Here is a 144,179-nt window from a genome sequence, read left to right as displayed (position 1 = left end):
CCCAGGTCTAACTCTTTGTTGATTTTTTGAGCTACTACGTCAGGCATATCTATGACTGATTTTAGGTTGCCCGATGACATAGGTGGTCTAGCATTAAAGAATGGAATGCGGAAACCCACAGAGAAGCCCTTTAACAGATATAAAGCTCCAGCCCTATTTGGATAATGAGTCAACATAGATCTTAAATTGTCCAGTTTAATTGGTGTGCAGGCCAGACCCTGTAGACGCCCGCGTCTACTTGGTAGCAGATGTGGTGGTATTGGTGGAACTGCTATCTTTCTTGCTACCTGAAGGGCCTGACCTGCCACCCCGAAAGGGCTGACGACCAGAAGTGCCGCCCCGTGGGCACGTGGAACGAGGGTGGGGGCCAAAGCACACCTCACAGGAGTGGTCATATCTGCATGCTTTTCGTTGACATTTACCAAACCCATAATCCCAGCAGAAACGTCTATCGGGATCCCTACGAGGTTTTATAGGCCATGCGGCTTTGCTGACCTCGACTCTGGGCTTCATAATACATGGACCAACTTTGAGTAGCCATAAATTGCTATTGATGAGGTCCCAGCGAGTCCTCTGATTCTTAGACGCCCGTTTTCGGAAGGCTTCATCGTACTCTAAGGCAGCAGAATCACCTGCCAAAGACCTAGCCTTGAGCACATTACTCTGATAATTTAAGAGGTGCCATGCCCTTTCAGGGTAAGAAGAAGCAATGACACTCGCAAAGATAGTAAAACCGGACATCCATTTATCAAATGACCTGTCCCCAACAAACGCTTTTTCTTTCCGCTTATCTTTTGAAGATGGCCTGGACTTACGGCCGTCTTCCTCCTCAGGCTTTATGAGGGAGAAGACATCTATATAATAGCCATTGAGAATATCCTCCCTCAACCTCCTGGGAAGGTGAATACCAGGAGGATCCTCGTCATCCTTAAATGCAGGAGGGAGGATGAAACCCCTGTTAAGTGGCATAGGTTCCCACGTCTCCCTGGCCTCCCCCTGACTTGGCTGTTTTGGTTGCTTCTTCAGACGCCTTAATGCCCAAGGAGGTAAACCAGGCACAGACGAAGCTGAAAGCCAATAATCATCTGCCCCATCAAGTGAGTCGGTAGAAGTGGAAGACTCACCGTTGGAAGAGGAAGAAGACGAGTCTACCGTTCGCCTCCGTTTCTCTGTCCTCCGCCTGCGCCGTTTTTTAACAGCTTTCCCGCCTTTTTTGGGACGTCTCTGTTCAGGACTACTCGAGGATGAGCTAGAATGGTCAGAAGAAGGAGAGTCCCCGCCACCCCTAGTGCGCTTTTCTGGGCGACCCCTATAAGTGTTGAGGCCACTGGGGCCAGGCACAGCATCGTCCTCCATCTGACATGCATTCCACTCATTTATCTTATTAGAAAGCTGTTGAACAGCATAAGAAAGGTCCCGTAAGCCAGTGGCATTTGATTGAGCTTGTGCTTTAGACCTAGCCATTTGGCTTGTGGCTTTGGCCCTTCGAGTAGTGCTCCCAGTACGAGGAGATTGGACTGTGCTAGCTCTGGTTGTGCCTATACCAGTGGCCCTAGGGCTTATGCGTCTGGTTTGAGTGTGAGACGTCATCTCATTTGTTGAAGCAGGACCAGCACGGCGTCTAGTAGAAGCTAATGCGGCCCAAGAGCGTCTAGTCGCCCCGGCCCTCCCCCTAGTCATTGGGATAGAGCCGTGTTGTTCAAAAGTAGCTTTGCGTTTTGGAGCCATGTTACAATGCAGCTGTATACAACCACTCTGAATCAGAAGTTATAGGGGATAATGTATGACAAGAAACAACAAGCTGTCAGCAGATTTAATTACAGGTCACTAAGATAGCAAGCAGGATGTAAATGCAGCTGTATGTGCTTGAATGCCAAGGCTGCAATGCAGCAGGTATGATAGTATATAGCCTGAATCCGCCTCCAATAGGAGGAGCGGTGACCCTCAACTGCCTCCAATAGGAGGAGCAGATAGTTAAACCTACCCCAAATAATCAACAGGGGGGGTAAAATAAATGCGCAATGGTAGACGTGTGGCTAATTGCAAGATTGCCAGACAGCCACTGTAACTACTTAGAATAAGTAGAAAGGGGGGTAGTGATGCTTACAGCAAAGAAAGCATTAATTTCCACAATAAGCAGTGAAAAGTCCCGCCTGTTGTTGCCTCAGGCGCGCTGGGCTAGCGGCCCAGAAAGCTCCAGCCAGCCCCCCCCCTTCTCTCGAAATGTCTATCTGGGCTTGTCCGCTCAATTTAAACGTCTCTCTGTGCTTGTCCGCTCCCGTGCCAACTCGCCTCCACCCTTGGCGATAAGTTCTCTCTCGGCTTGTCCGCTCAGCAACACCACAGCACTGTGCTCCAATACCAACCGTTCCGTTTCACAAAGAAAACGGAGTGAGCTGTGGGCGGGCCCGTTCCCCTGTTATATACTGAGGGGGCGAGGCTAGCCACGCCCCCACCCAGCTCCCGCCTTCCGCCCCCATTGGCTGGAGCCCCTCCTTGCCCCAGCCAATGAGAAGGCTGTATCCGGGCAGATCGGGTCCGGCACGAGCCTCCGTGCGCGCGCAAACGCACATGTTGGCCGGCCGGCCCGATCTCCCTCCCCTTCTGCCACGATCGCTCCTTCTTCCCCCCAGGGCAGCAAACATGGCTCCCGAAAAGGCGGGAACCCTATCTTATCAGTTACTGCTACATTTCTGCTAACTTTGGCACATTACACTACATTTTTGAAAAATATATTGAGTTTCAAAAGGATGCCTTAATGATTGTTGTAGATAAAGTACTCATTCTATGGGGGCACATATTTTATGGGAAATAAGCAAATTTTTGAGCGGTGTGGCAGTGGCCCTTCTGTCCCCAGGGATAAAACTTTTTCAGTTCTTTGTTCTGGATACATTTCAGTTAAACAGGCATAAAACCATTGAAGTACAACATGGTCAAGCTTCTTTGGACTAATTTGCAACTGATGTGCAGACCCCTACTTCAAGAATGTAATAAAAAGAATCAAAGCATCTCAACATCACCTTAATGTTTTAAATCAATTAATTAAAGAGCACAAACAAAAGGTATTACCCATTTCAACAACATACCCTCCCTGAACAGCATTTGTGAGCCTGGCAATTCCTGGGGGAAATTTTTGACGAAAAACCATACTGTAGATTTTTCATAGAAGCCTGCATTTCTTACCACTTGCTCCTCCGTTAGTGCCATTTCCCTGCATGTATTGATCCTGTGGGATATAAAATCAGCTTCAGAAATGATCTGAATTCATTACTTGCCAAAGTGCATGCAAACTATCAATGTCTCTCATTTTTCGTTTGGTCCATTTCTCCTTTCCCCCTTCTTCCTCTAAACTTTGTGCCACATTAGGGACACCAAGTAATGCTAATAGCCCAAGTGACTGGCAAATCCTGCACAGTGGGGGGATGCCAAAACTAGAGGTAGCAATCAGGAGGGCAGCATGAGCAGAAACAAATCAGAACATTCCCTCTTTGGGTCTCTAATAAGAGCCTGGGCCACTGCAACATTCACCAGAGGAACTGCTGCAACCCCTCCCTTGCCCACAGACTCAACAGAGATAAAGACTCTGCAGACAAACAAACTCCTGAGACAGTGATGACAGCAAAAAGAGTGGTGAGGAAATTGCAATGGCAAATGCAGAAGAACCTTTTCATTCACATCACAAACACCGTGATCTGAATACAAATTCCAGTCAGCTAATCTCCAAATAGTCTTCAAATACAACTGCGACTGGCAGTTCTGCAGCAGCTGAACAAGTCAGATATGTGGGTGACTCAGAACAGAAAAGGGCTGTATAATTTCTTCCTCAGAGAAGGCGAGCCATCTCTTAGGGACTTTCCACCAGTTGTTCAGAATTTTGGGTCCCAACCTTCTCCAGCACAAAATAATCTTCATGAGGTGATGAGTTCCACAGCTTCTGCATCAGCTACAGATGGCATAAAGAAATGCTGTGAAAATCAGGCCTTGGTTTATAATTCCCCCATTGCAGAGTTTAATGAGTGGCTCAACACTGCAGTAGTCTTTAGTCGTCCTGAACAATGATCCAGAGCACCAAGCAGTAGTCAAGCAGAGGGAGTTACTTTTCCAACCTCAGCCATTACTACTGACCCTGATCTTAACTGGAATCCACTAGAGATTATTGAACTCTGGTTACCAATTGATCCTTTTATTTTTATTCATTCACTCCATCTCTAAGACCATCTGCAGAGACTTAACAAGCACTTTCTGACTAGTGAGCTCCAGGGAGGTGGTGCCAGCAGATACTTCTAACTTTTTTCCAACTGTGTCAGGAGTCAAAGCCAAAGGGCAGAAGCAGCCCTGCAATTATTCCAGGCTTGCATTGTCCATTCCTGGTTCTCATGTCAGAGGGCACCCTGCATCAGACAGATCAATAGCTAGGGTTGCCAGCTCCAGGATGGGAAATACCTGGAGATTTTTGGGGCAGAGCCTGAGGAGGACGGGGTTTGGGGAGGGGCTTCAATGCCATAGAGTCAAATTCCCAAAGTGGCCATTTTCTCCAGGGGAACTGATCTCTATCGGCTGGAGATCAGTTGTAATAGCAGAAGATCTCCAGCTAGTACCTGGAGGTTAATTAAAGGAACATCACAAAAGTTCAAAGAAGAAACAACTATTCCATATATGTTTACTATCAACCTACTTAACAAATAAGCGAAAATTGTCTTATACATGCACAATTCTTAAATACAGCAACACATAAATCCTATACATAGATAATACCATGCAGAATACAATACTCCAAATCTGCATTCATAAATCCAAACAGTCCTCGGAAGGTTGGAAATTCCGTAGACAACAGCAGGTAAGTGCAGAGCAATGCATCTAAGATGAATAACAATAACCTGGTGCAGCCTCGATGGTTCCAAAAATGGCAAATATCCAAATGAAGGAGAGTCCTCCACTAATCCAACGATTAAATGAACAGCAGAAAAGACATGAACCAATGAAGAAAATGAAGCCAGCAAGAACGTGCATTCTAGATTATCACACATTTCGTGCACTTCTGCAGCATGCCAGTTTTTGAAATATGAACACCGCGCTTCTTAATTGCTGGTTTGGCAAGCAATTTCCTTATCAATCCGAGGAAAGCATAGGAAGATTAGCCCCCCTGCTCTTGCCAGCCTCTTTATGCAAGTACAACGTGACCCTCTGTTCTTTCCACCTATTTTACAGCACCATAGAAGAGACACAAGTCAACAAAAACTTGTGCAATGTTGTAATCAGGCCCTAAGAGAGTGGGTGACAACTTGCCAAATGAGGTTCAGTATAAGTAAGTATAAACTGATGCACACTGGGACAAAAAAAAATCCTAACTTTACATATATAGTAATGGGGTCTGAACCTGGGGCAGCTCAATGAAAATTTCAGCTCAATAATAATGAACAAGGCAAATTCTACAATGGAGATTACTAAGGAAAAAATGGGAAACAAAACAGCTACTATTGTAATGCCCTTGTACAGATCTGTCGTGTGGCTGCATCTGGAATACTGTATATTGTTCTGGTCACCCAATCTCAAAAAGGATATCATAGAGCTAGAAAAGGTGCAGAAAAGAACAACCAAAATTGTCAATGGTTTTCCGTTCCTTCCTCTGAAGTACGTAAGATGAAAGAGACAGGTGTTTAGAAATAGATAACTAAGGCAGAAAATAATAATGGTAAGGAGAAGTAGATAGAACTTTTTCTTGCTCTCCCACAGTAGTAAAAGTTGGACGGCAGTCAATTCCAGGCAGGTAAAAGCTATCATGCAATGCAATAATCAATGTGTAGAATTTGTGCTACACAATGTGGTATGGCTACTTGCCTACATGGCTTTAAAAGGAGATTAAACAAAATCAGTACTATAAGCCAAGATGGTTAAATGGCACTTCCATGTTCAGAGCTTGTGTATCTCTGAATACCAGTTGCTGGGGTAGGGTTGTCAGAGTAACAAGTTGCCCATAATAATCTGACAGACAGCTGACAGGTAGCTGTCAGATCAGAGGTATCTAGGATGATGCAAGAGGCAGCAATAGCCTTGCAGGTTCTAGGGTGAACTGCAACTAACCGGTTTGAAGCAATAAGGATGATGTAATACTGTGGCCAGGTCTACAGGTGGCCTTATTGGTTTCAGGTGGTGTTATGTATATAAGCCTATGTAACTGTAACTCTGTGTTGGGAAGTTTGGTGGAGAGAAAGTGTAAGTGACGGTTTGTCTTTTATCTGTGCACTGTAAATTAAACAACACTGTTTTCTATAAAGCAAGGAGTTCTGGTGGTGTGTCCTGGATAACTGCTAATCCGCCTGCTTCCACATCAAGGGTTGCCAGCTCTGAGTTGGGAAATTCCTGAAGATTTTGGTGGTGGAGCCTGGAAAGGGTGGGGTATGGGGAGCAGAGCGTCCTCATCAGTATATAATACCATTGATTCCACCCTCCAAAGCAGCCATTTTCTCCAAGGGAACTGATCTTTGTCATCTGGAGATCAATTGTAATAGCAGGAGATCTTCAGGTGCCACCTAGAGGTTGGCAACCCTATTCTGGGGAGTGGCGACAGGTGGATGCATTAGCCTTCGTGCCCTGTTTGAGGGCTTCCTGAAGGCGTCTGACTGGCCACTGTGGGAATTAGGATGCTGGACTAGATGGACTCTTGATCTTATTCAGCAGGGCTATTATGTTTCTTTGTACTTTGCAGATATTTGTGTATCTGTATGTACATTTATAAACTATTGACTTCCTGCTTTAATCTTTTGACAAAGAGATCTGATGCAATAGCCTGTTAACGATAACCAAACATAATATACTTAATGGAAGAAACTGAGTCAAAACCAATGGTGACTAATTGCTTGTGTTTAAAAAAGAAAAACAGAAGATGCTTTGCAGCGCACTGTAAAAGGGCCTCGAGGTAGATAAAAATCTAATGTATGTTATCTAGATGTAGTGGGGAATTCTCTTATCTCCTTTGTGTGTGATAGCAAAGTCGCAAAGGACGTAGGAACACATAGAATGAATTAACAAACTTGACAAATTTAAGAGCATAAAATATGAAACATACTACAGAGAGAAAAGAGAATGTATAGCTGCAAAAGAGACACTACTATTTGTGATGGTGGTATTACAGATGGGTCTGGCCTAGGAGACCACAAGTATTAGTGAACAATATAATCCTGTTGTAAAAATAAAATACCATGCAAAAATATTATGGTAAGAATATCTTTTGACAAGAGAGACCCCGGCACTCTAAGTGGAATTACCATCTCATAAGCAAAGATCCTTTCCTGCATGGTTAGCACCAGAAATACCATACAGGAGCAAGCTTTCATGTGTAGTTGTAGAAAACCCCGTGAGAGAAATGGTTAGGTAAAGGTTAACACGGGGAAAGGCTGTTGGCTAGTCCCAATTTGTAAGGAAACTAGAGATCTCTGAGACTGAGAAGCCAACTAAAAAATGACAGCTTGAAATCTTAACTGAAGAGCTGGCTGAAAGCTGAGGAGACCACGTCTGGAGGAAGTATCTGAAAACTGAGAAGACTTATGCCAAAAAGCTAAGGGGAAAGCTTTGTCTGAGTGAAGGGAGTCTTCTGTGTTTGAAACAGGGAGAAATAAATGGAGTCCAGCTGCTACAAACTGACAAACTGGTCTTGAAGAGAAGTACCAGCACCTCTGAAAGCTATCTCCCCACCACCTGAGAGGAAGACTGCCAGCTGAGCACAGTGTCCTCAACCCACAGTTATTTTATTATATGCCACACATAGTGGGTTGAAGACACTGTGCTCAGCTGGCAGTCTTCCTCTCAGGTGGTGGGGAGATAGCTTTCAAAGGTGCTGGTACTTCTCTTCAAGAACCTCCATCCAGGTTCTTGAAGGCCTTCAAAGCCTAAAATGAAATGTTGCATTCATTTCAGCTTGTCTTTCATCATCCCAGTAGTGATCTCAGAAAGGAATCCTAAACCAATCTACTTGAAATCCTACTCAAGTCTATTAAATAAGGCTTACTCTTAAGCTTACACTGTCAGACTTTTGCCTGTATACAAATGCTTCCTACAGCGATGTCCTCGTGCATTTCAACAGTTTGCTTACAGTGGTGGAGCAGCAGTTGCAATATTGAGAATCAGCTCAGACAGACGCCTTTCCATTCCAGCCAGTTGGCTACAATCCTTAGCGGTACTCAGGAGTGTGCTAGGCTCCACATCAAGTTGGACATAGACAAATGTTTGTTTTTCTTAACACATTCTAAGTTTTGTCTGGATCTCGTGTACAGTTTCCTTGGTTAATAATTATTTTATAGTTAAGCACAGTGGTGTCTAATGCCTTAAAACACAATGCCTCCTTCCAGAATTACAGGGTATTTTTTCTGCCCTAAAATAGTGCTGAATGCAAACAATGTGCCAAAAAGAGTGCTGGTGGTCCTCAAGACATTGTGTATTAGCCAGGATCCGAGATCATGAGGCTCCTAGGTATAGCCTCATTCAACTTGAAATATAGCAGAAGAAATGGTCTAACTTTCTTTCTCTTCAGTATACTTGACAAAAGAGAAAGAGAGAGCAAAGGAGAAATGAAGGATAAAGGTGTGATCAAACAGCTTCCACGTCTGTTCCACCAGGGGAACTGAGAATTTATCCAGATGGTAAAGTTGCTAGCCCTCAGTGAGGAGTTAACTTCTCCCAGCTTATTGTACCAAAACCAAGACCCCCGACAGAAATAAGAACCTTTAACCATTGCTTTGATAGATACATCAGTTTAGTTCTTCTGGAATGTGAGCCATCTCCTTTGGAATCTTTAAACACTCTTATTCCAGTTTTTTAAAACCCCTGTTTTTTTCTGGCCACCTACTCCAATTTACAATGCAAGCATTTGTTGAGATAGAGTTCCCAAATTTTCAGGGTAGCTTCAAGGGACTCTTCTTGCATGAACCCCGAAGTTTGGTGAAGATTGGGTCAAGGGTCTAATTTTATGGGGTTCCGAAGGGGTCGCCCCCGCCTCGATAGAAAAGCATGGCAAAGTTTATAATACTTTTCTATTGAGGAGGGGGTTGACTCCTTTGGGACCCCATAAAATTGGATCCCCTGAGCCAAACTTTACCAAACTTTAGGGTTAATGCAAGGGGAGTCCCTTGCAGCCGCACTGCAAATGTGGTAACTCTACCTCGAAAAATGCCCCCCCCCACCGGAGAATTTTAAAAGTACTTACTTTTCATAGTCTGTAATGGCCACTTCCTCTCCAAAGAATCGTGGAAAAATGCAGTTTCCCATGAATGCTTGCAATGGGCCTGCACAAAGCTTTACTGATTTTTTTTCACAACCTTAACAGGAATGCATTTTGGCAAAATGGCTTAATGAATACCCAGCTTGCTGGAGTTGACAGGAGAAGGCAATGGCAAACCACCCCATAAACATAGTCTGGCTAGTAAACGTTGTGATGTGATGTCACCCATGGGTCAATAATGACCTAGTACTTGAACAGGGGACCACCTTTACCTAAAATGGCCTAACAGCAGTTTAGTTACATCAACCATTAAGATTTATTAACTGTTTTCCAAGAACAAAAGATGGTCTTTTAAAAACTTGTGTTCTCTCTCTCTCTCTCTGTCTCTCTCTCTCTCTCTGTGTGTAGGCATTCAAAGTCTTTCCATGTGGATTCCTGCCAGAAGAGAATAAATGCACTCCTGTGCTTTTCAACTAGTTTCCCCCCAACTTTAATTCACAAAGACCTGCAAAGGAGTGTTTATATTTAGCAGATTCATATTTAATAACCACATTCCTTTTCCCCTTTAAACCTCTGGAAAGCAATAAGATGAATAGATCTGGGCATTTTTAACAATGTCTTTATATTACATAATGACAACCCTCCCCGAAGGATCTATTCCAGTGTAGTCGGTGCCCAGAACTAGTCTTCAGTTCTGTGGCTACAAAAATTAAATGGTACAGCTAAGGTAAATTCAGAATTATCGCCGTGTTCCCAGACCTGTAATTCAGAATCAATGCCCTTACCTGAAAAACTAGCCCATCTTGAAACGATTATTATGACTTATTTTGGATAAGTTTGTTTTTAGTGAAAAAGGTACCCATAAACAGAGCAATGTTTTGATCCATAAACACAATGAGTTTTAGCTCAAGCCCCCTGAAATTATTTTGCAGCTCAGCTCACTGGTTCTAGTTCGTCTGGAGCCTGCATGCTTACTAAAGCCCATGTAGCTGAAGCCATGGAAGTCAAATAGTAAATGTGTTTGTTGGTTCTTGTAGGTTATCCGGGCTGTGTAACCGTGGTCTTGGAATTTTCTTTCCTGACGTTTCACCAGCAACTGTGGCAGGCATCTTCAGAGTAGTAACACTGAAGGACAGTGTCTCTCAGAGTCAAGGGTGTAGGAAGAATAATATATAGTCAGAAAGGGGTTGGGTTTGAGCTGAGTATTGTCCTGCAAAAGTAATGTGCTAATCATTGTCCTGTAAGTATCAAGATAATGTGCTAATGAGTAAATGTGTTTGATTCTTTCAAAAATTCATTGTTGTTTATTGTCCTTGCTGGTGGTCTTCTGTTATGAATCTGATCAGCTTGCATTTTTAAAAATATACCATTTCATTGCAAGGAACAAAAGGATATGCCAAACAAGCAGTCACGTGTGTATTTCTTTGACTCTTGAATAACAAAGTGCAGAGCAACCCTTTCCACACTGCCTAGTACATGACTGTCTTTTTTCACAAGTTTCCTGACTTTCAAGTTCCTGGCCAGAGTAGCCCGTATAAGTGAAAATTCAATATTCTTCCTACAGCCATTAATTTCAAGCATGGACAAAGGGAAAACTCTGCAACAATGGGTTATCCTGTTTTTCATAAGCTCTGCCTCTACTGTCTAAAGGACTTGAAAGATATTGATTGGTCCATGTCATCCTTCCCTCCAAACCTGACAGGTTTTCCCCATTAAAGGGAAGGAATCATATTTTCTAGGAGATTCAGTTAGAAGATTCAATTCTGTTACTATAGGGTAAACTCTTGTTTATATTTCTTTGATGTTCGCGAAAAGAGGCTTGAGGGAAATGGAAGCAGATCATCTGCTTCCTAGATCCTTGGATACAAGTTTGAAAATGGACTTTCTACATCTCTGTACTTAATGCAAGTATGGACTCTGTTCTTCATAGCTAATGAAGTATATCAACAATATGTTATTTTCTTTTATGTTTAGAATTCCAAGTGATCTGATTTTGTAATAACCCTGTTTTTTATCTTATGCTATAATTTGACTCTAGATTTGAACCTTCAGTGCCTACTTAGGCATTTAATCTTTCTGTTGTAGTATAATCTACTGACAGATAAGGGTAAGAATCTGTTTTAAAAATGTGTTTGACCCTGGTTTCCCATTACTTTCTCACACAGATTATGACACAGAGTATCATCTAAGATTGTGCTTTCTGTCTGGTGTCAAAAAACATGCTCTGTTAAAAGGTTTTAGTAAATTGATACAGTACCTTGCTGAAGATATGCAGGTAGATCTGATGAGTGTCTAGGTAGGAATCCTCCTTGGATCCTAATATTGGCTGTTTTATTTTCATTATATTTTCAGTCCCTTTCATAATAATCCCCAGAACAGACTTTGCCTTTTTCACTGCTGTGGCACACTACATTGAGTTTTTCATTGAGTTATCCTCTACGACACCAAGGTCTCTTTTTCTCCTTGTAGGATCCCATTATTTATTTCTGTCCATTGAGCGAACTGTCCATTTATTCCTGTTGTTTCCTGTTGTTTAACCAGTTTTAATCCACAAGTATAGCTGTCTTCTTATACCATGACTTCTAAGCTTACGCAGAAGTCTTTGGTGAGGTACCTTATCAAAAGCCTTTTGAAAATCCAGGTACATCATGTCTACTATGTCCCCATTATTTACATGTTTGTTCACTTTATCTCAAAGAACTCCAAAAGGATGATGAGGCAGGACTTCACTTTGCAGAAGCCATGCTGATTTCCCCTCAGCTGGCTTTGTTCCTCTGTGTGCCTAAAAATTCTGTCTTTGTTTACTGTTTCTACTAATTTGTCTGAAACAGACATTAGGCATACTAGTCTGTAATTTCCTGGTTCCTCTCTGGACCTTTTAAAAAATGGTGTAGCATTTGCTATTGTCCACTCTTCTGGTAGAGTGGCTGATTTTAGTGATAGGTTCCATATACAGGTTAGTAGATCAACAATCTCACCTTTGAGTTCCCTAAGAATCTTTAGGTGTATTCCGCCAGGCCCTGGAGACTTAATGGTTTTTAATTTCCTCAGTTATTATTTGAATTGCCTCCCCTGTTTATAGAGAAACAATATTCTCCTACTTTGGGTGGGAAAAGGTTTGGTGAAATTAGGGATCTCATTCCACCTCCACACTCTATGATTTATTTCAAGCATTAGCATTTCCACAGTCCCATCTCTGTTAGAGAAAATGGCTATTTCCACGGTTGTGTAAGAGAAACTTTCCAGTTCTGTTCCCTGGGATAAGAGGCCTCCTGTTCTATGCCTGGGGCATGGAGACGCATACAAAAAAGGGGATGGGGTAATGAGTCCCTAGAAGACAATGCAGCAAACAGTAGGGACACGTCCTCTCTTGAAGGGACAAAACCGCCTTCACTGCTGGAAAGTGCATTGTATTAGGAAACTGCCTGTCTGCCAGGGAAATCCCTGGAAACAATCCATCCTGCAAAGGTTAGGAGAGGAATGTAGAGCTTTTGTAGGGATTTTTTTTTTTCCCTGTACGCATTTTTTTCTAGGTGGCCTAGGGAGCAACTCCCCTCCTGGCTCCCAAAGAGGTTCTATCTCACTGTGCTGCTGGGAAAGGGGAAGCCATATTTAATACAATAGAGTCCTGTACAATGCATAATTGTAGCTCTCTTTCATGTGCAGAAAGAGAGGGCTGACCCTAACAACAAGTGGCAACCGAACGATGAAGGCCACTGTAGCCCCATTGACCAGGGAAAACCCATATGTGAACTTACTCTGTAAGGAACCCACAAAGACTATGGGGGGATGACAGCTGAGCTTGATGGGAAACAAGTCCAGAACAGTCTCACGAAATTAAAACTCAGGGGCCTTTATTTGGCCTCAAAACTCCTGCTGAAATTAAATTTTTCCTGAATGGATTAAAGATGGTCCTTATGATAAAAATTTGAATGGGTATGTAGTTTATTACCATGAATCTATGAACTGTATGTATCTTAAAATATTTATTGGATGTTCTTTGTGGAATGTAAACCATAAGACCAAGCCTTTGAAATGCTATATCTTTTTTTTTCTCTCTTCAAAGATCTTGTTAGGTCTCTTCTACAACCATTTACATGTGTTAACAGTGCTTTAAAAAACGGCACCTCTAAATTTATTGTCTGGAAATCTTACAATTTGCAGTTCATACATTTGAACTATTTTATTTATTTATTGGATTTCTAGGTCGCTCTTCCCAACTAGGTCAGACTCAGAGCAGCTTACAACAACTAGCTGGTAATCAATATTTCTAGAAAAGCTCAAGGATCGCCCGGTCTCATGTAATACACAGACTGTCACTAGGATTCAACCATAGGCTTTTTCTGTCATTATACTTTGCCACACAGATGGGGAGAGTCTAAAACACATGAAACTGCCTTATATTGAATTAGACCCTTGGACCATCGAAGTCAGTATTGTCTACTCAGGCAGTGGCTCTCCAGGGTTTCAGGTAGAGGGGCAACATGTGTATTTTTAGCCTTTGCACATGCATGTGGTAAAATGTAACAACTGAAAAGGTCTATGGTGGGAAGCAGTGAGGGAGAGAACAGCTGTGTCAGAAAAAACCAGAATGTGTGTTTCAGAGTCTTTGCCTTCTCCTTATTTATTTATTACCAGTACATTTTTATCCTTCCTTTCCTTCAAGGAGCTTAGGCAATACAGATTGTTTCCCCTATCTCCATTTTATCCTCACAACAACAACAACCCAGTGAGAGGGAATGACTGGCCCAAGGTCAACCCAATGAGTTGGGATTTGAATCTGGGGACTTCTACCATCCCAGTCAAACATTCTAATACTCTTTTGATGCAAGAGGGCCAGGTTGCTGCAGTAATATGCAACTGTATCTTCCTCTGTGTACAGATAGCCCCAGAAAACCCGGGGTAGATTTGCCATGTGTCTCTGTTATCCTGCTGTGGGGTAGGAAGAATTATGCCTCACATCAAGTTCAGATGTGCAGTATGTGTGTAGCAAAATGTGGTGTTCATATCGGTTTTCATTCTCTTTTTGCTAAAAAGGAACACAACAATTTTACTTCGCTTTTATAATTCCATTCTGGAGGGATCAGGTATGCAGTTGCAAGAGAGTCGTCTTTTGGGTTTAATTTATTTCTTTCATTTCAGCTATTCAGTGCCATGAGAACATTTTTCATGTTCTCCAGAAGCAATCTTTTACCTAGTCATCACACACGCCTTATTCTCCCATTTTCCCGTGCCTACATTTTTTTTTTTTTTGGCCTATCTTCCTTATGCCGTTTCATCTCCCCGTTGTTCTGTTTCCAATTACCTTTGAAGAAATGGTGCCACTTAGACATGCCATCTCCCTAGCCCTTCCCTCATTTGGCATTTCAGACTTGATTTATGACATGCCCCAATGGAACCGGTAAGCACTGCACTCACCTGTCAGTTATGACCCAAAGATACCCCACACTTGGGAAATCCATATGTGGGTTTGCAAGCACGAGGAACAAAATGAGATTTCTCCCACATTTCCCAACAAGTTGAAGAGAATGCATGGGAAATTGCCTTTGCTTTCTCCTTACTCATAACTGCATCAAAAGACAGAAAATCCATGTCTGGCATTAGTTTAAAAAGACTAAATATTGGATTGCCCACCATTAAACTTTTGTATGGATTGTTCTGGATGCTCAGGACATTAAAAGTGGAGAATACTGATTGAGTCCGTTTATGCATATTTTTTGTGATGTCAGAAAGAATCATATGCCCAAACAAATAGGTTTCACATACTATGAAAGACTGCAGGGTAAAATTAGTGTGTGCTCCCAAATGCATTCTATGAGTAGAAAACAATTGCAAGCCCTCCATCACACAGTCCACACATTTTGAAGTAGGAGCAAAGCATTTCCTTGGGTAACCATGTCTTGAAAGGAGAGCTGTCACTATTGGTGGGGGGGGCTACACAGCTGTGTAGGGAAGAACAGTGCATAGGATATAAGAGGAAGCAAGAGAAAGATTGCTGCACATCAGCTTATAAATTAGACATGGATGATTGTTCATGTACTTCGGTTTTTATACAGGGGGATGTCACCAAGTAATGGGGTTGATCCAGTCAGCTTTTTCAGTAAATCTTGCCTGATTCTCTCCTTACCGCAGCCCCCATTTTACATGGGTTTGGCCAATCAGGTCTCATGATCCCCAGCACATAATTTTTGGATGGCCAAAGGGGACGTCCCTCTCCCCTTTTTCATCAGTGGAAAATCTGGTTAGATCCAACCCAATGTGTGTAATTAGACACATTGCTATAGAGGAAAATATTGAGAGTCATAAGGCTGTGCAACATGAGTAGATGGTACAGTGGGAATCATGAGGAGCTGATAACAAAGAAAACAGAAGAGTGTCCAAAATCTTTAACAGTTAGAAGAGGAGGGAATTTTTGGCAGGATCAGCTTGGCAGGAAAGAGGTGAGGAAAGCTGCCCCTGCTTCATTTAAATAATTACAAAGGCTTATATAGCTAGATAAGGTGTGTAAATATAGAGACTTATAAACTAATGAATGATGAGAAGCAAATAGTGAGAATTGTTTCTGCCTCACTGGTACCATTCATCCATAGTGAACTTGATTGGCAGAAGGTTCAGGACAGCCAAAAGTAAGTACTACATCTCATGCTGCATAATTAATTTATTGAACTAACTACTATAAGAGGTGACAGACATTGGTTCAGAAAACTTTAAAAGGGAATTAGACAAATTCATGCAAATTCTATTTAGCTTGATGGCTAAATAGGACCTGCATGTTCAGAGGCAGTATGTCTGAATGCAGGTTGTTGGGTGCAATTGTGCAGGGGGGGCTGTTGCCTTTATTCCCTGCTAGTGAGATTCCTATAAGCATCTAGCTGGCCAGTGTGGAAAACAGGATGTTGGACTGTGGACTGGACAGGCCTTTGGTTTGATCCAGCAAGTCTCTCTTTTTTCCCTCTACTTTATCCTCATTTTTACAGAGGGGTTAAAAATATAATTCAACGATTCAACTGCTTCCTCTGGATCTTTACCTTATGCTAAAGGTAAAGGTCCCCAGCACCGGATCATTCCTGACCCATGGGGTGATGTCACATCCCCACGTTTACTAGGCAGATTTTGTTTACGGGGTGATTTGCCAGTGCCTTCCCCAGTCATCTTCCCTTTACCCCCAGCAAGCTGGGTACTCATTTTACTGACCTCGGAAGGATGGAAGGCTGAGTCAACCTTGAGCTGGCTACCTGAAACCAACTTCTGTTGGGATCGAACTCAGGTCATGAGCAGAGCTTGGACTGCAGTACTGCAGCTTACCACTCTGCGCCACGGGGTTCTTTTAACTATGCTACTAAATTATTAATTATTAAATTATTAAGAATAGAGACTTTAGTTTTCCAGTATTGAAGGGAAAACATTCTGTGTATGTCCAGATTTTCTGATAAAAGGAAGTATTTCTTTACACAACGCATCGTTAAAGTGTGGAACTCCCTACCCCAGGATGTGGTGATGGCTGCCAACTTGGAAGGCTTTAAGAGGGGAGTAGGCATGTTCATTAGGGTTGCCAGCCTCCAGGTACTAGCTGGAGATCTCCTGCTATTACAACTGATCCAGCTGATAGAGAACAGTTCACCTGGAGAAAATGGCCACTTTGGCAATTGGACTCTATGGCATTGAAGTCCCTCCCCAAACCTCACCCTCCTCAGGCTCCGCCCCCAAAACCTGTCACCGATGGCGAAGAGGTACCTGGCAACCCTAATGTTCATGGAGGAGAGGGCTATTCATGGCTACTAGTAAAAATGGATACTAGTCATGATGCATACCTATTCTCTCCAGGATCAGAGGAGCATGCCCATTATATTAGGTGCTTTGGAACACAGGCAGGATAATGCTGCTGCAGATGTCTTGTTTGTGGGCTTCCTAGAGGCACCAGGTTGGCCACTGTGTGAACAGACTGCAGGACTTGATGGACCTTGGTCTGATCCAGCAGGGCCTTATGTTCTTCCAAAAGTCAGCCTGTGCTGAAAACAAACTCTTAGGCTAAAACCTAGGGAACTCTTGCAACAAACTAAGTAAGCAGTTGGGAAGGTCAACCATAGTAGAAGCAGATTCTGAAGGGGTAGCCATCTTGTGCCACAGTAAAAATAGAACACATCTTGGCTGATGTTCCTCCCATGGTGGCTTTCAATAGCCTAAGGCAGAGCCCCTCTAAAATAATACTACTAGTTCAGTGAGCTATAGGGCTGGGAGCAGTGAGTAGGAGTAGGAAATCTAATAATACAGAATCAGAACAGAATCTTAGAAAAGTTTGAGAGGCCCTATTCAACAGCCTGGCAGAATAGATATGTCTTAATTTGCCCCTTAAAAGAAATGAAGGATAGTATTTACTTCTTGGGGGGAGGTTATTCCCAAATTTAAAATAACTCCAAAGATAACCCTGCTCCTACAGGACACTAACGTAGGGTTGCCAGGACCCTCTGCACCACTGGTGGGAGGTTTTTGGGGCAGAGCCTGAGGAAGGTGGAGTTTGGAGATGGGAGGGACTTCAATACCACAGAGTCCAATTGCCAAAGCTGCCCTTTTCTCCAGGTGAACTGATCTCTATCGGCTGGAGATCAGTTGTAATAGCAGGAGATCTCCAGCTAGTACCTGGAGGTTGGTAACCCTACTCTAATGCTTCCACAGAAGAGAGTACCTTGAGGAAGGCCCAGCTCTTAGTTCTCATAGAAGTTTGTACAGACGACATTCCCTGAGGTACCGTACTTTAGGAAAAGACCATTTAGGATTCCATTGGACAAAGCCAGCATCTTGAATTCTAATATTGGATTTTCAATACATTTTCTCCACAGCAAGTAGCATCCCAACAGGTGCTTGTGACAAGCACCCCCCACACACATGCTGATTGCATTGACTTGTACTTGCTGAGGAATGAAATTATACTATCTCAGCAACAACACATTGTGGTTGTGGTGCTGACAGGTTTAACTTGAGCCAGGGCTTGCCAGGATCTATTTTAAGTGCCAGAAAAATGTACAGTTTACATCTCTATTCACATGCAGAGCACATTTCCCTCACTGTTGTGAATGCCATACATCTGGGATTAGGAAACAGTGCTTTAAGGTCAAAGACTGTGATTTCAAGCCTCTGGAACTCGTATCTAGAAATTAAACACTAAAAATTAGGGACATGAAACATCTTTAAAAGGGGCTCACAGATTGGGAGTCCCATTTTACCTTGTTGTCTGTTACAATGGATGACACAGTGGGGTTCTCCAGAGGATAATTATTTGGCCTAGTGCTTTTTAACAATAATAAATGGTTTTGAGGCAGAACAGAGTAACGAGGTAGTCAGGTTTATGGATGACACCAAATTGTTCCAATAGTGACAATCCAAGCAGACTGTGAAGAGCTTCAACAGGTTCTTTCCAAGTTAATTGAACAGGCAACAAAATGGCAAGCATGATTCGGTAGGCTGGATCCATTAGAAGAGGTCATGGAAAATATTAGCAGAACAGCTATTTCCTTGTGGCCTGAAAATGAGTTTGATTGCCATGCCCTGTAATTTGTTCATTCTGCAAACAACCAAGGTGAAACAGAACGTTAGCTTGTCTACATGTGTATAAATGCTGCCAAATGTCCATCTAATCTGGCACACCATTTTCCACAGTAGCTAACCACTGTCTTGTCTCTGTGAAGTCAGGGCATGAAAAAATAGCCCTACCTTCATGTTGATCCCTAGTACTGGTATTCGGTGGCATAATGTCTCTAAGAATGGAGGCTTCATTTAGCTGACATGGGTAATAAGCACTTATAGACCCATGCTCCATGAATTGATCTAATTCTCTTTTAAAGCTACCTGAGTAGCTCCGCACATTCCATAAGTTAATTATGCATTGGGTTGGATCCCATCTACACTTCCACGGCGGGGGATGATTTCCCCCAATTCTCCCCCTCACACACAAACACTGCTCTTGGAAGATGTGGGACCTCCAGAAATGACTTAAGAGGGAAATCAGAGCTCTCCTGTGGGAGGAGAGAATTGGTGGAAATCACCTCCCTGCACCCACAGAAATCTAGGTGGGATCCAGTCCATTGTGTAAAGGAATATTTTCTTTCATCCATTGTGATTTTTTTTTGGCCAACAAATCACAGCTATCTTATGGTGAGCCCATAGGTTTTCAAGGCAAGAGACGTTCAGAGGGGGTTTACCATTGCCTGTCTGTTATTCCTTGGTGATCTCCCATTCAAATACTAAACAGAGCCAGCCCTGCTTAGCTGCCAAGATCTGATGAGATCGGGCTAGCTGGGCCATCCAGATCAGTGCATTGTGAATGCACTGACAATCAATTTAATTAGATGGCCCCAAGTGCCTGTATTACAAGAAATGAAGGGGGGGGATCTCCTTTTCTATCCCATGCATAATTTTATCAGTCATAGGTTGGATAAAAACTGTGTACAGCATTCTACCTACAGCTGGACCATAGATCTATATGGACTGTTTTACTTCATGACTCTGAATTCCTTCTGTTCCTGCGTAGGTTTGACCTTTTATGTTTACAGGAAACATGGATGCAGGAGTCAGGCTCTCCAATCCTCCAGGGTTACCGCACCTTTGCTGTACTAGCTGTTAAAACATGTGCAAAAGGTCGAGGAAGCAAGGGTTTGGTAATATTTGTTGATTTAAATGTAGATGTCAAGCTATTGGAAAGTGGGTCTCAGGACCACATAGTAGTAGTTGTAGAAGTAGTAGTAGTAGACGAAGTAGAAGAGGAGGAGTTGGTTTTTATATGCCGACTTTCTCTGCCACTTAAGGGAGACTCAAACCAGCTTACAATCACTTTCCCTTCCCCACAACAGACACCCTGTGAGGTAGGTGGGGCTGAGAGAGCTCAAACAGAGCTGTAACTTGCCCAATGTCACCCAGCTGGCTTCGTGTGGAGGAGTGGGGAAACAAATCAAGTTCACCAGATTAGCCTCCGCCGTTCATGTGGAGGAGTGGGGAATCAAACCCGGTTCTCCAGATCAGACTCCACTCCTCCATACAGGTCCTACTGAGTCAAGGTCAATATATGGGTTCTCTTCTCTGTGTTAACGTCTATAGACTATTTTGTTTGCATTCCTTTCCTAAAAATCCTGAGCATGGAGTTGAATTGGCTTAAAGAAATACCACCATATAATGAATAGATGTTTTCATTGCGCGATCTACCATGGCCCAAAGATAAGTTACCCTGGCAGAAGAAACACATTTTTAATAAAGAAAAGAATTCTGTTCAGCTAATTTTTGGAAGCTGAATTAATATCTTACAGTAACATTCTAGGACTTACATGTTTAGGCTTTTGCAAGCTCTAGCACTAGCAGCCAATGCAAACATACAAGTCTTGTCAGTGTTGCAGCCCAGAACAAGATGACAGCACTTCGTAGTATGCGTGACCTCTCCAGACTCTCCTAAAAGTGTTTGTTTTGTCTGAAACTTGAATTTTCCAAAAGGAAACTGGCTTTTATGGTCTTTGCTACGTCATATTCCTTGCCAGTTCTAGAGATCTTATTGAGTGAAGTATCCAAAGAGCAGTTTCCTCTGTATAAACATCATCATGAGTCGTTCTGACCTGCACAAACTATGGAGGTAGGAATGTATTACACAGTTCATAAAATAATGAGCAGAATGCCCTTGGCCGCTTCTCTTGACCATTGGACACTACCTCAAGAGATGAATTCAGCTTTTAGGGACATCACCTGGGCTACAAATGCCTTTTGCTTTCCCCCTCAGAAGGAATGGAATGAAGGCCTCTTGCTTCTCCTTGCCTGGTGTTGGATGTAGATGCTAAGATCCTTTAGGCTTGGGTGCACGGACCCCCAGAACTCTGTGAGGCACTAGGGTTGTTGGCCTATAGATATTTCAGCAGAATCCTCATTTTCCTCTTCTAGCACAAATTCACATTTTGCTTCAGGCCCTACCCCACCTCAAGACATTTGTAATCCCAACAGATACAGAAGAGCTATGCTTCTCCCAGAGGATGAGATCCTTTCAAACTATGTGTGTGTGTGTGGGGGGGATGGAGATGCAAGAACAGCAACATTCAAAAAGAGGTTCTGTCCTTGCCTAAAATCTGTTTCTATTCTCTGAAACTCAGGGCTGCAGGCTTTGCCGGGTTGGGGGAAGGGCCCCCAGTCAAGTATGTTTGTGCCTTTCTGCCTAATGGGGTGTTGTGTAACAGTGAGGGAAGTGACTGCATCAGGGACCCCAGCTGAGAACAGAGACTTTAAGCCTGCAGCCCAGAGAGAACTTGGAAAAAATACCTACATCTGTAGTATTGAATTAGGCTTATGGCTCCGAGGCTGACAGCTGACCCTGGCTGTTAGTGATGCTGCAGCGCGGCCCTTGCCAAAACAGCGCCAGGGAAAATTACCCTGCCTAACTAGAAAGACGAGAGGCAGCCAGGGAGAATGAACACGCCACTCAGGCCCCCAGAGAGCAGGAAAGGGCAAGTAGCCCTTAAGGCTGGCATTCCTATTCCAGACCTGGCCCATGCCAAAGTGTGGCCCTCTTCCAAGTCTAATGCCCAGCAAAACAAGAGGGGCAGCTACAGAACAGAAAGAACAACTGTAGGCAGGAATGGGAGGTAAGGAAAGAGAGTGAAAACGGAAATGCCATCACAGGCCCATTTAAGATAGTAAAGTTCTACACTCATCTCATTCCAATATTTTAACTAGAATATTTAAGTACACCACTTGTTTAAAAAAAAATTGGCTCCCATATAACTGGAACCATAGAGAACTGTCTATATTATCTTTCTGTCTGTTGCTTTTTTTGGGGGGAGCACTAAAAGAATTTGCCAGTCTGGCCAATGTCTTGTTTTTCTGTGTCAGTGTTAGAACAACTACAAGAACTCAGTGAACTCAAAGAACACGGTGTAAGATTCCTTGCGTTTCTGCTTTTCTTGCGAACATAATTATAGTAAGCTGTGAAGATATAAAGAATTTCATCTTTTTATCTTTCATCTTTTGAGAGGGCTCTGCCTGGAGTTGGTAACTCATTTTTATCAGTTATTTTCCACTGCGTTTTATTACCCTGTTTACATTTTTGTAAATCTTTGCTTTTCTTCATTTATGACAGCTGGAAAGCCACAACAAAACAGACTAGTAATAGGGAGGGAAAAACAGAGTAATGTAGCAAGGGCTTGCAGCTAATGGAGCATCTACAAGTTGGGTTGGGATGGTGGTCTTGCCATTAACTGTGTACTGTTTTAAACAAAGCAGTGCAACATATTTTTAATTATGCAATAACTATGAAATAAATAAGCAAGAGTGCATGGTTGTGAAATTGAGTTCTGAGCCGCATTTCTCTTTAGTACTCGACAGCTCCATTTTTAAAAGAATGCAAGCAGAACTTTAGTGAGCAAAGCAATCCCATGCAAAACACAACAATCCCTATCTTTCTCCCTCCTCCCCATTCTGTGGGGGCCAGGATATTGCTCTACTGCTGATGCTGGATCTGAACTGGTGCTATTTTAGCAATAGTAAAAATCAATTCTTGGTGTGAGCCAGAAAGGGTCTAGAAACTGCTCTTGCATTCTCAAATGCTGGCTTTAAAATCAGCTTGGGGCTTCTAATCGCAGCTAACTGGCCAATCACCTTTGTACTTTCATTGACCCACTTGTTTCATCCTCCTGCATGACTATCTTTTTCTGTGGGAGATGCAACTTTGCTCTAAACTGGTCTTTCGTCGATAATTTAATACAACAGTGGGCTTCTGTTCTTACAAAATAATCATTAAAAACAATTGTGCCCTTAACTTTTTTCTACTTCAGAACTGCAGGGGGAGAGCAAAGCAATCCCACTCAAAGAGTTTTCAGTATGTTAACAAGCAAAAATGGTAATACTTCTTACAGTCTCCTGGCTTCTGTTGAAGAGCTTTTGGGTACCGTGTTTTTGCTATCTTTAATGCTTCCTAGCATCTGTTGCTAGCTTGAATTTGCCTGCTTTAAACCATAGTTACATTGTAAGCAGCAACAGCATTTATTAGTCAATAACATAGCTGAAATGTGGTGTTGGAGTGTTACGGATCCCATGGACTGCCAAAAAAAAAAAACAAATCAGTGGGTTATAGATCAAATCAAGCTTGAACTGACCCTAGAAGCAAAAATGACTAAACTGAGGCTATCGTATTTTGGTCACATCATGAGACAACAAGAGTCACTGGAAAAGACAGTCATGCTAGGAAAAGTTGAGGGCAGCAGGAAAAGAGGAAGACCCAACAAGAGATGGACTGACTCAATAAAGGAAGCCACGGCCCTCAATTTGCAAGATCTGAGCAAGGCTGTCAAAGACAGGACATTTTGGAGGACTTTCATTCATAGGGTAGCCATGAGTCAGAAGCGACTTGACGGCACTTCACACAACATAGCTGCACACGGTAGTACACATCACCTAACGTCAAACAGTTCTGTGTCAGATTTGGGAATGTCATCATTAAGTGTCTTTTCCCTTACATTTTTACATGATTTAAGTCAGGGGTGTCAAACATAAGGCCCGTGGGCCGGATCTGGCCCTAGAGAGCTCTTATCCAGCCCGCAAGCCAGCCACACCACTCGATCTGGGCTGGTGAGCCTGTTGAGGGCTCTCCAGATGAGGCAGCCACCCCCCACTCTTGATTTGGGCTCGCGAGGCATGGCGCATGACCAAATGACATTTATGTCATATCTGGCCCTCGTAGAGCAACTGCCCTATGAGAAGCGTTTAAAACACAGCTGTTTAGCTTGGAAAGGTGGTGGTTAAGGGGAGACATGATAAAGGTCTATAAAATTATGTATGGTATGGAGAGAGTGGACAGGGAGAAGCTTTTCTCCCTCTCTCATACTAGAATGTGGGCTCGTCTGCTAAAGCTGGAGGGTGAGAGATTCAAAACAGATAAAAGGATCTTCACACAATGAATAGTTAAATTGTGGAACTCCTTGCCCCAGGAGGTGGTGATGGCTGCCAACATGGAAGGCTTTCAGAGGGGAGTGGCCATGTTCATAGAGGAAAGAGCTATTCATGGCTACTAGAAAAATGGATACTGGTCATGATGCATACCTACTCTCTCCAGGATCAGAGGAACATGCCTATTATATTAGGTGCTGTGGACCACAGGCAGCATAATGCTGCTGCAGTCGTCCTGTTTGTGGGCTTCCTAGAGGCACCTGGTTAGCCACTGTGTGAACAGACTGCTGGACTTGATGGACCTTGGTCTGATCCAGCATGGCTGTTCTTATATTCATATTGTTTTTATGGAAGAAAAGCACTTGCACAAAGGAAGACAGAGATTCAGAAAAAGTGCCTTTGCATCCTGGCTGACATACTCAGACTCCGCTGAGCTTAATAAGATTAGGCCAAGCCAATTTTAAATAAATTGAGAAATGATCTCTCCCTTCAATTACCTCAATAAAGTGCCCCCTTTGACTCCACATTTTCCAGCTTCACTCAAAACAATAGACAATTTAACTCTATTGTAATTAGCAACTCTAACTTGTAAAGAACTCAAGTAAAATGAAATTGTCATTCTTTGATAATAGTATCACACATAATTCTAAAGATCCATGAAATTATAGCAAGCAATTGCTGTTTTCAAGAGGAAAATTCTACAGTCTAATACAATTTACATTAAGAGACACCAGCCAACATCCAAAGAACCATGAAACCAGCCCAGTAAACGTAAAAGAGATTTGGATTTATTTCTTTTGATTGGCAGCCTCCTATTGATGCATCGCAAACTGCTTTGATACTAATGTTTTAAAAACATTGCAAAATAGCAAAGAGAAAAACAAAGCATTATATTTCAAGCCCCTTGTGAACACCTAAGCAGCTTTTGGATCCCAGCAACAGCTAGAGGGCAAGCTCAAAAATATTTGTTCCCCTTGGCCCAACCATCTGGAAGCGTCTTGATCAGAACAAGAGGAAGAAAAATTCAAATGCTAGTGAAACTTTCCTGTGTCCTATTTGGATTCCCCATTTCACTGGCAAACTATTAAAGCAGGTATGGGCTAAATTGACTTGTATTGCTGGTTTTGATCCAAAGTACCACAGAATTTCACTGAGTTTTCCTGCCTCCCAATAGTATACCTTGAAATACTGGCCTCCCAGATCGAAGGAAACCCCCACACACACAGAACAGTGTGGTTGGGGGTGAAAATCTCCCCCCCTTCCTCCACCAGAAGGGCCCTTTTGCAAGCAGAAAGTGAGTTTGGATTCAGCCCACTACCTTCAGAACAAGATTATTGCTAGGACAAACGCAAACCTAGATTGTTGGCTTTCTGCTGTTAAAAGGGTGGCTATTTTTAAAATTCCTTTTACTATTATGTAGATTTTGGATAAGTGGCAACTGGTTTAGCTACCAGAACAGTATTTAAAGAGAGGCTTAAACAACAGCTTTTGGTGATGAGTGCCCACCTTATGATGGTGTACTCAATTCAGATGTGACAGCATGCTTGAACACCCGCCCACTCTTCAATCACAAATCTGAGTGGCAGTGGTATTAGGATAGAAGGAAAGCCTAGAAACCGAGTGTGGGGTGTGTGCCTAATGCCACTTGAGCTTTAAACAGAATTACTGTTACCTGCTTCCACAGTTAGTCATTGATGTGAATTAGAACCCCTGCTCCACCTATCAACATAAGCTGGAAGCACTACAAAACTATGTTTGCTATGCTCTAACTGGGTACAAATACAAAAGGCTTCCTACGTTTACGAACTTTGTAATCTCAAAGCTGTGTATATCCACAGAGAATTATCATCTACATTTATGATGAATATGGGACTGAGGCTGAGATTCTAGAGAAATTATCACTCACAAAATCAACCCCTTTTAGCATGGAATAGCAAAGACAGCTGCCAGCAGTTAATTCCAAAAACTGACTTTATAAAAAAGGGGGGCATTTTAAGTATAGGCTTCCCTCTAGTGGCCAAGAAACAGAAGTGGGCTTTTACCCTTGAAACGTAGTAACTCATCTGGAAATTGAGGTACTAATATTTTCTTCCACATCATTTTCTTGGTCATCTAAATGGCAGGTTTTTAGAGAAAGAATGTATCATGAAATCAGCACAAAAGATTGTAGAACACACAGAAATGGGTATTTGCCCAAACCTTCTCCACAAACATCTGGAAAGCTATGGCCCTTTCTTATAATCCCAATTCAGAGTATAGAACATGTTACAACACAAAGCATCTTATACCTATTCTTGCTCATCTACCCAGGGTGCCACTTAACATGAGGCCAAATTCAAGGTTTGAAACGTCTAAAGCCCTACATGGCCTGGACAGTGTATACTCAGGCCAGCATATCCCCCCTCACCTCCAAGCTGAACAGGGGTGGCCTGGCTCAGATGCCCCTTTAACAAAGTTGAGAGCAACCCCCTCCCCAGCTGTATGCTTTTTGCTGCATAGCTAAACTGTGGGTGTTTGAGAGAGCTCTGCCTAGAGTTGGTAACTCATTTTGTTGGTATATTACATTTGCTACTGTGGTATGCTGCATGTCTCTTGAATGTCACTAGTTGTTGTTGTTTTGTACTGTAATTGCACAATACATACTTTTAAAATATGTTGCAGAGCTCGACATGGGTACACTGTTTCAAGCTTATTCTAAGATCATCTTATATTCTAATAGCCCAGTCAGCCAAATTGTTGGATACTTAAATCCGGTGACTGGAGCTGTGAATGAGCAGGACAGATCTTTCTACAAACCTGAAAAGGGCCCCAGGTTTGCAGCCAATTAGCCTCCGCGGCTCATATGGCGGAGTGGGGAATCAAACCTGGTTCTCCAAATTAGAGTCTACCACTCCAAACCACTGCTCTTAACAGACAGACAGAAAGAAAGAAAAGGAGCTGCTCAGTGAAGTGAAAGGGGTGGGAGGGGAGCAAGCATCATAGCTTCTAATGTGCAAACACGGCTATCATTTCCTTGTGAAACCTCAAAATCAGTCTGAACATACAGTTTGTGCCACAAGAGAATGTCAAATGCCAGTTCTAAAAGTCTGGGGAAGAAACATCATCGGACCAGCTATGTAAAGCAGCCCAATATGGGGGATACAAGAATAATTCTCATTATATAACAAGTACACCATATTTTAAATATTTTATTTATTGTACAAACTATTTACATCTATTAGAGACTTACAGAATCTCAATGGAATATAATCTGGAGCTAGCTAGCTGAAAACAGGCCCTGGCCTAGCTAAAATTAATAGGCAATGGTTTCTACAACATGCAAGATAGTTCTCAGAGGCAGGGCAAGAACAAAGCCCTGTGGTATCCATTGCAATTCCAGCACAGAGAGACCTACTTGAGACAGTATCATGAGGTTAACTTCTACCCTGGAAACTGACACACTTATATTAGATGGAACAAACAAAGACCAAGGAAAAAGGAAGGAATTTCTTCAAAACTCACAAACAATCAATGGATACAGTGCAGCCTGTACCATGTCCCCACACTGGAAACCGGGCAACATACAGTACATGGGTAGGAAAGAACAAGAAGCAAAATCAGATCCTCTGCATTGAAGTTATGAAGCCCTGGAACAATGGGGACCTGCTAACAATGGTTATAAGTGAACCCATGCAGAAGCATGTTATTAGCTAGGAACTAGCTGCATCACCGACTGTTCCGACTGTGCTTGTGTGTAAAGAAAATCCTTGGCATCTGTACAGCTGCAAAAAGGCAACAAGTGCCAAATACATGTTATTATAGGAGAGTGGTTTCAAGCAGATGATACCTGCTGAATTACCAGCCACTCGGTCCTTAGTATAAAAAAAAGGAGAGGATTCCTGAGGAAGATGTAGCAGAACCAATTTCAAGCCATGGCTGGAAAAAAACCTCCAACAGGTTAGGGAACAAGACAAAAGACCAGAACAGCAACAAGCATCTCTCCTTCCCAGCCACTCACTGCAGCAGCAGCAGCAGCATCCCCTTTCGGTCCCCAGGGACAGCAGCGGGTAGGTGTCAGAAGTCATTCAGGAACCTCAATTGCACTCTGTTTACAGAAGTCACCTTTAGTGCAATATGATGGCATAAAGATGGTCTTACAACACAAGTAATCTGCTTTTAATAAGAGCTACTGCTTGAAGAAAAACATCTGCCATGAAGGAAAATACAGTGGTGGTCTCTAAGCAAGCCCCCAAAAGGAAAAGACTCCCTGAGCTGTCCCCAATACTCAGAGTGCCAACATTTTATTTTTTTTGGCAGAGTGATGGCTTGTACTTCTGTACAGATGCGATGTGCATTCACCTCAAGGAAAAAAGTGAAAGCCTGCTTTGTCCCTTCAAACTGTTATTTCACATTTTTAAAATATGCACACCTATCTTTAAAAAAAGATGTCAATTTGTCATCTCAAAAAGCTGTAACCAAAATTTATAGCAGAATGGCTGAACTGGAAAAACTGGCACCACTGTAAAATATTTTTAAAGAGTTCACTTTTCGGAGATACCAAATGGAGATTCCAGCCTTGGGGAAAACAACTCCCTTAGTCCAGGCAGCTACATTGTTGGCCCCCCTCACTAAATAACCAGCCACCAACATCTTTCTTGACCACAAGAAATGCACTTTAGGTGCCAGCGGAGTACTGAATTCACAATCCACTCAGATTTTGGCTTTGCTGACGAGAACTGGTTAGACCGCCAACTCGGATCCCTGAATTCCCACTCCTTTATTGCCAAGGAAATAGGAGTCGTGGACAGCATGTAGTCAGAATTAGTCAGAGACACTGGTCAGTTAGTTATACATGGCTGCTCCCACTGTCTCCCAAACAGCCTGGAGAGTGGGTAGTGCAATATGTTGCCTTGTGAGCCCACCTGCTTAAGTGCCTCTATTTAATCCCCATAAAAACAAATGGAATGCATGGGACACGGAACACAGGAGAACTGGAAAGAAAGGAGGGCATGGGTAGCAGTGCCCGTTACCTACTCTGCTTGAAGCACACTAGTGAAATAAACTTTTGCTACCATGTGGTAGAGGTAGACACCACATCTTGTGGAATGGGAAGGACAAACTGCGAGGAGCTAAGCTCCATCTAACATTTATCACCCTGAATGTACTTCTGTACAAACAGAATTTTGATGCGCACAATAGCTGCCTCTTGACCTACCACTGTTGCTTCCAAAGTACCCTGAAAGAGAGGCGCTGGGATAGGCATTGGATCTCAGACACACTTATATTCATCCTCTATGAGGGAGGGGGGAAATCTGTCGAAGTTCATAATCACCGTCAAAACAAATCACTGGAGGAGAAATTCTTCTTTCCATTCAGCCACTGGAAGTCACTGCCACAACGCAAGTACATCCTGATGCCAGTGCCTGGTAGAGGTGGGTACAATGCCACTGCCAGGGAAAGCACTTGGGCTCCAGTGACAGAGATGCCACCTTCCCTCTGCACCAAGCAATGGCAGTGTCCAGTGCAAGGTGGCAAAGAGAATTTAAAGCCCTAATGGATCAGGCAGCAAAAGGAAGGAAGGATTGTTTTATGTCTTTCCACAATATCCAAATTGAAGGGGAATTAGTAATGTGAAAACTTGGGCCTAGGCATGGAAGGGTATTAAGGCTTCCCATAATCTGGGGATTTAGAGCTCCATACTAGTCCATTTATCCGCAAAACAATCAGAATCTTTTACATTAGAAATCTTCTGTATCAGACAGCAACTTTTGCTTATGGGCTTCCTTCCTTCAGAGGGTCACACCTTGCAAAAGGTGCCATGCCATCCCAACAGATGCACCCCCACTTCATTTACCACACCAAACTGAACTGAGACAGAAAAGGGAAGGAGGCAAGGTGAGCTCCCAGTCATTCCCACATTCTCCAGATGTGGGAAGGCCTCCATGTGACATTGCAGACGGACATTCCTGTCTGTGTGGTGCTCCTGCCCTGCCTCCTCTACCCCTAAGAGGGGCATCAGAATGAGCACTGAAGTGGGCCTGGGCTTTGCCCTGAAAAACAAAGGAAGCTGGATGGGCTTCTCCCTGGGGGAATCAGAGCATGCCGAAGCCCTCACAGCCCTCGCTGATGGCCAGCTGCAACATCTTGTGTACCTCTTCATAGGAATCGTAAGTAGGGAGGCACAGCTGGTTAAAACTGAAAGAAAGAAAAAGAACGAAAATAAAATAGTAGTAAACAACACTTAAACTTGCATGCTTTCAGCAATTCCCAGACAAGGGAATCTACTGCTCTGGTAGAACAGAGCGTGGTTCTCTGATCTCTCTGCTGCTAAAAGAACTTCATAATACCTCCTGGGATTGTCTAATTCGGTCCAAAATAAGATCATCTGGAGTCTCTGTGGAAGACCTGGCTTTAACTACTGAGGCCCATATTTTTAAAATTGTTAAACAGCGTTTCTTGGATATGAAGAGTCAGAAGTTACTCCCCATTCAACCCTTGGCCTGCTCCCCAGCAATGTTGGGTCTCAAGAACTTAACCGACAATATTCCCCATTATTTTCATACTCTGGACATCCCACCCCTCCGCAGAACCTTCTCTCTCGCTAGGGTTAATACCTTCCATATAGCATCATTGAAGGAAAGGCATCAACAAATACCAATCCAGGAAAGGATTTGTCCCTGTGATACTTATTCACTAGACTCAATTGATTATATTCTGTTTGTCTGCCCTCTATATGAATCACCCCATGGGAAATGGTTAAAAAATTGGCTTTCCAAATATCACCTACCTTCCCAAGTAAAACGTCAATTTTTATTGAATGATTCCGATCTGGAGGTTACTGTAGATGTTGCCAATTTTCTAGTGGATGTGATGAAAGTTCAAAAAGCCCAAAGTTTGTAATTTCTATTATTGGAATTTACTGGCCTATGTTTTTATCTTAATGACTGCATATTTTATGAACCTTCTGTAACAATTGTAATACTACTTATGCCATTAAAGGTTTTAAGTTTAAGTTTAAGTTACTGCTCTGGTACACATAGGATGCCATATGCTTGCTATGAGCAGCTCAACGGCCTTGAATGGATTTCAAGATAGCATTAACTGCAAGACAGAGGAAGGGGGGGACTGCAGATTATCAATATGCAGCTCACTACAGACACCTGAGAGGCGCTCACTCTCTGTGTCTGACCGCCCCAGCAGGTAACTCACCAAGTATGGGCAGTTGGCAGTGTACTGTGCGTCGGAGCTGCGATGATCTGGAAAGAGGGGCAGAGTGCAGCAAATCCTCCAGGAGGCAGCTGAGAAGAGCCAGTGGTGAACTGCAACAGCCTGGCCAGTTCCTCCTGCGTGAAACTGGACACCACGGTCCAAAACCACCGCATAACCTAGAAGACACAGTATAAAAATCAGGGGGAGAGAAAGGCAAATGCTGATCACAGGGAGAAGAAACTTGTTGAAGTCCTTGCAACACAGGCACTATAAAGATGCCAATTGTAAGAACATGTCTCCCAGGCCAAAATTTACATTCCTGTATTGTTTTCAAAACTGATTTATTTTATTTATTTAAAACATTTGCAGACATGCTTTTCCCTCAGAGCAGGTAACAAACAGTAAATAAATATTAAAATAATCAACAAATTTAATTACAACTGATAATTCTTTTGGGTGGTAGGAGGAAGATATGATCCCACAAAATCATGGGAATCCCATGATCCCATGACAAACATGGTAAGTAGTAAAACCACAGGAGTGTGCAAATGGCTGTACTCCTCATTTAGTATCTGGACTGACCTGGGGGGGTTGCTCCCTTGTAAATTATTTAAACCTGGTCTGAGTGATATTTTTAATTTACTTTTATTTCTTTACTTCATTGATATACTTTTTCTCCAACGGGGTCCCAAAGCAGCTTACCTTGTTCTCTTCACCTCCAATTTTATCCTCACAACAACCCTGTGAGGTAGGTGAGTCAGAGTATGACTGGCCCAAGGTCACCCAGCAAGCTTCCATGCACAGTGGGCACTCAGCTGGGTCTCCCAAATCCTAGTCAAACACAAACTACTATACCACAGCACAAAGCAAGTATAGAAAGCAAATATGCTGGAAAAAATCCCAGCGATATTAAGGGGCAAAAAATATATGAAAATGTAATGAGATCTTCAGAAAAGTTACACTTTGTCTACAAGTTTATTATCCAATCTTGCTTTTCCATTCACCCATATTTTCTTCAGTTTTTGTTTTTTAAATCCAGAAAGTTTCATTTTCTTGATAACACATTTCCTGCCTCAATCACCAGCATAGAACAATCACTCCATTGTGGCTGTGGCTTATTCTACTTACCTTTTCTCGGAAGTGCCAGGAACCACCCACTACAACAGCATGTGCTTTGAAATCACAGACACTGATGTCTCCAGTACCGCACATCAGCAACTGAAGAAAACAAAAGTTAAGAAGAGTGAGGCTCCAGTTTCCCCCCCTCAAACCACCCTTCATCCAAATATAGCATAGCAAGTACATCAGGTGCTAAAATTCTGAGCTAGGGCCATTACTCTATATTTACTCTAATGCACTCCGCAGAGTTAAGAAGAATGAAGGGAACTAATGTCAAAACTGAAAAGAGCAAGGGACAGTTATTGGAGCACAAAATAAAGGATGAAAATTCAGAGGACCATAAGCCCTTAAAGAACCACAAAGATCATTTCAAAATAGCTGCTATTGTCCTGGGGGCTCAGCTGATAGAAGCCCATTTACAGCTACTCAAAGTCCCTTTGCAGACACTGCATAAACCAATAGCAGCTCCATTACGCATTTGGGCAAATCACTGTGTAACTATTCAGCATTATGGCCAAGAAGCCCTTATTTAGAAGGCAAAAACAGCAGAACAAATTGTAAACAACTGCTACTTCTCACTTTAAAGCAATATTAGGGACCTGGAAACCCAAACAGACTTCCTGAACATACACAGCATGCAAGCTGATGGTTAAAAATAACAATAACTGGCTTGGACAAAAAGCCAATTGGGTCGGATCCAATGCTCATTTTCTACTGGAGGAAAGGCATTTTCATGGGGGTGTGTGGATTTCTTCCCACTGAAGACCCTCACATCATACCAGCCCCATTCCTAAGGGTCTCCAAACCATGACAACAGCATTTCGAGGGCTGCAGTGGGCTGTAAGGGGAAGAGGAAGTTCTATTCTGCAAGTACAACTCTGCTTGCAGCCCTTCGGATGTAATCCATTGTCTAGGGTTCCTTTTCAACATTAAATTTATAGGGCTCACAAGGAAAAGGCATATAGTCTAAAATGTCCCTGCTCCAGCTGCCTGCCAAGGACAGTTACCTCTTGGTGCCAGTCTACACCAAAGAAACACTATGACTGTACGAATCTGCCTTATATGAAAGTCAAACCACTGGTACATCTAGGTCAGTATTGTTTACTCTGACTGGCAGCAGTTCTCCAGGGTCTCAGGTACAGAAAGGCGTCGCCCAACACTTGCTACCTGAGATCCTTTTGCACTGAGATACTGAATACTGAACCTATGGCCTTCTGTATGTACTTGATCACTGAGACACAGCCCACGGAAGGAAGTACTGTTGGAGCTGCAGCTTCATAGTTCCTGAGGTTAGGAATGAACCTTGTAGTGATGAGGACAGGGAATGGGAAGGGAAGAACAGAGATTCAACTGGGTTGGGTAAGGCAGAGTGCTTTCTAAATTGCTCAGTGGAGATAAAGTACTACTGGCTGATAGGCAGATCCTTCTGAGTCTAATTATTGTGGGGGAAGAAGATTTACCTGGTTTATATGGACTGTGAAGTAACTATGATTAAAATTGGGGAGGGGGCTGCAGCTCAACGGCAGAGCATCTGATTGCCATGCATACGTTCCCCAGGTTCAATCCCAGGCTTCTCTTGTTAAAGGATCAAGTAGGAGGTAAAGACCTCTGAGACCTTGGAGAGCCACTACCAGTCTGAGTAGACCTTGATGGACCAATGGTCTGATTCAATATTAAGACAGCTTCATATGTACATATGTAAAGTTGTGCATTTTATACAAATATAAAGCATTCAAGGATAGGAATCACAGCTCTTAACGCAAGCTCTCTTGCATTTATCTGAGAGATAGAAAGAAATTATGGCAGTCTCAAAGACAGCTTTACTCAATCTTACCTCAAGTTCATTTTCATCAAAAATAGCTAAAAGGTTTTCAGGAACCAACTCATTGAGACCTGAAAGAGGACAGCAGAATGTATATTTATTTAGAAAATAAGGACCACATGAATCAGGAAAGGACACCATACACCACATTACCTTTCAAGAAGTGATCCACTTCCTCTCTAACCTGATTAGCCAATCTGTACTGCGCAAGTAGATTCAAGTAGAGAATTTTGTTTTCATTGGTAACTGGTACTTGAGAACCGCCAGTTACCAGCTCAATCTCCTGAAAGAAAGAGAAAATGCAGTTGCGCTTACCTGTAACTGCTGTTTATTGAGTGAGCTTCTGTGCAGGCACACATGAGAAGGGGAACGCTCGGCGGAGCTGATCTTTCTAGAAGCTTTCTAGAATCTTTTTCTCCATGGCTGGCCCACACATGCGCAGTCCCATGTGGGACTGCACAGAAGCCACAATGATGTAAACTGTTCATCTCATAAGAACAATAAGAAATTTTAAATGTATCGCTTCCCTCCTATTTCAACATTGTTACTTGCTCACTTTGCACAAACTGTACAGTCTGAACCAGTGTCTCTCACCTTCTCAAGCTGGCCCAGTTTGCTGTATTTTTCCTCAGCAAAGACTAGCTCCATCTCACTCACATCATTGTTCAAGATGAAGCAAACTTTTGATTTATAAAACTCTGGGTCATCCGTCTCAAAATACTAAGAGGAAAAGCAGCATGGGATGGAAGAGAAAAGAAATTGAAACATTTGCTGTGGAACCATGATTTGGTCACTGTTTCACACTCTAAAGCAATGCAGATGTAAAAAAATGATGTCACCTTATAATGCATCCGCAGTCCTATAATCTGAGCCAAGAAAGATCGGGTGAAACGAGCTCTCACCAGTTGCTTGTAAGCCCCTCCCAAAGATGACTCATACAGACACTTTCCAACTAGACGTCCCGCAAATTCATACACTTTCAGCCGCAAGTGAGGAGGCCGATTGGGGTTGGGGTGCACCTATAAACAACAGATCCCATAGTTACAATTATCATCACTTAGTCAGATAAAGAAGCTGGGAAAGCACTCTGAGCTCTTCTGCTTGCAGACTGTAGTCAAGTGCCTTCACATCTTTGTAACCTTGCTCATGAGCTAAAACTCAAGTATAAAGCTCTGTACGAGCAGGAGAGACCATCTGCTAGTCTGGTCCTATGCAAAAGAACATATACTTCAATCTCAGTGCAGCACACAGAGGCACTACATGTATAAGCATAAATGGAAGTATACGGAATATAAGATTAGGTATGAAAAGACTGCACTTGCCTACAATTTTCGCACACCACCCATCAGCATTTTTACCAGAGGTTCACATCAATTTCCCCTCTGATTTAAATTTGTCTGCTGGTATGTGTATTAAACAGGTAGGCCAATAGATTTCCTGCCACTGAAAGAACTTATAGTATGCATGTTCAACCATAAGCATCTGAATGGAAGCCACAAGCAGATGGGCCACTTCCTTTTTCCAGCAATGGGTGAAAGAAGGACACCCACCAGTGCTTGGTTGTTGTCACTGAAGCGGGTGAAAAGTTGATTGACGGTGTCAAATAAAGCTTTGCAGATCAATTCGAACCACTCTCTGCGAGGGCCTCCCCAGTCCAAGGCTAGAAAATAGAACAGGTTCAAGACCAATTAGATCTCGCAGAAGCCCTGTGCCTTCCAGAAATCAGCTAGTAAGAAAAGAGATCCATCTCTCTTCATAGATTATCATGTACAGTGCTAATGAAACATGATCCTTTCATAGTTGGTGGGAAAAATTTAGTATCTTTTATTTTTCACATTAGTGCTTTGTATTGTAAGCCATGTTGTATAATCGTGCAACATACTGAGAGGATATCTTGTAAATTAAAACTATAGCAGGATTCAAATAACCTGAAAGAGCTTTCGGCTTTGCTACATAGTTACTATCTTCTCTTAAATTAGCCATGTAACTTGTGCCCAATTTTTTGATCTACAAAATAAGAAGTATTTTATATTGGATTTGAAAGATATTATGGAAGCCATCAAATTTTTTTATCATAGGTAGAACAGTTCAAAGCAATACTCCTCTTACTCTCCCCTCATGTTTTCCTATGGGCAAAGGCTCTTGCAGTGAGCAAATGAACTCACCTTCTTCATCCTGGAAAATAACTTCAAAGTTCTTGCTCCAGTCCGAAATGGAAAAATTCCGTGTGGCTTTCAGAGACTAGAATTACGAAGTGAAATATGTTACTAGCAATCATGGCTCCAGTTTGCAAACCAGGAGGCTGACATGAGACCTTATTTCCATGAATTGACAAGAAGAATAAGCTACAGCCTTCAGCCAGGTAAATTCTTGCCTCTCACTGAACTAGAGAGATCATCACTATTTTGCAGTGGAATGATATTTCCCACTTATCCTCTGTGGATCCATCCTGCCACACAGGTCACTGGATGACTTTGGGTCAGTCACTCTCAGCATAACCTACTGCACAGGGTTGTTAACAGGGGCGAGCTCCTGAGCTTCTTGGAAAAAATGCAAAATAAAAATGCTAAGACAGATCTGGCTTAAAATACTAGTTATCAATATTTTATAATACCATCTCTGTATTCATATACAATTTCCCAATTCTTCTCCAAACTCCTGCTTCCCAAATTATCAGCCAATTTTGCATCCAATGTCTTTATTTATCTGCAAGGCACATTTATAACCATACTTTGTTTCTGAATTTTCCTAGTTTCTCTCTGAATTCTAATACTAGTTTATAACCCCTTTTCAGCTTTCTGAAAACTTGAAAATTACACTCTTATGTTTTTCATCCAACTCTTACATATATAAAAGCTGATTGAATCAATCTGGTGTATTGTTGTACTGGGTTTTGAGTTCATGCTCCTGTTCTGCTGGGAATGCACAGCACAAGCAAAAATCCCAGTGTAAATGCTGACAGACTTACAGAGTTATTGGCCATTAACGCATGGCCATAATCGAATTTGTTTGTCCCTGACCAATCTCAAGTTTTTTTTCCCCCACATTCAAAAAATTGAACGCTCGGGGACATAATCCAGGGGCAAACAAATTCGGCTGCTTTCCCCACCGGGTAGAAGGCATTGCAGGGCCCCGGCGAGGAAAGCAGTGGCGGCAGCACCTTTTCCTCCCCCCAACCCACACACGCCTCTTTCTCTCCCTCTCCCCATGCCCTCCTCCCTCCCCCCCCACAGCTGGCATTTGAAGCTCACCTCTGAGCAGCCTGCTGCCTGGATTCCCGCCATCAGAGGCGAGGCGGTGGCCCCTTCTGGCGCCAGGTCCACGTACTTCCAGCCACCACAAACCTCCACCCGGCAACCTTTCGCCGGGTGGAGGCTGGGCAGCTGGAAGTGCGCAGCCTTGACAACGGAAGGGGCCGCCGCCACTTCGCCTCTGACGTCGGGGATCCAGGCAGCAGGCTGCTCAGAGGTGAGCTTCAAATGCTGGCTGGGGGGGGGGGGAGAAGGTGCCGCCACGGCTGCTGCTGCTCTCCCCGCTGGGGCCGGGCAGTGCCTTCTACCCGGCGGGGAAAGGAGCCGCCGCTGCTGTGCTGCCGGGGCCCGGAAGTCTCCCAGCAGGGAGTTGATCCGGGCGAGCTCCTTCCTCTGTTGCACAGCTTCCATTTAAGTTGTGATAACAGAGGAAGGAGTTCTCCCAGGAATGTAGTGAAAGGGGGAGGGGTCAACACGCGCTTGTGCAAAGCATGTGCGTGAGGACCTCACCAATTCGCTGCATTCTTGGGAGAAAAGAGGGAGAAAGCAGCCATGCGTAAATGGCCACTGATTGTGGGGAAGAACTACAAGTTCTACAAGTTCTCTCTGGCAACTCTTAGCTCACACTTACACATTCAAATTATTTCAAGCCTGTTTCTGATCACTAAGCAGAGCCTACTCTCTGGTAACATTCACAGTAAGTATCATCCTCCACATCAAGTATTTTAATTTATCTCACATGAAGTTTAAACCCCTTGATCAGATCTGTCACCAGCAGCAGAGCTAGAGCTAATTATTTTCTTGGAGTTTATGCAATAGAGAGGCTGGGATTCAATAGTATATGCTTTTTGGAATTAAGAACAGTTTTTACAATGAGTCGCTGGCAATAAATAACGTATCTATTTGGAGCTATGAAAAGCAGCTAACCCAACATTGTTGCATCATTACTGAGCCAAAGTTAATTGCTCTTGGATATATTTCTATTACGCTCTGGAACTCTATGCTTTAAGAACCAACTACACTGCAATAGGACTCCAGTGAGTAGGACAGCTAGTCAGTTTTGTTATTTTTGTGCATTTCACTGCCACTGAACTATATGCCTTGTTTTTATATCATTTCTTGAATTTCTTCAATAAAGCCCTCTTTTGCTTTATGGTGTATGTTACTCTGGGAGTTACTGAGACCAAACCCAGGTAATGTTACTGCACCAAGGCAGGGTCAGCCTTAACAGATCCAAGCCACTGACATTCTGCTGCTCACTTATACAGCCTGGACACCTCCTTCAGAGCCTGGCATGGTCCACTAGGCTTTTAACCATCTAGAACCATTTTCTGCCCCTTAATAAGTCTTGTCACCTCAGTATGCACCCCTGACTCCAGATCATTTATTAAAAAATTAAATGAACAAGGTATGGTTCCCAATATAGGTCCGTGGTGGAAGCCAACTGCTCACTACCCTCCATTGTGAGTACTGCCTATTTATTCCTGCCCTCTGCTTCCTATTCTTTAAACAGTTCCCAGTTTATGAGAGGATCTTCCTCACCCCATGACTGTTAAGTTTGCTCAGTAGACTTTACATAAGGACGCTGTCAAACGTTTTTTGATCACCTCTTTCCACAAACTTTTCGACATTGTGTAAGGCTGTCTTAACTGGCTACTCCCTGCAGGTTAGTAAGGAAGCGATGAAGAATGACATAGTGCTACAATGTCTGAACAAAACAAGTCAATACTTGGAGGCAGCAATGGCTGCATCAACATAAAGTGGGCTGTCCTGGGAGCAACTGGGGCCCTTTCTACCTTACAGGCCAACTTCTCATCTAGTTTCTGCACCATTAGAAAAGACTGACTATGTAGAATTCTTGTGTCACGGCCAACACTACAAGTCTTGGAGAAGGGAATAATCTCATACTATATGCACGTGAGAAATACTATCCCAGCCCCATCCTAGTGTTGCTCATTCTGCATCAGAATGAACATGCATGTCCTCTGGAACAGTCTACACAGCCTCCTCTAAGAGAGTAACACAACCCCTCATAAAAAGTCTGCTATATAGATAAGCTTACCGATTCCAGAAGATTGTGGCGGCTGACTTTTAGAGTAACCTTGGAGTGGGGTCTCTTCATGTGCATCTGACGCAACTCCCTCTGGAAAAAGTTTACTTTGTCTTGAAAAGTCTCTGAACCTCCTGAAACCAATAAATCCTATGGTCATATCTCGATTAGCAACACACCACTAGCATCAAGACAATATTACCAGTCCTTTGTTACTGAAGATTGTGGTCTGCCATGGAGAACATGTGTTTGTGCTTCTTCTCAGGCTTATGTTTACAGCTAGTCAATTGCACAAGCTACCTGATCACAATGATTTTTTCAAACTGTCCTCAGAAGGGCTCACAATCTAAATAACAAAGGACCTGAGAAAAGAAGAGATGGCTAAACATACTAAAAAAGGTAAGCATTCTTTCATAATGCCCAACCCCTCTTCACTCACTCAACATTTCTTTGCCCTATTTACTCTCTTTTTCCCCACACCTATATTCTTGCACACAGCTCCTTCTCAAACATATGCAGCAGCTCCAAGTTCAAAAGCTCTATTCACCTTCTCCCATCCCAAGACCACCAAAGGAGGCGAGAATGAATAATAGAAACATCATGTATATTTGTTGCAACTGGGTCAAATCCTTCGAAGGAATACCAGAAAGAAACCTATGAGCAGGAAAGCTGAGGGAGATGGGCTTGTGACGCTCTAGTCACTTAATCAGTCCTAAATTAAGCTATACAACTGTTGCAATAACACTTTGTTAGACACTGTGCAAAATCCATAAGTGATGCAGTCCCTAAGGAGACTGCTTGCAGTCTATACCAAGTAATTAACAAACAACCCTGCCAGTAGCTGTTTTATTATTTTATGCCAGCTAGGAGGCATTAGAGACTAAGCCAGGGATCCCCAACGTAACTCCTGTGGAAACCATGAAGCCTACTGACACCATTCTTGGTGCTAGCCGAGCGTTTTAAAAAGTAGATGGGGCTTCTGCCCAGTGGGGCTTCTGATAAACTGTGTATGAGCATGAAAATAGTGTTAAATAATATGTTCACTTTAAAAGGCATCCTGTTAAACAAAGGAGCTTCCTGAAATGTTGAAGAGTGGCTATTAGAGTTATGCATGACCTCGCTCCCTGACCTTCTGTGGTTGGCTCCGCCTCCTGTGGCAGCCATGATATGGTTGCACCCGCCACCCGCCACCCTGTGTCAGAACTTGAAAGGTGCCCGCAGGCTGGAAAAAGTTGGGGACCCCAGACAAAGCCGTAGAAGCTTATACCCCTTATTCCCTTTACCTATATTTTTATGCAGAGAGCGAATGAAAGTGGCTGCCAGGATGTTCCTCTCCTTGCAACTGAGCTCCACGGGGGGCTGTATCCCATCATCCACCACCAGTGTCAGCAGCTTGTGCACAGGATCAGGCCCATGGTAAGAAAACTAGCAGCAAAGAGATGCAGGAAAGGAGTGAAACCAACTTTCACCAGAAGAGCACGGCACATGGATTAGATATAGTGAGATTGCCCTCTGCGCATGTTTCCCTTGCCCAGCCTTCCACTCAGAGCCAAAGCTGCCATCAAACATCCAGCTGAGATGTCCTGCGTGGAGCTGAGCTGATGCAAGCAACAAGCCTCAGTGCAGGAGGGAACAGAGCTAGATGTTCACGGAGACAGGAGAGTAAATTATAAAGACAGAAGATGAAAATTATGGCTAGGAGCAGAAAGCAGTATAAATGGAAACCACGACAGGCTCCCAAGCTTGAGGAAGAGGTGACAGACTGTTTCAAAGGTCTGTGATGCTGACTGATAAATGGGAATGATGCATTCCCCCAAAAGTATCTTCTTCAAAACAGACATCAAAACCCACCACTCAGCACCCGGTAATTTCAAAAACTCACCTTAGTTCCAGGGCACACTCTGAAGGTAAAGAGGCGCCACGGAATGATCTTCAAGTAGAACTCCTTTACAGAGAATTGCTGTGAAGTCAAAGAAAGCCAATCATGGTATTGTGAATGCAATACTGCAAAAAAAGTTCAATAATGGACAAGCCTAAAGAGAAACCTTTCGTAATAGAGAGGAAAATAATTTTCACAAGTCTGAGCTATGTCAACTCTTCACAATATTTGTATCCACTGCCCTTCCATTCAGCTAAGAAAAGGAAATGGTGTGTGTGTGCGTGAGGGAGAACGACATTTGTACAGTATACATAGAAGCCCTCCTCTCTAAAGAAACCTGAGTTGCATGAAACCGTTTGCCTGTGTGCCCTGGGTTAATATATTTTCCAAAGTGCTCTGCCTGCCCTTTCAAACTTTGTGCACTTCAGCAACATCCCACACTTTAGTTGTCGATTTTTTTCCCTAGAAGGCAAGATGACCAGATCACACCAATTCCTCACAACTATAAGTTTTTTGCAGCAATCAAAAGACTTGTGATTTATTTATAATGTTCTTACGGCATTCTATCCCTAATTAACAAAAAATGTACATTGAAGGCTTGTGAATCACTAATAATTTAGTGCACCAGAAGACATTGTTTTGCTCCTCATCTTCTGTTACCCTTTCAGACAAACGTGCCAGCGATTGTCCAAACTGCAATTACAACATTCAGCCCCAGTTCAAATATCTGGTTAGATACAAGGAAGGTATGGACAGTCTAATTTTTAGCATCTTCTTGCAAAATTCCCTCAGCTGTTTTACAGCACTATGGATGATTTCCAACAAAACAGTAACAATAGTCAACCATCAAACTGAAGCAATTTTTGATTGGTTAACAGCAGCCATACACCATGGTAATAATAGGAGCTGTGCAAAAACTGTTCCTGTTTCCTCAAATATATTCTTACCTTGGGTGAAACATAGCAATACACTTTTTTTGGTTTCTTCACTCTCTCAGGGGTCTGGCTGTCAGACGGAGAGTCCTCGTCCTCATCTTCAGTAGCAGTGGAAGGGCGGCGCTGAGAGGCACCCAAATGGAGGGGTGGAAGGTGCCACTGTGTGTTGGCATAGCTACTAGCATTGTAAAGATAGGCCTCAAAATAGATACTGACCCCTGAGGTAGAAACATTTCGCTCTACAATATTCTTCTCATTCTCTGCAACATATGAACAGATGAGTATAAAGCCTAATGTGGTCAAAACTTACAAGGCCTTAACAACACATTTATTTTTATTTATTTATAACATATATATCCCACTTTTCTGCCCTTACAAGGCCACCAAGGCAGCCCTGAAATTGCCTTATTCTGAATCAAGATCATATGAATCATATTGTCTACCAAAATGGCAGCAGTTCTCCAGGGACTCCTATCTGCTACCCGATTCTTTTAAAGGGAGATGCCAAGGATTGAACCCTGGACCTTCTGCACACAAAGCAAATGCTCTAGTACTAAGCCATGGCCCCTGCACAAATAAGCTGGATTTTGAAGCTTGATGGCTGAGAGATCACTTACCTAAATATATCCAAAATCACTTATTTTTCCCCCAAGTCTATGGCTTAGTTTAGACCGAGCCGAGAAGTTACTGAAAGTGGTCCGTGAATGTACATGCCCACTAAGCACAGTCATTTTGATCTTTGTCATTACGTATTTTCTCAATCAACAGTGATTCATTACAACTACTATCACATGGGAGATCCACAAAAAATCTGATGCTAAAAAACAGTCCTCATTGTGACAGACAGGAGGCTATCCTGCCTCTGAAGGGAAAAATGGCCATCCCTAATAAGCCTATGGGAGAGCTGGGATGTTTCTCCTAAGCGCCCCCTTCCACACAGCCTAGCTCCAAAGGATAGTGAATGGGGACTAATCCTTCAACAAGGATAGTGGTAGGGCTCAAAGCTGAATTCTCCTTTGCTACCAAAAGAATTGCAAGAGTAAGAGTTGTATTCAGAAGATAGGTTTCCTCCAAACCTCATTATTCTCTCTCCTCTCGCCCCCTACTTCCTCAGTGAACTTTCATGAGTGACTTATTTGCATAGTATCATAACTTTGTCTTTAAGTTGCTATGTAGGTTCACAGAAGTGCAAGAGGAAATATGTGTAAATATGAGATGTATAATGGCCCTATAACAAAACAGAATAAATCCAATATGTCTTTAGATTGGAGAATCTTCCCTGCTCATGTGCACTATAAATGAAAACTACCCTGCCACGGAAGCCAAAAGGCCTCCTCTAACTTCAGCTTTCAATTACAACTAAATTCCTCCACAAAAAAACAAGAACAAATTCCACATGTTCACTAACCACTGCCATTCTTTGGGAGTTCTACAAACGAAAAGGGGGAAAGGGAGAACAGTGTGGCTATCTTTCCTTTAAAATTATATAAAGTACTCTTCTTCTGGGATACACTCCTTTTTATTTGCTTGAAGTGCAAAGATCATTTTAAGGTTGAATTTCAGGTGCCAGTATAAAATAATGCCTCTAAATTTGATCCTTATTTATTTTTGGCCTTACAATCCAATGGAAGAGGCTGCAGATTAGACAGGCAGAGGTTGATGCAGAAACAGCAATTATGCTCCAATTGCATTGAAGAAGAAGAAGGAGGAAGAAGAGTTGATTTTTATACCCCAATTTTCTCTCTTTAAGGAATCTCAAACCGGCTTACAATCGAATTCCCTTCCTCTCCCCACAACAGACACCTGGTGAGGTAGGTGGGGCTGAGAGAGTTCTGAGAGAACTGTGACTAGCCCAAGGTCAGTCCAGCAGCCTTCATTTGGAGGAGTGGGGAAACCAGTACGGTTCACCAGACTAGAGTCCTCCGCTCATGTGGAGTGGGGAATCAAACCCGGCTCTCCAGATTAGAGTCCACCGGTCTTAACCACTACACCACACTGGCTCTCTATATTGAAATCAAAATTAGCAATGGTACTTGGTGCTTAGGGGACTTGGTAACTAAAAGCTTCATTTTTTTCCTTTTTGAAAAAGAAAAGCAGCTTGGGGAGAAGAGAATATTGGGGGGGGGAGTGATTAACCCTTTTCTCTCCAGCCTCTTCTCCATTCCAAATGGCCTACCACTGAAACAATTATGTCATGGAAAGGTTTTGGAGCACTGTTTACAGTGTAGTTAAGCAAAATGCTTACTTAGACTGAGCAGATGGAGAATGCACTTTATCAGTGTTTCACGTCAATAAATATCCTTTGGCTCACTCAGGTACATAACTGAGTGAGCCCTTGTTCAATAACAGTTTTGCAAGGGTGTTCCATTTGCCCTCCTTTACCAGCAATATATCCATGAAATCAACAAGAGGGCAGCAATGGGTTCCACAAAATGGTCACATTTCCATGAGAGAGAGCCCACTAGCATGGTACAGTAGCTAAAATGTTATGTTTGGAAGGGAAACACAGGTTTGAAACCCCATTCAGTTATTAAACCCACTTGGTTGACTTGGGTAAGTCTCTACCTCTCAGGCTAAGCTGCCTTATAGATTAGCTGCATGGCTGCAATGTCATATCTTTGAAGGAAGAGTGAGATCTAAATGCGATAAATAAAAACCAATCCATTGTAAATGCTCTAGAAGGCAACATGCGGATGAGTTGAAATGTAGGCAACTGTAATGTCCTTCTCAACTTACCAGTTAAAACAATGATATCAAACTCTCCATTGCTAATAGGGTGGTTTTGGTAGGAGATGCAGGCACGGAAACACCCCCTGCGGAGCAGGGTGAGTCTCAGGAAAACCTGACAAGTCTTTTGATTCGATACCACAGACTTTTCAAACAAAATCTCAGAAGACTCCTCTTCTTCGGGACCAAGCTAGATAAAAGGAAAAGTATTTTAGTAGGATTAATGGATGCGTTCTGGCTCCTGATAAGGCAGAAGGGGACACAATCTTGCTTACCTCATGGATGGAGAGGCTGTAATTGTGCTCATCTATCAGTAATATTGAGTTACTGGTGGGGTTATCATATTCATCTCTGGGCACTATCTGCAAGGTGTGTGGCTGCCCACAAGTCAGCACCAGAGTGGAGAAATGGCAAATAATTTTGGTTTTGGAGGGAACCACCATCCCTGGAATAAAGAGGGGGGGGGAATCAGTTTATCAGCACACTGGCGTTTTAACATTCATAAGGAATTACTAAAATATTAGTAGGACAAAATGAAGAAAATTGCCTAAGTTTAGAACCCCACTTAGCAGAAATCAAAGCTGCTGAATAATAAAAACGCACAGAATGGTGTCATGAATTTTAGTATCACCATCCTGGAGAAAGTTAGTTCTCAGTTTTTGTTTGATGAGTATTACTCACTGTGGTAGAAACATCAATTAAATAGTGGTAAGTTAAAGCTCATTTGCATCACTGGGAAAACACAGTATAAGTTAATACTCTAATATGGGTGACTAGTGTACAGCACTTGGCATGGCAACAAGGGTACCTGATGATTTAGGGTTCAAGAACCGCAGAACCAAGTTAGAACTTGGCTAAGGAATTAAAAGTTCAGAGGTACAGCTGAGAAAAACAGCCTATATGCCAAGAAGGAGATGCAATAAATTGCAGGTAAGCAGAGTGAGTTACTGGAAGACCCTCTGGTAAATATCTGAAGGCAGGAAACAAGATAATTTAAAAAGTGTGTGGCTAAGCCAGTGAGGGAAAACTGGGGGACAGTTTGTGCAAAGTAATAATCAAAACAGGAACTGCTACATGAGGTAACAAGCAAAGATAACAAGGAGAAAGGTGGAATGCGAATGGTTAGGAATTTAAGCTTTTTCTTCACTTGAACACTTAAAAGTGTGTCTTGGACACAATGTGGTGACAGTCAGAAGAGACAGTGGCAATGAGATGGCGCAATTGACCTTTTGAGCTATTCACTGACAGTGACAGAAACATTTTCCTTTAAATTTGGACATTCACTGAAATGCAGAATATTCATGGGCAGGAAAAATTCAGAAATATACTACCCAAAGAACCAATCCTGTCTCTACACTCTCCAGAACAGCAGGAGAAGAGCTCAGTAGGACCATGGCTGCCTACGTGTTCCTTGTCATCCTGAGGAAGACTAAACATGCTCTCTACCACTGAAGTGAATGCCTGGCCATCTTGTCACTTTCAGCTGGTACTACTGATTCTCTGTGGATAAAATAATGCATTTTAACTTTGCTAGAAGTGTGTACTATTGCATTTAGCAAACCATTTTGATTCATAAATCTAACTGGCTGTGTTTATGGTTGGTCTTGATCTCACCAGAATCCCGACGAGAACCTGGGGCACTGTAATTTACCTACAGTGGAGCACAACATAGCAGGCTAAATAACTGTAGCAGAAATAGTATGAGGCATATAACGTATGTCATATTTCTGTGTCTTGCCTTGGTATTAGCCTACCCAGGCCTTACCTGGCTGAAAGACTTTGTAATAAGGGCTATATGCCACATTCAATCCCCCAATTTTTACACTGATCTCATAGCGCCCAGCCTTGCGCACAGTGAATGCCACCTTCACCACATTCGAATTGGGTTCCTGAAGCACTTCCTGGGTTACTGGAATATCCACTGCTAGCTCCACATGGCAGATATGAATTCGTAACCCCACGGGGCGATGAGCAGGGAAGGGCTGGCCATTCTTGTAGAACAACTGCATGAAGAATTAAGAAGCCCAGGTGAACAGTAAGCCACAGACGTACTACAAACATAGTAAATTGTGCACCAGTAAAAAGGAAAGCATCTCAAAGCTCCATGTTGTGAATGGTGTCCCAAATTAAGATAAGGTATGGCACTGGAAATACCTCCAAGCTTCCAACATGCTTTGATAAAAGTGTTTATACTATTTAAGAAGAAAAAGATACAACCTTCTCCAAACATGCTTCAGCACAGGTAACCTCCAAACCATATGCTTGTATATACAGAAATCTTAACAAAATTATGCCCAGAAGAAAAGTGGATACAGCTATATCTTTTCAGGGAAATAATTAAGCTTAACTTGCATGAACCTGGAAACCCACACAAACGCACTACAAAAGCATACAACCTGCCCCGTAGACGTATCTTAAGTCTTTGGTGATGATATACATCAGCATGGAAAACATTCAGCCTGTATAATGACACTAACACAAAAAGCCACAAAGGAAAGACACTGGAACAGGCCACCTTAGCTAAATCTAGACCCAAGCCCCAAATTGTAGTGGAAAAAGAAACATCCCCTTACATGCACTCGGAAGGCCATGCTGTGGCCCACCTCATAGGGGTCCTTCCAATCCCAGCAAACTTTGCAAGAGCGGGGGTCCAAGTAGTTGCCTCGCACGTAGTCATAAATGGTCCGCTCCCCTCGGCGTTCCCGATCCTCATGCTGGAGGAAGCTGACTACACGTGCGGCAAGCTCAAAGAGGAACTTAATGGTGAAAAAGAAAGCTACCACAGACACTGTGATCCCACCTGTCACAAAAAGAAAATACACAGCCGTCAGAATTCAGAAAGACATGGAGAACTGATGGACATGGAGATTGGGAACTGCATGCTGTTCAAGGCAGGAATTCATAAGCATCTGGAAGTCTCACAGAGAGAATGACTTCACCACACAGGACCTTTAAGGCAGGGTGAACGGCATAGTCTGAGGCACTGTTACAGTGCAGCTAAGTGTCAACTACTTTATTTATTGAGGAAAGAGGAGAGATTTGGCTTTTCTGTCGCTGGCATCAAAATGTCTTGGGAAGTCTTTTACCTTAACAAGAGGTTTACAAAAAGAAAAGAAATGAGCTAGGTGTGAGAACAATGGCATGCCAGAAGATGATATTCAAGCTCAGTATTAGCAAACTGGATTCTGATCACTGAATATGAGTTAAAAGAAATTGACCTTGAAAAAAAATTGTGTCCTGTGAACAACTGATTCTTTGCTTACCAATAATGTAAAACATCAGGTCCCTTCAATGAAACACACAGCCGAGGATCACAGCTGCATCTGGAATGAAAAAAGGAGAACCCATTCAGTACCCCACTTCCATCTTTGCACATCACAGGAAATGTATGTTTTTCAGATGCAACATCAACCATTTCCTAGCCCTTTCCACTCCAACCCCCCACCTGCTTCCTTCTTGTAAAATTTTTAAAACAATGATAATTCTACACCATAGAACTGTAAAGTGAAGTTATAATGTATGGTTGTTCTTAGACAATATTTATATGTTAATTTGTGTTAGAACTGGAAATCACCAAGTGAATACTGACAATTATTTGAGTTTTCAATAATTTTTCTTGCTTAGATTGTTAACGAGTAAATTTTAACAATTTATCATTTCTGGCATTAACATACACATGTGTGTGTGTTAAGTGCCGTCAAGTTGCTTCCAACTCATGGCGACCCTATGAATGAAAGTCCTCCAAAATGTCCTATCTTTGACAGCCTTATTCAGATCTTGCAAATTGAAGGCTGTGGCTTCCTTTATTGAGTCAATCCATCTCTTGTTGGGTCTTCCTCTTTTCCTGCTGCCCTCAACTTTTCCTAGCATGACTGTCTTTTCCAGTGACTCTTGCCGTCTCATGACGTGACCAAAATACAACATACACATACCATAATGAAATAAAGAAAATGCAAAGAAGTCTGCAAAACCTTCGGCAGGTGTACTGACACCAAATGTCAGAGCAGAGAAGAAAAATCCTTGCTCATCTTGGGCTATCAACCCCATCACCAGCATTGTCCCAGTTTTGTATCTATTATGCACACAAACCATTTTTCCAAAAGTGAAGTTAGCACAGCAATTGTCAGTAGTAACAGGATAAAAAAGTGGGCCATCACACAGGAAAAGGAGTTGTATTTGCTTGCCTTTCTTTTCACTTAAATCAAAAACCAACACTGCTCAATTTTTCTACTCTAAAGAGCATGGAGAGTTCCAGAAAGAACATCATGACACACCAGGTACCTTTATATATGCCAGCCCCAAATAGCAGCAAATTGTATTATGTTGATTTTTTCCATTTCTGACTGTCAATGATCTAAACTGTAGTTCACCGCTTGCAGAAGTATCTCCTCCACCCTTGCAACAACATACCTTTACACAAACTCCCATGCCCTGAAAGACAATAGGGGAGTGCCGATTCCTCAGAACCTTTTTGTTCAGCACACAAAATCCAGGAAACTGTCAGGAAGTGATGAGTGCCAGATCATCATGAAGAAAAGCAATTCAGGAATTCACAATACAGGTTCACAGCTAGGGAATCAAGCATACCAAAGAGTCTCCCATCCCAAAGAGTGGCAGTCTGCATTGCCGCATCATGCAGCCCTAGCTTTGTTGGCACATCCTCCTGAAATTCCTCCTGAAATTAAGGACAAGAAATTAAAATCATTACATTTATGAAATGATCAAATGGCTGGTCAAGCAGATCAAAGACGTCCTCACCACTGCATTGCACACAAGAGTTGCAACCGCCATAGACATTCTGGTAGAAGAACACAACATATGAAAAATCACAAAATATCCCAACACTCAAGTTAAGGGAAAGTACACCACCACCTATGCCTACAAAAGGATATCAATGAATATTAAGCAAGGATTGGTGAAGCTCCTTATCTATTGTGCTGAAGTAACATTTCTGCTTCCTCTGAGATGTCTACAGCTTTAGTAATCTTCCTCTACTCACTACGAGTCCTCAGATCCAGATGAAAAAAAATACAGGAAAGTTGTTGCATAGACCTTTAACTTATGCTTCACAGAAGCCCAGTTTCCAAATGTCTGTTTTTCCTATAGATACTAGGGAAAATACAATGTGCTCAAGACACTTCCTTGTTTCCTAGCTGGAATAGGAATAGACAGATAGACAATTTTTGCCTATTGCTCATCCGGCTATTTGAGATTAGACAAATTTTCCAGGTATATAAGACTTGCTAGCAAGCAGTCTGGAAAGGTAGCTCAGAGCTTCCACTCTTAATTGGCTCCTGGTATTTGGAAAATTAAAGGGACAGCAAACTCAAACAACAACTTGTAATACAGATTTGGAATGGATCCCCAAATCTTTCTTAACAAATATTAGTAGGTAGAAATTCGTAAGTCTGCAGGCGCAAGATGCTGAATTGAGGGATGATGGAGAACACACCCTCACCCCTTTGCACATGCCTCACCTAGCTTTAATGGAAAACACTCAAAAGGCTACCAGTGTTACCAATCCAAGTAGGCTAGGAACTCTTCCAAGTTGGATGGACTGGTGATGGTAGCTCTAGACCTTAAGACTAACTGTCAACTCCATGAAGTCAGTAAAAAGAAATCCTTGTCCTCTATCTGGTGCTGGATCCAACACTGATACAAGGTGGGGTAAGGTGGATTTTCACTGATGAAGTAAACAGCAGCAGACCACTCCATCCAAGAATAACCTTCCTGATTTTCCTCCTCAGCCCAATTGTTCTTCAGCTAATTCATGCATCAGTTTGCAAAGATACAAAGCAATTCATTATCAGATTAGTGAGATAATTTGGCATCAGATGGATTACAATAACCAAGGGTGAAATACCACATTACATGTAATTTCTTGTTTTTAAAAAAGCATGGGAAAATAAAGGAACAGGTTACATTTTTGGAGCTTAAATTTAAAGGGGGAAATTTGCAGGGGGAGCTGTTTTACTCTTTGCCCTTGCACCCTTTTTCTGCTGAAAATTTCCACCCCCAAGCTGAATTCAGGCCTTCCTAGGAAATCCCATGGATGGTTCTGCACTTTTAAAAAAATCAAGAAGTTCTTGCTTTAAGAGACTATCCTTTAGGGGAATGAGACACTGTAACCCTCTGTTCCTGATTCCTAGACACATTTGATTAAAAAAAAAATCACCAGTGACGTGCTTCCTCCAGAATAATCAGGAGGTTCTCTAAAGAGAACGTGATCTGATTTACCATGCTTATTCTGGTTTATGTTTAGTAAACAAAGTTTTAAAAGTATTCAGATTAGTTTTATATTCCAACGTATTCAAGCACATTCAAACGTTTGTGAACATTTGCCATTTATTAAAGGAGTCACTGATAGAATGGAGAAACTTTTGAAAAAACATAACCTACAAACAGTGTTTAAACCCACCAAGAAAATACAACAAATGCTACGATCAGCAAAAGACAAAAGAGACCCCCTCACCTCTGCAGGAGTATATCGTATACCTTGCAGCTGTGGAGAAGTTTACATCGGGACAACAAAATGCAGCATACAAACAAGGATAAAAGAACATGAAAGATACTGCAGACTGGGCCAACCTGAGAAATCAGCAGTGGCTGAACATGGACTGACACAAACAGGACACAGGATCTTATTCCAAGACACTGAAAGACTGGACAATTCTACCAACTATTTTGTCAGATTGCACAGAGAAGCCATTGAAATTAATAAACATCAGCACAACTTTAACAGAAGAGAGTTTAAGAATGAATAAGGCTTGGCTTCCTGTCTTGAAAACCTCCAGACTAACAAAGACTACAGTCAACAATAGCCATGCAGATTAGTTTTGGATTTCACACATTAACAGATCACTTCAGGATACAATGGTTCCATATTAACATACCACACCCTCATTAGCACATTATCTTGATACTTACAGGACAATGGTTAGCACATTACCTTTGTTACTTTTTGCAGGACAATGATTCAGCTCAAACCCCTTTCTGACTATATATTACTCTTCCTACACACTTGACACTGAGAGACACTGTCCTTCAGTGTTACTCCTCTGAAGATGCCTGCCACAGCTGCTGGTGAAACGTCGGGAAAGAAAATACCAAGACCACGGTTACACAGCCCGGATAACATACAAGAACCAATGAACTCTGACCGTGAAAGCCTTTGACAATAGTTTGTGAACATTATTTTAATGGAATACTTGCAAAAACTGAGGGCACTTAAAACTGCAAACACACTGATTTTAGCACTTCCAAAGTACTATGCATTATATGCTCTGAATGCGATTGTTCACCCATCTGTTTCAACAAAACTGAATTCTCTTCCATGGAGGTCACAGAGGCACCTCAGTTTCACTGTCACTTTCTGTACCATCTCTTGCATTGCTTTTTAGTTCCATACCAGGCTGCAAACTCTGATTCTGCTCCATACCTACCTTAACCATACTTCAAACTTATCCACCTCAAGAAAAATATATGCTGTGCTTGCTGAAAGTGAAACAAAAAGTAGTCATAGTTTTGGTTGTGCTTTCAGTTGCAGACTGAGAGGCAAAAATAATTTTATCTTCAGTTTTGAAAAGAGCAAGAGTCCAGTAGCATCTTAAAGACTAACAAAATTTGTGGCAGGGTAGCTGTGGCTCACAAATGCTTATACCCTGCCACAAATTTTGTTAGTCTTTAAGGAGCTACTGGACTCTTGCTCTTTTCTACTGCTATTGACAGGCTACCCATTGTGATCTTCAGTTTTGATTTGACTTGTGTAGCCAGATGAATTCATAACTTGATTTTTAAATTATGATTATTTTAAGTCCTTGTGTTTTGTCCCTACCCTATTTTCATATCAATAACAGACACAGGTACTTGCTCATGCAATTCCTAGGGATAATCACCAGAAAAACATGCATAATAGCTTTAAAACTGCCAAGCTTTTCTAATATTGCACTACTAATAGCAGTGCTATTCAATGTTATAAATGTAACAACCCTGAGTCCACTTGCAGAGAAAGGTGGGTGAAAAGGGCTCTAAATAAATAGTTACTAATTTTACTAAACAATATTAAGCAGTGGAAAATGTCTGCCCTGTGTCTGTGCTCTACACCAAACTAGACTCTAGGAAGATAGTCTGCATACGAATGGGCAACTAGTACTAGGCAGATGAATCACTCAAAGTGCTATTGGGCAGGATTGTGGTGCTAGCAACTCCAAAAGCCAGCAACAGCACACTCAACACACAATGTTAGAGGTTGTGTCACGGCATCCTTGCTGAGCATACTTTTACTTCAAGAGTTACCTGCAATCCAACTTCAAGCAATTTTAGGTTCTCATTGTATGGTGATGCAGAAACATAGATGCTGAAAAACAAGCAGAATTGAAGCCCCCCATTCTAATAAGAATTATCTGAGGTATCATGTGGTGCTTCTTCCATATTTTCTACAGTCTGTTAATATGCAATCAAGGACAGAAATACAATTATTGTAACTTCAAGCAGTACCAACTTTTACCCCCCATCAAACATTGTGCTTTAATGTCAACTAAGCATGAAGCTACAGAACGGTTATTAAAAGAAATTCGCCAACAGCAGTGTAAAAAAAACACTTTATGGCACACCAAACAGTTTGCACACCGTTACTCCTTATGCAATTAGAACACAGACCACAAGCAAAATTTAGCTTAGAAAGAAGACGGCTGAGGGGAGACGTGATAGAGGTCTATAAAATTATGCATGGTTTTGAGAAAGTGGACAGGGAGAAGCTTTTCTCCCTCTCCCATAATACTAGAACACGGGGTCATCTGCTAAAGCTGGAGGGTGAGAGATTCAAAACAGATAAAAGGAAGTGTTTTTTCACATAACACATAGTTAAATTGTGGTGGTGGCTGCCAGCTTGGAAGGCTTTAAGATTGGAGTGGACATATTCATGGAGGAGAGGACATATTCATGGCTGTTAGTTGGAATGGATATTAGTCATGCTGCATACCTATTCTCTCTAGTATCAGAGGAGCATGCCTATTATTTTGGGTGCGGTGGAACACAGGCAGGATGGGGCTGCTGCACTCGTCTTGTTGGTGGCTTCCTGGAGGCACCTGGTTGGCCACTGTGTGAACAGACTGCTGGACTTGATGGGCCTTGGTCTGATCTTATGTTCTTAAAGTAGAAATATCTTTTAGCAGGCTTAGCTAGCAAATGCTAAAGAACATGAGTGTGCATTAAATGTAAATTCATAACCTAGAACCAACATGATGTTACATGACTGAGTCAGTACAAGAGGCAAATGTCAGGTCCTGTGTCACATCAATTGCCACCACCACAACAAACAATCCTTTAAAAAACACCAAAAACCTACCATTCTGGCAGCCCAGAGGCGCCTTAAAGACTAGCAAAATTTATTCCCACTTGCCCATGCCAGACAAAATGCAATTGGGGCTCTGCTGGTCTTTCAAAAACGAGACCAAGATCCTCAAGCTACAAGTGCCAGTTAACTCACAGGATCACTCTTCACAATTTTAAAAAGAACAGAAGAATTTTCACTAACTGATTTCACAGCAGTCATTGCAAGGAAAGAATAGGAGAAACTATTAGCTTTACAAGTAAGTCGAGAAACCTTTTTAACCCATATACTTGCATTTGTAATGCATGGCTTTTAGAAACTTTTGTAAGATTTCCCTGGTTAGGGATGATTTTTACAAATGAGTGGCTATTTACAAGCCCATACTTCAAGACAACCGTGCACATAATTGCAAATAAGAACCACATACCTATCTGTCCCTGTAACTTATATGTAAACCTTACTGTTAGATGCCTCTTTGTACAAAAGAAGGGCAACACGACACAAATTTCACAACACAGTTCCTTACAAGTATTTCATACCATGATCTAAAACACTCCATTATGAATTTTAAACATCGCCAAATTACTAAATAAGCATGGGGGTGGGAGGAGACACTGCAACTCTGGTTGGGCCAGACAGTGCGTACACAATAACAAAAAGACATCACTAGCTTCTTATACTGGGCAATCCTGACACCATCTCAAGCAACACAACGTCCATGCTAAAAACAAAGTACATAAAGCCCGCTGGGGAAAAGATTTCTCTCAAAGTTGTATTCTTCTAGAACAACACTCTATTCAGGCCTGAGCACCACCAGAACAATGAAAAACAATGAAGAGCCTCACTGCAGCAGAACATGCAGGACGCAGACAATGCAGAAGCGACCGGCACGAAGGCTTTCAAGAACCGGGGCAACTAAGATTCCCATGTGGAAAATATCACTCACTCTTCTGTGGGGGAGAAACACAACAACACTTCGCCACGTTCAAAACACTTGCAACTGCCAACTTGACTTTCAGGACTGATTCAAGCGGCGGGAGAAGGACGAGCCACTCCCCTCCTCTGCCGTTAATCTGCACAGAGCCACGGAGCGACGGGGAATAGACACCCACGGAGATAAGCCCTTCTTTGCACCCTCCTTAGCCAGCAAGTTGTCCAGTGGAGGGGGGTGTGGCGGGGAAAAACAGAAGGGACCAGAGGACTAACGCCCCCCCCCCCCAATCAAGGGGCTTCCACAGCCCTCACAATTCCCCACCACCCCCAGGGACCAAACTTCCCCCTTGCTCAGCAGGCTGGAGCCATTGGGAGAAAGCCCACCAGCGGGCCTCCCTCCGCTGCGGGAGACGAGACCACCCAGCCCCACAGTGCTCGGACGCGTCCCTTCCGTCAAGGCGGCGGAAAAAAGGAGGGAGGGAGGGAATACCCAGGGGCGCCGCCCCCCGTCCCAGCGGCGGCCGTCTCTTCTCCCCGGCTCCAAGCTCGGCCCTCCCTTCTCTTCCCTCTGGGAGCGAAGACAAGGCGGCGGTGACGGGACTGAGAGCGCTAACTGTCGGTCTCGCGCACTGCCCGGGCTCCGGCCGCCCGCTGCTTCCCTCCCCAGAGGCCGGAAGTGACGTGCTGAAACCGCTGGCGGGCGAGCGAGCGCGCCGGAAGCAGCCCGGCAAAAAGGGAGAAGGTGCGGTGGAGGCCCGCGTGGGAGCTGAAGGGGCGACGAGATGGTGAGTAGCGAGTTTTGGAGGGGCGTCGGCCAATCTTTGCCTCGCAGTCTTATCCCGCCTGCGCAGCCTGGAGAGGGATCCTTTCCAAATCCATGTATGTGGAGAAATAAACAGGGTAATTCTAGGTAGAGAACTTGCAGTGTACAATGGCTGGGTGTTGTTGTTTTTTGATAGTTGTTAGTTTTAAGAATGTTATGCTATTTTACGATGACTGTCTTCGTGAGAGATGGGGCGAGCAGGCTTTCTGGACTGGCAGCATAAGCCCATTGACGGGAGTAACTCTGCAAAGGGTTGCTCTGAGAAGCATCAGGGCCAAGATCTGTGCAGTTCATCAGCCTGTTTTTGCCAGAGTCAACAAGATGCTCTCACGTGGTCTACAAGCAGAGGTATAGAGGCCAAAGCCTGTCCCTGTTGTGGTCTCCTGGATCCTAGTATTCAAAGATACATTGTCTTGAATGTGGAGGTTCCATTTGTCTCTTATGGCTAGTAGCCATTGATGGCTACTAGCCATCCACTGCCACCCTTGCCCAAGAGTACCCGGGAGGCAATGAGGGATCTGCATGAATAAAAGAGCTTGCCCACTTGCCCCCTTCACCTATATTGTATGGGGATGGACCCTGCAACTCTCAAGCCTATCTGCTCTTCCTTGGCTACAAGCCGTTTGAGGTACTGACATTGGTGTCCAGCATGCATGTGTGCTCACCGCTGCACACTGCCCTGCCCTGCTAACTCTTTAGACTGGTGATGTGTTTGGTCTATGTGTGTTTGAATGGGTAGGTGCTTTGGTAAGAACTCTTGGTCACAGTCTGTGATCTTTAGAAGGAAGCAAAAATTTTATTTACTAACATACACCACTAGTTTATAGAACCACAAGAGAATACGAAGGTAGTGTCAGAACAGTGGCAGGATTGTTACAGAAACTGCCATGCAAGAAACAAAACCAAGGACTAACTAAGTTGTACGAGTCACTGGGTTTACCTTGACATTCTGTTCTGTTCATTTTAGTATATGCAAGTTTGCCCTCCCTCCCCTTTGATGTACTTCATGAGGGAGCATATTCTTCAGCTGATGGGTAGTGAAGTCAGTTCCCAAGGCAAGGTATAATGAAGGTAGTCCTCGTAACATTAGAAAGAAGCGGTCCTGCTCACACATGGTGGTAATCCTGTGGTTATGAAGTGCTGAAACAATATCTCAGTGTGGTGTAGAACATTTGGACTCGGAGTAGGAAATCCCCACTCAACCCAAAATTCAGTGAGTGATCTTGGGGTGATCACTCTCTTTAATCCTAGCCTGCCCCATGGGGCTGTTGTAGGGATTAAAATGGTGTAGGGGAGCACCACGTATGCTATCCTGAGCTCTTACAAGAAAGAGACTAACTTGGGGATGGGACGGCAGCAGCCTAATTTGAGTGAAGACTTGAAGCTTCAGTTCAGTTACGTGAGTAACCATAAATAACATATCTGATCTGTAGGCAGGTTTGAGTTTTTGCACCTTTGACGTTAGAAATTAAGCAGGATCCTATGGCATTGCTGCAGAACAGTGACTTGTTGTTAATGTATCTTTTTTCAGGGGAAACAGAAGAAAACAAGAAAATATGCCACTATGAAACGCATGATCAGCCTCCGTGACCAGCGCCTGTGAGTCTCTTGAAGTTATTGAGTAGTGACAGCTGCTGAGTTTTGTTTGTTGTATGCTGGATTACAGAATTGGAGAAAGAAACTAACAGCATAATGCATGTGACAAACAGAGCAGTGATAACCACCTAAAATTTCAGTGACATTAACAGTGACCCTATTTCCTTTATAAAAAGGCCCTCCTGAACAATTCTGTACTACACATTCTGAGGAGCCATAGAAGTGTGGGAGCCTTCCCAACCATATCAGGCAGGCAGCTTAAATCCGTGCTGTTAATATTTTGTGGAGGGGTAAATGGAAATGTACCTTTCCATTTTGCTGTCTGATTTGAATGGTTTGTGTGTCTGAATTTAGAGATTTCTGTTCATTTTATTTGTGTCAAACTTCAGGCTGTTGCTAAGGGTAGAAATCCCCTGATTTTGTGTTCTTTTGCCTTAGCACACTTCATATCACTTATGTGTCATTGACTTTGTATGAATGAGATTGTTTCAGAAAAGGAAAGACTGAAACTTTTAGAGAAATAGCTTTTGCATTCAGTTACTTGGGGCTGCTTTAGAATTTGGAGAACCATCTAAAATATTTGGACTTCACATGCACTGTTCTTTTTGATTTTATCACCTGACATGTATTTTCCCTCAGCCTTAATGCTTTGACCCAAAGTTATCTATAGAGCAGAGATACTTAATCAGTGGCTTGGGAGCCACATGTTGCTCTTTCCCATGCCACCTGTGGCTCTTCTGAGCATTGTTCCCAACTTTGCACCTGTCCCCTGTTTCAGAAAAGTAAGCAAAGCCTTAGACTAGTGGGGCAGTGGTTGGAAAGTGGTTCCCACCTTCAAACAGCTGTCAATGGAGTCCCAGGTAAGCTGCAAGCCTCCCTGAGTTGAAGGCTTCATACCAAGGATGGAAGTAAATGGGGCTCTTTTGGTTGATGATAATTGGTGGTGTGGTTCTCTGCGAGCCCTGGAGTGAATTCCACTGGTGTGGGGGTTTGTTGAAATTGCAATACACAAATGTTCCGAAACCCCTTCTTGTTCCCAGCAAGGAGCAAGATCGAGCAAAAGCCAAGAAGAAAAAGAAGGATGACCCAAGTGCTATCAAAGAGAGAGAGGTGTAAGTACCAAATGATCTCTTGCTTTCTGTGTAGTGTTTCTCAAATGCATTGTGGGAAACCAGAGTCCAGATGTTTGATATGTGTGCCATGGTATTTTGAGCAAATGAATGTATTGAAGAATTTGTGAAGGACCATTTATTCTTCCTTTTATATCACTGCTACATAGAATCATACATGAGGAAGGGAACAAATGATCACGTAGTCCAATTGTCTTCTCCAATGTGGAGACCTTCATGTATCCAGCAGGCTATGTATAGTGATATCAGTCCTTGAGTATGGACCTTTCTGCAAGGGAAAACAAAGACATGTGTAGTTAGACTTCCTAGATGTGCTTCCTAGCCCTTCACAGGAAGCAGAATGTTTGGGGCTGTTTCTGGACTCAGTGAGCCATTACTTAGGCAGAAGGATTGTCTGCAGACATTAGTAAGCAAGCAAGCAGTGGGACATGTAGCACTTCTGACCTCCTTGCTCTTGATGCCCTTCAGTTTTTCACCCCCGGTAATTTCTTCAAGGCAGCAGCTTCTTAATAAAGGTTCTGCGATCTAGGGAGTGGGTGGGGAAGTTTTCATTTTTCCAGTCTCGGCCACACAGCAGCCATTTTTCTTGCGCCTATCCCCATAGTTGTCATTTCCTCCCCCTGTCACCAGGGTGGTGGTGGTTCTTAGTTTTAATCAGTAATTGAATGTGCTTATAATAACAAACTGTGCATCAGGTTCTTTTAACTCCTAGTTTTCAGTTTTTTTTAAAAAAAGTCCATTAGCGCCTTTTGTTGTGGAAATATTAAGGAAATTCATATATTCCCAATAAAAGGGGCTAAAAGTTTACTTTTTAAAAAAAAAACCATCAGAATTCAGAGAACCTGATATATAGATTGCTATAAAGTTATGATTCTCAATTGGTAATTAAAAAACTTGAGAAAATCGTGATGGAGCACAGGGGAGGGTGGGGAGGGCTACTGGTGAAAGACTGGGCCAGGGAAACTAGGGGGAGAGCTGCCATGTGGAAGCCCCTTTCTAGCTGTGCTGTATCGGTAGCTGCAGAAGCAAAGCCTGTCCCTGGGTAGAAAACACCTATGTAAGGGCTTCCCTTCATGCTATCTTGCACCCTGTAGAATGAGAGACTATATCTGTCCCCAAAATGTAAATGGTAATGAGCCAAGTACATAAAAGATGTACTTTCCGCCCTACAAATGGCACAAGTAATTTATGCTGGTGTTTATCTAGGATTAAGAGCGCAATCCTGAGTGGGGGTGTAGTTGGGATGGGCCCGGGGATGGCGCTGCTGTGCCACCTCCTGAGAGGCTTGCAGTGTTGCTGTAACAAAAATAAAACTAATTCTATCCCAAGCCCTGTGAAACTCCTCCATAGTGTTTCATGGGGCAACATCTGTGGGATGGGTGTGACCAGGAGCTCCTACAGCAGGACATGGGCCAGTGGAGACGAGGGAGAAGGGCTGAGTCATAATTGGAGCATAAAGTTCTGAGGGTGGTCACCTGACCACTGGGGGTAGTTCCAGTAATTGGACAGTGCTGTTAAGGTAGTGGTGGAATTGAGTTGTGGGTGGTCGGAACCTCAGGAGGCAGAGGAGCTACAGAAGTCTGGAGAACCTGTGGAGTGCTGCTAACTACCCTAGGCTGTGGAGTGTAAAACCGGCATGTGGTGAAGGCTTAGTAAATGGGGAGCACCATCAAGAAGTGGAGTGTTTCTTTATATGACCACCCTGGATCCAAGACACACACACACCCAGCCTACTGCTAGCCTTAACCCTGCATGTGCCATTGCACGTTACCCCCACCCTGGTCACAGGTGCATTTTGGAGATGCCTGACAATGTGTAGACAGTATGTTTTGTATCACTGTTTTTCAAGTGACTTGTCTTGTATCTGTCTTTGCAGCCCTCAACATCCCTCCTGTTTGTTCTTCCAATATAACACACAACTTGGGCCACCCTACTACATCCTGGTCGACACCAACTTTATCAATTTCTCCATTAAAGCCAAATTGGACCTGGTGCAGTCAATGATGGATTGCCTTTATGCCAAATGTAAGTTTCTGCACTTGTTCCAAGGGTAGTGTTGCACTGTGATGAAAGAAGTGGCTTTTTTTAAAGGCCCCCCTAATGGAGACACAACTGGGCTGAATCCTTTGAACTGCAAGCAGAAGGTACTTAATGGCCTTTCCCTTCCATCCAGCAGCCCCTAAGTTTTACCCAAAAGCAATGTGTGAGGGGAAGGGGCTTGTGAACAAAATGCCATCAGGCACTTGGAGTTTGTGTGGAGGGGAGAGCTGAGCAAAATCACCAGACTTCCTCTTCCCCAATGAATATCTTCCTCTTCCACCCTTCTTCCTCCAATGGCAGGGATAAAATGAGGATGCCTTTGCCCATTTCCCCCTGCTTCTTTCAGCCAAGAGGGGCCATGGCTTATTATAACTACCATATTTTTCGCTCCATAAGACGCATCTGATCATAAGACGCACCTAGTTTTTAGAGGAGGAAAACAAGAAAAAATATATTCTGAATCAAATGGTGTACTGCCCCTGGAATCCCGGCGGGGGGTCTTTAAACTCCTCCGCGCTGCCATCCCAGGCAGCGCAGAGCACTTTCAAGACCCCCCCCCCCCTGGCCTGGCTTCTAGGGACTCCCTGGAAGCCCGGCGGGGGAGTATTAAACTCCTCCGCGCTGCCATCCCAGGCAGCGCAGAGCACTTTCAAGACCCCCCCCCCGGCTTCTAGGGACTCCCTGGAAGCCCGACGGGGGGGGGTCTTTAAACTCCTCCACGCTGCCATCCCAGGAAGCGCAGAGCATTTTCAAGACCCCCCCCCCACCCGGCTTCTAGGGAGTCCCAGGAAGGGGGGCTGTGGGTCTTTAAACTCCTCTGCGCTGCCTGGGCAGGCAACGCAGAGCAGTTTAACCTCCCGCCGCGCTTCCTGGTCCCAAGCTGGCTGGCGGTGTCCCAGCCGGCTCCCGGGGCGGCCCGGCTCCGCGCCCTGCTGCCACTGCGCTGGGCGGCTTTGAGGGGCCTCCCGCCCCGCAGCTGGCTGGCGGCTTTAAAGCCGGCTCCCGGGGCACGTGGGCCCCGCGCCAGGCTCCCGCTGAGCTGGGCAGCTGCTGGGAGGGGCCTCCCGCCCCCCAGCTGGCTGGCGGCTTCCTAGCCGGCCTCCAGGGTGCGCCGGCTCTGTGCAGGGCCTCTCGCAGCTTTGCCCTTCTCCCCGGGGGCCGGATTCACATACATTCGCTCCATAAGACGCACAGACATTTCACCTCACTTTTGAGGAGGAAAAAAGTGCGTCTTATGGAGCAAAAATACGGTAAGTAAAGTGGGATTTTGGTACATTGGAGTTTATTTGGGGAAAGAAAATAATAACAATAACTGGAGTAGCAATATTAGATAATATATTCAAAGGATATATGATATAGTTAAGGAAAGGTAAATAGAGAACATTAGTTGATTGAAGATTAAGCGAACAGGTAAGAATGATTAATATCATTGGCATCGTTCAAGATTAAGCAGTGTACTGTAAGATAGTTGAAAAGCCTTTGCTTTTCTCCTATGCACTTTTATTATTATTACTATTTTTGTAAGCTTTCAATGATAAATTTAAAAGGACGCCCCTGGAAGGTGGACTATACTGTATGTAGGAGAATGACTGAGTTTGTTATGTGTGGTTTTGTTTTTGAAATTTCAATAAAAATTATATTTTTAAAAAAGGGGGCCATGGCTCAGTAGTAGAGTATTTTCTGTGGATGTTCAATCCCTGGCATCTCCAGTTAAAAGGATGAGGCAGTGGGTGGTGTGAAATACCTCTATCTGAGACCCTGAGCAGTTGCTGACAATCAGATTAGATAATATTGACTGTCACACTGCCTGTTAGTGATACTATTATATATATTCTATTCCTGCAGGTATTCCCTGTATCACAGATTGTGTCATGGCTGAAATTGAGAAGTTGGGACAGAAATATCGTGTGGCCTTAAGGTGGGAGAACGACAACTGGACTTTGTTCCACATTCTGACTATCTTGCCTAAACTACAAGTAAACAAACCGTAATATTCAATAACATGCATCTAAATTTAAGTATGTAATGAGAAAAAAATAAGCAGTGTCCAGAAAACAAGTTTTCCAGCGCCTCTTCTAGTGCTGTGTGCTCCTAGCAGTTTTAGATTTCAGAAAATGTTCGCCAGCCATGCTGATCCTGTGTAATAAATGTGAAGAGCAATATAGTTGCCTGAAATATGTGTTAATCACTCCACGCTCTTCTACTGGAGGAAAATGAATTGGGCTCAAACTACAAGGCTCCTGTGGTTGCAGATGTGGAGGTTGCCAGAGTGAGGGAAAGACAGAAATTATTGTTTCTGTTAGCAATTTGCTGTCTTCTATGTATCAGTTCCTGGCCCCTTTCCTAATTTTTGATTTTATGATTCTGCAGGATAGCCAAAGACCCACGATTTGAACGCCTGCCATGCACTCACAAAGGAACCTATGCAGATGACTGTTTGGTGCAGAGGGTGACTCAGGTACCTTCTTTCTGTAGGAATTTCTATGCCATATTTAGAGTTACTTAATTTCTATCAGTACCATTGACTCTCAAAGAATCAGATTCAATTAAGGCTCTGCTTTTCTAGGTAGTATTAACCTCTTCGTAAGTAGCAATCACTATTGTAAAGAATTGATTGTGGAAAGGGAGATCCACTTTCCTCTGCTAAAACAGTTAGCATTGATAAGGTGCTTGTGAAGAGGCCTGTTGTTTCTGGAAATGTGTGCCTTCTTGCAGTGCATGGTCAAATGAATAGAAACATTGGGTTTACCCTTTCATTAAAATATTGCCAAGATGGAATTAATTACTTTTTCCTCCCTTTGCAGCACAAATGTTACATAGTGGCTACTGTAGACAGAGACCTGAAGCGCAGAATACGGAAAATCCCTGGAGTCCCTATAATGTATATATCCAATCACAGGTAGGTGAGCTCTCGAATGGTTATCTGATAACAGAACAAATTACCATTTTTGTGATGTCCTGCATTGTTTATCTCTAGAGTATTAATCTTTGCCAGCACATATATTTGTGCACAGGGCCCATGTGTAAAGAAAATGGTTTAATAATAAAAGCAATATTTGTAACCATGGCATTTTGAAACTTGATGATGGCATGAGCCATCAACACTGGCTAATCTAGGTTTGTATACAGATGTATGTGTTTATCTGAACAAACTTGTACATTACTGTGTGTTTGCTTTTCTTTGGCATTGTTTTTCTTTTGGCTTCTCTCCCCCTCAGGGATAGAGTCTTTACTACATGTTAATGTTGTGCACTATGCATATTAATAATGATGTGTAAATAATATGTAACATATCTTGCAACAATATAATATAATATCAATCAATATATCTAATTCTCAGTGGGGCCAAATCTATGGATATTTAAATCTGGAGACGGGGGCCGTGAACAGACCAGCTAGGTCTTTCTACAAACCTGAAAAAGTCCCAGGTTTGCAGGAAAATTGAAAATCTCTTTTTAAGGTGTGGGTTTTTTAAAAAAAAAACCCAAAATAATAGGAACAGCACCTGTAGCTTTAAGAAATTAATGCCTTCTCAGTAATTTGGGGTAGGCAGAACAGTATTGCCAGCTTTCCAGCCTTAGATTCTGTCAATAAGAGGCAAGGTAGAGGACAGGGTCTTTCCAAGGCTATTTTGGCCTCTGAGGGAGGACTCATCAGTCCAGGCCTACCAGCAACCACCAAATGACTTGATACCATGTGATTTACATGATTCACCCAGGACTGGCTGCATGTTCAACAGCAGCCACTTTACAAAAGGCAGTCTTGTATAGTGGTTAGAGTTTCACACTAAGATTTAGGACACCCAAGTTTGAATAGCCACTCCGCCGTGGAAGTTCACTGGGTGACCTTGGGCCAGTTACACATTCTTATCCTAACTTACCTCACAAGGTTATTGTGAGGAAAAATGGATGAGAGGAGAATGATGTAAACTGCTTTGGGTCACCATTGTGGAAAAAGGTGTGGGGGTATAAATGAAATAAATGAATATAGCTGAAGTTAGGGGCCAGATAAAAGGTAGGTAAGGTTAGTGTGTGGAAAGGAGTGAAGGAAGCAGGGAAAGTTGAGGTATATGGGCTGCCAGGAGAAGAAAAAGGAGAAATAGCATGGTGAGGAGAATACAGGAGAAAGTGAGGTGCACCCTGCAAGTCTTTGCAGGTTCCCCACTGTACCACTTGATTTGGTCTGGTGGCCATCACCACACACCTTAGACAAAGCTCTTCCAGGAAGAGTGCCAGGGGAGGAAAGGAGGAAAACCTGAAGACTGGGGCAAAAAAGCTTGGCTGGTGGGCCAGAAAAGGAGGGCTTTCAAGGAAGGAAAAGAGGAAATGGTGGAAGAGTTGAGAACGAGATGCACCCTGCAAGTCCTTGGGTATCCCTTGTTTACAGTTCACTCCCTCCTATTAGTGTGCCTACATTCCACTTGGCTCACTAGAACTTTTTTTAGTGTTCTTCATCTTGTGCAGATCAAAAAACAACATAAAACCAACAAAGATCAGGAGGCCCTCATTGTGTGTTCCATGCCTTCCACAGAGGAACTATGATGGATTGCTTAATAATAACTTTGTTCTTATTCTAGGTATAACATTGAGAGGATGCCAGATGACTATGGAGCTCCTCGATTTTAGCCTCGCGTTGGAAAGCATCCAAGAGAAGCCTGTTTTGTCAAACTCCCATATTCCAGAACTCTTTGCCTGTTGTAAGGCTGTTTTGTTTTTAATTCACATTCTGATGTGTTTTTATGGAGTTCATCTGTTCTTCCAGAAAAAAGTATGCTAGATCTGTTTCTTTGTTCCAGAATAAATATTCTTGATGATTTGGAAATGGGCTGTTGAGAATTTCTCTATATTTATTTATTTGGTTATATCCCAAGTTGCTCCCCAGTGGGAGCTAAAAAAGAAGAATTGGTTTTTATACTCCGCTTTTCTCTACAGTTAAGGAGTCTCAAAGCGGCTTACAATTGCCTTCCCTTCTCCTCCTCACAATAGGCACCTATTGAGATAGGTGGGGCTGAGAGAGTTCTGAGAGAACTGTGACTAGCCCAAGGTCACCCAGCAGGCTGCATGTGGAGGAGTGGGGAAACCAACGTGGTTCACCAGATTTAAGTCCACTGCTCATGAGGAGGAGTCAGAAATCAAACCTGGTTTTCCACCTCTCTTAACCACTACACCACACTGGCTGTCTTTTATATTTTAGTCCTTTTTTCATATAATCATCTTAATATTTTTTTTAAATCACACATTGCCTGTACAAAATATTGGGAAATTCCTGCAGTGGTAGTTCCATAACTTCCTTAAAACTATGTAAATGAAGAATAAGTGACTGGCAAAGAAACACATTTCTAGGCTGTGTCCCATTCTAATGTCAGTTTTAATCCACATTGCAAAGAGCTAGATCAGCAACACTTAAACAGATCAATTCTATATTTCAGGAGTGTAAGAGAATGATCCCAAGCAAGCCTACTCAGAATCCTGCTTGGGTCTGTTCAGTGGGGCTTACTCCCCAGCAAGTGTCCGTAGGATGGCACCAGCAGGCTAAAGCAGGCTAAAATGCAACAAAGACAACCTAGTTTGAAATCTGGCTAAAAAGTTTACTTCTCTTGTTGGCTGATTTTTGACACAAGACACCTCGTACTGGCATTCATAGCAGGACTCTTAATTATTTCACTGGGACTCGGTTTTCCTCATTGTCTGCTTGTATTGCTTTTTGTTTGTGTAAACTTCTGTTGTGATCTACTCCTACAACTATGTGCTTAGAAATACATTTCATTGGACTGTGACTTCTAAACCTATTTCGGATTAGGGAATAGACATTATTCTTTCCCTGCATAAGTTGGTGGGGGGGGGGTCCTGTGTTGGCTCCAGCGGCACATTGCTGATCTGGCAACAAACCTCAGGTGGTGCTCTCCTACATGCTTAGATTGACATACATGCACTTGAATTTCTTTCAAGAACTTCTCTGAGATAAAAGCGCAGTTTGTAGTCGCAGCATTTGCTACACTGATGCCCTGGGACTCGCCCTCATAAGGGACGAGAAGAATGAATTCTTCTCATCTGTCTTCACTGTTGAAGATACAGGGCAGATTCCTTCTCCTGAACTGAGATTTTGGAGAGGGGAAAATGAGGAACTGAGACAAATAGTGGTAACAAGGCAGGAAGTTCTAAAACATCTAGACCACTGGTTCCCAACCAGGGGTCCGCGAGAACTAAATTAAGGTCCGCGAAACAAAGTTATAAACCCATAATAAATTCATATTTTCAATTAAAAGTTCTCTATTATAAAAATATATATTCAAATATTATTCTAAGTTTAATGTTTAACTAACAGTTATGATTAAAGTTTATTTTCAAATTCTCAGAATTTTTATTTTGAACCTTGGGGTCCCTGCACCGAACAAAAAAGTCCTAGTGGTCCCTGGTCAAAAAAAGGTTGGGAACCACTGATCTAGACAAACTGCAAACTAACAAGTCACAGGGACCAGACGGTATTCATCCTAGAGTTCTTCAAGAACTCAAATGGGAAATTGCTGAACTTCTAACAACGATATGTAATATGTCCCTTTGATCAGCCTCTGTACCAGAGGACTGGAGAATGGCCAATGTAACACCCATTTATAAAAAAAGGTTCCGGGGGGGTCCCAGGAAATTACAGGCTAGTTAGCTTAACGTCTGTTCCGGGTAAATTAGTGGAAAGCATTATTAAAGATAGAATTGTCAAGCATATAGAAGGGCAAGGTCTGCTGGGCAAAACCCAATATGGCTTCTGTAAGGGAAGGACCTGTCTCAGTAACCTATTAAATTTTTTTGAAAGCGTCAATAAGCACGTGGACAGGAATGAGCCTGTGGATATTGTGTATTTGGATTTCCAAAAAGTTTTTGACAAAGTCCCCCACCAAAGACTGCTAAGCAGACTTTATAGTCATGGGATAAGAGGACAAGTCCTCTTATGGATTGCGAGCTGGCTGAAAAATAGGAAGCAGAGAGTAGGAATCAATGGTCAGGTCTCCCAATGGCGGGATGTGAGCAATGGGGTGCCTCAGGGATCTGTGTTGGGACTGGTGCTTTTCAACCTGTTCATCAATGACCTGGAGTTGGGGTTAAACAGTAAAGTAGCCAAGTTTGCAGATGACACCAAATTATTTAGGGTGGTTAAAACAAAATCGGACTGAAGAGCTCCAGAAGGATCTCTGCATACTGGAAAAATGGGCATTAAAATGGCAAATGAGATTCAATGTAAGTGTAAAGTGATGCATATTGGGACAAAAAATCCCAACTTCACATATACACTGATGGGATCTGTGCTGGCAGCAACAGACCAAGAAAGGGATCTTGGGGTGGTAGTGGATAGCTCAATGAAGATGTCAACCCAGTGTGCGGCTGCTGTAAAAAAGGCAAATTCCATGCTGGCCATAATTAGACGAGGAATAGAGAAGAAAGAATAAAACACGTATTGTCTAGAAAAGCGTCCCAATTAATAGGGCAGCAGCTTTAAATTTGTATTCCTTTAAAGTGCTGGGGCAAGTGACCTCTTAAAAGTGGCTGTCCCTCAGAATGAGCGGGACTGAGAAGATGTGAGCCCAGCGACGCACGCACAGGTCTTCTAAAGCGGAATGACACCCAAAGAAACGCGCTGAGAATGGCTGGCTGGCTGGCTGGCAGTGGGGGGTGGGGGGCTCTTCATTCACGGTCGGCCATGGGCAGACGATGCTCTGCGTCGGGATCGCTAAGGCGAGCGTCCTTCCCATCCCTACCACTCCATGCTCGTAGCCGCAACAACTCAACAGGGGGCGCTGCAGTTCTTGCGCTCCCTTTCCGCCCATTCTCTCGCGCCGACCCGGAAACGTTCTAGCTGTGACTTAGGACATTGCACTCTATGGCCTTGGCGGTCCAGGCGCTTCCGCACGCGCTCCCGTTGCCGACCGCCGCTCTTGCGGCCTGTGGAAGGAAGACCCGCGCTCTCTCCCGGCGGCGTCCACGGAGCGCTTCTCCCCGGCCCCATGTACCCGACGTGGGGTTTGTACGGGGCGGCCCCGGGGCCCTACCCGCCGCCGCCCACGATGATGCCGCCTCCACCGTTGCCTGGGCCTCCGCCGGCCGTGCTCTCCTCCGCCCTGCCGCCGCAGGGCCCTGGGGGGCCGCCGCCTTACGCGGCCTCCTCGGCGGCTGCCGCCGCTGCCCCAGTGAGCGGCTCGTCGGGCTTTCTGAGCCTGCAGGAGCAGCACCTGGCCCAGCTGCAGCAGCTCCAGCAAATGCACCAGAAGCAGCTGCAGTCGGTGCTGTTGGGGGGCCCCCCTCCGCCCGGGGCGCCTCCGCCCAGCCTGCCGCCGCCTCCCCTGCCCAGCGCCTCGGCCCCTGCGACCTCCTGGCAGCCGCCTGCCCCCCCCGGGCCCCCTCCCGCCCGCACTTACCAGAACCAGTTTAAGCACCGCGACCCGCCGCTTCCTCCTCGCGACCCGCCGATGCGCAACCCCCCATTGCCCCCTTTGCCCCGGACGGAGGAGACCGGGGAGCCGCCTCAGGCTCGCCAGGAGTGGGAGAGCGCCGCCCCCTCGGACAGCCCCGACATGGACATGGACTTGTCCTCTCCGCCACAGTCGCCCACCCAGTCTTACCTGTCCCCCCTCGAGGCTGACTCTTACGCCCTTGCCTCTCAAATCCTGCCCTCGCAGACCCACACTCCCCCACCTCACTCTTTCCAGGCCCATTCGCAGTTGCCTCAGGGGTTTTCAGAACAGCCTTTCGCCGAACCTCCTCCTGCAGCGGTTTCTCAGTCTTACTTGTCCCAGCCTTACCAACCCACTTCCCAGCCGTCGTCTTCCCAGTCAGTTCAGTCCAGTGCTCCCGCGATCTCCCAGTCTGAATCTCGCTTCGCCTCAACCCAGATTTCACAGCCTGCCCCTGAACCCCAAGAGTTCAGACTGGGCAGTGGAGAGAACGCAGATAACAGGTGTGAGCGACTGCAAAGCGCCTCCCGTGCAGACCTCTCCACAATGACTCCCCAGGTAAGAATAAAGTGTGTCTGTCATCTCTAGGCTGCAAAATAGCTAGACCAGGGGTCCAGGTAAGAAGCTTTCCAAAGTGGTATGATCTGTCTTTTTGAGAGAACGTGGTTAAGATTCCATGTAGGTGGGAGGCACTTGACTTAAAATCAAGTTATGGAGTCCAGAAGTTCATGTTAACAACTTTACTGGACTAAATTGTGGCTCTGTTTATTGTTGCCCAAATAAAAATCTGTTCTATGTAGGAAATAAATGAATCCACATTTTAGATCAGCGTATGTGATTATTGTTGCTGTGCACACATATTGTGTATATTAAATGTGAGCACACACATGTGCTCGCATTTGACTATTTCAAGCGTTCACATTATTTTTTACTCTGAAGTGCTTTCATGCTGAATGCTTTCCTACCTGAGAAGGGCACACATATTTAAGGTTTCCATCCCGCATCACTGCCAGTATCCATGTATTTGAGATTATGGGGTAATAGGCTTTTACTTTGTCATGTCTTTGTCCCTTAACTTAAGCATGGTTATTTGGAAGTAAGTCCCACTGTAGTCAATGGGATTTCTAGGTAGGTATGTTTAGGTTTACAGCCTTTGAAAATTAATCTCTGGGTATTTTAAGAGAAAAGTGTCATTCTTAAATATCAGTTACACCTCTCTGGATTTTGTATGTGCAAAGTAGGTTGAGGAGAGCTCTGGGGGTTTTATACTTCATCTGGCCCTAGAAGCTAAAATGACTAAACTGAGGCTGTCGTACTTTGGACATATTATGAGAAGAGAAGAATCACTGGAAAAGACAATCATGCTAGGAAAAGTTGAAGGCAGCAGGAAAAGAGGAAGACCCAACAAGAGATGGATTGATTCTATAAAGGAAGCCACGGCCCTCAATTTGCAAGATCTGAGCAAGGCTGTTAAGGATAGGACACTTTGGAGGACGTTGATTCATAGGGTTACCATGAGTCGGAAACGACTTGACGGCACTTGACACACACACATACTTCATCACCCAACATATGGCCAGTTCAGAGTCAGTAGATGTACAGATGTGTGCACACCTATTTTTCACTGAACTCTGTCCAAACTAATGTATGTTAGTGGAGATAGGGAAAAGTAGATTATTTTGCCTGGTAAAGAAACAACTAGGCATTGGCTTTAGTCACTGAAATGTGTAACTGTATCCTTGCTAAGCAGCTGGATAGTTTCATGGGTTTAGGGGACAGTATTTATTTGTAAAGGAGATCATGGTTTGATTCCTTATTTTGTAGTAATCTCCACTTTTAATATGTTCTGTTTATGTTATTATAAAATAAAAAAAATTAAGAAAAAGGTATTATAACGCACTTTGACGCATTGTTGCAAGATTATTGCAAGTGGTACACCCCTCGCTTGTGTTTATCAGTGGCACTGGCTGTGTGTACTTTTCCTTAAAGGAATACCAAAGGGCAGTGTAATACCAGTGGTGTTTGTCTTGTTCCCTTAGCACTATAGCATAACTCTCCTGTGCCATCACTGCTGCTACCTGTAATTAATGTGGTGCTTTGATATCTATGTGCCTACCACGGATTTAGCAGGTGTCCTCAGTTCTGCATACGAAACCTGAGCTCTTATGAAAAACCTCCTTTTGGAAGTGTTTTTCTATTGCTGTTCTTTGAAAGCAGGGGTTTTCTTTTGCCAATAAACTGTTGTATTCAGTTGAGGAAAGCATTTCCTCAAGAATAAAACGTATGTGCTGCATTTACTGTAGTATTCCCCTTTTCTTCTTGAACTGAAGGAGGGCTAAATATGGAACCCTTACCGGTCTGGGCTTCTTGGAGAAGGGATTCAGATTTGTGGCTTGGCAGCTTCTTCCTTATTCCATGCAGGGTGTTCAAGCTAGTGTTTGTCTGAGGCATTGAGAGATGTGTTCAGATTTACATGAGTAAGGTTAGTGGAAAGCAGTGGTAGCCTTCATATCTTAAAATGATAGGCAATATTATTTAGGCATCCTCATTTAAATCTTTACCTTGTATATATTCTAAAGTTCCCAAGTCTGCTTGCAATACTGATATGAAGCATGTTTGGGGAAAATTAGGAGGCCTACATGTGCATGTGTGTTGCTTATGTTGGGGAATATGTGCCTATATCTTCCTTGGATTGCCCATGATTTCCAAAGTACTGTGCATAGGAATAGTAAGTGTGAGCACTATTGAGGACCTGTTTGACGACTTGTTCTTTTTACAGTGTTGATAACTTGAGAAACGTTGTGAAAAGGGTGAAGTGACTGAATTTGTAGGTGTAACCAACACTAGTGTTCACCAGGGCTTTAATTTTAATTAGTGGGCTAAACAGTTGAAGCTTTCATTGATTGGTGGGAGCCAGTTTTAATTAGAACTGCATGTTAAGGGTGCACTTATTTGTTTTCAGACTGGTACTATAATTAGGATTGAGAATAATAGAGGCCTTTCCCATATAATAATAATTGGTAGCTTTCACTTAGTTATAAGGTATTCATTATCTCAGAAGGCACATGTATTGAGGTTTTAGTAATATGGTATTTATTTACATTTAATGAATTCATGACATTTTCAAAAAAGGGGTCGCCATAAGTTGGCTGCGACTTGACGGCACTTTACACACACACACTGCATATTAATCTGGTGTTGTGAAGATAAATGGAGGAGCAGAGAATTATATAAGCCACTTGGAGTCCCCACTGGGGAGAAAAGCACGGTATAAATGAAGTAAATAAATAAATAAAGGCTTTGTGTTGATGGAACATGCCTCCCATAGAAGGGCAGAGTGATATGATACAACCCATTGTTGGCAAGGCTATTACTAAAGTTTTGTGCGGTGCACAGTTGTGGTTTTGGAATATATTAGTCCTCTAGAAATTATACAGAATTTCTTTACTTTATATGGCTGTTCATTGGTGGACTATGTTATTATGAGCTGAAACAATTAAGCAATAGTGTTGCCTAAGTGGATATGGTAACTGTGTTGGCATCTGGGTTGTTGCAGGAGTTGGAGGCCGTGCTTAAGACTGTGCTAAATGATGCATTCTTAAAAAGTCTCTTTATGAGCAACCAATGATCTGCCATCAAGAGAAGGTTCATTGTCTGGAATGAGCTACAGATCATCAGTGCTACTTTGGAGATGTTTTAATTAGGAACCGTGCAGTTGACGAACTGTGTAGGTAGTGTCCTGTCATTTTTCTTTTGAGCCTGTTCTGTTGTGTTGGTCTGGCCTGGGTTGCTGAATGGGTTAATCCAAGATAGAAGTTTGGTAAAGATTCTGATTGGACATGGAAACCATTCAGCTTACCTGTTCCTGCTTTGCTACTGTTTTGGTAAGATGGACTATTATAACAAGAGTAACTTTTGAGTACCTACCTGCTGCCTGTTGAAGAAAGCTTTTTACCTGGTTAATGCTTTCAGGCAATGTTATCAGCATATTTGACTAACAGGTATTGTATTACCCTGATCGGTTAACAGCTTTGCCTGTGCAATCAACGTACAGTTGAGAATTTAACCTACTATATATTATATTACCTTTGCTATTGGGATCCTAGAGAGTGATTTCTTTGCTATTTGTTCAAGGAATGTCACTTGATTAACAAGATTTATTATATAATTTGGAGGAAAAAAGTGATCTACAGGATGTTACTCTCAGATCTTCTAGTGAGAGAATAAACCCCTGTTTAGGCCCTAAATGACAGCTGAATTCTGAATACATTTTTATTCCACCACTTTGCATTCTGTCCATTTGAATATAGTAGTTTGAGGACGGCTACTCTGAGGTATCTGATGGAATGACTTAGTTAAAATGTTCTCCCACAGCCTTTTTAGAATATTTGTTCTTTATGTCAGATTTATGCCTCTTTAAATCATAGAGTTGGAAGGGGCCATACAGGCCATCTAGTCTAACCCCCTTCTCAGTGCAGGATCAGCCTAGAGCAGTGGTGGCGAACCTATGGCACGCGTGCCAGAGGGAGCACTCAGAGCCCTCTCTGTGGGCACGCGCACCGTCGCCCCAGCACAGAGTTCGCCTGAGTTCGTTACTAGAAAGCCAGAGGGATGCGGGGCCGGGCTGCTCCCCTCCCCCTCTTCACCCGTGCCTGAGGGCATTTCTCACATCAACCGCCCCTCTGCCCAGCAGCCCAATGGGAGCGCTTCCTCCCTTCCGTCACATGCGGCCGGGCGGCTCACATGCGGCGTGAGCGTGCGGCGCGGCAGCAGCCTATTGAGTCTGGGGCAAAGGTGATTCCCATGGTGGGGTTGGAGAGGAGCTAGGTTGGAGGGGAGCATAGCTGACAGCGTGGCATAGCTGGAGGGGAGCAGAGCGCTTGGGCCACAGCGCAGGCTTTGCGGCGCCTCCCACCTTTCAGTGAAATCCCCTACTAAAAGAGGAACACCCACTTACCCAGCATGTAATTAACCTGTGGAACTCCTTGCCACAGGATGTGGTGATGGCATCTAGCCTAGATGCCTTTAAGAGGGGATTGGACAAATTTCTGGAGGAGAAGTCCATCACGGGTTACTAGCGCTGATGGGTATGTGCTACCTCCTTATTATAGATGTGGGCCACTGTGAGATACAGGAGCTGGACTAGATAGGTCCAACGCATGTACAGCGGAGGTGAATCAAAGGTAGGAAATGTACTCAGATGTCTTTTTCAGAGCAGGCCAAAAGGTCTGCAAATTCAAAAGGAACCCCAGCTGAGAATCACTGCCATAGATTGTTGATTCAGGGAATATCCATTTCTTTAGTGTTAACTAATAGTGTTAGCTATTTTTGGTATAGGGATAAATTTGTGTTGGGTGCTTCATTTTTTATGTGTTTTTCTTTTAAGACAAAAGATATTAATGTATGAGTTGTTTTTTCTAAACTAAAACCTCAGTATTCAGGTTAAGTTGCCATGTTGGCACTTTGCGATAAATAAGTGGATTTTGGGTTGCAGTTTGGGCGCTCGGTCTCTAAAAGGTTCGCCATCACTGGCCTAGAGCATCCCTGACAAGTGTTCGTCCAGCTGCTGCTCGAAGACTGCCAGTGAGGGGGAGTTTGCTACCTCTGTTTTTTTCTGTTTTTCTGATTTCTGTTTTTTTCCCCCTCCTTATCTGTTGAATCAGTGGTCAAAAAGCAGATTGGTCAAGGCATTGAGTGAGAATCCAGGTCCGATCCCAGTTTCCAGAACTGTGCTTATAGTTAGCTGGTGCTAAAAGTCCTATATCAGCAGTGTCTGTCAAAACATGAAGAGGCGCTGCAGGCACTACTTGTGTGTAGTGATCATGGGTAGCCTACTGTGATCATTGCCTCTCCTTTTAAAGCCAGATGTGAGAAACTTTGTAAAAGGGGGCATTTTTGTTCTAAAAAAGCACTTAGGTACATAGTGGGTCAGGGCAGCAGGTAAGTCACCTGTGCGTTGGATTAAACCACACATAGATGCCTGCCCCCATACATAAAACATTTTATGTGTTTCATGTAAGGTTAATCCTAGCAAAACAAACACAAAATGCTTTCTGTGCAAGTGTTCAATATTGCTTTATCTTGGAAAAAGGAGTTTTCTGTGCCTAAGATTTAATTAAATGTATTTGTTTGAACTGTTATGTATTACATTCGCTGCCAAACAAAGTGGCACTCAAACTGATGTTAAAACAGTATAAAATACAAAGATATAACTTTAAAACAAAAAATCCCAACACATTCCATGAAAATACAACACATTCCACAAGCAAAGCCTTGGTGACACTGACAAATGTGACAAAGTGAGCTTTGACTCACGAAAGCTCCACACCCTGGAAAATTTCATTAGTCTTTAAGGTGCTACTGGAATTGAATTTTGGTTAATCTAGTTATCAATATTCTTGCCTTTTGAAGTTTATTGCTGTAGAGGCTATAGCCACTGGGTTTTTTCCCCTTCAAAAGATACAACTATCCTATTTAAGAGCTGTGTCCTTTCTCCATTTCTCCGTGATTAATCTACCTTCATTCTAGGATATGATCTTATTTAAGCCTTGAAACTACTGTCCTTCTCGCATCTTTTCTGTTATAGGAACAGCAGCAATATTGGTATCAACAGCATCTGCTTACTCTGCAGCAGAGGGCAAAAGCACATGCACTGGGACAGCAGCTGCCACAAGATCTAGGCGTTGCAAATGATGCTCCTGAGCAGAGGCAAGAAGAAAGGGAAAAATCTCTTTCTGACCAGCTTTCTGAGCCCGCCTTGCATTGCGAACCCCTATTACCTCATTCCAAAGATGATGACCTTCCTTTGTCATCTGTTGAACCCAAGGTAGGCTGTGCACAGAGATGTCAGTCTGGGTATTGTGTCCATTCGTAGGGATTTGTTTCCCTCTTTTGACTATTTCAAATTTATCTCTCCTTGTTGGAAGGCCTTGCTGACAAAAACGGTGCCAGGGCACAGTAGAGCACTAGGATTATCAATGAGAGCCACTTGCAGGTCAGTCGGGGCTCCAATGCAGGCCTGGAAGCTTCCAGACCTCTTGTACGGGAGTTGATTTATATTTGTTTTGTGGTGAGTATATACATTTGCCCTTCATGTGCAGTGTAGCACGAGAAGAGAAATCTCCAGTGGAGCACAAATGAGCTACAGCTCTTCCTTTCAGTGGAGCTGACTTGCCATTTTGGCTTAAGCATCACGGCTTGTAAAGCTTTAGATCAGGGGTGTCAAGCATAAGACCTGCGGGCCAGATCCGGCCCCTTGAGAACTCTGATCCGGCCAGCCGAGGCAGCCACCTCCCCCTCTCAATTTGGGCTGGTGAGGCATGACCCGGCCCAACCAAGTGACATTTATGGCATATCCGGCCCTTGTAACAATGAAGTTCGACACCCCCACTCTGAATGGTGGCGTGATGTCAACAGATGGAAATGCTGAAAAGCATAGGTCTTTCAGAGCAGAATTAGTGAAAATCTGCACTGCAGTTCAGACCTCATGTTGAGTTTGCTAGAAACTGGCAAAGCCTATCAGTAATATCACATTACACAGTATCCTTCTCATGTACTTCTTCATTGTCTTGAGGATCAAGAGCAGGTCTCATAATATGGTTTTTTCCAGTACTGTGTAAATGTTACTGGGATCTCACATAAAGAAGGAGAAGTTTAACTTGCTGAGTCAGACCAAGGCCTATCTAATCTAGATATTTGTTTCCAGCTGTACCCAGCCCAGATGTTTTTGGAAGCTTTCAAGCAGATAATGATGACACTATGCATTCTGTGTTGTTTATCTCCAACAATTTACAACCAAAATTTTACTGGGTTTTTCCCCTGTGGGTTCTGTTTGGTTCTCAAAACTGATAGCAATTCGTAGACTTGTTCTCTATGAATTTTTCTCATCTTTATAAAAGGCCAGCTGATCTAGCAGCTGTCTCAGTTTCTTCTGGCAGTGAATTCTAAATGTTCTGTGTGAAGTAGTACATTGTTTTAGTTATCCTAAGCCCACTACTAGAGAATATAATTGAGTGGCATCAAGTTCTAAAATGATAAATGAGGGAAATATTCTCTTCTCTTTCTCTCCACCTTCAATTTATAAACCCTCATTGTGTCTTCCTTTAGTTGCCTTTTATCTAAAAGAAAAAGTGTCAGTCTCTTTAGACTTTCCCCATAGGTGAGGTGCCCTGACCTGGATGGCCCAGGCTAGCCTGATTTCATCAGATCTCAGAAGCTAAGCAGGGTCGGCCCTGGTTAGTATTTGGATGGGAGACCGCCAAGGAAGACCAGGGCTGCTGTGCAGAGGAAGGCACTGGCAAACCACCTCTGTTAGTCTCTTGCCATGAAAACCCCAAAAAGGAGTTGCCATAAGTCGGCTGCGACTTGATGGCACTATACACACACACACACATAGGTGAGGTACTCCAACCCCATGATAGTTTTAAATGCTCTTTATGTATTTCTGTTTACCAAGGCTATTAATTAAGTGGCGCCATCTTTTTAACTGTGGTATGGTCTGCTCTGAGCCTGGTGATCATTTTAGACAGCTACATTTGTTGTATGCCACTTTTTATGTCCTGTCAGGTTTTTATTTACCTGTTTTTTTTATTGTGAGTCGCCTTGAGTAGCTTCTGGAGAGCAGGCAAACAAATTTTCTAAATACATAAATACGTGTATCTTTTCCAGCTCTCTAATGACCTTTTTAAAATGGAGTGGTCAAACTGTATTCACTCTAATTTTTTGGCTGCATGATAGGTTAATACTTGCTGTTTTATTTTCAGGTTCTTTCTCAATCATTTCTAGCAGTGAATTTGCCCTTTTTGGTGTTCCAGCACACTGAATGTATGCTTTTGGTTTGCTCAGGATCTGTTTCCTGGATGGCTGCTGCCAGTTTAGATAATGTGTGAATTCAGGATTTTTGAAGCATTTTCTGTCATTTGCATGGGATCTTATCTGCTCTTTGGATTGGATATTTTGAGAGGCATACTGAGTCAGTGGTAGACCGGATGTGCTTTGCATGCCCCAAATTCCAGGTTCAATCCTTGGCATCTTAGTTAAAGGATCTCGGCTAGTAGTTATTGGGAAAAGACTTTTTTCCAATCCTGGAGAGCTGCAGTCAGAGAGACAACACTGAGCTGTGGATCAGTGGTAGAAAAGAGCAAAAGTCCAGTAGCACCTTAAGGACTAATAAAATATCTGGCAGGGTATGAGCTTTTGTGAATCACAACTCGCTTCTTCAGATATGGCTAGATTATGAAGAAATGAGCTGTGACTCACAAAAGCTCATACCCTGCCAGAAATTTTGTTAGTCTTTAAGGTGCTACTGGACTCTTGCTCTTTTCTACTTCTACAAACAGACTAATACGGCTACCCATTGTGATCTATCTTTATGGATCAGTGGTCTGTCTTGGTAGAAGGCTGCTTTCTGTATGTATCTAAAAACAAAAAAAAGTAACCATATGTTCCCCTAATTTAAAGAAATCTTTTTAGCATTCTTCACATGTGCTTGGATTTTACCATCCTGAATAATTTGGTATCATTCATAAGCATGGCTACGTGACTGTTTGTTCACAAATAATTTGGAAGCAGGGACAATGTCATGTCCCGATTAAGATTTTTGTGGGGCCCCACTGCTTACATACTTTCAGGATGAAGACTATTGATTTATCCCTATGGTCTTTCATAGGCTTGTTTGCCAATTCTAGCTTTAGTTATCCTTTCCTCCAGTTTAGTTCAGACTAATGTTAGTTATTTTATTTCATGGATGCCCTCTGAATCATTTTCTGAAAACTGATATTATGTATCTACTTTCTCATTCTCGGATGAGGAGGTTGACTTCAGTGTTACATGTTTTGCTTTAAAGGGCCTTCTTAGCTATTTGAATATTCTTGGTCTTAATACCTTTTGGTCCTGCTGTACAGTATTGTAATGGCTACTGCATCTGACTATAGCTGGGGACACTTGAGTCCAAGTCCTTAATCAGCCATGAAGCTCTCTCGTTAGCATTTGGCCAGTTGTTCTCTCTCTCTCTGCATCTCATATACCTCACAAAGGTTGTTGTGAGGATAAAAAGGAAAAGAGGAAGTCGCCCATTATTATCTGATTCGTTTTTGCATTTCAATATCAATAATTTCTGGATGGAAGAGAGATAATAGCTGCTTCCCCATGGAATGGATTTTCCATGGTGGTCGTGTCGCTGGTATGATTGTCCATTCGCATAACCGACAGAGATTCCACAGGGCACAGGCTTTTTCTTCATTTCTTGCTGTGGTTTCACTTTCCCACAAGATGTGGGTTGCATCTACTCCAGTGCTGTTGTCATAATTTTCTTTAAAAGAAACCTTAAATATATATATAATTTTGGCACACGTGTAGCACTCTCTGCTATTAAGCTGTTCCATGATTGCAATCATATTTTAATAAAAATTCAGGATATTGGCTTGGATCCAGCGATGCACAAGTGGAAACAGAAACTTGCTTATTTTTTTATGTAAAACATTTCCGTGCCACCTTTCAACCTAACTCAGGGTCCCCCCAGCAGCAAACGTTAACTATGTCAAACAGTAAAACATTTCAACCATTGTAAACAGCATTACAAATACAAATATATATAATATATTTAAAACAATAAAACATGTAAACACACAAATGGAGGAGGGCTAATAACAGTTAGTGAGAATGCCAACAAAACAAAAGTCTTCCTCTACCGGCAGTAGACAATGATAGAAGGAGACAGATAAAACTCCCTGGGGAGGGAGTTCCAGAATTTGGGTGCCATAACTGAGATGGCCCTTTCTCCAGTTGCTATCCATCTAGCATCAGATGACAAGGGCACCTGAAGCAGGACCTTGGAAGATGAGCAGAAAAGTTGGGTAGGTTCATGTGGGAACAGGAGGTACTTAAGGTATGCTGGTCCCAAGATGTAAAGGGTTTTCAGTATCAATACCAGCACCTAGAATTGGGTCCAGAAGCAAGGGTAGATGGAACGAGACTGGAGTGATATAGTCCCTACAACCCACTCCAGTCAACATTCTGGCTGCAGCATTCTGTACGAACTGAGGTTTCTAGACAAGCAGCCCCCAAGGGCAGCCCCATGCAGATCACATAGTGCAGTAATCTAATCTAGATGTTATCAGGGCATGTACCACAGTGCCCTTGAAGGACCACAGCTAGGTCACCAGCCAAAGGTGGTGGAAGGTGTCCCTGGGCATTGCTGTCACTTGTTTTTCAAGGGCCAGGCAGTAATCCACAAGCTACCAACTTGCCCCTTGTGGAACTCGGTATGCCAGAGGCCAAGGGGCTAAGCAGCAATGCCCCAGCACCACACTCTGAAACCTACCTTTGAGGTAGGCTGAAACCACCACAAAATAGTGCCTCAAAATCCCAACCCTGAAAGTTGGTCCAGAAGGATACCGCTGTCAATGGTACTGAAAGCCACCAAGTGGTCCAGGAGAATCAACAGAGGCCCACTCCTCCATCCATCTCCCAGTGCAGGTCATCCACCAGGGTGACCAAGGCAATTTCAGTCCCATCACCAGAATGGAAACCAGGTGAAAACCAACTGAATCCAAACTGAAATGGATCCAAACAGTCTGCTGCATTCAGGAATCCCTGAAGTTGTTCACCCACCACTCATTCAATCAGCTAACTCAAGAATGGTAAATTGGAGAACGAAAGGTGGTTAATCAACTCTCCTAGCTCCAGAGTAGGTTTCTTTAGAAGTGGACACACAGTTCTGCTTGTTCAAGATCTTGTTCAGCAATAATCCTTTCCTCCCTTTTATGTTACAGTGTCCAGAGATCTGTTTTACAGTGTCTTGCGCAAGCAGACCAAGCAAGTGGGGAGACAATAAGTTTAACCATGCAAGCAGCTTCTGTGGTTTTCTCCCTTGCATTTCCATTTGCAAAAGAGCTATAGCTCAAGGGGAAATGTTGCAGGGACTCCAGTTTTATTATGATGTGCCTGGAATAATGTGATAGTGCTGTTCTGGCAAAAAAAAAAAAAAAACACCCCTCAAAAAAGTGTTGTTGTTTTTTAATCACACAAGTGAAATGCAGCACAGGAGCCAGGCACACATACCCACCTCCATGGTAACTACTTTCTTACTGGTTTTGCCATTGGACTACTGTCCTGCTCAAGCATTACTGATGCATGTGAAAGAAAGAAAAAAATCCAATATTACAGTTGCGTTATGTACCTGGAACAGTGGTAATTGTGTTCTGTAATATATGGGAGTTAAAGTAGTGGCAAAATGGGCACAAAGAATCAGTGCTAGACACCTGTGGAGTGCAGAACATGGTTGCTACACATCACTCTGCATCAGAAAAGTGAAATTTGATTTTGTATTGTTATAATTGAATAACAGCACTATGACTATGTCCTAACAAAAAATCCAGAAGCCCTCTATTGTGTTGGTGTCAACAACAACATGAACAAATAAATAGCGGAGGCAGATTCACTGGGAAAATACACAGGAGGGGGGCATTCCCTTTCATTCAAAAATAATCTGAAGAAGTGAGCTGTGGCTCACGAAAGCTCATACCCTACCAGAAAATATTCTTGTTAGTCTTTAAGGTGCTACTGGACTCTTGCCCTTTTCTACTACTGCAGACAGACTAACACGGCTACCCACTGTGAATTACCGGTATCTTCAAAAACAAGGTGTACCTTCCCTTCCAGAGCTGTGGAAAACATCAACCTGCTAACACCCTGCTGGGGAAAAACCATTTTCTCCTGGTATAAAAAGCAGAGCATTCAGTGGAAATATTGGATGGTGCACAATCCATGCATGAATGAAGGACAGACCCATATGAAAACAGACCCGTGTACATCTCGGGTTGCCGAAATGGAGAAACACACAGTGTCTTCCCCATATCATGATTTCTTTCTTGGTATATTCTACCCATAGATTACATTTTTTAATATTACTGATTTATTGACCTCTGCTGCTGTTGACTACACCATTACAGCCTGTTCTATCCTTTCTGTGGATTTCCTATCAAGGGATGTTATATCTCTGCTCACTTTTATCATGAAGCATTCACTGTTTTGAAATGGGTGGCAAGAATTATATTGCCATGTGTAAGGATTTTTCCCTTAAAACTTCCAGCAATCATGTTTTGTTACTTAGCCATTATTTTAACTTTCCATGTAAGAATTTATAACAACATGTTTTCAAATGCAATTGTTAGAATAGAAATTCTTGCATTTGTCACCCACTGTGTTCATTTGTTAATATGGTTCATCAGTATCATCAGTCAGAAATTGCCATGTTCCTAGTGTTATCTGGGTGCTAATTTGGATATTTCTTACAAAATAGCAGTATTTATGAGAGTTAAATGATCCCAGTCAGCCCAAGCGTCTGATCTTGTACCTGCTATTGTTCTGTTTGTATGGGTTAGCGGTCTGCAGTTCCTTTGATAACACATACAAGGTTAGAGTTGAAAGCATGTGTATATTTACTTGTATTTGTTAAACAAAGTTATGTTAATATACTAAATATACATTTATTGCGCACAGTTTACTTGTATGCTTTTTCAACTGTTTCTGTGGTAATCACCATTGTTCTCTGCTGTGTTGTTTTGCAGTTGATTGTATCCCAATCATATGCTGAATATGATTTAGACTGGGTTTAGACGAGAATAACTGAGTATAGGATTGCAGTTTGTCTTTACCTAGTGTTCAGTGTTTAATCCATTGCAATAAAGTCAATATGGCTTCATTGGTACTAATATATTCCAAGAACGAAGTTTGGAGAATACCCTGGATCCCAATCCAGGAAATTCAACCTAATCTATGTTTTATAGAAGTTTATATCTAGGTAACGGTGAGCCCCATGGTGCAGAATGGTAAGCTGCAATACTGCATTCTAAGCTCTGCTCACGACCTGAGTTTGTTCCCAACGGAAGTTGGTTTCAGGTAGCCGGCTCAAGGTTGGCTCAGCCTTCCATCCTTCCGAAGTCGGTAAAATGAGTACCCAGCTTGCTGGGGATAAAGGAAAGATGACTGGGGAAGGCACTGGCAAACCACCCCGTAAACAAAGTCTGCCTAGTAAACGTCGGGATGTGACGTCACTGGAATGACCCAGTTCTTGCACAGGGGACATGTACCTTTTTAACTGTGTGAAACTATGTGAAAGCTTTGGATTAAAATAAAAATCATTAACAATCTCATTTGAAAACCCAAGAAACATAAATAATCCTGCTGTAGTCTGTATTTAAAGATATTATGCACAGATATATAATGGCATGCTTGAACTGGTAATTTCCTAATGAGGAAAATATGTGTAAACCAGGGCACACAAATACGTAAATGATTGAATCAAACCAATAATGAATAGACTTAGTTTGCAAAAGGGATTTTTGTATTATAGAAGGGATCCCATGCCTCAGGAAGTCTGCAGAAGGATCTTTGCTGTGTGAGGGGATCCCTTGCCTGAAGAACAGCATGGGATGTGTATACAGCCAGAAGGAAGAACTGAAGGGAACTGACACTTCTCACTCTATCATGAACAGATTAGAGAGCTTGCACAAGAGAAATCTGATTTCCCCCTTCCCACTGCAGTCCTTTGACCACATCTCTTGTCATTCCTGAGAGTCCTGTGATCCTTGGAAGATGGTTTTCTAGGGACATGGACTGCAGTAGTGTGGCAGAAATCCCTTCCACGAAAGTGCTCCACATGATTAGTTGCATCTAGCCCATATGCCAGTATCTTCAGTGATGAAAGCTGTACAGCTCCTAGGCCTTATGTTTGAGCAGCCTTTCTGTTGGTTCTGATATTTATTTGTGTCTTCAGCTGACCATCAAACCACCAGAGGACCCTGAGGAAAGTTTAAGGTTGCAGCAGCTGCAGGCAGCAGCGACCCAATGGCAGCAGCATCCACAGCAGCGAGTGGGCTTCCAGTACCAGAGAATTATGCAAAAGCATACACAGTTGCAACAGATTCTGCATCGCTATCAACAGATCATACAACAACCACCACATTTGCCTGTGAGTCATTAAAGGAATAGGATTTGTTCCCACTTTACTGTTGCTTTACTGGAGTTATTAACTGTGCTTTAATGATGAGTGTGATTATTCTTTATAGTGGTCTCTTTTCATCTTAGTAGACCTTTGCCTGTTGGCTAAATGTTAGCTTCTTGTTCTTCAGATGTTGCATTCCAATGTAAAGGGGAAAAACCAAACCAGTTCTAGTGTGAAATACATTGTATAGAAAGAACTCCTGTTTACTTCAGTGGGACTTAATCAAGCAGTATGTTTAGGATCACAGTGAAAACTACGATAGTTGTACATTTGTTTTGTTGCTTGTATGATTTTATTATACTGTTTTTACTTGTGAGCCTCCTTGGGAGGTTTCCAGAGAGGAGCTTAAACATTTTTTCAGTAAATAAAAAATAAATGATAGGTACTTCATACTGTGACAGTAATAGAGAGAAAAATGAAAATTGTGTTCCAAGGCTCCAATGTATGGCATCACCATCAGAGCACAGTAATATTTCAACTGTGACAGTGTTTAATATTTCCTTTAAGATTGTAGATCCAGGTTTCTGCATCACTGACTGCATTAAATAGCTTCAGGTTTGCAAAACATAGTTGACGGGCCTTCATGTGCCTTCATTATTACTTTCTCTTTCACACAGACAATGTCAGCAGAGATGCAGCTACAGCATTATGAGACACAGCACAAAAAATTCCTGCCTCTTTATAAAGAGTGGGAACGGGAATTTCAGCAGTGGCAGGATCAGCTCCAGGCCTATCCTCACAAGGACCAACTTCATGAGTGCGAGAAACAGTGGAAGATGTGGCAGGGGCAGATGAAAGCCACGCAGAACCACTTGCAGGAAAAATTGAAGTCCCTTCGAAAGATGAGCAGTCAATATGCTGGGGGTACAACTGTTCCACCTCAGTTTTCTCCATATTCTCAAACCACTCAAGGTGGAATGCCTATTATGCCCTCTACTTTGCCCTCAGCAACGCTGTCTGTAACATCCACCGGGTTCTCTTCTGGCTCTCACGCATCTGATATATCCGGTCCCAAAGACTCTGGTCCTCAGAGTACCCAGATCACTGAAACTGCAAGGCCAGCCCCGTTTTCTTCCTCAGCTGCTTTTCCTTTTAAATCGGCCGAGTCGCCTGCCTCTTTCCATGCAACAGAGGTCACCAGGCCAGCTCTCCTTCGTACTCCCACATCTCCTCCTTATACATTTAAAGCAACAGAGTCACCTGCTGCCTCTCAGACCATGGAGACAACCAGGCCGGCTCTCCTTCCTACCCCTGCTAGTTCTTCTTTTTCATTCAAAATGACCGATTCTTCTGCCACCTCCCAAGCCACTGAGACAGGCAGACCAGCTCTCCTTCCTACCCCTGCTAGTTCTTTTTCATTCAAAATGACTGATTCGCCTACCACCTCACACGCCATTGAGACAGCTAGGCCGGCTCTACTTCCTACTCCTACCCCTTCTTCTTTTTCTTATAAAGCTTCAGATTCATCTACCACAATGCCTTACCACTCGAACGTGACATCCTCGGCTAGTTCTTCTGACCAAGGCAGTTCTTGCATTCCTCTGGGCAAACAGTCAATGCCATTTGGTTCTGTCTCATCTGAACTTGGCTCTGCTGAAGTGAAGCCCCCTTCTACGGTGTCCTCATCATCTGCAGCCACCACCACTGCCACCACTACCTATCAGAACAAACCAGTGAGATCAGCTGGGTTTCCTGAATCTCCCAGAGGGCCATGCTTTGATGGCCCCAGGGGTCCAAGGTAGGATTTTTCCCCCTTTATAATTTCCGAACAGTATTGCTAGACTACAACTGTGTAGGAAACAGACTGTTAAAGATTTAAGCATAGTTTTGCTGTATGTAGCACTGTAGAGAGTATGTTTTATGTGGATTTGCTTGACTCATGATCACTGCTACCAGTGATAGCCCTGCTTGCTCATGTGACTTACAATGCCGTCAGCTTGTACACATCAAACACTCCTCTAGAATGATTCTGGAGTGCCCAGAGACATCCAGATCTGCTCTATATTTGAGGTGGGTCCTTTGGTAAAGCGTATTCTTGAGACAGTGCTATGGGGATTGGTAGCATTTTGTGGCTACTTTAACCTATTTACCCAATATGTCCCGTGGCAGAAACAATCTGCTTTCCTTTTACTACTTTGTAAGTTAAGCTTATTTTACATATGGGCAAGGTGTTTGTTTGTTTGTTTGTTTTTAGAAACTTCCTGGATTCTTAAATGGTGATTCCTTCTGGACTGAAACGTGTTGTGTATTGTAGCCTTTAACTTAGCCCAGTCCCATTTGTAAGTCCCACTAAGACCAATGGATGTAGTTGCAAAGTATGCTCGTGTGCATAGGGCTATATACTTAATGTTATCCTGCACGGTGTTCAAGAACTTAAATCAAGAACTTATTTGATATTAAGAGACATAATATTTCCTTTGACTGTATATCGTTTTGGAATTCAGGGAGAATTTTTCAAGAGTAGGCATAATTAATTTGCCTGTTGCCCTGCGTGGGATACTTGTATATGGCTTTCCACAAACCAGAACCAACATTCTTGCATGCAGAACATCGGATTTACTGGAATTACACAAGTCTGAGAATTCAGGTTTTCAATAAAGAGCAGCAAAGAGGCAGCGTCCTACACACCTGAAAATTATATGTAAAAAGAAGAGTTCTGTCCACAGACTTTTATTTATTTACTTTGTAGATGTCCCACCTTTCTCCCCAGTGGGAACCCAAAGTGCCTACCATCATTTTCTTCTTCATTTTATCCTCACAATATCCCTGTGGGGAAGTTAGGCTGAGTGTGTGTGACTGGCCCAAGGTCACCCAGCAAGCTTCCTTGACAGAGTGGGGATTTGAACCTGCATCTCTCAGATCCTAGCCTGACTTACTAACCACTACACCACTCTGACTTCTAGTGCCATGTGTAGTTTAAAACATCTAGATTGTGTGACATTTTTTCTTGCTTTTTGCAAGGTGCACATCATCCAATACTTCCCTGAAGTTGGTGTCCTTTTATCAGAATGATTTCTTTCATGTAGCTAGCAACAAAAATTCTCCCCCTATAAATAGTTTGGTTTTTTTGGTACGATCTAAGGGCCAGACTGCACATCATATGGGAGATCTCTGATGAGATCTTCTGAAATGGAAGCTCTGAATTGCATCTGAGCAGTGAAATGGATGAAGAGGATGTTTTACCCTTTTACTGCAATGTTTCTCATATAAATGACACTGTTTATAGGTATTAACATTTTTCTTTGATGTTCCAAGGTAGACATCCAGATATCAAAACCTCAGGTTACAGATTTGCTGCTTGGGACGTTTGTAGATCTTCAGCAGATCCTGTTTTATAGAGAGGGAAAATCCATTATCTTGTATGTATGTGACATAAGTAATTTCTAGTTTCCTGGTTAATAGTGAGGATCATTTATTATTTCATGAGGTTTGAATCTGGCAGATTTTCCCCTGACAAATCATATGGGTTCTGTTGTAAGCAAATCTAACTAATCTGTCTTACTTGAATTGATTTTGTACTATTCAGAATATTTCCATGCAACCTCTTTGGAGTCCTGCTCGAATCAAATATTTCTTTCTATACACACAGGTTTGATGGACCACGGGGAAGGAGCTTTGAGAGATTTGAAGCTCCAAGACAGAGAGGGCCCCATTTTCAGGGCCAGCGCTTAGAAGGCCCAAGGCCAAGACTTCAAAATCAGCAAATGGATGGGTCTTCCAGCAAACAGGGGACAATCCCCCGGGGCCCAGCAGCAGCATTCTATTCTCCTCCAAGTGCATCGCCAATGCAGGCTTCCCAAACAGGTGGACCGCAGTGGCGGGGGTCTAGGCCTCTTTCAGGTCAGCAGCATCCTCAAGCAGAGGGTCACGACACTTTTGGTGACGTGGCCAGCAGTCAGGCAGCTGCAAACCATTCTAAACCTCCACTAGATAGAAAAAATTCTGGTCAGCTTCAGCCAGGTAAAGGCCCGTCTAACATGCACCAAAATACATCCAGAATAGATGGCAAAGAAGTGGCATCAGAAGCCAAAAAATGGAGCACCACAGAGGCTGGGCGGCAGATAGAAGCATCCAAAGCAGCTGCTTCTTTGTCATCAGTTTCTGCTCATCCTCCAAAACCAGGAGGGAAAGGAGCATTGCTGCCAAAGCCAGGACTCGGAAATAAAGACTTGAACGCCTCAGAGAGTAAATTGGCTTCATCTGAAAATAATCAGAACAAGGAACCATCTAAACTAGAAGGCAGAGCAAGGGGGCAAATTAAGCCAGGAGATAACCAAGCAACAGGACCAGCTGGCAGAGGTAGGGGCCAGGGTAGGATAGAGGATACGAGAGGTAGAGGCCGGGCCAGGGGCAGGGGAAATCCAAATAGAGGTAGAGGCAGAGGTCAAACTAGAGATGTAGCAGGCAGAGGCTTAAACAGTGGGGCAGAAATCCATGAGAAGCTGCCAGATAGACAGTCAGGCAGCTGGGAAGCAGGCAACCAGGAGAGAGTACTGGGCAGGAGATCCAGGAGCCAGGACAGAGGGTTACCAGCTAGAGATAGGGAGCCAGGTCATCGGATGGGTAGCAGAGAGAGAGGCCGTGCAAGTAGCCGGGAGAGGGAACCAGTCAGACGGCCTGGTAGCCGGGAGAGGGAACCAGTCAGACGGCCTAGTAGCCGGGAGAGGGGACTAGATCGGCAGGCTAGTAGCCGGGAAAGGGGCCCTGGTCGACAAGCTGGTAGCAGAGAGAGAGGCTCAGATCGGCGACCTAGTAGCCGAGACAGAGACCCAGTCAGAAGGCCTAGTAGCCAGGAAAGGGAACTGCACAGGCATGATGTAGGTCTTGGAGGCAGTACTGAAAATTTACCTCCATTTCGTGATGAACCTCGCAGGCCTCCATGGGCTTATGGAGATTCAGGCATAGAAGAAGGACATCCATTTGACTACAGAGATGTTCCACCGTTAGAGCGCAGGAGATTGGAGGATTGGGAAAGTGACAGATACTGGCCTGAACGTGACCGCCGGTATCATGATGGTCCTCCTGATCCATATGAGAGAGATGATTCACTAGCACATCATCGCCCATTGCCCCCTCTTTCACCTCTTCCCCCTCTCCCTCCTTTACCTCCATTGTCTGCAGACCTTGACAGGCGCAAACCACTTTGGGATGACTGGGAAAGGCCAATGGCTAGGGAGAGGGAGATGGACAGAGATCAGGACAGGATCAGAAGACCCTTGGATACGTATGATCGTGAATTTGAAAGAGACTGGGACAGAGATTACATAAGACCACTGAGTGACAGAGATACACTGAGTCGTGATCTAGACATACCTCCTCTCCCACCTTTGCCTCCCCTTCCACCACTTCCTCCTTTGGACAGGTATCGTGATGAACGATGGATGGAGGATAGAGACAGAGATTTCTATGACCAAGATCCTAGAGACAGAGGTGAACTTAGAATCAGAGAGTATCCTGATACATGGAGGGAGCCATCTGACTTTCCTACTGACAGGAAGGATTGGGAGAGGAAAAGACTTCCAGAGAAGTGGTATCCAGAGGACATGGACAGATTCCCATCTTTAGAGGATCATATGGAACCGCCGCCTCTGCCACCACTCTCATCTGACATACTGGGAGAAGAGCCAAATTCAACGTCTAAGCAGTCACTAGGAGGAGTAATGGTCCTTAGTCAAAGGCAACATGAAATAATCTTGAAGGCTGCCCAAGAGTTGAAAATGTTAAGGTGAGTTGGTTGATCTTGTTGCTAACTGTACAAAAACTTTCTTTTCCCCCAGTCTATAATAATGAACAGCTGTTCCTCTCTCTGCCTCCCTTCCCAGAGTGTTAACTAAAATTGTAGTGTTACTTGAGATTGATAGAAGAGAAGACATTTGGGTATCTTAGTTGGTGGTGATCATTGTTATCCCAGGATCTGAGTCAGGCAACGCAGAGTAGAAGAACCTTGCTCATGAAGACCTCGAGCATTGGGGGGAGGGGGCACCGTGGAAGCAAAAAGTCTGTGTAATGGAAATGGTTGCTTGTTGGTCTCCCATCTTGACTGGAGAGAGGAGGTCACTTCACCTCTTGATCTAGTCACAATACATATAGAAACTAATGCTAGAAGAGTTCAGAGGACAGTGGTTGCCTCTCCTAAGACTTGCCCTCTAGAGGGAAGCCTCCTTGTGAATGAATGAGGCTAAATCAAGGATTCAACTGTAAAAGCAAATCTTTAAATGCAGCAGATAAAATAGGGGGGAAAGTGCTATTTCTGCTTTACTCAGTATAAATGAGTTGCTGAAAGCCATCCTCTAATATATTGGACTGTATTCAGATTATATACTGTACAGCACTGCATCCTGTGGATGCATTAGATTCTCAGTGTTAGTGGAGGTGTTTTGATATAGTCTTGTTGCTGATAGTAGAGGCATGATAATTAATGGAAACATGGAGATTTTTTTATCTGTATGTTCCTGTGGCAGAATGGTGGTACTTTTTTGTCACCTACTAGGCTGGATGGTGTATATTAAGATTTTGATCTGAAGGTTTTCTTAGTGAGGGCTAGATTTTTTTTTCTTTCAGCAGAAAGTTAATATTCTCAAGAACTGTAATAGTTGATTTGAGGTGAGGGTATTAAATACATTTTGGGGATACGTGTTCTCTGCAAGGTGTTGGCTGCTCGTTTTTGGCACTAATAAAAAGTGTTGAATTTGATAGATCAGTGGATCATATGCTTTACTGGTATTAGTACGGATCTTAAAAAGGATACTTACGGCAAATACTGTACTTTTTGGCTCTGCAGAGAACAGAAAGAACAGATGCAGAAGATTCAAGACTTTGTTCCTGAGCCTAATCTGCCACCACAGGAAATGGCCAGAGTCCAAAGTACAAGGCAGGAGAGCTTTCAGGTAACTTCTGAGGATATACTGTGTGAGTGCGAGTTTGTTCTGAGGTGCCTGTTTCTTTATTTGTTTTTAAAAGTTATAATCTTTTCCTCCAGAAAACAAGCCCAAAGTCATTTACATAGTTGACATAAATCAGGGTCATGAAACCAGAATGCAGTATAAACATAATGCCATCAACAATCAGATACAAACAAAAGGCAGGTAAAACTAAACGTTGCTTAAATCCCAGGGGGGGGAAGTTATGCCTGGCTTAATAAATTTTGTATGGGCTTTCTAATTTATTGTAAAGTTCAGGGGTTTGTTAAGTTCTCCACCTAGACCAGCAATTTGAAAGAAGGAGCACCCTGCCTTGCACTTCCTGCAAGCAGTTTCTGTGAATAAAGCCACACTTGGCATCCGCAGTGCTTATGTAAATCCACTTTTGGGAAGGGACAGTTTCATATGTGGCCATGCTGATGTGACCTGGCTCTGAGAGAACTGGGCAGGGAGTTGCTTTGAGCAAACAGAGACTAAGGATGGCCATTTGGGACAGAAAAGTACAGAAGTTAGATATTTATTCTCTGCGACAGATTTTATTTATTTATGTTATTTATGGTCCTCCTTTTCTCACTGAGACTCAAGGCTGATTGCACAGTGTTGTAAGTCAATGCAGTCAGTCAGATGGGACATCCAAGAAGCCATGTAACAGAGTCAGGATTGTGGAAATTATAACCAAGTAAAAATGTGGAACAAGGCTGAAACAAATCATAAATATTAACATGACATATTAAACCCTGCAGGAATTAAATAATAAGATAATATATACAGCAACAGATAGTACGTACCATACACAGTAGTACAGTCCACAGACGGTTTCCCATTCTCAAAGCATTCTTCCTGACTTATTCCATTATAATAAAGTCCTATTACTTTATAAGCTGCATGAAGTAACAGCATTTTGAAAAATACCTTTGGTGGACACAGAATATGCCCCAAAAGGTGGATTTTTAGTTTTTAGTTTACTTTATAGGTCTGTTAAATGTTTCCTTTTATCTAGGCTTCTTCTGAAATGCAGCCTGAAATACCAGTAGAGGAACAACCCATTACACCATCTCCAGCTGTAATTATAAAGCCACCAGTCTTGTTTCGGAAGCCCACCCCAGCACCCAAGGTAACTACCCCTGTAGCAAGGGTTTCTGCCCCAGCAGTGAGGGCACCCGTTCCAGCCATGAGGCCACCTGTGCCAGCCGTCAAGGCCCCTCTTCCCATGGCCAGGCCTCCGGCTCCACCTGTGCAGCCAAACGCTCCAGCCCCCATCTCAACTGCAGCAGCCACTCAGGTTTTGGCTCCTGTGGCGAAGTCGTCGCTTGCTGTGAACCAAGAGCGTTGGGACGAAGATTCTTTCCATGGACTTTGGGATACCAGTGAAGATAAAGGAATGAAATCAGAGTACGACTTAACTAAATCAGAGCCCTCATCAGTCCCAGCAGCCTTTGCATCAGGTATGCCACAGCATTCCAAGCCACCAGTTATTCATCAGACTGTCGACTATGGACATGGCCATGGCCGCGGTCAAGGTGAGTACTGTTAATATTTTTAAAACGTTATTTTTAAAACTGTCTTCAGAGCAGCCCATTGGATCATAATCTCTGCATTGCAAATGAGCATCTGAAGACACCTTTGTTTTAAAATATTGGAAAATTTGGTATCACTCTCATCCTAACGTTTCCCCAACTACCTGCTGAGAGAAGGATCTTTTATAGGCTTTCTGACCTGTGTTCCATCTTTTTATGTTGAAATAAAGTAGGGATTAATGAATTCGTGAACAGTTAAAGCAAATGGATAGAAATGTTTCTGCTTCCTGTGTAATGCTGGGACTTGGAATCATCTAATTAAATAGATTTAGAACTAACAAAAGGAAGTGCTTCTTTTAAAATGTATAATTAATTTATGGTGTTTTACGTCATTGTTTCTCAAACTGGGGTCTTAGTACTCCAGTATGTCTGCAAGAGTACTCTAGGGAATCTAAACATCCTCTGAAAGGTGAGTGGATGAGCCCTTCTCATGATCCCTCATTGGCAGGGACCATGGCTCAGTGGTAGAGCATCTGCTTGGCATGCATAAGTTCCTAGGTTCAGTCCCTGGCATCACTTCTTAAAAGGATCAGGTAATAGATCAGGGGTCCCCAGTGTGGTGCCTGTAGGTGCCATAGTGCCCGCAGACACCTTTACTGTTGCCCACCAAGTGTTTTTAGAAAGTGGGCTGGGCCAGATGGGGCATTTGCCCAGCAGGGCTTTTGATTGGCCGTAGGAGATTTGATTGGCTGTGCAGACATTTTAAAAGTTGTTTTGGCAGCAGCTATTGCCACCAGCACAAAGATATTACCCTCAATCATGCAGCGAAGCTGTACGTATGCGAGAAAATATTTTTTAAGATATTCTATTAAACATAGATTCAGCCTGAAATGTTGAAAAGTTACTGTTAGAGTTATGAATGACCTCACTCCCTGACATTTTGTGGTTGGCTCCGCCTCTTGTGGCAGCCATTTTGTCATTGGTTCCACTTGCTGCAGCAGCCATTTTATGGTTGTGCCCACCACCCTGTGTCAGAATTCGAAAGGTGCCTGCAGGTTCAAAAAGGTTGGGGACCCCTCTGATAAATTATGTGAAAGTCCCCCACCCAAGACCCTGGAGAGGCTGCCATCATTAGAAGACAGTATTGACCTTGATGGATCAGTGGTCTGATTCAGTATAAGGCAGCTTCATGTGTGTCTGGCTAATGTAAAAACGGAACCCTCTCAGTTTTCTAGGAATGGGGGCTGGGATTCTCCACCCCAAGGGAGCAGGACTGAATCAACTCTCCCATCTTCTGAAGGGCAAAAGCTGCCACCACATTCACCTACCTTCCAGATCACCTTGGAGCACTTGCAAGTGATTGGTTGTTGTTGGGAACCAGCTCCTCGGTTCTAGGAACTGCTGATTGGTTTAGTGGCACCAAGGAGATGTAGTCCTAGTCCATATCATTGTTACTTCTAGTATGAAATCGGACTGTTTTTCTGTTTTCCAGTACAAAGGCTTTCAGAAGAGACAGGCAGATATTAACAGCCAATTTTTAATTGAATACCAGGGTTTTTTGATGCTGCATTTTTTATGTGAGCAGCTCTGAAACTTTTTGTAGATCCCTTCATAATCCTGTTTAAGCTGGCCTCTGTCTAGAAGTTATTAAACAAGTAAATTTCTTACTCTCTCTGATACAAACTCTTCTAATTAAAGACTGAAACTTATTAGAACTAAATCCTATGGATTTGGTGCCCTCTTCAAACCAAAGCTTGTAAGCAATGCCCAAATAATGAAATTGTTTTCTCTGAAACCTGCTTTAAAGCCTAGCTCAGGGGTGTCAAACATATGGCCCGTGGGTCAGATCAGGCCCGCCGAGGGCTTTTATCTGGCCCGCAGATCCAAGGCAGCCACCCCTGCTCCCTCCCCAACGCCCACTGTGTCGTTGCCAGCCAACAGGGGCTTACATATGCGATCACAAGCCAGAAGTTCCCATTGCACTTGCTTTCTGCTTCTCTTTCCAGCTGCCCCTTTCCCCTCCCCTCTTTCTGTAGCTCGCCTTCTCTTTAGCCTGCCTTTCTTTCCCTCTCAAAGCTGCCTTTGCACTTCTTTCCATCTATCCTTCCAGCCGCCCCGCCCCTGCTGTAGTTTGCCTTCTCTTTAGCCCGCCTTTCTTTCCCCTCACAAAGCTGCCTTTGCATTTGCTTTCCATCTCTTCTTCTAGCCCCCCCTCCCCTCTCTTGCTGTAGCCTGCCTGCTCTTTCTCTCGCTCTGAAGGGGCTTCTCTCCCTTCGCCTTTCCTTTTCATTTTCACACAGGAACACTCTGAAACAAATAGGTTGTTGCTGGAAGAGAGCCAAGGATTGGAAAAGTACTGGAAAGGAGGAGAAGTGGGTGAAGTATGGGGAGAGACGCAGGCTAGCCACCTCTGCGACTGACATGAGTTTTGCTACTGGCCCTCACACCTCTATGGCAGGAATCTGTCAGCCGTTTTGCAGTGGCATTTTATACCCGTCGCAGTTTATGTACTGTTTTGAAGGCAACCCTATGTTGCCTTCTGCATGGAGAGAGTGCATGGATCACTGTGGACATATCCCATGGTTTACCAACTGTTAGAAATCAAATCCTGGGCTAGGTGGGCATTGGCAGTTTTCATGGTGTGTATTTTGGGCCCTGTTTAGTTACCAGTACATGTGTTGCCTTTGTACCGAAGCATATATCTGTATTTTCTGCAGTGTGTCCTGTTTGCTACCCACCCATTCATTCTGTACTGACAAACAGCTGGTGGGATTTGGGAATGGTCTTTTCTCAAATCAGTTAAAAAAAAAACCACAAGTGTTTGCATTGTGTATCTGCTGTGTGATGAGCCAGCTTTAACAGGACTTCAGTATTGGCACCTGCTCTTTTGTTTTTGGAGACAGAAATGTTAGACGTGTTGCTGCATTGTTAAGGAGTTTTCCCTCGAGAATTTTAGCTAGGTAATGCCTGTTTTTTAATTTAATTACATATTTGTTAGGTTAGACAAATACAGAATGTTTGTTCTGAGTGTAATTTGTTGACTTCAGTGGTGGTTATTTTCTTTTAAAGCAGTAGATTCCTGTTCCTTCCTCTCAAGCTTTTGATTAAAGAAAGCACATATGTTTTGAAAGTGGGACAATATCTTTATATTATTGCCAATTTTTATTTAATAGATATAACTGCCAGTAAAGGTGGACACATTCCTTATGGGGAGAGAATAACTCTGCGACCAGATCCTCATGAGAGACAGTCTTTTTCAAAAGGTGGGTGTGTCTTTGGTGACTCTTCAAAGAAGGCAGCCATCAGTTTGATGGTTAAGAAACAAAATTCACTTTCCTCTTCCCTTTTATAAAAAAAAGTAATTGGAGTACTTTCCTCATACTTCGGAATAATTAAAATATTTTAGTTAGCCTTCCAGTATGTAACTCCTGTGTACAGCCTAAAGAGGCACATTTTAAGAAAGCCACTTGGTTCTGTTGATTAATTTATAACCTGGGCCTTGTAGAAAAATGATTTTGGGTTTGTTTGATTTTTGCAGAGCCTCCAGGCCAGAGAGATCGATACGCCAAGGAGAGAGATAGTTACTTTGAGCGACAAAATAATACAAATACAGACCATAGAGATTTCAGAAGAGAACGAGAATCCTATAGAGACCGTAGTTCTGGAGACCATGAACGGGAAAGATTTGACAAAGATCGTTATCCTCGAGAAGACAGGTATGTATTGTGGGAACAACTGGAGCATAAAAGGGTATCATAACCATTGTTGATCAGAGGTCTTACATTTTCAGTTTTTTGTTGGAGCAATAATCCTCAAACACTTTTCTAGAGAGGACAATTTTATACATGAGTATCTTTGCACAAAATTACTAATGATCCTAATTTAGGTAAAATATGTTTCTATCCATCCTAATTTAGGTAAAATATGTTTATATCTATCCAGGTTAGATACAGTGATACTGGAGTCTAGAGTGAATTCCAGTATCACTGTATCTAACCTGGATGGCCCAGACTAGCTTGATCTCATCAGATCTCAGAAGCTATGCAAGGTCAGCCTTGGTTAGTACTTGGATGGGAGACCACCAAGGAATACCAGGGTCGCTATGCAGAGGAAGGCAATAGCAAACCACCTGTTAGTCTCTTGCCTTGAAAACCCCATAAGAGGTCATGATGACTGTTAATGCATGGCTCGGTTCTCCTTGTTTTGTCCCTGTTAAGTCTCACGTTAAGTCTCATGTAAGACCTCATGGGACCCCCATCTTTAATATTATTAAATGTTATTTCTGTTAGCAGGCCATCTCCTTCAAGAAATCAATCTTACCGTGACAAAGACCATTCAAACTCAAGGAGGGGGGGATTTGAAAGACAGTCGTATGAAAGAAAACCGGATCGTCCTCCATATGATCATGGGCCTGTGTTTGGAGGTACAGTTCTTCAGCCTGGGAGCAGTATTAGACTATTGGGCTTAGAATGGGGATGAGAGCATGAGCTTGCTTGATTCTTCCACTTTAAAGGGTGTAAGTAAATGTAATTATTGAAGGTATCTTAATTATTTGGTCTCCCTGACACCAAACCGAGTAATAACAGTAATTACATTTTTGTTAATCTTACTGGTCAGAATAGTCTAGGAATTCATCTCTGCCACACCTGATTAATATGTGTCATCTCCTAGCCCAAGAGTTAGAATATTCTATGAAGTAATCCTTTACAATAAACATGAATGTGAGGTACATTTGCTTTTAGTTCTGAGGCAGAGTGGGGGAGGGGGATTATTATTATTTTGGCCTTCAGGGAAGGGTTTATGAGACGCTTCTTCTTTAAGAAGTTAATCTTTAATCTTATTACTGTATGTTACCTGTGTAGCTCAAAATTGGAACACAAATATGCCTGTGAATAGGCTTGATTAGGAAAGAAGATGTCATTGCTTATTTGCAAAGCGACAGAATTTTCCCTTGTGCCTAAAACAAAGCCCAAACCCTAAAATTCTACCCAAAAAAATGTGCAGGGTCCCAAGAATCATGAACAGAGTTCTGCACATGCAATGGTGCTTTCCGTTGCACTGCTCTTGAACGCTATAAGATCCCTTGGCATGGTGGGAGCTTTAGCTGTAACTTGTGATATAAGAGGCAGAGAGAGAAGTTTACTCGCTTGCTTTGCCAATGTAGCCCATATTACATGACCTTTTCCATTCATGTAGCCCCCCCCCTCCAACACTTAGCATCATTTTTTCAAGACTCTCAGGCGGCTGCTGGGTTAAGTGGGCAAGAGCTGCTTTTTACTGGCACTTCAGAAGAACAACTCTCTGTCCATCTTAGGGGAAAGAAAGCCCTGAAGCCCTGCCTCCAACCTCAGTCACTGTTCAGCAGCTGCTGGACTTTTACCGAAGATGAATTTAACAACTTGCTCTCTAAAAAAGCTCTGCAGGTTCTGCATTGGGTGTAGGCTTGGCTCCAGCATGGCATCTCCATCGGCATGACGACTTTTGCCCACATGGCATGACTTTCACTGCCCTCCCCCAAACAGAATTCTTGGAAGCATTTCTGGCAGCCAAAGGAAGGGGGAGCTGAGATAGGTGTGCTGCTTAGGCAGCAGTCCTTGACCCACGGAAATACTGGGCTGGATCCAACCCAGTGTACTAGCTGTTCTGCTTATGATAAAATAATATCCACTAATTCCAGTTGCATTTACTTTAAATATATATATATTATATGAATTGCATAAGGATGAATTAAGTTCTCACTGGTCTTTATAGAGAATATTCAAGGCTTTTATGTGTTCAAAATATTGCACACATTTTTAAGTCTTTCAAATGTAGCCCTCTTTGTGGAAGAGAGGTTAACTAAGCTACAGACGATGTTTATGCTGGTGGCTTGTAGGGAAAGGCTTTGCATTTTATTGTGTGGGGGTTTTTTTACACCATGGTGTGTATTTGTTATTTTAAATACTTTATTATCAAATGAATTAAGGAAATATATAGAGAGGAAAATTTATTAGTGAAGCATATCAGAAGCAGAAAAAGAATGGTCTCTTTTCAGTTCAGTCCAGATTGTTTATTTTGCTTCTCTGTGTGCAAACCTTATGTTAAGGTGACAGGAGAAATTACCCTGAGGAGAGAATGCCTATTTCTGCCCCATCAATACCCCGACAACCACCTCCTGCACCACGTGTAGAGAAGAAACCAGAATCTAAAAATGTGGATGATATACTGAAGCCACCTGGACGGGAGAGTAGGCCAGAGAGGGTAAGTCTGACCATTGTGAGGCAATGGATTGTGTAGGAAATGTGTGATAGCATTTACTGTATATAGCCAAAGGCTGTTACAATCAATCACAAAGAGCATAAAACATAAATCTAGGAAATATGTGTGGGAGTCTGTTGCTCTTAAGTTTTCAGTTGGGCTTTACACCCTCTGAAATACAGGGCCACTCTACCATCAGTGCATCCTTCCTCTATAGCTTATCCAGGGGATAACCATATCCTACTGTATTTTCCCTGTTTACCTATGCTTGGTTTTCTCTGTCAGGTGTCCTTGACGCTGTGATCTCCTTAAATGACTTCTTTTTCCTAACACATCTTCATGGCCATATTCTAACTGGTTTCTTTGTTGATTACCAAAACCATTATCCTTTAGTGATTAGTCATCCAAAACCAGATGCCTTTCTCTACTTGTCAGCTTTGAAAACTTTTTAAAAACTAAGCACCAGTAGTCTGGTTCCATTTTAGTCCAAGTGGAATCTTTCACTTTCATACAGTGTTAGCTTACTCCAAAATGTTCCCTAGTGCTTAACAAATTCCATTCTTTCATCCCAGGACCACAATCACATGCACAAATCGAGACCTCTACCTTAATCATCATCTCTCCAGCTGGCCTTGTGTTTGGAACAAGCAGCATTTCAGAGAATGCTACTCTGGAGGTGCTGGTCTATAATTTCCTGCCTAGCAGCCTACATTTTTCTATCAGAACTGCACGACTACACTACCCAATATTGTTGGTGCTGACATGCACAACGGCTGTTGGTACCTGCCTGTATTACTTACCAGACTATCTAGACAGCATGTGATGTCCGTTAACTCATTGTGCCATCAAACTGCCCATTACAGACCCATCTCTGTAAATTCCTAAGGAACAGCTCACACTGCCAAGGGTACCCAACCCTAGAAGGATATTTTTGGCACAAGAGGATGTTGGTTTGCTATCTGTGGGGCAGGTCCACTCTAGGAGATTATTTCAGTGCTCCTTAGCCCCAGACCCTCATTCTCCCTGACAGCTGAGGAGTCTCATATATGTACTTGACTTCTCTAGGCCAGAAACCTTAGCCTCAAGGGGATAAATTTGTACCCCGAGAGCCAGGAGCTTGCTGCTGCAAGCACATACCTACAACGTCTGTCTATACTGTGCAATATACTGTATAGGCCCGCATCACCTTGATGTCTTCCTGTCATATGACTGGACTTGTCCTTTGGATGCTAAAGGTTTACTTGGAACTATGCCGTTTTCTAAAAGTGAGAGGAACGTCGTGTTGTGCCCTCTTGTTAAACTCACACAGTTGCTGAACTCACCTCTTATCTCTTTTCAGTCTGTTGCTATGGCTGTGACGCTTCCTTGCTTGGGACTCTTTCTCACAGAGGAGCTGAGCTATAGCTCATAAAGAGAGAATGAGGCTGTGTATTCTGTATTCATTGCTCGCATTTGGTAGATAGCCTGCCTTTCATTTGTACTGTCTTCTGTTCTAGATTGTCATTATCATGAGAGGATTGCCTGGCAGTGGAAAGACACATGTTGCTAAACTCATCAGGGTGAGTAGTAGTAAAACCACATGTTCTCACTTGATATTGCACTGTGCAATTTGGTTGTATCTTAGCCTCATCCATCCACATGAGAACTTTCATTTCAGAATGTTCTGCATCTCCTTAGTGAAAGCAAATTTTGGATTTTGAAGTCCTGCTGCATGCTGCTTACTTAAATACCTCGGATGCCTCTTCCATTACTATAGTACAAAATCACACAAGGTTGGAAGAGACCACAAGGGCCATCCAGTCCAACCTCCTGCCATGCAGGATCCCACAATCAAAGCGCTCCTGACAGATGGCCATCCAACCTCTGCTTAAAGACCTCCGAAGACAGGGACTCCACCCCCACCCCACCCCCCGAGGCAGCGCATTCCACCGTACAAAATCACACAAGGTTGGAAGAGACATGGCAGGTGTTAGCTATAATAAAGAGCTGAAAGGGGAATGTTCTCTTACTAACAGCAAGGAGACTGCTGTTGGGGCTTTCTATGTGCTTGTAGCAAAAGTGCAAGTTATGTCCCTGTGTTTCCTTTCCAGGATAAAGAAGTGGAATGTGGAGGAGCTGCACCGAGAGTGCTCAGCCTGGATGACTATTTTATCACTGAAATAGAAAAAGAGGAACGAGACCCAGATACAAAGAAAAGAGTGAAAAAGAAGGTACTCTTAATGCCTTGGCCCTTGTAACTGAGCTCGTCCCAAGGAGGAGTGGAACAATGTGGAAGTGCACTTTTTTTTCTTGCCGTCAAGTCACATCTGGCTTGTGGTAACCTTTGGTGGGGTTTTCAAGGCAAGAGATGTTCAGGGGTGGTTTGCCATTGTCTGCCTCTACGTAACTCCCCTGGTATTCCTTGGAGGCTGTCCCATCCAAATACTTGCCAGGGTCGCTTTTAATAGGCAAGGATCATGCAACTCCAAATAACAGTGCTTTGTCTTGATAAGAACACAAGGCTTTTTTGGCCAGACAAAGTTAGGCATTGTTTTAAACTATGTGCTTGGCATTTTATACTTGTCTTTCAATAGCTTCCTTGAATGTTGAGACTGTGAAAAGAAAAATCCACCAATAAACTGCTAAGGCCCCAGCCCCATAAGTGGCCAACTGTCAGTCTGTGGGTCATATCTAGCCCCTCAAAACTGTTTTACCCAACACATGATTATCCTCTTAATTTAAATTAAGGTGCAGTAAAAGATTTGCCCACAGTTTTACTTGAAGGAAAAGGAAACGTTGCAAGAGGTATGGCCTGCATATTAAAACCATTTCTCTTTGGAATGTGTACATAGCACATTCTGTGGCTATCATGCTGTGTTCCATAATTACAAAGCCTTCCATGCTAGTTAGTGCCTGATTTATTCAGTGACTAATCATTGATGAACACATCAGTTTGTTTGGAGAAATATGCTACTGCTGTCAGAGGAGAGCAACCCTTGAGTGTAGAAAATGGCCACTTCTGTCTTAGGCCAATTTGGTAGAATGTTAAGGTCTTGGTCCAACAGGGATGTAGACTAAGCCCTGGTTTCAACATCATGCCAACAAGGCAAAAGAATCCACCCACAGGACTTTGCACGTGCTCAGTGTCTCACTCATCCAGTGTGGTAGTGGTTAGCGTGCTGGACCAGGAGCTGAGAATCCCAGGTTGAAATCCCCCCTCTTGCATACATCTCACTAGCCAAGCTTGTAACAGTCATTGTCTCAGCCTAATAATCTCACAGGGTTGTGATAATAATGTGGAGGAGAGAACCGTGTAAACTACCCTGAACTCCTTGGAGAAAGGGTGGGATAAAAAATATATTAGACTTTAAAAGAACTTAAACAGGGCTGCCACCAATGCGAAACAGCCATGCAGGCTTAGTAAGCAAGCCAGCCCGCCCAACACCTGCCTTTGCTACCAGTCTCTAGGGTCCTTAGTCATTGTGTGATAGTAGGAGCTGAAAATCCACTCTTATTAGGAAGGAGGCTTGTTCTCCTTTAGCCTAATGTGCTGTTTTCTGGAGCAGGTTTTGGAGTACGAATATGAAGCTGATATGGAAGAGGTCTACCGTGCCAGCATGTTCAAAACCTTCAAAAAGACTTTGGACGATGGGTTTTTCCCCTTCATTATCCTTGATGCCATCAATGACAAAGTGCGTCACTTTGAGCAGTTCTGGAGTGCTGCAAAAACAAAAGGGTTTGAGGTAAGCTTCCTTAGAGAACCTTTTCAGTGGTTAGCACCTCTAAAATGACCCATGATAGCCAGTGCTTGGGCTGTAAACAGCCAAGGCAGAACCACTCCTCAAGTCCCTGCAGGATCTGAGGCCAACATAGCAGTTGACCCAAACTTCAAGTTATCACTAGCCCCAGAGTAGCAATCCACAGACTCTGGGATGCATTGACAGGGCTGCCTGGCAGGTGGTACTAAAAGTAGTCAGCCCAGAAGGGAAGGCCTAAACTAGACTGTAGCAAAGACTGAAAGATATAGTCCTGACCCAGAAACATATGTAGGCAGGCCTTGACAGGGAGAACGAATGGGTTGAGGGTGAAGCTGTGCTGGAGTCCGTGAAGATCACTGTGCTCTGCAGCCTAGAGTGGCAGCCCAACTATGGAATTTTCTGCAGACAGAGTGCCCCAGATACACTTCCTGTTTTATTCCAGACCAGCGACCCAGTCAACTCTGTGCCTAGCAAACCTTGCGTTAACAAAAGCGAGCTACTCGTTGATGGTGGTTGCTGTGTTTTATTGGAGAGTTACTCTTTTATTACCACCTTGGATGTTAATGTTGTATTTATGATTTGTTTTATATTGGATTTTTTTGGTATGAATTAGTGTTAACTGTGTCCAAGCTCATTGCTAGAAAGTGGTATAGAGTCTCAAGAAAAAAGGGGTGCACCACAATACAGAGAAGCAGGTTCCCACTGCAAGTCCAAATTTGACATCATCCCTCCTTCAGCCTTGCTTGTTCCGTCTTAGTTGGCACATCATCCAGTGTGCTCACAAGCTCTCCTTAGGCCAACAAGCAGACTTTGGACCTGGGCAGCAGGTGTGTTCAGCATATTTTCTTATCTCCTGTGCCTTCTAGGTCTATGTGGCTGAAATAAGCGCAGACAACCAGACCTGTTGCAAGAGAAACGTCCATGGACGCAAGCTCAAAGAAATCAACAGGGTAACTCCACAAAGCTGCAGAAGGATAGACACTGCTGCAGTTAATTTTCTCAGGGCTGACCGAATTTCTTGGGGGAAGGGGCTGTTTTAAGAAGATATCCATTCTAAGGATTTGTGTATTTATTTTAGGAGGCAAAAGCCAGTGTGGTATACTGGTTAGCACAGTCTAGGTCTAGGAAACCATGAAAGTTTGCTTGGGCCAGTTACTCCCCTATCCCTAACTGACCTCGCAGGGTGGTTGTTGTGAAGATAAAATGGAAGAGGGGAGAATGCTGTTGTAGGGAACTTTGGGTACCCATTGGGGGGAAAGCAGGCTATAAATTAAATAGCTAAAGAAATAAAGTCCATTTATCAACCTCAAATATTTAAACGTCTTCTGTCGTCATGTACTCTGATTTTATTTGGAAAATATTACTGTAATGCATGCAGGGTAATAACAGTTTTTACCAGCATTTAACAGGCAAATTGGAAACTGGGTTAGATTTGTGTTTTCTTGCAAAATCGTAATGCACTTACCTATACTCAGGGGAAAAGAATTCTTTCCTGACTAAACCCAACGTTTTTCTTTAGAAATGCTCTAATGTAGGGAAACTCTTCCCTGCTCCCATTCTTCCATTTTTCAGATGGCTGATTATTGGGAGATGGCGCCTCGTCACATGATACGTTTAGACATTCGTTCTTTGCTACAAGATGCTGCTATCGAAGAGGTGAGATTTGTAAGAAGCAAAAAATGTGTGAGCCCATTCATTATATGTGGCTAAACAAAAACTGTTGATTTTCCAGACTGTAGAAGAAAGCTGGTTACTAGTGCAGGGTTTTACTACAGACCGAAGAATTTATTGTGTGAAATTATAAGCAGAAAAATATTAGAGGTCTAGGAGAATTAACTACTCCTGAGTCTTACCAAAGTACTCCTGTGATCAAACTTCCAAAAAAGTGCCTGTAGTCTGCCTTCAGTGAGGGAGGCATTACTTGGAAAGAACATTTACTTGCCACGTCCTCATAGTCTTGACATGCATTCTCAGTGCTTTTTTGAGTAGCTCAAGGCATATTGGAGTATACGGATGTACAGATAATATGCAGCTCAAGTGCTGCACATCTGGATTTTGATGTTAGAAGCTGCTGGAAGAGCCAGGCAAAGAACAAGAATTCTGCAAGAGAACTGCTGCCTGGTAACTCTTGTGGTATCACTATTTACTTCATTCTAGTAATCTCAGAGGTAGAAACAAGAGCCTCAGCTTTCAGGAAGAGAGACTTCTCTAATATGAGTAAAAATCTCAGTTATCAGACAGAGATGAAGGTGTTTGCAGGTTGTATTCTTTTCCAATATGGGCCACTAAATCTGGATCTCAAGGAGGTGGGATGTACATTTAACATACTCTTCTGTGTGGAAACCTCAGAAAATCCATGCTTGCACATGATACAGGCACAAATATTTCTGCCAGTATTGGCTTGTTATCTAACCATGCAGTTCAGAAAGCTTCAGTGTCCTTAACTTTTCTTCAGAGGAGGCCAGTTCCCCAAACACACATATTGCAGTCCCCTGAGCACTCTGAAATTTTGTTCCTGCAGTGTCAGCAGATCCTAAGGGACAGCATAGTGTGTGTATGTATGTATGTGGGCAGGACCATAGCTGGGGGGAGGGGACAAGAAGGGCAGCTGCTACCCCTGTGCCATGCAGAGAGGGCAGCGGAACTGCCTCTCCTACAGGAGGAATGGGCTGGATAGGAGAGGCAGTTCTGCCGCCCTCTCTGCATGCCACCATGCTGCCTGCATGGTGCAGTGGTTAAGAGCGATGGACTCTAATCTGGAGAACCAGGTTTGATTCCCCACTCCTCCCCATGAACAGCAGTCTCTAATCTGGAGATCTGGGTTTGATTTCCCAGTTCTCCGCATGAAGCCTGCTGGGTGACCTTGGGCTAGTCACAGTTCTCTCTGAACACTCTCAGCCCCACCTACCTCACAATGTGTCTGTAATCCGGTTTAATTCTCCTTAAAAGGTAGTGAAAATCGGCATATAAAAACCAACTTCTTCTTCTTGTGTGTCCCCCCCCCCCAGTTATAGCTCTGTGGGGATAGTCTGCAGTGGGACTGGGAAACTGATAAAAGTTGTACTTAAGCTTTCTGAACTACATGGCTGTATATACAGGCAATTAATCTGCTTGAAGTTTTCTTTTCCTATTGTCTACCACTGCAGTAAAGCGTAGAATGGGAATTCTTAACGTTTTGAAGCAAATGTGTATAAAATTGATAGAATTATCAGTTGACATTTCATTGGTACTAAAGAGTATACGTGGATGGAGAACACAAGCTGCAAAGGTATCATCTATTTCTGTGACAAAAGACCTAAAATACAAAGCTGTAGAAAGAAAAACCAGTTGTTCGTATGCTGAATCAGTACCATTGAGTTAATGCCATTGTTTGTTTCTTTTGAATCTATTTGATCTTTGCCTTTACTGAGGCACCAGTGTCATGAGCAGGTATTGCAGTTTGCTATAATCTTATAACTATGTGTTACTTAGGTGGAGATGGAGGATTTTGATGCCAACATTGAAGACCAGAAAGAAGACAAGAAAGACCCAGATGAAGAAGAGAGTGAACTGGTAGGAAATACATAAGCCACCCAGAGCAACAAATGTCTTTTCTTACAGGGCACTAACAGGAACTGTGTCTGTCCTAACCCCTCACCCCACATACAGCAGTGTAGGAGCAATGCATATGTAAGAGTTTCTTAGCAGTTTTTGAGCAATCCTCAGATCTAGAGTCTCTGTCACTTAATTTTGCTTAAAGTACCGTTGTGATATTCTTTGTGAGTAGAAGTTACAATCTTGATGAATTTGGCAAAACAACCCAGGAATTTAAAAAGCTGTAGCTCAGTGCCTTGGAGGAGGTCAGCTCTGAAATATTTTCAGTTTGGGGATGGAGACATTTCTTTTTAAATAGTGAATGTAGAAATAGAGTTTTTCTAGAGACTGCTGTTGATTGAACTGCCTTGTAGCTCCACTACAAAAAAAATCTGTCTTAGAAGGCTTTGGTGGGAGGGGGTATTTATTTTCATTCAGCTGGTAGGAGAGTAGTCAGCAAAGAGCTAGTTCCTTACCCAGCTCAGAAAGCAGAAGCAACAAACATGACACTTCTGTCAGGGAAAATTTCAGTCCTACCTCCTGTTTTGTCTTGGAGCCAAAGTCAGCTTTCATCTCAGATGTCCCTGCATGGAGCATTGATCTTTGCCTTTTAATATCTGCCTCCCCTCTTGACTTATTAGGCTGGAGGGAGGGGCAAGGCATAGTTTGGATATATTTAATCTCAGTGCTTCATGCTGGCACATGGTTCACCTGCCTGTTTTCAGATGATCACTCCTGCCCCACCCCCAAGTATCTTCGTTGAGAAGGTGCAAGGGGTTCTTTCAAGTATTCCTTTATTCTTTATGCCACCTTTTCTGTCTTAGAGATTGCTTTGGGAACGATAGCTTCTTCAGTACAGGACAAATTCTCTTTGTGGGAAGAGATGGATGCTACACAGATGCATCAGAGGTTGCATTGAAGACAAAGCCTGCCAGAGAGAGAGGGAGGCAGTTGCCTTCATGCTCTTTGGAGTCCCTCTGGGTCAGGGAAGCAGTTGCCGCTCCAATGAGCCTGGGTTCTGCAGACTCCAAGAAAGATGGCAAGGCTTAGGATACCACAGTCTGTCAAGGGAGGCAGCCAGCAGGGCATAGTGACAAAACTAACAACAAGGAGTTGTTGGAGGGGTTGTGGCTCAGTGGAAGAGCATCTGCTTGGCATGCAGAAGGTCCCAGGTTCAATCCCAGGTTTAATCTCCAATTAAAGGGACTAGGCAAGTAGGTGATGTGAAAGACCTCTACCTGAGACCCTGGAGAGCCGCTGCCAGTCTGACTAGACAGTACTGACTTTGATGGACCAAGGGTCTGATTCAGTATAAGGCAGCTTCATGTGTTCATGTGTTCAAGGAATCATCCAAGGCTGCTTCAGACTTCATTTCCTGTGTCCAAACAGGAAAGAAGAATGTTCTCACTGCTTCTAGTCCCCAACAGATTTATCCATCTAAGAGCTAATGCGTCCTTCTAACTCAAACCATGCATTGCGGAGGGGGGTGGAGGTCAACTGGAAATCAAGTTAAGAGTATTCTCCGTGGAGATCTGTGAGGTTTTCCTCATGTCAGCCCGACCTAAATCCATGAATCTAGTCTTTGATTCTTCCAGAGGGAAGCGTTAAAGGACTGAGCATTGGAAGGGTCCCTTGTAATCTAGTTTTTTAAAAAATACGGTGGAGATTCTCAGAGAATGCATACAGCAGAACTTTGCATCAGCTTTAACATCTGCACTGGTAATTCCAAGGGAACGATGGAAACAAGATGCTTCAGGATCATGAGGGGAAATCATGAGCTGCAAGGACCCAGTAGAGTTACTGGATTAATTTTACCTAGATGGCAGCACTTACATGTGGTGCAGTGATACAGTGAGATAATCCAGAGAAACGGATGATTAAAACACTGAAAGATGAGTTTCAACCACTACTCCATTCTTAGGTGCATAGTCAAGCAAATCCTGTTGTAGAGTGGGGAAGAAAGAAAGATTCTTCTTGTTTTCAAGACAGCAGAAACTAGGAGAACATGCCTCCTCTAAGAAGCTAGTGGACCTAAGCCTACTCATTCAAGAAAGTGGCAGTCAATCACATTGATAGCCCCTTTCAGTTCTGACAAAAGGAACAACCCTGGGAGGAATGCAATTAAGCCTGAGCCAAGGTTACTGCCAGCGGGTGCAAGAAGTAACAACATCACCTATGGGAATCCACAGCCCCAAACAACTATGTCCTGAGGAGAACATAACTGGCTTGTTCCCTGGAGGTAAACAGCACGTCATTGGACAGGTTTGTCCTGTCTTCCACAAATAGATTAAGTAAGAAACATCAGAAAGTTCTTGATGGCGTTGTGTCTTTTTCAGGAGACAGAAGCTAACAAGGTAGATTCATATCTCTAAAGATCCCTTTTCCCCATATAAGCCAGTTTCCAAAATAAATGGGAAGTGGAAAGCAGTTTCTGAACTTTAAGGTCTTAAGCCAGCACACCCTCCCCCAAAGAAAAAAATACAGAATGGAAGCACTTGAAGGTCAATCAGAGGAGGAGATCATCAGTTTGGTATTGACTGCTTTGACTGTTTTAACTGAATTACCGGGTGCTTTTCAAGGAGAATAGCTGCAAACAGAGATGTTTCAAGATATAATTGAAAAGTGGGGCCCATGTTCTTGGACCAGCTTGCCCCTTTGGCCAACAGCAAAACAAGAACAGTTACCCATGAGATTAGGAAGCCCAGGTGAAAGCTACCATGCCACTGATGTGACTTCTTTGGATTTCCTTTATAATTCTTGCCTTTTGGCTGGAAGGATTTGACCATGAGATGATCCTGGTTCAGTCAGATTGACAACCAAGTTCATGTTACTCTGATCTCATAATGTGCCTTTGAACTGCCAGGAGTCTCATCCAGTGCCTGACATTAAATTGGTTGTGTGTGTGTTGTTGGCGGTTGAGCAGCAACAACTGAGGTTGAAAGGGTATGCCTGGCAGTGATTGATCAACACCATTTTGGCCTCTTGTAAAGCATCCAACAGCAGCTATGACAACAAATGCTGTATGGAAAACATTTCAGAAGTATAAACGTGAGAGCCCATCTCTTCAGCAGATGCCTTAGTTCATCTGCAGCAGGTGAGAATAAATGTCTGAACCTAGCAACCATAAAACAAATCATTTCACCTGCATTGATACAGCATCCCACATCTCAGAAGATTCATACTTCACAGCAAGTGTGGCTATGCAGCTTTAACATTGTGGAACTCCTTGCCCCAGGATGTGGTGATGGCTGCCAACTTGGAAGGCTTTCAGAGGGAAGTGGATATGTTCGTGGAGGAGAGGGCTATCCATGGCTACTAGTCAAAATGGACACTAGTCATGATGCATACCTATTCTCCCCAGGATCAGAGGAGCACACCTGTTATATTAGGTGCTGTGGAACATAGGCAGGATAATGCTGCTGCAGTTATCTTGTTTGTGGGCTTCCTAGAGGCACCTGGTTGGCCATTGTGTGAACAGACTGCTGGACTTGATGGACCTTGGTCTGATCCAGCATGGCTTTTCTTATGTTTGTTCTAATATCATTCAAATGCTTCACAGTTTTAAAGTCCCCAACTTCTCTTCTCTGCTTCAGCAATAGCATTTTCCAGAACTTTGCTGGGTTGTATGTTTCTAGTTAGTAAGCCTTGTCTCTTGTTTTTCCAGAATAGTTTTTGGAAGGAATATATTCTGCTTTTAAAAATAACAAACATGAAAAAGACCATTGGAACATCTGCTTTTTAAATAGGATTCTAACTTGGATCAGCTGTATAGTATACGTAATGAATATGCAGTTTTTATCATGAACATCTAGGTGACATGTTATGTGAGAACACAGGGGACACTCTATGTCTAGAATCAGCGGTTTTAATTTGCGTGGGGCGTTTTTTTGCCATCGTCACAGCTGACTTATGGTGATCCCATAGGGTTTTCAAGGCAAGAGATGTTCACAGGTGGTTTGCCATTTCCTGCCTCTGCATCATGACCCTGGTATTCCTTGGAGGTCTCCCATCCAAATACTTGACAGGGTTGAGGCTGAGTGTGTATGACTGGCCCAAGGTCACCCAGCAAGTTTCCATGGTAAAGCAGGGATTTGAATCTGGGTTTCCCAGATCCTAGTCTGACACTTTAACCACTACACTATGCTGGCTATGTTTTAATTTGTAGTGCTTAAATTATTGCAAGGAAAGGCAACCGTGAAGGAACTGGAAAAGATTCTTAAATGTAAGGAAGTGTCACTGAAGACCAAGAACAAGATAATTTATACTATACTATTCCCCATTACTATGCATGGATGTGAAAGTTTACAATGAACAAAAAAGACAGTTTCCACCTGGCAGGGGAGACACCTTGATCTCGAAAGGAGGTTTTCCCAGGGTGAGGTTCATCCATTGCACTTCAGGTGTGATGACCCCTGCGATTTCCCCAAATGCAGGAAACTCAACTTTTGGGGAGGGGCCGTGGCTCAGTGGTGAAGCATCTGCTTGACATGTAGAAGGTCCCAGGTTCAATCCCCGGCATCTCCAGTTAAAGGGACTAGGCAAGTAGATGATGTGAAAGACCTCTGTCTGAGACTCTGGAGAGCCGCTGCCAGTCTGAGTAGACAATACTGACTTTGATGGACCAAGGGTCTGATTCAGTATAAGGCAGCTTCATATGTTCATATAAAGCTGACAGGAAGAAAATTGATTCATTTGAAATGTTGGGGGAGAGTTTTACAGATACTATGGACCACCAAAAAGACAAATAAGTGGGTTCTCGATGAAATCAAGTCTGAAATCTTCTTAGAAGCTAAAATGACTAAGCTGAGGTTATTGTACTTTGGTCACATCATGAGAAGACAAGACTTACCAGAAAAGACAGTAATGCTAGGAAAAGTTGAAGGCAGCAGGAAAAGAGGAAGACCCAACATGAGATGGATTGACTCAATCAAGGAAGATATCATTAATGAATAGGGTTGCCATAAGTCAGAAGGAACTTGATGACACATAACACACACACGTTATTGCATGTTAGTATACCGGTACATGTCCCTCTTCGTTTCCATTGCTAGGTTTTGGTACCAAAATGTGTTACTGGATAGGCCTACCATTGCCCAGGAGTGGGGGTTGTAACTGAGTATATAAAAAAAGGTAAAGGTCCCCTGTGCAAGCACCGGGTCATTCCTGACCCATGGGGTGACGTCACATCCCGACGTTTACTAGGCAGACTTCGTTTACAGGGTGGTTTGCTATTGCCTTCCCCAGTCATCTTCCCTTTACCCCCAGCAAGCTGGGTACTCATTTTACCGACCTCGGAACAATGGAAGGCTGATTCAACCTTGAGCCAGCTACCTGAAACCAACTTCCGTCGGGATCAAACTCAGGTCGTGAGCAGAGCTTGGACTTCAGTACTGCAGCTTACCACTCTGTGCCATAGGGCTCCTACTGAGTATATATGCACAGTGAAATGTTCCAATAACATAACACCAAAACAAGAAGAGATATTGACTGGGCATGGCATAGGAGATTTAGGATACACCTCAGAAGATGAAGATCAGATACTCAAATTCTGTTCACTTTTAAGCAGTAGGCACTAATGACTGTACGCATCCATATCCAGCATCATCAGATGGATTACAAAAAGCATGGGTTGTTTGCCTAAAAAGGACTGTTACTTCCTTCGGAGGAATGCCTATAAAGGGCTGTAACTCAAGTCTCACACACATCTCCACAGAGGCCTCCGTTGGACCTGATTAATACAAATGGTGATATAGGATGCAGCATTATTCCCACTTTGGTCCATTCCTAGGATGTGAATACTGTTGCTGTACAGCTGCTCTCTTACCAGCTGAATGAGAAAGAGAAACTGGAGATTCTTTTCTGTTCAACTGGTAGGAGATCAGTCAGGATGGGTCTCAAGACCACAGGTCCCTGCAGAGATAAGAAAAATGCTCCCAGTGAGGTCCATCTCTTCTGTCAACCCTCTCCGCTTTTTCAGATTTTCATGCCTAAAGGTTGGCTGAAATTTATGTCACTTTAGAAGTTGAACCCTCTTTTCCCCGTGTATACTTCTAAGCTCTGAAGGAATTCCTCCCCCAAAGGAATGTCAGGTTTGCAGACCATGCCTTCTGGAATTGTGTTAATCCTTTGCTGATTGCTCTTCTGCTTGCTTCACAGCAAGGCAGTTCATGAGATATCTGACCTATTTTCCCATCAAGGTATTCTTTTCCCAGAGAGAAGTTTCTGCCCCAGAATGAAGACTATGTCATTTAAATAAATAAAAATTGGAGAACAGAAATACAAGATTTTAAAAAATTAAATTAAAAAAGCCATAACAAAACCCCTTTCTCCTAGATGGAACATTAGTGTTCAGTTCCTTGTATTTTACGTTTTGTTTAGCATGCCAGCTATGCAATGAGATGTGGTGAAGCGGTGTCCTCTGTCAGCAGATTTTAAGGAATGGAAGCTACTGCCATCCTGGAGCAAGACAAGTGTGCAGCAAAAAAACAACAATTTTTTGGATCCAGATATATTGGAGCCAAAAAATATTTGTATTCCTAGTTTTTTGGATTTCAAATGCCAGTATGGTATTTAGATCTGGGTTTTTTTGTGGGCTTCTGATATTTTTGGCTCCATTATTTCCTATGGGGAATCTTTCTGGGGGGTGTTTTTAAAGGAACTGGCACCAAACTTGCAGGGAAGCTGCTGGTACTTGTCCCTTAAATAACCCCCCATTTCAAGTCCTTTGGACGAGGGGACCTATTCTGTGGGCCCTGAACAAGGTGCCCCCAGATGTGCTCCATTGTTTCCTATGGAGGGAGAAAATGCAAAAAATTAAAAACCCGTTAATCCCATAGGAACGCTATTGGAAGCAATTGCTAAGCCTAGCCAATATAAAATGCAAGAATCTGAACCTATGAAAACAAGAATCTAAGCCTATGTAAAATGTGAGAATCTTTAACTACATAAAATGCAAGAATCTTAAACCAAGTGAAACCCGAGACTCTCAATGTAAAATACAAGAATCCACGCACAAAAATCACTGAACCCAACACAAACCAATTCCAGCAAAGAACAAACTTTTCAAAAACAACAAGACCTCTTGAAACTGACAGGATCTTACCTAAAGCAGTATGGCAAGCCAATACCAAGTTCCTGGAAACACAGAAACACAGAGGGAAAAGAAAACAACAAGGAAAAAACAGTCCTGGGAGAAAACGCCGGCTCCAGATGTTCCCGGTTAATTTCAGGTGTTTTTAGGGCCCATTTTTTTGGTATCCTGGAAAAATCCCAGATATGTTTGGGAGACCCAAATATGTCCAGAAAATACCAATATGGTATTTTCCAGATATATTTTTGGGGCAGGGATATTCGAACGCACATTCTTGAAGACATGAGAGCGCAAGAAGTTCTGTTAAGCAATTGTGGTTTGCAAGCACTGCTTAAAGATGCCTGGGGGATGTGGAGGTCATCTGCTTCAGCTCCTGGGGTGGGGGAGGCCAGTGGTGGCAGCAGCCTCAGGCAGCACCCCTTTTGAGCCACCTCTGCCTGTAAGGCAAGCAGAGTCTGAATACAAAACTTCTGCTGACATTTGGTTGTGATACAGAGCAGGTGATTGTCCTTCTGTTCAATTTCCAGTTTGTTACATTTTTGCTGCCTATTGAGGTTTGAAGATCAGATGCCTCTAGCTGTAGTTCTTAAACCACTTATTCTCACGTGGCCCTGTTGAAGTCATTATTAATTGAAAGTACTTAGAAGAAATCCAGCTAACTGAATCAGTAGTTTATCTCTTAACTAGGTTGTATGCTTTTCACCCTCCCCATCAAAATCAATCTATTGTTAGGTCAGCTTCATTAGATTACTAATATTCTTCTTTTTTGTTTGTTCGAAGACAAATAGACATTTAGTGTTGCTTTTATCTTTGTATTTTGGCATATATGTGGTAACTCATGGAAAACAGGAGTCCTTTAAAGTAATTAATATATATAATATATTAATTAACGATATATATATATATATATATATATATATATATATATATATATATATATATATACACACACACACTTTATGAAAAGAGGAAGTCGATTAAATTTAGATTTGAATATTTATAGAGAGATCATAGAATGCAGAGAAGGAGAATGGTTCCTAAAGTCTAGAGAAGAACTTAAAATAAAAGATTGGTTTATGCATTATAAAGTAAAAGATATATTTAATAAAGACAAGATGGTGGGTTTTAACAAAAAAAAAGTTTGAAATAATATTGAATAAAGGAAATAAAGGTTTAATAGGAAGGATTTATAAATTATTAAGAGAAGTAAATTTGGAACAAGAAAGAATTAAATCAGTGATGGTAAAATGGATGCAGGATTTAGGATACAACATTGATTTAGAAACTTGGGAAAATCTGTGGAGAAAAGAATACAAATTTACAATCACTAATGAAATAAGAGAGGATCTATATAAAATGTTCTATAGGTGGTATTTAACACCTGTGTTGTTAAGTAAAATTAAAAAAGAGGAATCAGGTCTATGCTGGAAGTGCAAGTCTGAAAAAGTAACATTTTTGCACGCCTGGTGGTTATATACCAAAATTAAAGGTTTCTGGAGAAAGGTAGTAATAGAAACCAACAATTTGATTAATTGCACATTAAAAATAGATCCTGCTTTTTGCTTACTAGGAATCCCTAAAGGGAAAATGGAAAATTGTGATAGAGTCATAAGTCAATATAGTTTTTCAGCAGCAAGAATTACAATTGCTAAAACCTGGAAGCAAGTAAATAAACCTTCAATCAGAGACTGGAGAGAGAAATTATGGATGTATATGCGAATGGCTAAATTAACAGATTCTTTACACGGTAAAGATATGGAAGAGTTTAAAAGATCTTGGTCAAAAGCCGTCGCATATTGGGACAAACTGGCGAAAATGAATTTTACTAAAATAGTTAATGAGTTATAGAGATATTATTTCTTTTTTATATAGTATATTATTAATAATCAATAATCATAATACTGTTCAAACACTTCTCTGGAAGTCAAATATTGGTGGTGGGATATATGTATCAGGGTGGGTGGTGGGTATTAAGAGTACTTTAAATTACTGTAATTTTACTGTAACAAATATTCTAAAAAAGAAAAAAATCAATCTATTGTTAGGTCAGCTTCATTAGATTCCTAATATTCTTCTTTTTTGTTTGTTCGAAGACAAATAGACATTTAGTGTTGCTTTTATCTTTGTATTTTGGCATATATGTGGTAACTCATGGAAAACAGGAGTCCTTTAAAGTAATTAATATATATAATATATTAATTAAAGTAATAAATATATATATTTAATCACTTTCTAATGTTAAAACATTTGCTCATATACTAGTCAAAGTGTCAGGATTCTAGTCAGAACAGTATTCCAAGTCTTTGTGCAGTTGTATTGCCTGTTAAATTACTGGTATACTTATGACATTTATATATCTAATAATGACATACGACCCACATCTGCGAATACCTAAATCCGCAGATCGAGACCACACCACCTAACAGATTCCTCTGCAAACTTGGGGTACTCCCCAGATTTGCAGAAAAATCTGAAAACTTTTTAAAAATACGTTGGAGGTTTAAATTCCCCCATTAAAAAAATAGCATTGTCTGCACATGCGCAGACAACACTCTTACCTTTTGAACTGGCTGTTGCCACCGCAGGGCTCCACTCTGGGCACAGGAACGGTTCCAGGCCTCGTGGCTACAGCAACAGTGCCTGGGAGCAGATCCCAGCATCCTCCACCACGGTGGCCAGGAGCAGAGCTTAAGCTGGGTAGTGGAACCTGGAGCCATGTTGGGGAGAGATAGGATCCCCCCACCCGGGTGTGAGTCTCATGGGCCTCTCACTTGTTCATTGTAATAATGTTCAAAAGAAAATTGGGATTGACAAAGAAAGAACTGCTCAGAGTTTGTGAACTAAAACCTACTAGTAAGGCACTGTGTTTAATCCTTTTAAACAAAGATCTTGTTACAAGATTAATGTCAGATTAACATCCATATAACCCATATAACATCCATACTTTTGGTATTAGGGCCAAACATATTGCATGGAGTGCTGTGTAAATTTTCTCCATTTTTTAAGTAAAAGTAACCATCAAAGACTGAAAATAAAAACTAAAGGGAAAGGTAGGTGGAGAGTAGATTGAAAAACTGCCTGGGTAGAGGTGATTTGGAGAGGGGAAACAGCCAGAAGAAAAGAGGTGAAGCACATATTCCTCACTTGCCCTTCCGTCACTCCAGAATCCGCAGCTTCTAGCAGATTGATTTAAAACAATCAAGCCCAGTAAGTTGTCTACAAATCCGTAACATTGCTGAAGCTAAGCTGGGGCAGATTTGAGTCAGACTTGAATGGCCGATTGCTGAAATATAAAATTTTGTTTTAAGGTTGGAGGCAATTGCTTGGTGAGTTTATACAAACTTGCACTGAGTAAAATTATATGAACTCAAAAAAACAAAAATATGGAAAATATTTGCTTGCAGACTTCAAACCATTGATTTGAATGTACTGAATTGCCTAAATAGGATCAAAATATAGGTGTTAAAATTCATTTGAGACAACCTGTACGCAAAGTATGCCAGCCAGTGTTTGCATCTTGATAGGGTTTTGTTTGTTTAGAGACTTTCACCCAAATCCATTTAGGGGTAATGCGTGTTTGTCTCTAGCTGCTTGGGGCATCATGTACTACACCCCTCCTACATTCACGATTTCCCTTTCCGATTCAGGAGCTAGAGCTGTGTGTTTTAGGTCTGTTTAAAAAGCTCAAGTCATGTTAATCAACTGTTTGGTAGGACAAACGGGACAGGATTCAGTCCCAATCAGCACCAAAAAAGCTGATTGGCAGGGTTTCAGTATTGCTTTTTTCCCCAAGGCTAATGTGTGCAGCCCTGACTGCTTTACTGGTGCTGCACTGGGTCAGATCCAGGGCTTTTTTAAACTTTTAGGGTGAGTTCACATGTTACATGTTGCATTGGTAATTGTTACCCCTTAATCATAACATTTTATTTAAACTGGCAAAGGATTAAAACTGAATCTACACAAAATCCTTACGTTCACCAATATACTTGTTCTCGCTCAGAGGGAGAAGGGCATCTTCATTATGGGTGTTTCCTTTTCCTCTTATCTCGGGAGGCAGGAACCAAATATTTAAATTTTTCTGACCTCTGAGGGTAAACGCCCCCTTGTGATCAGTTCTATTTCCTGCCTTGAACGGGAGAGCAGCCTTCTAGCAGCTCTCTGCTACAGAAATAATAGAGAAACCTTAACCTTACTTATTAGACCTAAAAATATTCTTATTTTAACAAACCTAAACTTAATCTAACTAATCTACTACTCAATTCTATTTATTGTCTTAATTTTCTGCCTATTCTCCTCAGAAGGGTCTTTTCCCGCCAAAAAAAAAAAAAAAAAAAAAAATGGCTGATCGGCATCAGGACAGCTATATAGCGCCTGCCAATTTAGACCCTAGCCTGCTAGTGGCCTTACCACTACAATTAGATGAACCCTCGGACAGTCACTCTGGTGACCTGAGGACCAAAACTCAAAAGGGAAAGGCAAAAGCGGCAAGAACGGCGCAGGCAAGTACAAACAGCTTTGCTCGACCGCTAACAAGCGCGCCAAATGCCTGCTGCAAAACGCACGCTGCTCTGCCGCGCCTGAAAGACGCGACTGCCAGATCGCAACAGAAAGCGGCCGGGAGAAAACAGCGGCGGTAGCCGCTCCTCCCACACAGCATGAACGGGGGAAATGAAGGAGGCTGGCGGCTCGCCTTTTTGCCTCGCCCGCCGTGCTCCGTCCTTAGGCGGCTCGCCTATTGTTATTCAAGGATGGGAAGCAGCGGGAAGCAGCCAGGAGAACACAGCGGCTATAGCCACTTTTCCCACACTGCACAAACGGGGAAAATGAAGGAGGCTGGCGGCTCGCCTTTTTGCCTCGCAATGCTCCGTCCTCAGGCGGCTCGCCTATTATTATTCAAGGACGGGAAGCATCAACGGAGACATCGACTGCCGGTAAGGTGACTTCGCCCCCCCCCCCCCATAGATGCAGCCTGTTTTACTCCTGTAAGAGCAGAGCTCTCCGCCCTGATTAAAAACGCCTTCTCAGATGGCTTAAGGGCAGTACAACCTCCTTATCCTGCCCCATCCATACAGGGATCGTAGGGATCACACCCTCCAGCACCACAAACAGTAATCTGATTGCTAAAAGGGCAGAATATCAGCCAAAGCAGGGGAACGGCTGTGGCTCAGTGGCAGAGCGTCGGATTGGCATGCAGAGAGCCAATTCTGGTAGTAGGTGATGTGGAAGACCTCTGCCTGAGATCCTGGTGAGTCCAAGTAGTACCAAGTAGTACCAAGTAGTACCAAGTAGTACCAAGAGAGTACGTGCTGGCCAGCCTAAGCAGCGCTGAAAGCTAATTCACGGTCACAAAATTGCCAATTGGTACCCAGACTGTCTATAGTATTTAACGCAGAAGATTTCCTTCTGCATTGGCATAAAAACCTAGCTACTCTTGATCTCTCAGAGGACTCAGAGTGGGAGAAAAGACTCCAGATAGGTTTGTGCCAGCGCTTGATTATTTCTAACTCTGTTGAAAGCAGAGCGGGAGAAACCAATGGCACCCATACAATGCTCCACAGCCTCTAGGAAGCCTTTATATTTGGTTTATCGGTGATTCTAAAATTCTAAAAGTGCCTTCAGTAGAATCACCTGTCACTGCCTTCACTCCTTCATCCTTGTTACATGGTCTTGCCATGATTAGGGACCCTACAGATAGGAAGGCAGAGTTAGCAGGCATAAATGCTCAGAGGCCTTGGCACTCACTATCAAGCGCTTCTATCACATCTGCCCTAGTATACAGAGCGGCAATAATTTGGACTAGGAAGTTATATCAACTTTTTCCACAGGAAGAAAGAAACGCCTTTACAGGAGTACCCATGTTTTTTGAGAGTGGTATTCTTTCTAACTGATTCGAACTTCGATACCATGCCATATGCAGCTAGAACACTAGCCACAGCCTCAGCTGCCAGAAAGGCTCTCTGGGTACGCCCCTGGCAAGCTGAGTATATAGATCAAAATTGGTTATTATGGGCTTCCTGTATCAGGGAAAGACCTTGCTTGGAGACAGTTTGGTCCCCATATCAGTGGAGACCAAAGACAAGTTTCTACGCAAGGAATCCAAGGGATCACTCCCTCTATGTCCTTTCGTGCATACCACATACTTCAAAGATACAGACCTGATCAACCTAGAAACCACCGGCACCAGAATCGCAGCTCCTTTAGTAAAGGAGGATGATTCAATAAATCTCCAAAATCCTCCACCTTCCAGGGCAATAAAGGGGATAAACCCGACCGCCCAACCAAACAGCTGACGCCAGCCACCAGTCAGTGGAAGGCAGGCTCAGCCTATTACACCGTCAGTGGTCACCTCCCAACCAGGCCTCTGGGTCACAAACATTATCTCACAAGGCTATCAGATAGAGTTTTTCTTACACTCCTTCACATCGACTAGTAATATCTCCAACATTCCCCCCCCCAAAAAAAAAAAAAAAAAAAATCCATAGAACTTCAGAGGCCTCTTAGACATCAAGGCGATGGAGCCAGTCTCACCATTAGAGCATACATTGGGAGTCTATTCAGTATTCTTTACTGTTCCCAACAAAGGCGGCGGATGGAAAGCCATCCTAGACCTCAAGTTTCTGAACAGATTATCCCATTAAAGCGCTTCAGGATGGAGACACTAAAGTCAGTCACACAGGTCCTCAGGGAAAAGCATTTTCTTACATTCTAATACACCCGGCACATTGTTGTTTCCTTCGGTTCCCGTACAAGGGACACCTCTTCCAATTCAGGGCCTTACGATTCGGGTTATCATCGCCTCTCCTCGAGTATTCACCAAAGTTCTGGACACACCAGTCACATCTCTGCGCGAGGAGGGCGTGAGAATGCACCCTTCTCAGACGACATTCTGATTTGCGCAAGCTCAAACTAGCAGAGCATAGATCATTCAGAGAGAGTTCTGAAGAGGTTAACAGAACACGGGTCATAATCAACTTCAGAAAGACCCACTTAGTTCCATCCCAACGATTGAGAGAGATGGGGGATGGACATAGACACACTGACAAACTCCTTATACCTTCCAGTGGACAAAAATCCACAACATTTCATCTCTAGCAAAGAAAGCGATTAATTCCCGGTCGCCTTCTCTAATGTCCCTGACCAAACTGAAGGGTCACATGTCTGCATGCATTCCCGCAGTTCAAGGGGCACGCTTACGAGCAAGACCTCTTCAATGGTTCTTAAGGCCGTACCAAAGAGACATACCAAGGAAGAAGTGACAGAAATCTCATCCTGACCGATGAAGTCAGATCAAGACTAGTATGATGGTTTCAGTCTCAGAATTTGACGAAAGGAAGTTGGTATCTCCGTCCAACACCAATTCAAATCTTCACGGACACGTGTCTATCAGGTTGGGAAGCCACACTCAAGGGACAATGGCTCAAGCAACATGGACTATCAAGAACAGAATCTTCACATCAGTGCCCTAGAAATCAGGACGATCCTCAGAAGCGACTACATTTTTCCTTGGGCCGAGTCCAACCTCTCATCAAAATCAGCAGAACATATTCAGGGCACAGTCAACATACAAGCAGACTGGCTCAGCAGACAGGACATCAGTGAGGCAGAATGGTCTCTACATCCAGAGGTCTTTCAACTTATTACTCAGAGATTCGGCACGCCACAGATTCATCTGTTTGCATCCAGCATCATCCACCAGCTGCCAAGGTACTATTCCATGTACCGTCAACAGGGGGCGGAACAAATGGACCTCTTAATGTCACCAGGGCCACACGACCTACTGTACGGGTTTCCCCCCTCCCTCCAAGGGTATTGAGAAAGGTACGACTTCAAAAAGCATCAGTCAGATTCATAGCTCCATATTGGCTGCGACGACCGTGGTTCCCATCTATAATTCAGATGTCCATACAGAACCATTGGAGACTTCCAGACAGACAAGATCTCCCTCTACAAGACCCAATATGCCATCCCAATCCAGGGTGGTACAAACTGACCGCATGGGCACTGAAAGGAGATGACTTATAGCCCTAGGTTATAGCCCGGTGGCCGTCACTACCATATTGACAACAAGGAAGCCATCAGGAGGGACAGAGCTTAGGGCTAGCTACCTGCACTCTACAAAGGCAACTGGCATCTATAGCTACTATAGTACCCAAGGTATCTGGATACCGCTTAACCAAACACCATCACATAAAAGCCTTTTTAAGGGGCGTCAGTTATTTAGCTCCTCCTGTTAGACACAGGTTCACAACTAGAGCCTGCACACAGCTTTGACAGCACTCACACAACTACCATTTGAACCAATCACTGAGATAGGACAAAATGTAGCTGCAAGTTTCACAGGGAGCAGGACATAGTGCTTACATCTTCTGCACTAGCCCCAAGAATCCTAAGGAGAAGGCCTGGCACTAGCTAGACCTAAGAAGGGCACTACCTGTTTACATTTATCTTACTAAAATTATTAGGAACTCTGACTCCTTATTCGTTCATATCTCACCACCTGACAAGGGCAAGCATATGTCCAAGGCATCCATTAGTAGGACCATCACCTTATACATAACACAGGCTTATAGAATAAGTAACCTACCTGCTCCTGCGGGCGTTACTGCCCACTTGGGAAGAAGTGCGGCTACTTCAGCAGCCTTCGACTGCCGTGCTTTATGGAAGAGATATGTAAGGCTGCAACTTGGTCCTCAGTGTCCACATTTGTGAGACACTACAAATTAGATCTATACTTGTCAGCAGATGCCGCCTTAGGCAGACGAGTACTGCAAAGTATACTTCAGGACGTCTAACCCTCCCAAGGGCGGGGGACAGCTCTTGTATGTCCCATAATGAAGATGCCCTTCTCCCTCTGAGCGAGAAAGAGCCTTGGCTACTTACCGTGAAGGCTTCTTCTGCTCAGAGGGACGAAGGGCATCTTGCCCGCCCAGACGTCAGTAAAATATAAATAAATAAAACAAATAAAATAAAATTACAGGTAATCATGGTTACATCTAACTTCCAGTTGACATTCAATTCAAATTTGTTGGTTCATGACTTATAGTTATCCTAAAGGTTCATCGTTAATGTTTATTAGGAACTTATTTCTTTTTTTTATATATATAAATTTTATTAGGTTTTATACTAGAAGTTTTCCATTACATTGAACAACATCTATAGCAATATCAAATTTCAATTCTAACTTAAAGTTGTTATAGTTCCATATCATATAATAAAAAAAGAAAAAAGAAAAATGGAAAAGTTTTTAGACTTCCCCTTCACCTCTATCTGCCTCTTAATAAAAAGTTTATTAGGAACTTATTTCTTGTATAGAATTATAACTAACATGTTTCTTCAGTCTATCTTAAATATATAAGGCTCGGAAAGTCTTTAACTGATCACAAGGGGGCGTTTACCCTCAGAGGTCAGAAAAATTTAAATATTTGGTTCCTGCCTCCCGAGATAAGAGGAAAAGGAAACACCCATAATGAAGATGCCCTTCGTCCCTCTGAGCAGAAGAAGCCTTCACGGTAAGTAGCCAAGGCTCTTTTTGTGCACACTGAGTTTTTAAGTTTCTTTAACACAAGTATCTAGTGAAGTCTGACTATGACTTACAATGATATATACTAATGAAGAGGATCTCCACCGCAGAACAATTATTTGCAGCTGTATTTGGGGAAAATATTCTGGGCAGGATTCAAAGAACAACTACTTACACCCCCCACCTTCGGGAATTCTCTTCCTACTACAGCTCCCCTGTCCCATTCCACAACCACTTTAAAAAGTTGGGGCTCTCCAGCATAGCATGTGGAATTACAGTTGTGGAGCTTGGAATCTGGAGAGCCCTAGTCCACCGCCTATAGAAATACTTTGGCATGTACAAGATCATGCATTTTGAGGAATACGACAGTTTTACATGTGTGTACTATTGTTGCATAGAAAATGCTTCAAGAGCTCTTTGTTATTGTCTTGCACTAGGTGCCAAGTGAATGTATGAAAGTTTACAATGTATCTTTTCTTTCATTTCACAATTCAAAAGGAAATGTTTGCAGTGTTGTGCTGTTGTGATGTGACATGTCTGAGTATCTCTTTTGCTAATCCTTCGAGCTTCTCTCTGTATATGATTTAGGGTTACATTCCGAAAAGCAAATGGGAGATGGATACTTCTGAAGCAAAACTAGGTGGGTATTTCATTACTTTAACAAAAAAATAATCAGATAAAAGTATTTGCACAGCTTTCATTTTCTCTCTGAAAGAGAACTATCTGTGCCTCAGGTAAAATGATATTAAATTAATTGGTTTTTGATATATATGATATACCTCTGAGAAATGTAGCACATACTTTCTGTCTTCTTCAGTAACAAGGTTACAAATAATCAAATGCTTTTAAGTTGTAGCTTTTTATATGGCTTGTGTGGTGCAATTATTTCTATACTGGTATTCAAATAAATGTGTTGTGGCCAAAAAGGAAGCCTTTGCAGTGTGTTAATGATCGCTGCAGAGTTTGAAGAAGAAGATGCCATTGAGTTGCTGCTGACTTACGGTTACCCCATTCCTAGGGCATTCCAGGCAAGAGAGGAGCAGAGGTCGTTTGCCATTGCCTTCCTCAGTCTTCCTTGGTGGTCTCCCATATCCAAGTACTGGGCGTGGCCAACCCTGCTAGCTTCCAAGTTCGGACAAGCTCAGGCTAAGCTGAGCTATTTGTGCTGCTGCAGAGTTCGCAAAGTCAACATAATTAATATGTATTACCGTCCAATACATACTCATTAAATGCTTAATGATCATTTTACATCCATTGTTCAGCATTATGCCTTGTTTTGTTATGGTTAGGGGTAACAAGTGACCATCTTTTTTAACACTAATATTATTAGCTCCTTTTTTAAGCAAAATGTCCTTAGCAGGAATCTGGAAAATTCAATGCATGCAATAATGCTGAACAATAGTGCTTGTATTGCTGCCAGAGCATTTCCATGATTCTTCAATTTCTGTTATCATATACTGATTTAAATCAGAGATACATGTATTTCTGTATTGGATCTAAGAGTGCTCAGTCTCCTTACATGTTCTTTCACATTCTTGGAGTTGAATATATTTGAAGCACATTGGCACAAAGATGGATTCTTTGAGCATCCTAATTGCTGCTCCTATATTTATATATGAAAATTATTACTTTGGGTTGCATTTATTTAACAGTCTAGCTGGTTGACTGTGCAGAAGCTCTCGGACGAATTACTCTGAATATTGGTACTTGACACTGAATTCTGTTTACATGCCCTAACGGTTTAGGGTGCAGTAAGAGAAACTCGCTTTAATTATTGCTGGGACCATTTGCACAGAACAGCTTTTGTCAGTCCTTGACACCTTTTCTGTTGTGTTCTGTTGATGGGCTGTTGACACTGCAGAGGAATATCATGACTTCTGGAAACCTGTATCAAGTCCAATTAAAAGGAACTGCAGGGGGGGGGGGATCCTCCACAACCCTACCCTACATGTGCATTCATAGGATTGACATCTTAGCTGTGTCTTTAAGCTGGTTGCTTAAGGCCATGATTTTGTTATATTTGCATGTAATAAAACAGTATTTTAATGGGAATGTGAATAGTTATATAACTATCATATATAAATTCACACAAAAACACCCTTACCATGCAATGTTGTTGCTTTCTCATGCAGCAGTTTTTATATCTAAATGCAAAAGCCAAGAATCTGAGAGTTCAGTCACATAATTTTACCCTGCAGTCAACCTGGACACATCATATGATCTTCCTATTACACATATTCTGTGTGATCATTTCAGCGTCCTAGTTGGTTCCACATGCTTTCAGTTTTCTAGGATGCCTAAACATCCAGGGACTCTGTGCTGGTGGCCATGGTTGCTGATGTTCTCTCTGGAAGAGAGAGATTTGATCATCACTTCATGAGAAATGAATACATCCAAATATGCAGAAATATGACAGATGGTGAGGCTACACTCTCTGCTGCTTCCTGTGTGGATGAAGCAAAGAGTTAACTTGGAAAAAATGCTTCCTTTACTCTGTGACCGAGGATTCCTGTGATTCCCAGCTACAGAACTGGAGCAAATTATATGGAATAGTGGGCTGCATTGGAGCCCAAATGACACTGCAAATGACATGTAGGTAAGTGTCTGTGAATCTGTGACTGGCTTCATTCACTCGGAGTAGTGGTGTGGCTTGTTTTCATATGATTGCTATGAACATACAATAGTCTTCTGAAATTATTAGTATGTGAATTGAGCCTGAGTAGTAACGTTTTTACAATAAGGAAGAATTCTTTAGAGACAAAATCACTAGTGCTAACAAGTGGTATTATTCACCTTCTAAAGTAAACCTGAAGCTTAAATTATGTTTGAATGTAGTGAACTGAGCCAGCTGTCCAGAGTCTTGCTCTGTGGATGCTCTCTGATCAGTTAGTAAAATGCTGCTCTGTATTACATTCCTGATTCATAGAAGTAAATAAGCCGTTGAACTTTTGGTGGTGATTTTTACCTGTAACTTAACAGAAGAACCAGGAGTCCTTGCTATACTGGTGATTAATTTTTCTGAATACTGTGCACCTGCAGACTTCTTACATAGCTTGTTTGCAAATAAATCAGTGTGTCTAGTTTTGTTTTGTTTTTACGGCTTCTGTGTTGCCGTGAGTCTATCTGTGACATTCATTCTTGAAATAAGTGCTTTCCTGCATTTGTTTCAAAGGTTTTTCAAACCTCATGGAAACAAACTGATTCCATTAGAGATAAGATGTTTCTGCCACTCAGTAGCTTCATAAGAATTATGTCTGTGTGAAATGGCTGTTTATTCTGGGAGCTGTTTGCATTATAAGCTGTTCTTTGGTCCCTTTCTAATAATTGAGGTGAGTATCCATCACATTTTGCAGGATTTTAAGATGATCACAACTCATTTTTAATAACTTAGTGAGGAAGGAATGAAACTTGGGTACAGCCCGAGAAATCAGAGCATAATATTATAAAGTAGTTTGCTGAACAGATCTTCTGCTTAGTACTTAGCTCACCCTTTTCTTTCATCCAAGCATTACACAATCCACATACACTATTAAATGCTCCTGTGCTGGCGATGTTAATATACTTGTGATCTCAGCTATGTACTATTAGTTGAAGCTCTTATTGAGAATAATCTGATGCTTGATCTGGGATCCAAAGAACCCTGTGCACAACAAAGCTTTTGTTACCTTACCACTCCTGTTGCCCCTTGTACACATCTTACTCCCTCAACACCACCATGTGCGCCTTGAAGGTCAGGAGGACATTTGGCATTGTGAATAGGCTGGAGATGGAATGGGAAATGAATCTGTTAATGAAATTTCTTTTTGTTCTGTATCAGGCTATTTTGATCCTATTTCTAGTTGTTTGGAGAGTTCCACAAGGCCTATATCTTGTGGAGACAGCGTGGTGTAGTGGTTAAAAGCGGTGGACTCTAATCTGGAGAACCGGGTTTGATTCCCCACTCCTCCCCATGAGCGGCAGACTCTAGTCTGGTGAACCGGATTGGTTTCCCCAGTCCTCCACATAAAGCCTGCTAGGTGACCTTGGGCTAGTCACAGTTCTCTCAGAATTCTCAGCCTCACCTACCTCACAAGGTGTCTGCTGTGGGGAGGGGAAGGGAAGATTATCGTAAGCCGCTTTGAGACTCCTTAAAGGTAGAGAAAAGCGGAGTATAAAAACCAACTCTTATTCTGCCTATATTTTTGTAACATGCCTCTTATGTTCTTAAATGTACCTATATGTTTCTCTCTTGAGGTCATTTACATATAAACTGGTACTGTTCATAATTTAAGCTCTTTAATAGAAAATGGCTTATGAAGCTAACTTGTGCTCAGTTCCAAAATTGTTTTTGGTTAATTCCCATATCTGGGTATTGACAAATGGCATCTTTCTGTGGAGCTGAAAATGCCACTTTTGATCAGAGTATCATTGGTGATATTTTGCTTATACTTGTAAAAATACAATTAAAATTAGCTGTTTACAATAGCAGCTATAGATAATTTAACACAAATCATAATTATGAATAAATGTAATTGACAATTCATGTGCCATGTTTGCAGCTGTGAATGGGTATTACTGTGAAATTATAAACTCTGCTTCAAAATACATCAATCTCCATTGTCCTTTGATGTTAAATTTCATGTAGCTCCTGCGCTTCTGTTTTGCTATATTACAAAATGAAATTTTATGCAGTATGGCAAATTGCAGCATTATGTTTATGATTTGTGGGTCCTTCTTACAAATAGGAAGGAGACAATATCTGCAAATCTTTAACTATCTGTGGTAGCCGTTTAGTCTACACATAACCCTGAAATGCAATGTTTTGCTTTTAAACATGGAGCAATGATAAAAGCCATGTAATGTTTTGATACAGTCTGCCACCTAATGTTTTATTCAAACTCTTATAAATTATGCATATAGAAAGTTTTTGTAGATCACAAAGTCAGTTTCACAAATTCACATCAGTTCACATGTCATAATAGGAACCTTCTTTGTAATAACATTTGAAGTCTATTGTAAAGGGGAAAGTGACAACAGTGGAATGACAGATCAGCCATATTAGTTCAACCAAAGAAAGAAAATGGCAAACTGTGGATGTTATTCTGCACTACAATCAGAGTTAACCTAATGCAAGGCATGAAACATTTCTTTTGACCATTAAACTTCTTGTAACCGAAGTGCTCGTTTTCAGAACATGTTCAAGTACCTCTACAGTCTACGGACTCTGCCGGATCATCCGAGACACATTTCTCCCTTCTACATACATATAATCATATATTACAGGCACAAGGTTGATTCAAAAAGATGGTGATGGGTTTATCTACTTAAGAGATACTTCAGCGCTCCCGAAGATACCCAGGAATTTGCAGATTATGCTGCTATAAGATACCATCATTCTCTCCTGAGAGCATCTTGTTTGTGTTGGGCATTACACAAGTTTTCTTCTTTAACCCTAAGGCTGTGTGTTTGTTCTCAGACAAATTGGATGGGCTGCGAACTGGTGCTAAGCGGAAACGTGATTGGGAGGCAATTGCCAGCAGAATGGAAGATTATCTTCAGCTTCCAGATGACTATGATACCCGTGCTTCTGAACCTGGAAAGAAGAGGGTAATAAATGTCATTTTGGATTTAAAAGTTTCAGGGAGACTGGCTTCAGAAGCATTTCACAGGGCAGCAGCTGTCCAATTCATCTGTAAAGTCAATGCATTAACTTCATTGTTCATTGAGTTTCCATTTGTCTTAACAAAACATTTGCAGAAGCATGGTCTCCAGTCATGAGTGTGTGGTAGATGAGATCAAAGGGGGGAGAAGCAAGGCTTAATAGTATGGTTGTCATGGTAAAGCAGGAGATATTGTTTGTCAAGAGAATGAAAAGGACAATAACAATGAAAAGGACAATAACAAATCAGTATATAATTGAGGGAAATGGGATGCATGCGGGCTGAGGACACTATGAATGTCTTCTAAATATAAGTTTCCAAAGAACACCAATTTCATTCAATTTTTGTTTCAAAATATTGTTTCCTTCCACTCTTACTCTGATTCATTTAATACATGTTTGTAGTCATTGGTCTTCTGGGGGAATAACACATTGTTGATGCCAAGGCAGCCAACAGCAAGACTTTTACCCTGCTTGAACCCTGATTGCAAGTAGTTGCACATTGTTAAATTGAGGCTGAATGTGGATGCGGACGTGCATCCCGCTGACAGCAATACAGGGCAGATGTAAGATGTTCAGTAAGAATCATATCCAAACATACTTCCCCATCCACATCCTGCTCTAAGTTGTCAACTAAGTCTGTGAGTGCATCGGAGTCAGGGCTCATTGACCCAGTTGTCTCAGCACAGGAATGTATTCCCTCTCCTCAGCGTCACACTCTTCTGTTGTACTTTGCAAAGGGATGTGAAAAATCCGTATACAGGAAGCGCATCCCCCCCCCTTTATTACACTTTCCGGTGGCAAACTTTGAGTAAATGTGTTCAGCGCATCTTTTTGCTCATTGCTGCCCGAGTTCTTTTATCTCAGTTCAGGGGCAGGTAGGTAGATGCACGTTGGCATCCCCACAGCATGCACACCCTGACCTGGGTCTTACAGATCATAGGGTCTGTGGATACCCAGATGCGTGTTTGCTGTGTGTTTCCCCAGAAGGGAGAGACACTTCTGTTGAACAGATCTATATTTTATTGACTACTGAGTGGATAGAAGAGGCAGATATATATGGCAGTCAATAACGGCAACTAATAAAGCAAAAAAGACACTTTGAAACTGTTGTGTAAGGAGTATCCAAATTACGTAGCTGTCTTCCATCTGTGGCTAGTCCCAGAGGTGTCCCATCCAAGGGGAGGTGTGAGTGTGGTTCTGGTTCAGAGTGTGGTTCTGGTTCATTCTCTCTGGTTCAGAGAGAACCAGAGTGGATGAAGAAGTCATAGGAAGGTAAGAGGGAGGAAGTGAGAGCATCAGGGTGGAGTGAGGAGTCAGTAGGGAGTGGTCAGATGGACAAGGAGGGAAGAATCAGTTGACAATCAGAGCTGAGGGGCTGGGCAGGGCACGAGACAGCAAAAGTGAACAGGGAGCGTGGAAGCACCGGCAGTGTGTACCAGGAGGGGAATGGGTCAGTGGCTGTGGAAGGAGAGTTCATCAAGAACTGAAGCAGGGTACCAGCACTGATCTGGAGTGAGTAGCATGGGGGGCTTGGATAGTCAGAGTCAGAAGGATACAAGTCAGGTGACCGAGGAGGATCTGAGGCCAGGGCAGTATTGGGAAGTTGTTGGGGTAGAGAAGAGCATACGAGCAGGCGAGGGGGGCAGCTGAGTGAAGTACAGAGTGTGGAAGTAAGAGGAGGGAGATTAGGGCTTACTCTTGTCCTGAAGTACATGCATTGTTTTGGTGGCAGTGGTGAGTGAGGAGGAAAGGTGAAGGAACCTAAACTGAAGCTGATTAGACCTTGAATTTCTTATCCCATTTTCTGCTGCCGGGGGTGTGTGTGTAACAATTTTGCAGGATCAACTGTTACCTCACTGGAGGATGTTCTGAGGGAGTTTTAATTTTGACAGGGGGTGGGACATGAGATGGCTTTTTTATTATTCAGATTTCCATATGGAAAACTAAATAACCTTTGGGCCTGTATTAAGAATGAGACTCCCTCTTGTTTTTAGGCTCTAGGCTTTTGGGGGAAGGGTTGTCTGTGCTATTTTTTCCTATATCCTATGGTATCATATGGGCCCAAGAGTCTTCTGGGGTAGCAATACCATCTGATCTACATAGTTTATACTGGTAAATAATGCAGAAGGGGGGTAAGGGGCCTTAAAGAGTTATGGATTGAGAGCTGGCTGAAAAATAGGAAGCAGAGAGTAGGAATCAGTAGTCAGTTCTCACAATGGAAGGATGTGAGCAGTGGGGTCCCCGTTCTTTTCAACCTGTTCATCAGTGACCTGGAGTTGGGGGTGAACAGCGAAGTGGCCAAGTTTGCAGATTACACCAAATTATTTAGAGTGGTTAAAACAAAATTGGACTGTGAGGAGCTCTAAAAGGATCTCTACAAACTGGAAGAATGGGCATTAAAATGGCAAATGAAATTCAATGTGAGCAAATGTAAAGTGATGCATGTTGGGGCAAAAAATCCCGCCTTCACATATACACTGATGGGATCTGTGCTGGCAGATCTGTGCAGTGACAGACCTAAAAAGGGATTTTGGGGTGGTAGTGGATCGCTTGATCCACCCAGTCAACCCAGTGTGCAGCTGCTGTAAAAAAGGCAACTTCCATGCTGGCCATAATTAGACGAGGAATAGAGAATAAATCTGCCTTTGTACAAATCTATGGTGAGACCACACTTGGAATACTGTGTACAGTTCTGGTTTGTGGGCTTCCTAGAGGCACTTGGTTGGCCACTGTGGGAACAGATTGCTGGACTTGATGGACCTTTGTCTGATCCATCATGGCTCTTCTTATGTTCTTACGGTAATCATTAGACTAGTGAAATTTTATGCATTCCCTACACTCAGGTGCCAGACCTGCAAGAGCTTTGCTGGAATCCAAGAGAACTAAGCTTGAGACTAAACTACCAGAGATGTAGTCTCAATGAACCACTGGCTTGATTTACTATATGCCAACTCCATACATACCACATAAGCACACATGTGTACAAATGACAAACGGTGAAACACATTATGAGCTGCCTTGGAGTGTCTCAGGAGAGAGCTTCAATAATCAAACAGGAAGGAACAAAAACATTGTACAGCCTCTTCATATGTTCAGAAAAGAAGTCAAATCTTTTGCTTCTTAGGTGGCGCACATGTCCTTTCAGTTTCTTTCAAAAAACATGCAAAGGAGGAACTTGGAACAGCTCCTCTAGGACCAGATTCGTGATTTCCTAACATGGGAGGAACCAGCACGATTCCTTGAACACGAGATTATGCACTTTCCCCATTCACATATTACTCAGAAATGCAAAAACCAAAGCCACAAGTCTGCTTTTTGTTACTTCTTGTAGGAAGTTTAGTAAAGAGGACACTTGTATGAAAAAAATTGTGTTGTGTGCTGTAACCTGCGCTCTGTGTGCTAGTTCATCTGACTGGCAAATTGGTTGTTACATGATATGGCGCCCACTAGTGAATTATAGAATTGCATGTTCATCTTTGTGTCTTCTGTACAGTCCCACATTGGTACTGCACATACAGAGGTCAAATGTGTGCCTTACAGAAGACTGCTTGATGAATGACAGTTGCAGGTACGCGCGATCCTGTTTCCTTGCCCGCAAAAGTATACAAGATTATTTTTTCTTAAGTGGAACCATCCATTCTTTCATTATGGAGGCAAGACAAGAAGGCTCTGTTGTTGTCTTGTACTTTTTCTCTTATAGGCAAAATCTTCATTGGTATGTTTAGAAACAGGAATACATTCAAAGTTAGTGTGGCCGCCTATAAAATAAGAGAACTGGAAGTGGGTAAGGCTTAAGCTTTGCCTGTTTCTCAGTCTGTATAAAGTGGCTCTGCGGGCACTCAGTTTTCAGGTACTCAGCTGATTGGGGGTGGGGGTGTCAGTGCTTTTTCTGCATCGATCTTTGCCAGATGCAAAACTATATCAGGGTGAAAAATGTCTCACTCCTTTTTTTCTGAAGTGAGTATCATCCTGACACTGTTCTTTGTAGGTGAGGTGGGCAGACCTCGAAGAGAAGAAGGATGCAGACAGAAAAAGGGCCATTGGTTTTGTTGTCGGACAGACAGATTGGGAGAAAATCACTGATGAAAGTGGTCATCTTGCTGAAAGAGCCCTCAATCGCACCAAATATATCTGATACGATTGTTTCATGGGATTTTTTTCCTACCTTTTAAGGTAAGTGTTAAGCCTCTTTTGTCTTTAATGTGGGAGGGAGGATTGAGAATGTGCCAAAGCATGTACAGAGGGAAGAATTCTCTAGATACTAGCTTGGATCCAGCAGTGTGCAAATGGAACCATAAACACATAGACACAGCACAGTTCTGCTTTTGCAATACCTTGTGCAACACCGAGTACTTCCCCATGTATATTATAATGGCCAGAAATTGGTTGTACAAGATCTTGACAAAGTGGAAACACAAGTGGAGATCCAAGACGTTTGACCTGTCAGTCATAAATGTTTGTTGATGTCTAATTTCCGATGTGATAACTGGAGGAAATTGAATGCCAAAGACATTCAGTTATAAACTTCATAAGGAAGGTGACTGTCAACAGTGGTTATTTCTCTCACTGGGTACTGATTGATTCTCTTTAACCATTTTCTTTTCTCTGCAGGCCATTTACTTTGATGAGAACTGAACGTGAGGTGGCGTTCCCCCATCCTGGGCGTTGTGGGGTTTCTTTTTTTAGAAACTTTTTATTTTGTTGTGTTCTTTGAAATTTTGACTAGTGATGTCCAGCAGCCCCCAGGTTACATGGAATCCCATGGCACCTAAATGTGAAAGAAGGTTTTTGTGTTAAGATAGTAGTTTTAGTTTTTATGCTTGCAGTAGAATGGAAAGATTAGGCCAAGGATATTTCCACTGCTATATTTGTCACAGAATATCTGCATTTACCATTGCATTGTTGCTTTGTGGCTGTTATTTTATACTGTACAAACTTTGTAGTTTATTGTACTGCAACATGGAACAATAAACTTTCACTATGAACCCAGTGAATGATGTAGTCGGCCATATATGATATGGATTGTTGTGTGTGTGTTTATCTTTAAAATATGGGCTCCATCTCTTGAAAGAATGTCAGAAACAAATATAGCCAAAGACTTATGAATGACCGACTCAATGATGATCCAGAAATTGTTTTTGGGCATTAACGAGTCATGTTATTTTATAATTCTTCTCTAAAGGATTTTTACTCTTCATACAAAATTACTTTTTAGACAAAAATTAGGCTTGCGTTCAGACATCAGAGAGCATTGGTATAGAAACTGAAAGACACCTCTGTTGTCCCAAGGAGAAGAAGGTTATTATCTATCTCCTACAGAATGGCTGAATGACTTCATATACTGGATTCTCTCTGTCATAAGACATACACAGCTTCACATGTTTACTAATGAACAAACTAAATTGTTTGTCTCCTTCCGGATTTCCCATCAAGTGGTTAGTATTGTGAATTATGTGCATGGCAAAGGTACCGCTGTGTGAATGAGATCATTTCAGTTGGTAAAACATTTGAAATTGTTGTCTTTGTACTAAAATGAAAAAGCTTGAAAGTTGCTTCAGCAACTCTTGCTAGCCCATCTGCATAGCTGATTGCCTTGCAAATGTTTTCGGTTCATGAGTGCATCAGAACTGATCAAGGCATTTTTCTACATTGAAGGACCGCCGCTGTTAAGTAGCTGATGTGAATAGTTTAGTATTGGTAATGTCGCGGTTCAATGCGTTTCAGTGCCCATGCTCTTAGAATGGACCCCTTCCTCAGAAGAGATGCGTTATCTTATTCAGCAAGGCACGTACTAGGCAGGAATCACTACTTCTTACCGGAGTAAGCTTTCTTGTGAGATGCGTCAATGAATTTATAAGATGAAGCATAAAAGTATATGATGTTTATTGTATATAATGTATATATGCATTTAAATGTTACATTAGTTCAGACATTATAAGTCTTGAACTCATTCATGTACTTGTTTACTTGTTTATCATGCACTTGTTTATTTGACATTTTCCACACTGATTAATTATGTATAATTTGAAAGCTATTCCCCGTATGAATGATCAAATACTTGAATACAATGCAGACTGTTTAAAAGACCAAAAAACTTATTTATATGTATATTTTCCAATTATGTGGTAGTATTGGTAAGCTATTTTTGGACCCACATCAGCTAATAAGAGCTGTTAATTGCAAGGAGCTAGGAAGCTGGACTCTTTTGTGACCTTGTCAGTATCAGGAATTGCACACTTACTTTACTAAACGAAACCCACCATTTGATGAGAATAATGCAATGTATCTTTCAGGCACATTCTCAAAAGCATATCTTGCTTTAATGCTTTATAGATGATCATTTTTATTGTCATTTTTATGGTTGATTTTATCCAGTTATGCATCTTTTATCTGAATTAGCCTTATTCTACAGTTTCCCCTTCTTTCCCTTCCAGAAGGGGACAAGAGTTGCTTCTACCATTATACTTTGCAGAATGATATGGCTTGCTGCTCTTGTATTAAGTGAAGCATAAAAGGAAAGACCTTTGGTGATCTTGTAAAAAAAAAGTGTTCTTCCAAACAGCACTTGTGTGTGTGGCTAAAGAAGCATGAATGAAAACTGACGAAAGGATATGATTTGGGGCAAAACGACAACATGGATTTAATTATAAAGACATTCTGTTCATGCAGTATTCAAATTTCAGCTCATTTGAAAGCTCAGTGCTATATTTATCTTTACTATTTGCAGCAGCTTGCTTTCATCCTATTGGAATAGCTTGTGAATTTCTATGTGTTTCTAGCTGCTCACAAGAATAATTCTGAATCCAGTTGAATGAGCCTGAAGACAAGTAAGGTAGAGCAAAGAATGTTCTCAGCCTGGTTAGTCCCTGAATGTCAGCCTGTGTGGCAAACTTATGTTAGACAGCCTTGTGTCCATGGAAGAAAGGCAAGAGATAAATAATGGGAAACAACTTTTATAAATTTTATCAGTTTTACTTGGGTGTAGACTAAGCATAGTCTACCAGCACTCTCAACAGCAGAATCCGATTCATTGTGATGGGACTGTGCTTCTCTGTCATAAGATTTTGTGGCAATGTTTGCAGAGAAGTCCCATTTAGGCAGATTTCAATTCATATCAGATGAGCAAGAACATGGCAAACAATTGGCATCTCGTTTGCAGCTAGTATTTATGGAGTTTTGGGATACCAGCAAAGTGCCCACCTGGACTGCAAGTCCCCAGTGTGCTAAAGCTGTACGTGTAGGCAAGGGAATCAGACTTAAATGAGACACTAGACATGCATAATTTCAGAAGAGTAGTGTTCATGCTATCTAGCATCACATTTTAAATTCCTGATTATTGTACTCCACCAGAATTGCTGTTTTATCTTGGTTTTGCCACCGCCATTGGTATAACCAAGCATTTTTATATAGTACAGTAATTAATAGATTATTTGGGACCAATTCTACATTCTGAGGTGGACTGCTTGCATGCCTGTATCCAGCTTTCTCTCCCTACCTCCAGTATTTCTCAGAACAGTTTCATATGGTTTCTACCATCTGTGGAAACCCTGCTACACGTATTGGAATGCAGCAATTGCTACAGTGGAACACCATGAATGAGACATTCCAAGTTTTTAGACCTTGATTGTTTTTCTTACTTACAGTGGGGCAGGAATTCAAGAATAGCCAGAAGCAGCGTGCACAAAGATGCCTGCACATGTTTATATACTTGAGTACTTCATTCTCATTTTTTGGAATGTTTTCAGAATCTTGTGTTAGCTACATTTTTGTTTTAATTATCCCAGAAGAACTGCTGTGAGAACAAAATGAAAATGAGTGAATCACATCATTGAAATTTAGATGCTGACGCTACCCCCTGTGGCTGAATTTCATTCTATTACCTTCCTTTGACAGTGACGGCAATTTTAACAGGAGGAAAGAACAAAAATTCTGCATCCTCAAAAGGAATTGAACATCCAGATTTTAGTTCTGTCACTAAAGTTGCTCTGTTATATTCCAGTCAAAAACAGACAATGAATGAAACAATCTTCACATCATCCTTTGTGTAAATGACATGACACCCTCACTAATAACAATCCATGCTTAATAGATTGCATCACGGATAACAATACAGTCCAGAGAGAAGTCAGTCGGCTTATCATAATGCATTCTTGAAAAGAATGATATCCTCTATGAAGATGGTCGGTTAAAACATATACCATGGAAAAATAATGCACTAGGTACTATAATTCACTTTGACTAATTTGACACCACTCAAGGTTGATCCACCTCAGCATGTATCAGCTGTCATGTGGAGAACCAAGTTCTCAAACTGCAGAGGAATGATGACCTCAGATACAGTCGGCCTACCTTCAAATTCAGTGAGAAAACTGTCCTTTGATGCTAACAAAGCTTGACTGCTACTGCTCAAAACTGGAAAATGAATAAATATGAAGCTATAATCTTTACAACACTAATTTTTTATCTTGCTTTAAAATAGATTTTCTGGAACTCTGGTAAGAAGGCAAGTAGACTTCTCGCCCTCAAATTTGTAAAGCTTTTTCTATTCTGTGTTATGGCCATCTCATCTTTATAAAAGTGATGGTTTCCCCTTTTCCTGGCAACTAAGCTTTGGCAAAGTTTCCAGTGTGATCAGATCTGCCCAAAGGATTCTAAGCATTAACAATGACAGCATCTAAGATTGAAAAGGCAATTTTATGAAAAATAGCTGTGCTACAGATCCTTTCCTGTGTAGTATACAACTCCCAATAAACCTCTAGTCCATCTTCTAAATACTGTGGAGGATGCCAAAGAATATTTCCTGAGTACAGATTATAAGATCACTGTTTTGTTACTGCATAAACCAGGGAAGGACCCTCTGTCTTGTGCAAGCTGTAGATCAATTTCTTTCTTAAATGTTGCCACAAAAATTTAATCACGGCATTGGTTGAACATCTTGATTTCCCCCCCAACTCCTCCAAATTCAAGTGAAGCCTTTTCCTTCCAGACATAATGCAAATCATTTGTTCTATGTTATTGATGTTATTGCTACCCAAAAATGCTATTGGTGACGAAATATTAGCCACCCTCTATGGATGCAGAAAAGGCAGGCGTCAATGGAATGTTCAGTGCTGGATCATCACTATATTCCATATACCCTAAGAATATGTCCAGTGGATGCTGCTTTTGTATCACTACCCATTCTCTAGGGCAGTGGCCCCAACGTGGTACCTATGGGCACCACGGCACCCACCTCTATCTTTCCTGGTGCCCACCAAGTGTTTTTAGAAAGTGGATGGGGATTTTAGCCAGCAAGTCTTCTGATGATTTAATAGGCTCTGCAGATTTTTAAAGACATTGCTTTGGCAGTAGCTGCCACCACAGCACAACACAAGGATGTGTGACTGAAGATACTTCTGCTGCCATTTTATACCTAGCTTTGCCTCCTGTGGCAGCCATTTTGTGGCTGCTGCGCCCACCATGCTGTGTCAGAATTCCAAAGGGACCCGCAGGCTCAAAAAGGTTGATGACCCCTGCTATAGGGTTTTAATAAATGGGGTATGTCTATTGTCTCAACATACTGGAACAGATGATCACTTTAAGAACTTCTTTCAACTTCCAGAGGAATTTGGTTTATCTTCTGTGAGCCACATGGCAATAAACATAATCATGGCATTGTCTGGTTTCATAATCTAGCCCTGGTACAGCATTTCTGACCAGCTTTCTCATTTTTTATGTCAGACTGCAGATAAAACAGGATGGTTGGCTATTGTGATATATATTTAACACCTTACTAGTGATAAAATGAAATAGTCCAGTTCCCTAGCCTGGATCATCTACTCAATAGTACTGTGATGACTTTGAATTCAGCATCTTCTGACTTAAGGCTGTATCTGGTTCAATATGCAACATTGTTCATATTGGCCACTGATGCATTTCCACTGTGGTGACTTGAACGTGGCAAGCAGGAGCAGAAGATCTGGCACCCCAGAGGTGGGACATGTGTACTGAAGCTTCCCCAAAGTTACCACCTTTTGAAGTATGTTAACTTTGCCCACATCTGTAAAATTTCCTCCTATTCATTTGATCCTGTGTATATTTCTATTTGCAGTGGCTTTGCAAGTGTGAAATTTTATGAGTCCAACCAGCTCCTTTGGTGACAAAGAGATTAATCCTTTCAGTGTTGGAGGACTCCGCATTCCTTCATAGAGTGCTGGGTGAATTAAATTTCTGAGCTTCCTTTGTGAACAAAAAGTATGTTTGTAATAGGAAGCTCCTAACGTGTATTATTTAGTGGATGCTTTTCTATTTAATGCTTCAATATTTCCATAACTTTCTGTAGAGCACATCTCTTCTCCCACATTTTTCCTCTCTGTTCCTTTTTGTTTGCTGTTCCTCATTTAAGAGTGCCATGGGGAGGGGGGTTACTAGTTTTAATGTTCACCTAGATAAAAGAACACCTAGAAAGGTAATATCCCAAGGATTGGGTTCAGCTAATACCTTTTTCCTGATGTGCTAGTGTGTGTGTGTGTGTTTTTTTTTTACTTGCAGAGCATTTTTCAGATGTGGTAACAAAACCACAATTTCCCCACCTGCAGTTTATAAGCAATAAAATTTTGCCAAAATCAGACTATCTGGATGATTCCCAATGACTTTTTAACAACAGTTTATAAATCAGGGAGGAGGTAGGTTGGAGCCTTTTAACCTCATATTTCCTGAACTGTTACCTTGGATGTGCCTTTTGGTGATGGTAAAAGGAAACTGCATGCCACCTCCTGATAACAATACTCATTGGGTACCTTTGGTTGCACTCTATTCCTCAGTGGTGGCGTCTCCTACAATATCGGACAACTGTAATGATGACAGTTTTATTTCTGCATATCCTGAAGCAATATGTTTGACAGTCGTGCATGGTGGGGACTTGCTGCTGAAGATTCTGCCTGTTCTTACTAATTGTAGGAGTTTATACTGATAGTTGGGTGTACCCATTACACAGAAACTGAAACTGGGCAACATACCACTGATTACCAAATGCTTGGACCAAAAATGGGATGGCTGATCTTCATCAGACTCTGAGCTCCCTAGTGGCATCTGTCTGGCCACTGCTGAAGACAGAACGTTGGACTAGGTAGTTCATTGGCCTGATCCAGCAAGTCCATTTTATATTACAGCAATGTGGCCTACAGTGTCCTTGATCAGCCCGGCTTCCAAGGATGATGATCGTTTGCTCATTGACTTTGCTTCCTTTGATACTGTGACTCATTTCAATAGAGCATAACTATTGGTAGCCCATGATCACACGCATCAATAATAATCCAGACTGCTCTCTTTCCTTTGGCGTTAGTCTTATAAAACTCAGGAAAGAAGGTATGTAAAGAAGCACACATAGTTGAACAAGCAACCATAGTACCAGGAGTGGTAATCTTACACAAGGTAAGTTCAGATGTGTAGAGTTACCAAAGAGATGGGAAATGGTATACTGAACAGAAGATGTATATATCTTTGTTTCATGACTTGTTTTCCAGTCCAAAGTTGCACAACAATTTGAAAGCAGTTTCTGCAGCTGATACTTAAATAGGAGCAACTTCGGAAAGAGGCAGAACAACAAACGCTAGCATTATAGCAAGTGTTTTCACATACAGACAGAACTGCATGTTTGTGGGACTAAATACATTCAGTTTGAAGAAAATCTTAGTTATTCAACCTGTACAGATTATGCAAATATGCATAATTTTTTGTGTTTTCGTAATTTTTTCTGAAGTGTGGTAATTTGCTTAATTTCTAGTTTTGCTCGTCATTGGGAAGGGAAAGGCCCTGCTGCCCTGCCCACAACTGAATTTTTTATTCTGAAATTTCAACTATAAGAGCTAGATGCTTGATTTGAATGGAACCCGGAAGTCATCCACTGACATATTCTTCACTTTTCCCGCATACCAATGAAATAAGGGCATCTGCGCTTCATGCAAACTTTAGGCTTATAGAAGTTATCCTTCGATGGGAATGCCTTTGATTTAAGAAGTGTAATTTTCGAGTCCAGATTATGTGAGAGGCAATGTGTTCTGTTGTGGAAGATGCTGATAAAGGATGCAACAAGCATGTAGTATGTGCATCAGGGTCTGATTTCTGTGCTAAAGATGCATGTCTACGTTATTTGGGGGGAGGGGGTTAAACATGGGTGAAGCTGACAAAATCTGACCAAGACTTGACCTTGAGTTAAAGGAACTAATTCTTTAAGGTTGTGGATCCAGTCTAGCATAGAAAGAATTCCAGTGAGGTAGGAGTGCTACTGGGGAGATGGAGTGACACTGTGTATATTTACTTCCATCTCACTTTACTTAAAGCTATGAAAACTGAATGCCCTGCAAAGACCAAGCATGTTAAACATTCCAGATCAGCAGGCAGTCCTCTTTAGGTTATACCTATTGTACTTGGAATTTCACAAATAAAAACAAAGACTTTTCCTGAAAAGTTTTCAGACTATGCTGCATTTGTTCTCTCCCAACATGATGTCATTACTGGCTTACAGAAAAGAGAAGACCGCATGCTTTCTCCTTGGTATTGCTTTCATTCATCGAAAAAGCAGTCATAGGAATCAACTTGACTATGTCATCTCTATACCAGGCACCATCAGTGCTTTATTTGATTGTTCTATTCAGTCCTCCTCAGAAATGGAGTCACTTTCACCCTGTTTTTAAGCAAATGGATCTTAACTTCACCAAACACTATGATTTTGGCCTTTCGTCTGGCCACTCCACTGAGTTTGAGCTTTCTAATCAGAAGCTTCAAAAGGAAGATGGTAAGTGATGTAGTATACACCCAGTTTTCTCAGGTAAGCACATCTTCCAAAACTGTACAGTATATTTAGTTAAAAGCAAAAGAAAAATTATTACAGCACAAATAAAGTTGCAGAAAGTACCACACAAGACCAATGTTTACATTTCCTGTTAAAGCTTTTTTAAATTTGCTCCATGTCTTCTACTGTTATCTACTCCCACCCACCCCCAATAAAAAAAATTTTCCCGGTTGCTGAATCTGGAGAGGTTAGGGAGTTGACTGGGGGATCTCATACATCCACCTTCACCAAGCTCATACATCCACCAATGACAGCTTGCATGTGTGAAGTAGCTATTACAGTGCAGGCATTAGACAGAGATTTTGTATTGCATCACTTCAAATAGCACTTCTCAGTAAAGGTGGTTCTCACATCTCAGTCACTGTGCACCAAATACATGTACATGTGTAAATCAGCCCAAAGGCTGGCAACTCCGCATACAAGTTCTTCTTTTCTGTTGTGTACACATCTATTTCCCCAAGCTTTTAATGTTTTACTCCTTCATTTGCATTTTCTCAGTGTATTGAATGGGCACTAAACTGAACATGACTTATTAGACTACTTTTACTTCTGAACAGAGTGACGTATATCACCATTTGCTTCGTTCTATCTTAATATTTCCTCTAACACATTCTATTGAACACAGTATGGGATTAAAGTTATAATCAAGGGGAATTGCATATGTTCTCACCAAACGTTTCGGCTCTCCAGAAAGAGGTTTTCTATGCTGCAGCCCATGCTTTGGGCTGCATTCCAGTATTTGGAATATTCTGAGAGGGTGTCCACCAACAAAATAATGGTATGGCATAAATTCACTATAATTTTGTACAGAAATGATGTTTTTTTGGTACTGTTTGCTCCATCGTCACATAATTTTATCTGCTCTAGTCACGTGAAGCTGAATAATGATCATCTTATTGGCCTAGGCATTTGCCAGAATATAAACCAGAAAACACTTTGCTTAAACTCACATGAATTGATCTAATCTCCCCAGTCAACAGAATAAATAGCACCATATAAAATATTAACTTGTTAGGAACATTCAGCAATATTAATACAACTTGGGGAGGAAGTTCTGGTCAACAATAGTGCTTTGAGCAGAATGGAAAGTTTATGTTTCTAACTTTCAAGGATATTTTAAAATTTATTTAAATACAAAAACCCATACATACCAAACATTTTTGTGTGCTGATGCTGAGAGCAACCTACCTACAGATGCATCTATGTTGGTACAGGTGCTAAGAAGCCTGGCTTTAGCTACACTAATCTGTGTGTGTATTATCTTGCAGTGATAACTTCCTCCAACACTGCTTGTTTCTCCCATTCTTGATTCATCCCATACAACTTGCATGTTTGCAGGTGAATAAAACACAAACATAACATCCCCCTATGGGAAGAAGAATGTGTATGTGAGCTTTAAAACAGACTGCATAAATTTGCAGCTGCATTAAAAATTTCATCTTTGAAGACATGCTGCCTCTGTATTCTATTCGCAGTACTGAGTATAAATGTTGAAGGACCTTTATGGCCATTTTGGAAGTAGGTTTTACATACCTGGAACCATAATTCATCGTAATGTCCCTAATCGTAATACATTGTGTGATGCTGTGGCCATATTCTTGGGGTGTTTTCAAAGCAAACAACTGCCTAAAATGAGAAATGGCAGATAAATAAAAACCTGGTCAATTTCTTCTCATATCATATGAACTTAAGTAAAATGCTTGTTTTCTGTGTCTTGTTGGAAACACAATCTCACCCTCTTTTCACTCAAAAAGTGTATTTCTTAATGTGTCTGTACTCAGGGCTAGGCTTCATGCTCTGTCCCAATGTGAATTTCCTATCGAAGGGAGATTTTTCAGAAGGCAATAGAAGGGGGGGGGTAGTGAGAGCAGCAACGTACAGACTACCAGGGGGGGGGGGAGCACATTGGGGCCTGTGAGAAAGAAGAGGAAGTGTCTATCAGTCCAGGAAATATCTGGACTGGGTTCCAATACAGTATATTCTAGAGCCAACCCAAATGTTCATTAAATAGTTCTTAAAGTGCTCTCGGAAGCAGCACTTTAAGCAGCTAGTTCTGAACACAGTGAAGAGACTATTTCTTGGTTGTCTAAGGCAAAGGAAAAACGATTTACAGCAATCATTCTGCTGGTGTTGATCCCCGTATTTGCAACTTGCTGTTTTCTGTTCAGTAAATTACTTATCTCAAAAAACACTTCAAAGCCATTAATTTTTAAAACTTTTTATGTTTTTAAATGTATACCCTGCCCTCCCCAGCAAAGCCAGGCACAGGATGATCTATGGCTTGGAGCTTACCAGGATTCTGTAGTGTACTTATTTTCAGGTGGGTCTGTGAGGCCAAGGCTGCTTGCACACAGATGTTCTGCTCCGCTTTGGCTTGCTTACAGCAGGGCTGTTTTAGGGAGAATCCTGTTTTTGTGTTTTCCTCCACTTTGCTGCAGTCTTTCCCAAACCTGGTTTGGTATGATCTGTCTGGAAAGATAAATAAAACTACATTTATATGGGGACAAGAAGATGTACATTTTTGTAGGTCTTAGCCACATGAATGCTGTTTTCCTTATCTAGATCAGTAATTAGCAGGTTGCTATAATGATTTACGACCACAATGTACTAGTTTTCAGCTTCCATTTCCAAAATATCTCTACCCCTTTCTGTTGTAGAGTTATAAGGGGGAAAGTATAGGCTGCCCCATTCCCTGTATAACAATAAAATAAAAAGGGCTAGAC

General features: G+C 42.5%; 3 protein-coding genes across 5 annotated transcripts; 2 read left to right on the top strand and 1 right to left on the bottom strand.

Moving 5' to 3' along the window:
• Positions 1-30,100: 30,100 nt before the first annotated feature.
• On the bottom strand, positions 30,101-49,613 carry AREL1 (apoptosis resistant E3 ubiquitin protein ligase 1). 3 transcript variants are annotated; one of them, XM_056852192.1, is made up of 19 exons: positions 49,503-49,613; positions 48,356-48,415; positions 47,666-47,892; positions 46,858-47,095; positions 45,368-45,537; positions 45,102-45,282; positions 42,378-42,625; positions 41,434-41,511; positions 40,835-40,976; positions 39,564-39,685; positions 36,416-36,491; positions 35,801-35,910; positions 35,090-35,269; positions 34,845-34,970; positions 34,404-34,533; positions 34,263-34,321; positions 32,438-32,527; positions 31,310-31,485; positions 30,101-30,295 (listed from the first exon to the last, which is right to left on the bottom strand). In XM_056852192.1, exons 2-19 carry the CDS (start codon positions 48,369-48,371, stop codon positions 30,193-30,195), a joined length of 2,472 nt encoding a protein of 823 aa, XP_056708170.1. In that variant the 5' UTR covers positions 48,372-48,415; positions 49,503-49,613; the 3' UTR covers positions 30,101-30,192. The 3 variants fall into 3 exon arrangements, with proteins under 3 accessions (XP_056708170.1, XP_056708171.1, XP_056708172.1); XM_056852193.1 differs by having other exon boundaries at positions 47,696-47,892; XM_056852194.1 differs by lacking the exon at positions 32,438-32,527.
• An 8,097-nt stretch (positions 49,614-57,710) lies between these two features.
• Positions 57,711-65,633, top strand: FCF1 (FCF1 rRNA-processing protein). The gene is made up of 7 exons (XM_056852201.1): positions 57,711-57,778; positions 58,816-58,887; positions 60,782-60,930; positions 62,791-62,863; positions 63,316-63,403; positions 63,750-63,844; positions 65,522-65,633. Exons 1-7 carry the CDS (start codon positions 57,744-57,746, stop codon positions 65,568-65,570), a joined length of 561 nt encoding a protein of 186 aa, XP_056708179.1. The 5' UTR covers positions 57,711-57,743; the 3' UTR covers positions 65,571-65,633.
• A 3,305-nt stretch (positions 65,634-68,938) lies between these two features.
• YLPM1 (YLP motif containing 1) lies at positions 68,939-132,827 on the top strand. Its single transcript, XM_056852188.1, has 20 exons — positions 68,939-69,943; positions 75,972-76,211; positions 84,162-84,356; positions 85,007-86,127; positions 87,979-90,114; positions 91,171-91,276; positions 92,310-92,829; positions 96,000-96,089; positions 96,365-96,542; positions 97,119-97,249; positions 98,912-99,066; positions 100,560-100,622; positions 101,154-101,273; positions 102,609-102,785; positions 103,667-103,750; positions 104,373-104,456; positions 106,272-106,352; positions 123,572-123,623; positions 128,439-128,569; positions 132,613-132,827. The coding sequence occupies exons 1-20, from the start codon at positions 68,939-68,941 to the stop codon at positions 132,757-132,759; spliced, it is 6,816 nt and encodes a 2,271-aa protein (XP_056708166.1). The 3' UTR covers positions 132,760-132,827.
• The last annotated feature ends 11,352 nt before the right edge of the window (positions 132,828-144,179 follow it).

Source organism: Euleptes europaea, chromosome 6 (assembly GCF_029931775.1).
Source record: "Euleptes europaea isolate rEulEur1 chromosome 6, rEulEur1.hap1, whole genome shotgun sequence".
In the NCBI taxonomy this organism is placed as follows: domain Eukaryota; kingdom Metazoa; phylum Chordata; class Lepidosauria; order Squamata; family Sphaerodactylidae; genus Euleptes; species Euleptes europaea.
Note: the sequence above shows the minus strand (reverse complement) of the source record. Positions and strands in the feature narration are given on the sequence as shown.

What these genes read in the sequence shown, in the direction of transcription:
- AREL1 (XM_056852192.1), bottom strand. An exon ending in TGATATCATTGTTTTAACTG is followed by an intron (nt 42,626 to 45,101) that starts GTAAGTTGAGAA and finishes CATATGTTGCAG; the next exon opens with AGAATGAGAAGAATATTGTA. An exon ending in ATTGCTATGTTTCACCCAAG is followed by an intron (nt 41,512 to 42,377) that starts GTAAGAATATAT and finishes TTGACTTCACAG; the next exon opens with CAATTCTCTGTAAAGGAGTT.
- FCF1 (XM_056852201.1), top strand. Translation starts at nt 57,744, where the DNA reads ATGAAACGCATGATCAGCCTCCGTGACCAGCGCCT. An exon ending in AGCCTCCGTGACCAGCGCCT is followed by an intron (nt 57,779 to 58,815) that starts GTGAGTCTCTTG and finishes TCTTGTTCCCAG; the next exon opens with CAAGGAGCAAGATCGAGCAA. An exon ending in GGATTGCCTTTATGCCAAAT is followed by an intron (nt 60,931 to 62,790) that starts GTAAGTTTCTGC and finishes CTATTCCTGCAG; the next exon opens with GTATTCCCTGTATCACAGAT.
- YLPM1 (XM_056852188.1), top strand. Translation starts at nt 68,939, where the DNA reads ATGTACCCGACGTGGGGTTTGTACGGGGCGGCCCCGGGGCCCTACCCG. An exon ending in GGGAGAGTAGGCCAGAGAGG is followed by an intron (nt 99,067 to 100,559) that starts GTAAGTCTGACC and finishes CTTCTGTTCTAG; the next exon opens with ATTGTCATTATCATGAGAGG. An exon ending in AAGATGCTGCTATCGAAGAG is followed by an intron (nt 104,457 to 106,271) that starts GTGAGATTTGTA and finishes TGTGTTACTTAG; the next exon opens with GTGGAGATGGAGGATTTTGA.